The 144,179-nt window shown below is 39.4% G+C and overlaps 1 protein-coding gene across 1 annotated transcript; it reads right to left on the bottom strand.

The window, feature by feature from the left end:
* Positions 1–35,237: 35,237 nt before the first annotated feature.
* Positions 35,238–98,082, bottom strand: RORB (RAR related orphan receptor B). Its single transcript, XM_070736892.1, has 9 exons — positions 97,969–98,082; positions 96,546–96,687; positions 87,279–87,680; positions 43,081–43,202; positions 40,829–40,961; positions 39,825–39,932; positions 38,441–38,551; positions 37,298–37,410; positions 35,238–35,393 (listed from the first exon to the last, which is right to left on the bottom strand). The coding sequence occupies exons 1-9, from the start codon at positions 98,080–98,082 to the stop codon at positions 35,238–35,240; spliced, it is 1,401 nt and encodes a 466-aa protein (XP_070592993.1).
* Positions 98,083–144,179: the final 46,097 nt, after the last annotated feature.

The raw sequence follows: 144,179 nt of genomic DNA, 5'->3' as shown, positions 1-144,179 counted from the left end.
CAGGGGAAGAGCCTTCTCTGTGGCGGCACCGGCCCTCTGGAACCAACTCCCCCCGGAGATTAGAACTGCCCCTACTCTTCCTGCCTTCCGTAAACTCCTTAAAACCCACCTTTGCCGTCAGGCATGGGGGAACTGAAACATCTCCCCCTGGGCACGTTTAATTTATGCATGGTATGTCTGTGTGTGTGTCTGTTAGCATATGGGGTTTTTAAATATTTAAATATTTTAAATTTGTCTGATTGCTTATGATTTGTTTCTACATGTTGTGAGCCGCCCCGAGTCTTCGGAGAGGGGCGGCATACAAATCTAAGTAATAAATAATAAATAAATAAATGTGTATTGGTATCCTAGGCCTGTGTTCTTGGCACCCAAGTCTGAGAGTGAGGGGGGATTAGAGACTGAGGACCCATCAGAGACTGTAGTACCCCCAGTTATGGGATTGAGTGAGCCAGAGGATGATGGGGAATTAGAGGAGGAGAACTCTCTGTAGATGCAAGGGTCAGGAGGACAAAAGACAAATGTAGGGGTCCTTGGCATTAGTAGATCTATAGGACACTTGGTCATGCCTTGTTAGTATATAAGGGATGTTCTGAAGGGAACTGAGCATAGTGAACAACGTTTGTAATCATGGCAGTTGGTGAATCGAAAATAAGAGAACTTTCTACTTCCAGAGACTTTTGATCCATGCTAGTTTCATGTTCTGTGCAGCTTCACTAAATTGTAAATTTGGTTAAACCATCAGAAACATACCAAGGACTGAGATCAATGACTCTGGCTCGTAGCCCGGGCTTTCTTATCTCCACCCATTAGCCGGGAACACTTTCAGCATGGAATGTTTAAGAGTTAACCAGTTTTTGCCTGAATTTGTATTACCAAATAAGACTTTTGCCATGATCAATGTTGGAAAAGTATGTGTGGCCTTTATTTCTGATCATTGATCCACCCAGACAGAACAGTTTCCTAGATCTGGTGTTTTTCTTCTTCCTTTTTTGAAGATGGGAACCACATCAACTCTTTTCAAACCCTCTAGTAGTTTTAAAGTTATGCTACAATGGTTCTGATATAATATCTGCCAGCTCCTTCAGAGCTCATCACTGGCTCCAGGTTGACTCAGCCTTCCATCCTTCCGAGGTGGGTAAAATGAAGACACGGATTGTGAGGGCAATATGCTGGCTCTGTTAAAAAGTGCTATTGCTAACATGTTGTAAGCTGCCCTGAGTCTAAGGAGAAGGGAGGTATAAAAATCAAATAAATAAAATAAAATAAATAAACTCTGGGATGCAATTAATCAGCCCCAGTGGTGGGTTCCTGCCATTTCGGACCAGTTCTTTAGAACCATTAGCAGAAATTTACCACTGCTTACTGAATCGGCAGCGATGACTGGCGGTCCATGCTCCTGAATCGGTCTTCCAGTTGCCATGGTTTGCAAAAAAAAAACCCTTTTGTGCATGCACAAAGGCTTCTGCGCATGCGCAGAGGGTCATTTCTGGGTGTTTTGCTTGATGTGATGATCACTTCATTGTGATGCAAACCGATAGGAAAGGTAAGTGGAACCCAACCCTGATCAGGCCCCAGTGATTGATATTCAACAAGATCAGACAGGTGTTGGACATGGATTCCAAGATCCCATTTGGAAGTCCAGATGTCATAGTGATGTGCAGTGTTTGGATTCAAGGCAGAGGCAGATGGTTGTGCCCCAGCATGAAAATCCTCTCTCTATCCCTTGATTGTTCCTTAAAGAAGCTATATCTTCTCCTGAGCTTTTCAAGTAGTTATATGAGTTCATAAAGTTACAGATTTCAGTGCAGGGAGAGAGTAGTTGGCAATCCTCTCCAATTGAGCCACACTATCATGGTTCCAGATAGCATCCAAACTAAATCAGAGTCCAAGTCAAAGTAATCCTTAGTTCTAATTTATTGCCAGAGCCATCCTAGAACCTACACTGGGAAACCTGAATGTCATGTCCTGGGGCCTTAGTAATTATGACCACACCAAATAATTAGGACCACGCCCAGTAATTAGGACCACGCCAAGTAATTAGGACCACGCCCAATAATTAGGACCACGCCAAGTAATTAGGACCACGCCCAGTAATTAGGACCACACCCAGTAATTAGGACCACACCAAGTAATTAGGACCACGCCCAGTAATTAGGACCACAGCAAGTAATTAGGACCACACCCAATAATTAGGACCACGCCCAGTAATTAGGACCCCACCCAGTAATTAGGACCACGCCTAGTAATTAGGACCACACCAAGTAATTAGGACCACGCCCAGTAATTAGGACCACAGCAAGTAATTAGGACCATGCCCAGCAGCCGCACATATAAACAGCTGTTGGGGCTGTGGTAATTAATGAGGCTGCTATAAATAGCAGCCTGTGGGTTTGGCCATTGTGGAGGATTATCTGATCGTTGTGTTTCATGCCTGCCTTGCTGACTTTGGCCTTTGGGAGCTGATTTTTCCCCGCTTTGAAACTAAACCAGAGCTTTCACTTTGTGGAAGAAGGACTGTGAATTGCCTTACAGCTGCAAGCTAAGTATCTCAGAACTGATAAGGTACTTGTACAAATTTCCAGTTTGTTTGGAGACGAGTGCTCTTTTCTATACAAAAAGAGTGCTTAGTTTATTTGAATTTTCGGTATAAAGAACATTGTTTTGAATTTTCAAACGTGTGTGTGTCTGAAATTTGTATCTGTGAATTTTCGGGAGGATTCTACCAGAGAGCTCGACAGAACAATATAGAGAAATTTTATTGATAAGTTTACTTTTCCGTATTGATCTAAATTAGAATTAGGTTTTTTTTTTCTGTATTAAGAAGACTTCTATACTGAGCGGAGCAATTGTAGCTCCTTTTTATGTTAAATGTTGTATGTCCTGTCCTGTCTTATATTTTAAAAAAATTAATGAAAAATATTAAATAAATAAAATTTATACATTTCCAAGAAGTTATCTGGCTGTGGTCAACTTTACTAACATCATTGTTTCTTCTCCAAACCTGTGTGACTTGTTAGAGTCCACCACACACTCGTGTTAAATAGTAAAGTTATGCAAAGATTAATGTCATGCATCACTTGGCCTATTTATGTCTTGAGATAGAACAGAGTCTACTGATCAAAGATGTACTCAATTGTTCTCAAAAATATATTACATAATTAGATAACCTTCATTTATTTATGGCATTGGTTCTGATGCTTCCACATTAATATGGCCCAAGTGGGTAGGAAATCAATCTAATAATAAGATTAAGGGCATCCTTCATAATGATTTTGATCCGCTAAACATCAGACAGTCACAAATGCACAATAAATCAGTAAAGTTTGCCTTTATGACAGACAGGAGGCCTCCAGGTTGCAATCTCATAGATTTTATTAGTAAGAGAAATCCTGGTCTCTGCACACACAAGGCAAGGTGGAGAAATTAAATATGTATGATGACAACATCAAGGAAATCCCATGATTTCCTTATTTGCCTTACCGATTTGGCATGACCATAGATAACAGAATAACAGAGTTGAAAGGGACCTTGAAGGTCTTCTAGTCCAACCCCCTGCTCAACCCCTGTGTCATTTCAGACAAATGGCTGTCCAATTTTTTCTTAAACAACTCCAGCGATGGAGCACTCTCAACTTCTGAAAACGAGCCCTTCCTCTGATTGCTCACATTGCCATGAAATTCCTCCTTAGTTCTAGATTGATTAGTTTCTATACATTGCCTCTTCTTCTGCAGTCAGGAGTTCTGGAAAGTAGGTTGACCCTCTCTTCTTTGTGGCAGCACCTTAGATATTGGAATATTGCTATCATGTCACATCTAGTCCTTCTTTTAATTAAATTAAACACACCCAATTCCTGTGACTGTTCTTCATGTTTTAGCCTTTAATTATCTTTGTTGAACTTCTCTGCATTCTTTCTAGAGTCTCTGTCTCTCTGCCTCTGTCTGTCTGTCTCCCCCCTCTCCCTCTCCCTCCCTCCCCCTCTCTCTGTGTGACTTATTTTGCTGAATTGAAAATGAAGGGAGACTAGTATAGATCTATTTCGAGGTTATTTCCTCTCATCAGCTACCCATACCCTCACTGGAATTTGAACTTGTAGCCTCTAGGCCACAGGATCTCATCCTTTCAGCTTTGTACCAGGGAAATGTTATATGTTTTTTTACACACATATATACATTTACACACACATATATATTTACACACACATTCCATTCCTTTCTATCAGAGTAGCAGATGCTTGGAACAACCTTCCAGCAGAAGTGGTTGGTAAATCCACAGTAACAGAAGTTAAACATGCCTGGAATAAACATAGATCCATCCTAAGATAAAACACAGGAAATAGTAAAAGGACAGACTAGATGGACCATTAGGTCTTTTTCTGCTGTCAATCTTCTATGTTTCTATGTTTCTGTTCTATTCTATCCTATTATTAACTTTTTGCTTGTATCCTTACGATTTATATTGACTGGTTCCTAATATGATTTGATTGCTTATTTGTACTTGGACTATCATTAAATGTGCTATGGAAAATTTGTATTTGTTATACTATCAGCCCTTATCTTCCACAGTTTATATCTGAACATTATTTATTATTTGTACTTCATATTTACCAGATGTCATTGCATATATTAGCTGCTTATATATATATATATTGTTTTATTTTAAAAGAAAATGAAAAAAACCCAACTTTATTTATTTATTTTAGGCATTTATTCCCTACTTTTTATTTGGAATGTTAAATATTACACTTATTATAAATATACTTTCACCAGCATTCTGTCATCACAACTCTCTTGAAATTTAAACTATTGTTTATATTTTCAGTACTTTCAGCTTCGGTTATGTTTGAATTTTGTAATCAATGCTAAGAGCTCCTCTAGGCTTATAATCAGCCATAGAGTAGAGTATAGAAGAAAAGTATAAAATAGAGATAGTGGGAACCTATCACCATTGCATCCTTTTAATTTATATGAGCAGTTTTCATATGTATAAAAAATTATTATTAAAAAGGTTTGACAGAGTTGCATCACTCTGGGCTATAATTCGTAAAGAGTATTTTACGGTTAATCTTTCACTTACCCATTTTTCCCCCCAAGAACGGAAAACATTATAAATAACAGCAAATTATACAAAAGAAAGAAGCTGAAAGAGTTACTGCATCAATCGAGTGGGTGAAGCCAAGGTCATTTTGAAAGCTCAAGTATTTTCTGAGCACATCAGGCACGAATGAAGAGTCTGAGTTAATGCAAAAGATTTTAGAGAAGTTTAGATCCAGATTCCAATTCGCAATCCCAGCTGAGCTGCTATTTTTTTTTCCCGTCAGGCGTCTTGATTTTGTTAGCACCATTGTGCTCCATTGATAGTTACAACTTAAGATTCTCTCTGTGTGTGATTCTAATTATTTCAGTCTGCCTGCCTTTAAATAGCCATGCTCGAGGTCACTTTCTCCACACGTTGCCATATAGTGGAGGTGTTACACTCTCTTTGACTTCAGATTTGACAGCCCATTAACTTTCAGGAGCACCTAAACAGATTCCCCATGTTTGGTATGTTACGGAACAAACATTTTAATAAGAGCAGACACAATGGTAAATGTGGTACACACATTTTTTTAAACAAGGGTCTCTAAGCGTTTTCTTCCCCAGCAGTTTCATCAAGATTAGAGGAACAGTTTATAGCATCTTACATAGCAGTAAGAATATCCTTTATTACATTAGGTTATTATAAATTAGATTATAAATAACCTAATCACAGAATTTGGCATAATCTTTGAAAAGCGTAGCACCAAAAATTAGAAGCAGTGATGGGCTCCTTTAGGCAATGTTCCCTCTAATTTTTTTTCGGTGTGGGTGGAAAAGTATAATTTCTGAGTGGCACATTTTCATGCCTGGGTGTGGATCGGTTAGAAACCCGGTCGTTAAGTGAATATGGCTTCTTCTCCCCCCTCCCCCATTGTCTCTGCTTGTGAGATGATCGCAAAAGGGGGTCACACGACCTCAAGACACAGCAATGGTCATAAATATGAAACGGTGGGCAAGTTTTGATCACGCGGTTGTGGAGCTGCTGTGAAAGTCGTAAGTGTGAAAAAGGGGCATAAGTCACTTTTTTCAGGGTCGTTGCAACTTTGAACAGTCAGTAAATGAACCATTGTAAGTCGAGGACAACCTGACTTCCTCCCTAGATGTTTCTGTGGAGCTTCAAAATGGACTCATGATCTGCTTCTAAAAGAGCACACTGGTCAGACAGATAATCCTCGACTTCTGTTCTGACCCCAATGGAGGCCAACGTTTCTATCTCCTGAGTAAGACAGTTATTAAGTGAGTTCTGCCTCACTTTACCACCTTTCTTGCCACAGTCGTTATGTGAATCCCTGCAGTTGCTTGTCAGAAGATCCCAAAAGATGCTTACATAACCCTGGGACATTGCCACCATCATAACTATGGACCAGTTGTCAAGTGTCCAAAGTTTGATCCAATAACCCCTTTATCTTTCTAACAAAGTCCTTCCTTTCTAGAAGGAAGAATAGTAAGAATAAAATGGAAAGGGGGATTAAAAGGGGATACAAAAAAAAAGAAAAAAGAAAAGGGTTCGGTTCAAAGTTCTGCTCCGATTAATTGGAGTTTGAGAAGGGTTGATTAAGCTTGGAGTATTGTTTTGTTTGCTCTTTTTAAAATTATTTTTTTTATTTATATATGAATTTAGGAATTGCTGATCTGTTTTAATAAAGCTAGAAGTATCAATTATAATAAGATATGTTGTAGGTGATACTGATTTGGTTTAATGCATAAATGGAATTGAATTTAGAATTGTTGGGGAGATTAATGATGTTGTGAGCCACCCCGAGTCTACGGAGAGGGGCGGCATACAAATCTAATAAATAATAATAATAATAATAATAATAATAATAATAATAATAATAATACTTTTTAATTGATTGAAAATAGAGAATATAGTAATATCTCATCTTACGAACTTAATTGGTTCCAGGACGAGGTTCATAAGGTGAAAAGTTCATAAGATGAAACAATGTTTCCCATAGGAATCAATGGAAAAGCGAATAATGCGTGCAAGCCCAAAACTCACCCCTTTTGCCCATTACTTCTGTCATTGTGATCCTTGTGCGGGGGCGGGTGGCAGTGGGGGATGGGGATGGATGTGACATTTCTGGTGCTGCTGCTGTTTATGAAAGGGAAACCGTCACCACCACCACTATCCTCTTGTCCTGGCAAGAGGGATGGAATCCACCAGGAAGTGGCAGCCCCACCCTTTGGGAGGGCAGGGCTGGAGCAGAGGGGTGGCTGCGAAGGGGCTGGCTCAGCGAAAGCAGTCCCAGTGAAGGGGCTGTGAGAGGGTTTTTTCCGAGCGCTTTGGGAATGCCTGCCCCTCCCCTCTCGCATCCCCTTCACTGGGAATGCTTTCGTCCATGGCTGTCAGTGAAGGGGCTGCAGGAGAGGCAGGGCAGGAATTCCCAAAGCGCTCGGAGAAAGCGCTCTCACAGCCTCTTTGCTGGGAGCTCTTTCACCGAGCGCTTCAGGAATGCCCACCCCGCCCCTCTCGCAGCCCCTTCACTGGTAGCGCTTTTGTCCTGGGCTGTCAGCAAAGGGGCTGCAGGAGAGATGGGGCAGGCATTCCCAAAGCTCTCAGAGAAAGCGCTCTCACAGCCACTTCGCTGGGAGCACTTTCTCCGAGCACTTCCGGACAGCGACAGTTTTCTGGGAAAATGGGGGTGGTGGGATGAATTAAATTCTATTAAGATATTCATGAACAGGGAGAGCCATGTTAACAAGGTTAGCCAATGAATAGACATAGCAACTAAGTCAGCCAATTGGAGGTAACCACTTCTGAGTCTGTGCAGAGAATCGAAACTGAAATTTAAGCTTAAGGTTGCACATGGCTCAGAATGCATTCTCCTCTCTGTACTCTATGCTGAAATGAAACTAACTCCTCTTGTGTTTACTTGAAGAAATAATCTGCCAATGGTATTGTAAATTCATCTGTTATAATGTTTATAATTAATTAATTAATTAATTTATTTATTTATTTATTTTGTTTATTCGGTTTTTATGCTGCCCTTCTCCTTAGACTCAGGGCAGCTTACAACATGTTAGCAATAGCACTTTTTAAACAGAGCCAGTCTATTGCCCCCACAATCCGGGGTCCTCATTTTACCCACCTCGGAAGGATGCAAGGCTGAGTCAACCTTGAGCCAGTGATGAGATTTGAACCGCTGACCTTCAGATCTACAGTCAGCGTCAGTGGCCTGTAGTACAGCACTCTACCTGTTGCGCCACCCTGGCTCTTATTATTGAATCCAGCTGAATCAGTCATCTGTGCATGTTTCTGGTTTTGATCTTTTGCAACAAACTTTAATAAATTCTGTAACAGCATCTCCTGATCTTGTCATATTGAGGTATGAAACTATGGGAGTCATAAGCATTTTTCATCTTTCGACCTTGAGAGATAATACAATCTCACAAGATGCAAATGAAATCAAACTTTTGGTTTTTGTTTTTTAAAAAAAGGGAAAGTAGAGAATGTAAACTGCCCCATCCTCATTTTTTAGCTATAAGTAGTCACATGTATAACTATTCAGTCGGAAACGTAGAATTGTTCAAAATCACAAATTGCAAGTACCAGGAACTTCCATAAAAAAAAATAGGTTTGTGGCAAAATCACAAGATGATTTTGGCTTGTGATGTATTTAGAGGCAAGTCCACTGTAAAGAGATTCCAAATGACATTTTTAAAAAAGCACTGAGAAGAAAAACAATAATACTGAAGACAGTATTTAATGAAGCTTAAATAATAGCACATAAAAAAGGGGGAAAAGGACAACCATTTGCATAAAATTAGGATCTTCTCACTGAAGTGAAATGATGAACAAGAGATTCGTTTGCAAGCTGGATATTGATTGTATTATATTATTGTATTATATTTATTTGAAGAATCATCTAAACCCAGTGGGATTGGTCTGCCCCACTGTTCTGGTATAAGCTCAACTTTTCCCAGTCAGATAACTCAGCACAACAAGATATCCCGGATCATTTTATTACAGGAATTCTCATAACAACTCACAGTTATGATGCAATTCTTCTGCAGTATAATCTTTCCCATTGTGCAGGTAAAAAGAGATTGAATTGACCCAGCCTCTAGGTGTAGCATCTACATGCTGGCTGGCTTAGTGAAAGAGTGAAGACAAAGACCCTCTGGAATGTTCTCTCCAATTACCCTTCATCCCGAGTCAGAGCCAATAGGAATACATAAATGTGGTCACATGTAAAACTACATTACCCAGAGTGCAATTTCACTACCTTTCCCCTAATGCAATATCTTAAAGAAACATGCCTAAATACAGTCCAACTATCTCTGTCTCTGGGGACAGCACACCCACCCATGCCAGCAGAAGGGGCATCATTTGGATGCTTTTATTCAAGGAATTGCACCTGGTGGGGTCAGGAGGGTCTTTTCTGCAATGTTTCCCACATTCTGGGACATTCCCTCAAGATGAGACCCACACCCACTCTTTTGGCCTTATGCCTGTGCTGGTTGGCCTGGGACCTTGAGGGGACATGTTAGCTGGTAAATGGCCTGTGACAACAACTCACCTCCTCCTTGTGTACATCTTGCTCCTTTCCTTGCTATGATATTTGTAAATCAATTTTAGTATTAATATCATTTTAATGTTTGAATATTTTTCCTTGTCGCTTTTATAGGTTGTAAGCTGTCTAGAGTTACTTCTAGGAGAGATGGGAAGCATATAAGTTATGGTAAATAAATAAGTAATGTTATTTATAAATGTATAAACATTTAAACAACCATAAATTGGATAATGTAATTCTTTCAATGGAGGCCATCCAAATACAGTAGTGCAGTCTTTCATATACTGTGCTTCATGGCCTCCCTATCTGTCTCATGGATCTTAAAGTGAAAGGAGTTTCACATTAAGTGAATAACCTGTCATCAAACTTTTCTTGGGTATTTTTTTTCATGCCCAGGATTAACATTTAATACAGTGCTTGTTTAATCAAAATACTAATTTAATAGGCTACATATATCATGCAACATATAATTTAAAGAATTGCACATGTTGTATTAAAAGCCTGTAAGATGATGGACTGGTCAGGAAAGATTTGGAGAGGGATCCTGTACTTGCATAAAATTATACTAAGTTTTAATTTCCTTGAAATCAGTAGAACACCACTTGATGCTCGAAAATGTCTTTTCTTTAGTGAATACTGTCTTTTAATGTTCCTCTATAGTGTCATCAAATTGCTGTAGATTATCCAACTCATTAGCCCATTGTTTGCACAAATTATAAAAGACAAATAAACCAAAAGAGTTTGTAAACCTATGCATGACAGCATCCCAGTGTCCCTATATATGTTTTAGGTCAAGATTACATTAAGAGAGTAAGATCATGACCTGGGTCATGGAATTGACCTCTAGACCAGTGTTTCCCAACCTTGGAAACTTGAAGATATTTGGACTTCAACTCCCAGAATTCCCCAGCCAGGGAATGCTGGCTGGGGAATCCTGGGAGTTGAAGTCCAAATACCTTCAAGTTGCTAAGGTTGGGAAACACTGCTCTAGACAATTTCATTTCATTGGATTCTTCTATCCTGAAGCTCTTTCTTTTCTGTTATCAGGAGAAAAAATATGAATGGTTGAATTACCCCACGATTAAAAGGAAGAGAGAATTGTGAAAATACTGAGAAAGCTTATGAATCTAAAGAGGTGGGGAAATAATTATTGTGTTGTAAAGTTGCATCTTTATTATTTGAAGTGGTCAACTGAGGGAGAGAAACCAAAGATCATACTTGGCTCAACACATGTGCCATGTTTTCATGTCTCATTTTCAGGTGAAGCACTTTAGTAGCTAAGTATTGTAAGGCTAAACAGAGGACTGCTGCTGCTTAGGTGGTTATATGGAGTCTATATAAAGAGATGACACCTATAAAACTAAGTAGAAGCCATTAGGGTTGTCAGTTAAACCACAGTGGCACCGATAGAGTTCGCTTTATTCCATGAGTAGAAAATCCAGGGTTTGATTATGTGACCCAAATGGATGGAACTGAATCTTCCACTTGAGTTTCAAGGCCCAGAGTTTTGAATTACCAGATCCTTTGGGGAAAGCTGGATAAATGTGCCCTCATCCCTTGTTGACTCCACCAGGGCTCCCTCTGCACATTTTCCATTATCTGAAGAGCTCTGTTAAGCAAACCTATTATCGTTTCTCCCCCTGGTTTTTCCCCCAAGTTGTGAGAGGGGAAAGCAACTTCGTTAATGGCCCACAGATTGATGATTAACATTTTTAGATGTCCCTGCTGGTAAGTTAAAGAACTGCTTTGTGGACGGGGAAGCGCCTGGGAGAAGGAACGAGACTCATCTTGCGGTATTAAGTTGTGCTGCTTCATTAATCGCCATTTTTTATTATTTGGAGGACTTTGAGCCAACTCCAAAAAAGACTCCTCCAGAGCGGGCTGGATCCAAAGCAAATGCTCTGAATGCACCTTTGACATCTGGCCTAGCAGCTGGCTATCTGCTCCACAGCTTTCCAAGAACAGAGAGAGCCACATTCGGCGTGACCCTTCCATTTTGTCTGATTTAAAGTGACTGCAGAGGGCAATGAATTACCTTAAAGGAGCTCTTTGATAAAACCCCAAAGTTTTATGCCGGAACCCTGCCGGCCTTCCTACTTGGTGAGCGTGAACAATCAGACAATTGAACTGATTTGACTTTGCCACTTCCTGGAGTTTCATTGCCTTTAACCTGGGGATGTAATGATGGTAATGTTATGCTAAGTGCCTCTCTTACGGGGGTTGTCAGATCAAGTAGGGCAACCCATTCTTGTTAGTTGAAAACTCTGGTGATTTGCAGCAAGAGGGAAAATAGTCTGAGCCTGATTAACGTGGCTGAGAATGGAGGTGAGTTCCTGGAACATTCCTGCAGGCTGGTTGATTATCCTCATTATCCCCTTTAATTGTTTATTCACTAGAAGGTGAGTTTATTTTGGAATTCTTCAACTCCAGGAATCAAGTTAATTCTTTTGGTTTGGTCCGGAAGCTGGCTTTTTACATGGTGGATGAATGTAGGTATTCATACTTCGGGGAAAGATTGTGATCCTAAGGCACTCATACAAAAAATAAGGCTGGAGAAGGTTTGTGTTTTAATAAGAACTGACCTAAGTCATACTTTCCAAATTAACTGAGATGCAATTGGCCTCTGCACTTCTTGGAATTTTACAATTCTTTTTAATTTTATGAGCCATTTCTTGATTTAAAAAAAAATACATTAAAGAAAAGGGGTATTTAAAAAGTCTATTAAGGGCAACCAAGTTAAGAAGAAATCACTTGCAAAAATATGGATACTCGAGAAAAACATGCAAAAACCATTCAAGGTTTCCTGAGTGCAAAAATACAATTTTTTCATGCAACTTTTCTTTTGAAATGTGCCAGCTAATATGGAATAAATTTGTGGCTGTTATCATGTGGCCATTGTTGAAAGGAATCGGACGAACATTACCATTATATTTAAAGAGAAACTGATTCCTTCACAAGAGGTTGATAAACTGTCTCAGTAATAAATCAGTCGAATCTGTACTGGTAAAAATGATCAGATTTCTACAGAAATTTGTAGAAATCTGAAACAGAACCTGCTGCTTCTTTAAGAGTTTTGTTATTAATATGGATGCATATTCAACAGTTCATGGCATGTAGAGTAGTGATGACCCATCAATTTTAACATGATGGAGAAATTCTTCCATTGTTTCTACGAAGACCCATGCTATGCTGTCTGCAACATGTCAAGGTGTGGATCAACAGGGAAAAGGACACCAGATAGCTTTTGATCCTGGGGAAGGTGAAGTATCCATTTTTGGCATTGTCCAGGTATCTGTTCTGCTTGGCTCTCTGGTATGAGCCAAACAAACACACAAAATTCAAAACAATGTCCTTTATCACAAAATTCAAAAGAAACAAAGCACCCTTTTTGTATTGCAAAGAGCACTCGTCCCAAAACAACCTTGTAGGCTGTACAATTCCCTTAATCAGTCCTTAAGTACTTAGCTAGCATCTGTGAAGAAACATCACAGCCCTCCTTCTTCCAATGAAGTGAGACACACACACACTTTGCTCTGCTTTGTTTTCAAAGGCGTGAAAAATCAACAAACGAAGTCCGGAAAACAGCAAAACACGGTCCTGAAGAACTGCGATCAGATAATCTTCCACAATGACCAAACCAACACGCTGCTATTTGTATCAGCAGCTCTAATTACCAGGGCCCCACCCAAACACAGGTGGCCTCTCTTATCTCCTGTAATATGTCCTCAATTGGTCTCTTCTACGCATAACTCTGTACCTGTGTGGGTCCAAGACTTCCACATCCGAATCAACCGAAGATAATGGAGATTGGCTTCCTGGGCTGTCTGCCAAGTCCCCCTCTTCCAAGTCACCCCCACCTTCTTCCTCGTCTGAGGAAACTGTACTACCTGCCTCTGTCGGCAATAAAACAGGCCTATGACATGTTGATGTTTCCTCTGCATCCACCTCCACATTCCTTGGGGCAGGAGCTGGGCCAGAGCCAACCACAACATATATCATTTCCAATTTTGGGACCAATAGACAGCCTGCATTGCATTTCCATCCTTCCATGCTTCTACAGATGCCCACAAATGCACAAGTCTGGCTTTCTCCATGAATCTGTTATGGTATAATAAGAACCTGCTATCTTATAATATTGCTCATGTTTTCCCTCAATTAGGCACCACTTTTATAATTATAAATAAAACAAGTTTCAAATCAAAATCCAAACTACTTCTTAAGTTACAACTAGTAACATTCTATTACCTATGGAACTTCTTAATTGGGAAATGTTAAGATATTCATGAACTGGGAGAGCCATGTTAACAAGGTTAGCCAATGAATAGGCATAGTAACTAAGTTAGCCAATGGGAGTTAAACACTTCTGAGTCTGTGCAGAGAATTGAAACTGAAAACTTAAATTCAAGGCAGTTGTGGCTCTGCCCATTGTGTACCCTCTGAATTCTGAACTAGAAACTGTTTATGTTTCACTTTTAACTGTTGCTACAAGAACAACTCTGCTAATGTCTTGTAAATTCATCTGTTACTATGTTTATAAAGAAGCTAATGAATCCAGCTAAATCAGTTATCTGTGTTGTGCTCCTGGTTTTGATTTTTGCAACAAACTTTAATAGGAAATTTGGGCAAATATAACAGCTTATTTAACAGATTTTTTAAAAAAGCGTCCTCCAAACAGAAGATTAGGTAGGAAAAACTTGTCCTGTTGTTCTTGTAGCAACAGTTGTGTTCAAAAACTGTTGTTCTTGTAGCAACAGTTAAAAGTGAAACATAAACAGTTACTGCCTTCTCAGCAAATTTAATGGCATCCTTCTCTTTTTGAGGAAAGAAAAGGTAATCCCTTATTTTCTTTTCAAGTAATTACAATATTTTGGAAAATATGTGATGAATTCATAGCAGAAAGCAGAAAATTCAAGCATGCAATGGCTATAATTTAGACTTCAGAATTAGAATTGCAGGAGAGATGCTCAATTGATGAACAATCAGAACAATCACACTTTGACCCAAGTGGGCAATAATATAACAGGTAAAAGATATACATGAAAGATTTTCATTTTCAATTATAAAAGTTGGTGAGCTGTCTTCACATATTGTAGCTTTTGATTACTTATGAGAGAGGCATGACAAAATGAACACATCTCTGCAAAAGCAGAACTGACAACATCTCTGGAGTAGACTGTTGTTTAGATTGAATATCTGAGGACAAAGAAAGGATGGGGGATTACCCACGTGAGCTCCAGATGGCTGCTCCTCACAAGGAGACCACAGGGTAGCTGTATTCCACAAGACTGAACACTGTGAGACAGAGGGAGTAACCATTTTGTTTGCAATCATGGCAGAATGTTTTAAAAAACAACTTTGCAAGCCTCATTTTCTAATTACTTTGAGAAATTAGACACTTTGAAAATGACAAGTTGGAAAAACTCAGTGGATGAGTTTTAGTTTCAATTCTAAACAAAAGAAAAGTACAAATTAGGTGAAACGTGGCTCAAAAATAATAACTGTGAGAGGGACGTAATGGATGATCACCTAAATAAGAACCACCAGTGTGCAGTGATGTTGTGGTTAGCTCTGGCCCAGCTCCTGCCCCAAGGAATGTGCAGGTGGATGTGGGGGAGACATCCACATGCCGCAGGCCTGTTTTGCTCCCAGTAGAATCTGCTGATGAAGTCTCCTCTGACCAAGGATGCGTGAGTGACAGGGAAGAGGGGAGTTTGGCAGACAGCCCAGGAGGAGATCAGTCATCTGTATCATCCCTGGATTCTGAACAAGAATTAATGACACATCCACGTATGCGTAGATTGATGTATAGGAGACAACAGCTGAAGGATTATTACAAGAGAAAATGAGGCCACCTGTGGTTGGGTGGGTTTGCTGTAATTAGTGCTACAGATTAAAGTGCAGCCTGGTGTTTTAGCCTCATGGCAGGTTATCTGATTCATTGTTTCGTCAAGATCGTGGTTTTTGCTCTTCAGGATTGTGTGTGTGGACTCTCTGGACTTTAGAATTGGACTCAATTTCCCAGTTATTGGGTGAGCAATTGGACTGCATTTAACCTATACCTTGTGTGTACCAGAAAATTCCTTTGACATTTAAAAAGGGAGCTGTTTCTGTTTTTCTGTTTATAAAAACTTTTGGGTTTTCCTTTTATCGTGTGGTGTGTGTCTTCCTGGACTAATTACCCTGTAATTACGGGCGGTTGAGACACACCGGCCGAACAAGCAGCTACCAAAAAAGTAATGCAATTCATGTTTGTATATACATAGGCATAGAAATCATGTGGAGTATTAGTACCATTTATAAATCCTTAGTATACAGCATCCAGTTTTGGTCACCACAATACAAAAAAGATGTTGAGACTTTGGAAAAAGTGCAGAGGAGAGCAACTAGGTCTAGGATTATTACAAAACTGGAGATTAAAACATAAAGAATGGTTGCAAAAACTGGGTATGATTAGTCTAGATGAGAGGTGTCATGTGACATACCGAGACTTTCATAAATCGGGCTTGGGCATGGCCAGCATGTGATGAATCCGGCCCAAAGGCTGGGAGTTTGACAGTTCTGGTCTAGAAGAAAGAAGATTAGGGGAAACATGATAGCAGTATCCAGGTATTTGAGGAGCTGGATAAGGGGGAGTCAACTTATGTTCCCAACCCTCAGAAAACAAGACAGGAAACAATGGATGGAAATTAATCAAGGAGAGAAGTAACCTGGAACTAAGGAGAAATTTCCTAACAGTGAGAACAATTAACCAGCTTGTCATCAGAATCTGTGGGTGCTCCATTACGGGAGGTTTTTAAGAAGAAACTGGACAGATACTTGTGTCAAATTGTATAGGCTCTCTGGCTTGAGCATAGAGTTGGATTAGAAGACCACTAGTGTCTCTTCCAACTATATTGTTATTTAGTGAAGAGTTACTAAATATATCTGTAATTGTTGTATTGAAAGGTTGGAAGTGTATATATTTCTTTTCTTTATGATATTCTTTTTTCCCTCCCTTTCTCTTGGCTGTTCTTTATTTCTTACCATTCTTTTAATTTGTATTAGTTTGTACTATTTGAATCGAAAACTTTAATAAAGTTATATACCCAAATTGTTGTTTGAAGAAGATATTCTTCTGAACAGAACACACAAAAAAAGTTATAATTTTGTTTTATTTGTAGTGTTGGGATGGAAGAAAATAAGGGACAACATACTTTAAACTGCACATTCTCAGTGAGTTATTGTGGAGTTATATATTGGTTGCTATGGCAATCAACAATTGCTAGAAAAGCAATGATTGAATTTTAAATGCTGAACAGCATGGTTTATGTAAATTGAATATCTATAAATTATACAGAGTACAATATTTTTGGTGGCTTCAAACATATTCTGTTTCAGGATATTTCTCCCCTTCCATATACAGTCATTTTTCTATTTTTTTTTTTAAAAAACCTAAGAATTAGGTCCCACAGAGTTGGCCTTCTCCGGGTCCCGTCGACTAAACAATGTCATTTGGCGAGACCCAGGGAAAGAGCCTTCTCTGTGGCGGCCCCGACCCTCTGGAACCAGCTCCCCCTGGAGATTAGAACTGCCCCCACCCTCCTTGCCTTTTGTAAACTCCTTAAAACCCACCTCTGCCGTCAGGCATGGGGGAATTGAGACACCCCCCCCGGGCCTATACAGTTTATGCATGGTATGTTTGTTTGTGTGTATGTTTGCTTTTAATAATGGCGTTTTTAGTGTTTTTAAATTATTAGATTTGTCATACATTGTTTTATTGTTGCTGTGAGCCGCCCCAAGTTTACGGAGAGGGGCGGCATACAAATCTAATAAAAAATAAAATTAAATAAATAAATAAATAAATAAATAACATACACACTGACTTCTCATCTCTTGATTGGCAAATACTATTATCTGTCTGTAATATTATCGAAGACCACTACAATATCTTTTTGCTAGAAATCAAAAGAGTTATTAAACTATACATACCACTTATAATCACCAAAACCAAGAAAAACAAATTACTCATAAAAATAAGGAAGCTCCAATCAAAGAAAAAGATCTCTTTAGTGAAAAAATAAAACTGGCTATGTTGCCAACTTTAAAAGCTGCTACAAAAATTTATGCCACCAAATAAAGGCTGAATACACCAATTATCACATTAAGAAAAAAAGCTACACATGAAATCCACCTGCACTTTCTACAACTTGGTAAACAACCAACTCAAAGTCTCGTGATCCATCCCACAAGGTCCTATCTGTCAATGATTACTTCAGCTTCAACCACAACAATACACGATCACACAATAGATACAAAACTTAAGGTAAACTGCTCCAAATTCAACTGCAGAATATACAACTTCAGCAACAGAGTGATCAATGCCTGGAATTCACTACCTGATTCTGAGGTTTCTTCCCCAACCCCCCAAAATTTTAATCTTAAACTGTCTACTCTGGACCTTACCCCATTCCTAAGAGGTCTGTAAGGGGTGTCCATAAGCACACCAGCGTGCCTACTGTCCTTGTCCTACTGTCCTATTGTCCTCATTTATCTGTATTTACTTTGTTTATGTTTATGTTTATGTTTATATTTATACCTATACCTGCTATCTTGTACATATTTGATAAACAAAAAAAATAAAATAAATAAATAAATAAATAAATAAATAAATAAAATGAAAATAAACTTTCCATCTTTAACTCTGGACTGGACTGATAAAAGTCGAAGCAAGAATCTGTAAAGCATCCCTAAATATGTGGTTAAAGCTTAATTTTTCCCCACAAGGTCTTGCTCTGTTAATCCTTCACGATGAATTTTCCTCCTCATGGATTAAAGCCATCAAGTTCAATCTTCACAAATTAGGCTTCCCCCCAGATTTAATACTTGAGATGAACTATGATCTAGCTGGACAGACCTTGCGACAAAGGGTGGAGGACATCGAGAGGCAGGAGGACTTGGGTACAGCTCTGCTGTTTTGGCCCCAAATGCCTCTATCTATCTATCTATCTATCTATCTATCTATCTATCTATCTATCTATCTATCTATCTATCTATCTATCTATCTATCTATTTATTTATTTATTAGATTTGTATGCCGCCCCTCTCCGTATGTTGTGGCTCCTGCAAGATACCTGGGACAGCTAGAGTTAGCAAGCCATCAAAAGGCATTTGCTCTTGTACGGTGCCGTGCGCTTCCATCCACCGTTTTGTACGGCAAGTACAAGGGAACTCCAGCCACTGAAATACAGTAGTATGAGCAGGTTAAACCCATGTAACACCATGAGCTGAACAGAGCTTCCAGGAGTGATTCATGATGCTGATCCTTATTTAAAATGCTCTACGTGGCATAGGGTCAGGCTATTTGCAGGGCTGCCTTCACCCATCATTTCTGCTCATCCAACCAAGACTGTTCTGGGTACCTTCCATTAAGCAGTGTCATCTTATTGGACCCTGGAGTCATACATTCTTCTCTATGGGAATGCTTTCCCCGTGTAATAACATCTATTTGGAAATCCAGATCCCCAACCTTGTAATATATTAAAAAAGAAAACCTCGTGTTAGGCTGGATAGTTATGAGTTTTGCTAAATAATGTTTTAGTATGAGTGAGGATTGTTTTTGACATTGAATATTATGGTTGGGTTGCATAAATTGCTGTATTTAATCCTTGTAAGGGGCTCAGAGTCACACCTGGGAAATGGGGGAATAATAGAAAGAAAGAAAAAAAGAAAGAAGGAAAGAAAGAAATATATTGAATAATATGCTCAGATGAGCCTCACTTTTTGTAGCTTTTAATATTTGAATGTTATTTATCTTTGGAGGATATTTTTATTTGTCTTAATTCAAAACAATTTGAATTCTATGTGAAACCTAACCTTTATTCTTCCCACATGAATCTTGATGAAAATGACTGAATATTTTAGTTGGAGTTAATAAAGTAAAACATCGTTAATTCAAAATAGGAAATAAGCTTGTTGTATATGAAGCATCATTCTTTGAATAGAGTTTGTCTGGGTTCATCATCCAAAAATGTCCCCTTGTGATTTTTCCCTGGTAGCACACCAGCAGTGCTGATTTCAGTGTCCCTAAGTTGATTGAAATGACTCCAGGTCTTTTCAGTTGCATCCAAATGGGGCATTTCAAGCAAAGTCCCTGATAATATGGTAAGATTTAATCACATTCAAATAAAGGTAGACAGAACTCTCCTTCCTTTTTGCTCCTCAGTGCAGAAAAGCCAGAGTAAGTGCTGAAAATGGAGCATGAATATTGAACAAAGCTTTGTAGCATGTTTTGTTATCTTTGTTTTAAACCTTTCAGAAGTTTAGCCCTGAGGAATTTTATTCCCTTTCAAATTGCTCTTTGATGTGGGATGCGAGCTGTGGTGAGTGGGCGTCAATGTGCCCGTGCCCCACCAAAGTCCTGTTTAAAGAGAGAAAATTTGCTAAAGCCAATGAACAGACAGTTGTGTACTTGATCAAGTTCCCAGAAATTGTGGAATCCCTGCGGCTCTCTGAGTTTGTTTGCTTTCATGCAGACCTTACAACTGCAAATTAGTTAACATAGGATTCAACCAGTTGGGTCAAACTGGTTAAATTGTTGGCTGGCTCCACCCTGCCTTGCCCAGCCACTACTTATTGGCAGTGAAGGGCTACCAAAATTTTTACTACAACACTATGGGTGTGGCTTATGCAGGACGCCCTGCATTTTCTTTCAAAATCTTTCAGTACAAATTGGGTGCTCTGGGGTACAGTTATTATTATTATTATTATTATTATTATTATTATTATTATTATTATTATTATTATTATTTAGATTTGTATGCCGCCCCTCTCCGAAGACTCGGGGCGGCTCACAACAGTAATACAAAAACAGTATAACAGTGAGACAAATCTAATATTAAAATAAAACTTATCTAAAACCCCAACAATTTAAAACCATACAACACATACATACCAAACATAAAATATAAAAGCCTGGGGGAGGATGTCTCAGTTCCCCCATGCCTGGCGATAAAGGTGAGTCTTGAGTAATTTGTGAAAGACAAGGAGGGTGGGGGCTGTTCTAATCTCCAGGGGGAGTTGATTCCAGAGGGCCGGGGCCGCCACAGAGAAGGCTCTTCCCCTGGGGCCTGCCAAACGACATTGTTTGGTCGACGGGACCCGGAGAAGGCCAACTCTGTGGGACCTTATCGGCCGCAGGGATTCGTGCAGTAGAAGGCGGTTCTGGATGTATTCTGGTCCAATGCCATGTAGGGTTCCATTTTCCCTACCCCAATGCGTTCCTCCTCCCATCTGGGCAGTAGCCCACCCCTGCTTATTGGCTTCTACACCTTGGCTCGTGCCCTAGAATCACACTGTGGCATAGCCTTCTGCAAGAGTCTCAAGACTGAGTTATGCCGCCAGGCTTGGGGCCACCAGACTCCAGTCCCCTGGCCGACGAAATGTGTTGTGAGTAAGTCAATTGAATGGGAATGAGTGTCTTTTTATGGACTTTAGGTTTTTTAGATTATTAATTCAAATTAATTGGATTTAGGACGTTATATATTGTTCCGTTATATGTTGTAAACCACCCCAAGTCCTCAGAGAGGGGTGGCATAAAAATCCAATAAATAAATAGCTGCAATTATTTGAGCCAAGGTGGTGCAGTGAGTGGAGTGCAGAACTGCAGGCCACTAAAGCTGATTGTAGATCTGAAGGTCAGCGGTTCAAATCTCATCTCTGGCTCAAGGTTGACTCAGCCTTCCATCCTTCCAAGGTGGGTACAATGAGGACCTGGATTGTGGGGGCAATAAGCTGGCTCTGTTAAAAAGTGTTGCTAACATGTTGTAAGGCGCCCTGAGTCTAAGGCGAAGGGTGGCATAAAAAACTTGAATAAATAAATAAAATAAATAAATAAATAAACTGCTCTTTGGCTCCTTTGCTCCTCAACACCACTGTGGCCTGCTCCTGACTGCTCCAGCAGCACAGCTAGGGCTGGGAAGGGTGGTTAACTTGCACCTTCCCAGCTGCCGGCCCATCTGATCGCCTCACCCTGCAGTGGCCCCGTAGGCCTGTGCCCACTCCCACCCAGGCAGTGGTGGCCTACCCCAGTCAGATTACCTCAGAATGCAGCCAGCCCTGTAGGCTTCCACCCGCCTCCCTCCCAGGGCAGCAGCAGCCTATCCCATTGGATTGCCTCAGTGTGCAGCTGGCCCCATAAGCTTGCGCCCATCTCATGCCAAGGCAAACGTGGCAGCCTACCAATGTAATTACTTTCCTTTCTGAAAAAGGAGCCTTTTCGTTTAGGGGCCGAAATAGGCGGATTCCTGGGGGAAAGTTCCAGTTCTGCACTTTTATATGGGGATAATTTCTTCCAAAACGTAACATTGTGTCTTTTTTACAGAAGAAAAAAAAGCATAGATTTTTATATGGCTTGAGATCATGGTAAGATAACGGATAAGAAATTAACAGAGCTGGAAGGGACCTTGGAGGTCATCTAATCAAATCCCTGCCAAAGTTCTCCGTGGAAAGGAATAGGAAGCAGGGGAGAAATGGCCAAACTTGATTTCGGGATTTCCATTCAGGGCTGCATTGCAATAAAACCAGTGATGGGTTGCCAAAATTTTTACTGCCACCTTGTGGCTGTGGCTTATTGTATGGCTGTAGCTTGATGGTCATGTGACCAGGTAGGAGTGGCTTGACAATCAGGTGACCGGGGGTGGCTTAAAGGTCATGTGATTGGGTGGGAATAGCTTACTGACCAACATAAGTTTTCAAATAGGTGCTTGGACTCTTTTTCAGTTGATTAAGTCACATTATTTGAATAGCCACAAAAAAGACAAATGATAGACAGCATTATTTGTTGAGGAGTACAGTAACATTTTAAGTAACATTTTGTACTGAACCCACAAGGTTCAATATGATAACAGATCAGACAAGTAGCTCAATTTTCTATACTATTCAATTATTTTCTATTTTAAAAGTAATTAAGGATCATACTAAGGTACTAGAGAAGGAAGGACAATAAAAAAGTGTTAAATATGCAATAAATAGTGCATAAACTTACTATCTTCACTGTGAATCCTTCCCTTGTTGGGAGGGGAGGCATCCCATCACTGAACAAAACTGACTCGCAGAATGGAGGGTGTTTGTCTGTGACCCCCAACTTGTCTTTGCGGGCTGTGGGGCTGCCCCTCCCCACTTAGATTCCAGCGCAAGAGCTCTTCCTATGGCAGAATTTCAACATATAATGAATGTGTTTGTGTGTGTGTGTGTGTTTATGTTTATGTTCCAGCCAGATGTTTCCAACCCCCAAAGGAGGAATGGTGGGAGGAAAGGAAGCACTTTTCTCAGACTTTTGAGCTGGAAGGGGCCAGAACGAGCTAAACCACCAATGGGAATGCTCCCTGCTCGACTGTCAGCAGTCTCTAGGTAGAGTCCTCTGTGACTTCATCTGAAGGAGAGTGTTCAGGACAGAGAATGAAGCTGAAAATGGGAGGGGGGGATCCATTCAGGTTTGAGGGGATTGTAGCTCAACGGCAGGCTCTGAAGAGACTTTCCACTTTCTTTTCTCTCTTCACAATTCTCAACTAGACTTTCCTCTGTGTGCATGGAGAGGTGGGCGAGATGTCCATTTAGGTTCCCAAACTGCCCCAGTCCTTCTCTGAAAGGGACGCAAAGGGCCCTGAAACAGGAGTACTTGAGGTGGGGCTGACTAAGGGGAAGGCAAATCCCCCAGGAGCAGCAGAGGGAGGGACTAATCAGTAGAGAGGAATTGTGTGCCCCACTGCCCCAGCATCCCTCAGAGGCATGGGGTAGCCCCACAGTCAGGGAGGACAAAGAAATCATGTTGAGTTGGCCACACTCACCCAGTCACATGACCACCCAGTCACATGACCACCAAATCATGCCCAGAAAACCTGTTGCTAAATTATTTGAATCCTGCCACTGGAACATCATCAGTATGGGTAGGAAGTAGAATTTGATCTCATTTGATATAGTAGTATAGAAAGTAATACAGTTTAGCATATAAAATGAGAGCAAACCTCATTCCCTATGGCCACTGATGTTGTTATCTAGTTTGATTCTTTTCTTGCAGATATTTCATTGCCAAACTCAGAGAGCACCAAGAACCCCACTGCTTAAAGCTACAAATATTCTCCTCTATCATTCCTGAAAACAAAATTACTTTTATATTATTATAATTATTGTAAGAATAATGGTCTTTATGATTGTCTTCTAGGAATCTAGTTGTACTTGTCCCTTTATCTGTAGAGTGAATTTCACTAACTCCTGCTTGTTGATCATGCAAAAAAAAAAAAGCAGAATTATAGAAAAAGCTTTTAAAACTGCAATAGGAACCAAACTCTTTTATCTAAAGGATAAGGCTCAATTCAATCACAAAGGACACTCATTCCAAAGTATTTTCTTATATAGTTTTTTTATTTTGTTCAGCATTAAAGAAAGAAACTTCATTAACATTGATTGTCATTTACAGAAAACATTCAAAAATCATGAGTGCATTATTATGGAATGCTAACAGTATTGAACTAATAACTTACAGGACATAAAATAAGACAAAAAGCTAATACATTCTAAAGAAATATAAAATCTTTTAAAAACTTCAGTGGGGGAGGATGGGGGATGCTGGTCCTAAAACATTTGTAAGGAAAAAAATGGTCACTTTCTAAATAAATCAGGCTGTAGTTTGCTTGCTTGTTTGTTCTTTTATTACTCACGTTTACGTAAATATTAAACAAGGGAGAAAGCAAAGAGAGAGAGTGGGAGAGGGAGAGAGAGAGAGGTCAGAAAGAAACTGCAGATGTCAAACAAATGTCACCTGTTTATTCTGCATCTACAGGCCAATAAGTATTATCAGCATTATACAATTAAATTTCATGGGCAAAATTAATATTGAAATTATGAAGTGCATTCCTCAAGAATTTTTTTTCCAGTGCCAATTTTTAGGCAACAACACAAATTCTATGTTTTGGGTTTTTTTTAACCCGAATACTGGCAATTAATATTTGATCAAAATGGAGAACTATCCATACAGGGAGATAACTTAAACCTACAACAATGATAGCTACATCCAAGCACCAAATAATTTTTGGCTCCAACAGCACAATCAGAGATGTTAATATCTCACTTCGCTTTAATAAAAGTTACTGGAAATAGAATAAAAAATATTAAACTTCTGAAACTTGGAAGTATATGAAAATCAGTTTATCTCATCATTCTAAAAGCAAGGAAGCATTTCAAGGGATTTATTGTTTTTTTTTTCCAAAAAATATTAGAAAGTTTTATTTAAATCTAAATATATATATTTAAAATAAATTGGTCATAATAAAATGCTACCCATGAAAATTAATTTAGGTAACCGGAAAGGCAGCCTAAATCATTTGTATTTTTGATTCCATCTGCTTTTCTTTCACAGCCTTTTAGATCCCAGAGGTATTTTCCCCTGTTAAGATCCTTTAAATCAGGAGTCCCCAAACTTGGCAACTTTAAGACTTGTGGACTCCAACTCCCAGAATTCTCTATGCTGGCTGGAGAATTCTGAGAGTTGAAGACCACAAGTCTTTAAGTTGCCAAGTTTGAAGACTTCTGCTTCAAATATTATTTGGAGAAGGTCAGTTATGGCTTCATCTTGCAGCTACAAAGTGATCTGACCTCAGATTGAAATAACAAATGAAAAAAAAAAGTACAAAAATATTTTAGTTCATTTGAGAGAAAACTTCATTTCGGCTAATTTACACTGGAAGGGGGTTGTGGGAAGACAGGAGCTGTCATCCATGAGAAGGTTTTCCTGTCCAAATCTTACTGAACCAAATATAGATCGGCCGAGGAATTGAGTGTTCAAACTCTTTTTCTGTCCACTAGATTTCTGTAGGAAAACTTCCCAAAGGATTTGCCCATAGAGTATACTGCCTAGAACTATAAGTCAGCAATTATTTTGCAAATGGGATTTTCTATTCCACTAGGTATTTTTCAATTTGCATTCTTACTTGAAATAACATTTACTGACAATTCTTCCTGCCCTCCCTGTTATAAAACAGGAACATGACACTAAACACCAAGACTGTTCAAAAGGCTTTATCTATTACAATCAGTTTCCATTAAAAAAACTGAGAAGTATATTACACTCATAGGAAGCAAGTACATAATTTGCTCTTTGATGTTATTTTTTTCCTTAAAAAAGCATTACAAAGTCTTATGCTTAAACACAGACATAGAAAAAAACCCAACAGTGTATTTAACTGTCCCAAAGATTATTTACAGGAAAAAAATTACAGAGACAGCATACATAGTATTAGATCTTCTGCCAGTATATATTAAAAGTAATTCCATTTGAAAAAATATTGTATTTGTCTTCTACATTTCTACAATACATACTCAGGCTTTATTGTTGTATATGTGTGTGATTGGTTTTTTTTTCAGTGTTGAACAAGTGAGGCAGATATTAAAAATTGGATAATAAGCACAGAGTCTCTGCAAATATTTAAATTTCTAATGTATGTAAATTATCTCTCATATGCAGCCAGAATAAGTTAGTTCTTTAAAGATAGTAAAAAAAAAAATAGGTTTTTGCATTATTTTTTTCAAGAGGTCCCTTTCGGGTGATGCCCATGCCTGAAAAAAAATGGGTTTTTTTAGGAAAAGCTAAAACATGCTATATATGATGGTCTTGGTATATTCGGGTTTCTTCCCGTGTAGGATTTGGAAATTTCTGGCGATGTTTCGACGAGGTCCCACTCATCATCTTCAGGCTGGTGTTTCTGTCTTGAAGATGATGAGTGGGACCTCATTGAAACGTCGCCAGAAATTTCCAAATCCTACACGGGAAGAAACCCGACTATACCAAGACCGTCATACCTGTACGCATGAAAATCTACACACACACACACACACACACACACACACACATATATATATATGTCACATGGTTTTTTTTGCTGAATTTGAAAATTAAGGGAGAGTAGGATAGATCTATTTCGGCCTTATTTTGGCCTCATCATATATATATATATATATATGGTTTTGTTGTGAATATTCTCATGTGCCAAAAAAGCTCTCATAAATCCTGGTTCAGCCCCATTTTAAAGGAAATCCAGTTATGACATGTCATGTTTTATGACTGTCAAATGGCAGAGCCTGACTTGAATGAAGAAATGGCATGATATCACTGCCAAAATCAATAAAAGAAATTGTCCCCAAATAATATTACATGGTCTGAATTAGGGGGGAAATGGGTTATACCACCTCAGGATTGCCAATGAGGCCTGAATCCAAGATATATGTATTCATTAAATACTGTATATTACAGAGATCATATTGGACTCTAAGCAATGGTGAATTCTCATCACTGTGGATTCAAGCCCATTTTACAGAGCAAAATGTATCCATAATAGCTTCCTTTTGTTAACCATCTCAACTTGTGTATTAGTATGCATGGCTTTTCAATAACAAACAGATATAACCTTCATATTTAGGCATGTGTCTGATGCAAAGGCTATCAAAATAGTAATACAACTAACTTTTAAAAATTGCACGACTTCTGAATCCATCTAACCTGGAGATGGAACCCAAACCTACTATCCTTACTAGCTCTGGCAGAATCCACTGCTAGCAGACTATTATTCCTTTTCTGTGCAATAGAGGAGATGGCTTAGGACAAATATGAATGCCTCAGAAAAATAATGCAAAAAGCAATGCTAGGAAAAAATGATATTCTACTGCAGGGGTCTCCAACCTTGGCAACTTTAAGACTTCCTCAGCCAGCAAAGCAAAGTTGCCAAGGTTGGAGACCCCTGTTCTAAAGCATCGCACCATTCCTACCCCGTATTTTAAATGGGGTTCTGAAAACTCAGTATATTTCAGTTGTGCTTTATTTATAATGGCCATAAGTGCAATCATTGTATCGCTTTGTCTCCTGTAGACTCATTGGTTGTGCTATGAGATAAAGAGGAATATATCTGCTATGCCATTTGATGGCTTTCCACAATAAGTACAGGAGCAGATTTCCATCACCAAAAGCAGAATGCTTGGTTTGCTTGATGGAACTTCAAAAGATTGTAGAACATCTTATGACACAAGTTTTGCCCAATTCAGACATTGAAGTAATACATCGAAAAGACATAATCATAGTGCATTTGAGCCTTAGAAGTTGGCATACTAATCTATTTTGCTTTGATTCTTTAGGTCAGGACTTTAATCAAGACAAATATAAGTGCTTTTTTCTTAAAAAATAAGCTGTTTTAATAAGATAAAATGTTTGAATTTTATCTTTAGAATAAAATCTGTTCTTTATACCAACCTAACTTTATCAATCATTCGGATTTCTGCTTCTGGAATAACAAAGAATCCAATGAGGCAATATAATTTAAATATATCCAAGATAATAACTTCTTAAATTATTCCTTTTCCTGCTGGACATGTTTGAATTGCAATTTTTTTACTTACATAAAACTTCTCTTTTTTCTAGAAAGAAGCATACATTCCCCCTCAACCAACAACAGTACCTTCAGTCATATTAACAGTTCCATCTTTCAAAAATGACCCAAAATAACAACAAACCAATACGGATATAATTACAGTAGATGATTTTTTTTCCTCTTGTTGAAAGTTTACAAAAGACAACGTGCAAAACAAACATTTTCTGCAAATATGCTTACAAAAAAGAAATTTCAGATTTTATTGCTGCTATATGCAATGTTTCTTTTACTCATCCTATGAGTGGTGGTACCACTGGGATGAGGAAAAATAAAAAAAGTATTACATTTCAGGGTACTAAATTCACTGTATGCAGTTCTAGCCTCATGGCCTGTAGTGATTCTGGAAAGAAATTTTTTGGATCACCACATCATAGTCATCCAAAATATTTGTGCGTTTCTTTATTCTTTTTATGTAAACTGAAAAGATGGATTTCTTTTGTTTCTTTTAAAATTCTTTTAAAATTAATGTATGAGCACAATCAGTCCATGTCACTATACATTCAGATTGCTGTTTTTAAAGAAAGTTCTGGAAGTTACCACTGGAGAAATATTACTGGGAATCTTTTAAATAAGAAGAAACAACTATTTGTTTACAACTATTTGCAAAACATGGTCCAGAATTAGATATATGGAAGAGTTTTACCAAGTGTAGGAGTATCTGAATAATGAAACAGTTTCTTCAAACTGTTGGGGGAAAGATCAAAAGCAACATGAGAAAATATTATTTTACTGAAAGAGTAGTAGATCCTTGGAACAAACTTCCAGCAGACGTAGTAGATAAATCCACAGTAACTGAATTTAAACATTCCTGGGATAAACATATATCCATCCTAAGGTAAAATACAGAAAATAGTATAAGGGCAGACTAGATGGACCATGAGGTCTTTTTCTGCCGTCAGACTTCTATGTTTCTATGTTTCTAAGATAGCAGAATTCTTTCATTCTTAATGTTATCAGGGCTGAAGATTAGATTATGTACATGTAATTCAAATCCATTTTATAAGACATGAATCTTTAGTGTGCTGCTTTGTGAAAACATTTATACTTGTGCAAGCTTTTGGGGGAGGTAATCCCACATGTCCCACATGCTGAATATCCCAGATAGGATGAGGAAAACTCCTGTAATGTGTATTACATATTTCAGTTGCAGTGAATTAAGCAATTCCTCCCTCCCTCCCTTCAAAATTACTTAATAGCATCATGTCCCTCTTGCTCTATATTTATCTCATTTAAATATCAAACTGGGTAGTAGCAACCAAATGAATGTTTTCTTCTTTATTTTTCTTTCATGTTGAACTTAGTTTTTTAGAACAGGGTTAGTTTGCGAGGAATATACTAAGTGAATTTGAGGGAGGGGAGATGTTAAAGGTTTTTTAAATTCACATAAGAGACCTGGTAAGCTATTAAGGACATTTTAAAATAACGGATGGCATTATGTTTACAAAAGTTTTATATGATATGTGGATTTCCACATTTAAGAACACATTTTACAATATTTCCCTTCTGAGGTTCTATCACCTGCTTTAAAATTACTGTCATTTATTTTGTTTGTTAGATTTATATCCAACATTTTCTCCAGAAAATCAAAATGAACTAATGAACTTGGACAGACCAAGAGAGAATGATTAGCCCAATCATTTTCTTATACCCAGGATAGACTTGTAGCTAGGCTTGTTTGATTGCAGTTCAACAAATTAATGAGTATATCATGGGAGTTATATTCTTGAAAATTATTAATTAACTAGCTGGTTAAAATAATGAGTGAATTGTATAGGATACCCAATCAATAATGAAGGGACTTTCACCTTTTATCATTCACATTACTGTTGGTAAAACTTCACAAAGACAAGATAGTTTATAGGAGTTTGATGAGTAAACATAGCAATAGTTGTTTGTTTGTGATCTAACCTAGATGAAATTATGGGCTGCAGAAACAAAAAGGAAATATCCTGGAATATAGATAGTTAGGAAGGAGATCACAGTTTTATTTATTCCAGCATTATCAACACTTACTGGTTTTTACAGTAGTCCTTATGGCTATAGAAAATAGTTTTTCAAAATTTTCTTGATAATCCTATTGGGTGTTTAATGTTGGAAGAGTCCACTCCTCCCCATATACATGAATTGTGCCAAAAATATGACAGTAATTTATAATTACTGTAGTTAGCCCAGAATATATTTGTAATTAAAAGTAATTTTATCAACTGGCTATATCTGTTTTTTAAGATCATGGAAAATTATGGATCGCCACATAATCCACGAAACGGCTCTTTTAAAATAAGAAGGAACTATAGATACGTCCTGTCTCCACTTTTACTAGCATTATCCTACAAATTTCTCCATGTGGTAAATCAGCAGAACGATGGCGGTTAACTGTTAATACATTGAAATGTTCAGAGTTCAAGACATTGATTCTATCTCATTGATCTAAATTAAATCCCAAGTTTCACTGATTTATAGATGATGTACGTTCAAGTAAGTGCATATACAATAACAGTGCAATAAATCCATCTTTCTCCATCTTTCAAATCAATATTTTTTGCCAAATGGTTTGAAATTTTTGCCTATATGCACAACAATTTGATTCCAAAGGATATACTTTTAAGTTTAAAACATGGATTTTTGTGCTCCAAAGGAAAATGTACAACCAGTGGTGAATGATGCTCAAGAATAACAACAGTGAATTCAGTTTCTAACCATTCATTTCTAAAGCTGGCTTGAAAGCCTTGTCTGGGTTTTCCACATTTTGGCATCTCAATTTGTGCCTTTCAACACATTTCTAATAGTTTTTTCTTTCATATTAATGTCATTATATATTATTTTTTTTAATAAGGTAATAATATCCCTGAGTGGCATACAGTGCAACATCTGCTTTAAGCAGTGATTGTCAATTACAAAGAGTGAAGGTTTCACAAGAAAGAAGAAGATGGCGTTAGTGTTTGTGGTACATCATGTCTATTGATTAGCTTATAGAAATGAGGCAAAATGGGTTGGTCATCACAGTCATACATATAATTAAGTGTCTAGAAAGTCTCAGGTTTCAACATTTCAAGTCCATATACATTTCACCACTGCTCCCATACTTTTATGTCCTCAGTCTGATTCTCCATAAAGACTTGCTGAAGAAGGCAAACATTTAACGGACCCTATACTTGATCCTGGCTCCAGGCATTCCCCAATTTTGCCAATTAGCCAATTTTACTAATTTTTTAAAAATAAATCCCTTCCTTCCTTCCTTCCTTCCTTCCTTCCTTCCTTCCTTCCTTCCTTCCTTCCTTCCTTCCAGCAGAGTGCAGAGAAATGGAATTAAAGGAATGATTATCTTGACCAGCTATTTGTGTATATGTAGCTCTCAGAAAAAAACAAATTTAAAGGAAGCTGCCCAATATGTTCACAACATAGAATCAAGGTGGAGTAAAAAGAAAGACATCAAGAAGATTATGTTAAATGAGAGTTGGAAGAGCTCAAGACCTCCAAGGCTCAAGTCCTGCAAGGTCCCTAATGCAATCCAATCATCAAATATATATTGCATTTGGAAACAGCCTGGTTTAATTGAGTGTCTTCTATTACCCTGTTTTCCTAGCAATTGGTAAAGTAATCTTTCCATTAGAAGGAAATATGACTCTTGGAATTAATTCTTTATACAGAGAGCCAGCAGGAGTGACATTTATACAAAATTAAGTCCCTGTAGAAGTGTAACAAGCAGTCTACATCTGTCTGCTCAGACACTGAGAATAAAGTGGCTCAGTGCTTGTACATTATCAGAATACAATATAAAGTGTTATTGCTGTCTTGGTTCCAGAACAGAAAAATCAACTAAAGGGGGAAAAAAAAGATATTTACTGGGACAGTGTCAGTTGTCAGTCCCATTCCTTGAAGGAGAAAATGAGTAGAGTTTAAAACAAAACAAAATAGGATGTAGCATGCATTGACCCAAGAAGGATTTTTCTGATTTAGTTGCACATCACATGGTTGTTTTTTTTTAAATTTTATTTTTAGGAATGGCAATATTGTGGCAGCGGCTAAAGTGAAGCTTCTTGCCTTTCTCTAAAAGGCACTGGGACCTTATAAGAAAAGCAACAAGTGTCAGAATTAAACAGTTGGAAATGTATCATGGTAGGGATATGTGTGTGTGTGTGTGTGTGTGTGTGTGTGTGTGTGTGTGTGTGTATGTGAGAGAGAGAGAGAGAGAGAGAGAGAGAGAGAGAGAGAGAGAGAGAGAGAGAGAGAGAAGGAAATAGTATGTTGCTCTTCATTTCATCCTTTTGTAACAGATGATGGGCACCTCTAAATTATGAGTAGTAGTTCATTAATCCCCTCCAGCAAAAAGCTTCTGTTAGCAGAAACAAGGATTGTAATTTTCAATTCCCACTGATGTTTAGAGCACTTTCAAAACCTGTAATGGATGATTTAGGGACTAACTAGCAAATTCTGAGGGATTGTATAAGAGAGAGAAGCTATATGGTATGAGTGGGAGTCTGCTTATGTACCTCCAAATTTCATCTTCTTTAGATTTCTCACTACATTGTTCAGAGCTCAATGGATTAATTTAACACTTTAGGGAAGGATAGCTTCAAGAGGACTGTAAGATAATGTATTTCTGGTTTGGAAAATCAGAGGTAGAGATGTTGAATACCTTTCAAAAAAAAAAAACCACCGTACCACAGCTCGGCTTTATATATCTGTAAAGGAAAACCTGGAGTGCAGAATGATGTGTGTATAAAGCAATTTTAAAAGAATAGCATTGAACATTGTAATCCATAGAGAATGGTAATGTCAGAAGCTCAAAAGAATGACTTTGCAGGGTGGCAGGTTTCTGAGTGCAGGTGGAATACAAAATAATGGAAGTATTCTACAGTTCTCTCAATTTCTAAGAAGGTAAGACAGAGCAATAATGAAGGCCCAATTATGAAGGATGGGAGAACCTGTGTCTTTTAAAGACCTTTAATAACTGTACATACTTCTGAAGCATGAATCTGAATCCCAAAGGAATCATTTCAAAAGTATAGGTTTGAGGAAACCAAGAAGAAGAGAGTGATGGTAGGGAGAAGACAATTTTATTGTGTCTGTTTATTAATTCCCCTTTAAAATTCTTGGGAGATGGAAGAACATTTTAATAGAAAGTCTCCTGAAAGTAAGGAATACAAATTTGTAGAATAACCATTTTCCTATTAACTAAGGCTCATTTGTAGGAGAGAAAATAAAAAGACCTAAATGCTGATCTTCAACTGTATTGCACATTAGAAACTAATCAACTAGAGCTCTAGATATGAAATGAAACAATGAAAAAGATGTTGATCCAAAGGTTGCAGTATAGTTATATAATGGCGATGCATATGAGAAATTTGCACTCCTTCAAAAGATCCTAGCTGGTGACTGGATGGCCTTGGGGACTTTTACTTCATTCTTCAAAGCTATCTTTTACTGGACCTGCTCTGATGGCCCTTGAAGGATAACAGAGCAAATCAAATATCTAATTGTTCCTGTTTCAGGAAAGATTAATAAAATAAATTATCTGGTCCACACAAAACAAATGTACTATTTGGGATGCTGTATGTTGTACTCTGCAATTTAAACACTTGATTGGTAATATATTTGATAATAGTATGTTTAGTATAGACTTCAGCTGTATCACTGATGAAAAGAAAAATCTCCTGTTAATTTTTCTCTCTGTCCATTTGAATTATCCAGACAAGGCTTTGGCACCAATTACACAAATCTGACTTTTCATTCACTGGCTGAGTACGCATAAACATTATATACAAATTGATCAGAAACATTACCATCTTATAATTATATATGGATGGCAGAGCCAAATTCTACTTGCCCAACATAAACCTAACACATTACAAGAAGTTTAAAAATACAGGAGAACGTCCTTAAAAATAGGGATTTTATTTTATGCTACAAGTGTGCATGTGTGTGTGTGTACATTATATATTTCAGGGATGGCTAACAGTTGACTCATGAAGCAATTTTATCCTTTCTCCAGTGATACGATCAAATGTGAATTAAATCTTGATTAAAACATTTCCTGCAATTTTATTCAAAGAGGAAAAAGAATGGTTGTTCAAATGAAGTTTAAGTGGTGCATCTCTGTTTTCTTTCTAGATTAGTGTGCTCAACCTTGACCATTTCCAGGGGTATGGGCTTTAAATGCCAGAATTCTCATCAATGGCCTTGCTGGCAGGGAAATTCGGGGAGTTGAAGTCCATGTAGAAATGGCCAATGTTGGAAAACACTGGCCCTGGATGATTCATTTTTTAATTAGAATTTATAGTGGAGAAGTGATCGAGTGGAACATAAAAATATCTTCCTCGCTCTAAACATGGTCTAAAGGATAGAACAATATAGAAAAGTGTGAATGTTGGCCTTTCCTGATATATACTGCTTATAGACAAACAGGACATGAAGTTTTCCCATGTGTCAGATATTTCATATAGGGCTTCAGTATTTCATATTTTCCCTTATTTCCCCCCCAGGTTAACATAGGCTAATGGACAGTCCCCAGTCATCTTTGTATATTGAGTAGGGAAAAAGCAATAAGGCAAGACATGAAATACTCACTCTACTGCTTTGAAATGTGCTTTGCCCACTCTTGTGCCAAGAATTCAGGGAAAGCTGGGTGTTTTAAAGTCTGTACGAAGCCCCCAATGCATTGATGCTGCACACACAAAGGGAAAGTCCATGACTTTTTTGCATACACATACACACCTGTTTCCAAGACAGCTACAAATTGCCACATGCATTTAACTAGCTAAAACATAGAAATAGGTAAGCCTAGTTTAGTGGATTTTCCTTAAATTATATTTGACTAAACGGAGTAATGTTGCAAATTACTCCTCTGCTTTCTTTTATATCTACAATAAACATCTATAAACAGTGGTCTCCCAGAACATAGCCCCAATAAAATAAAAATAAACAATAAAGATCACACCCAGTATTCTATACTTGCAATTTTTCTGGTCAGTTAAAAATTAAAAAAGGAAAAACATAATTAACAAAAAGAAGAGAAACCAAAGAGGCTCCAGTCAGGAGTGCATATTTACATTCTTCAAACTGTAGCGGTGAAAAATAATTCTATTAAGTGCAGGACATTCCTAGGTTTGCAGTAGTGACAGGTTTTAAAGAAAGTCTTCATGACAACAATTCCTTTGTCTGATCAGCGATGCATTCCAGGAGCTTTCACTTTCCCTTCACTTGCAACCAGTGATAGAATCTGGATTGAACAGTTCCTTGTATAACGGAGGAAAAAGTGTGTTCACTATATCAGGATGAGATTGTTTAAATACCTGCAGTTTTTCTCCGTGCAGGTTGCAAAGTGCAGTAATGGTTGGTGTCTTGGCTACTAACTGGAAGGCAGACAGAGAAAGATAAACCAAGAAAATATTTTTATTCCAAATCAAAGAGTGCATAAATTCATACTTTCAAATTCTTCCAACATCGTTTTATTTTATTTTTTAACTTTTAAAAAGATGGCAGTAGAATTTAATTTGGTGCTGCTTAATAAATTCTTTGCAACTGAAGTTAAAGCCATATAATAAACAATTCATAAATGGAACACGCATTGCTTAAAAACATTTAAATTACTAAAATAACTTTTAGGGAACCAAAGATTAGCTAAAGTCAATTTTAGGGAAGAAAAAGTGACTTGCTAGAAAGACAAAATCAGAACTTCTGTGGCAGACATCGTGTCAATCAGTTAAGGCCTTCTTAAAACACTTGAGAAATGGAAACACCCCGTTTTATCGTGAATGTCTGTTTCTCCCATGGGAGGGTAGCAGCAGTGCCATCATCAGTTCTGAGGGGAACCAGAGGCAAGATGACTTTTGGGGACCCTTTGCCTGGCTGGGCCAACAATGTGCTTACTCAACTTTCAATACTCCCTCCCCCTTGCACAATCTCCTTCTCTTCCTCTTTGTTTAGCTCACCACTCTGCACCTGTCAAGGAGCCTAACGTCTTATCTAAACTCTAGAACAGTGTTTCTCAAATAGTGGGGCGGGTCTCCATGGGGGGGGGCATAGAGCAATGCCAGGGAGGGGATGTGTGACCCCAGGGAATATGCGTGGTCTCTCTCAATTGATTTCTCTAACTTAAAACAGGGTCCACTGAGTTCTGTGGAATTTACTCCCAGGTAAGTGAGTAGAGCAGCCTTCCTCAGCCAATAGTTTGTTTGCAGTTTATAATAAGTAAAATAATAAATATTAACACTAAAATTCCATTGGGGCGCAGATTGGGCTCACTGCCGCGACTTGTGAGTGCTAGTGGGGTCTATGTGATTTTGCTTCTGCACCTGTGGAAGTAGCAAAATTGCACACGGAGCTGCAGGTGCGCCCGTGTTTCAGCATGCGCGGAAGCAAAGAAACCCTTCACAGGTACAGAAGCAAAAACACGCTAGCATTCACGAGCCATGTTGATGAGCCCAATTTAGCGTTCTGGCTAGCAGCCCACCCCTGGAGGGGGGTGAAATGTTTACTTCTTCCTGTAGGGGGCGGAGGCGTAACAGAAAATAATTGATAAGCACTGTGTAGAAGAATACACTACAATAAAGGCTTATTATTGGAGCAGCCTTTGAAAGTAACTTTCCTTTCAAAGTTTAGTTAGTAAGTCTAATCAATCATATAGGACAGTGTTTCCCAACCTTGGCAACTTGAAGAAATTTGGACTTCAACTCCCAGAATTTGCCAGCCAGCAAATGCTGGCTGGGGAATTCTGGGAGTTGAAGTCCAAATTTCTTCAAGTTGCCAAGGTTGGGAAACACTGATATAGGGAACCATTGAAGGCATTGTTTAGAGAAGGGCCTTCCAGAGAAGATCTTCTGCAACTCATGCTTTGACTCCTGTGGGTGCTTCTGAGCTGCAGAGGAATTCCAGCAACACATTTCCAACTAGGACATCTGCTCTTCCACATGAAAGGGCCCCAAAATATAGTGGGAAATAGCTTGTTAGATGTGAGGAACAACTAGCTTCTGCCAGAATTGGGCCCCAAAGTCAGTTGAAGCATTATGTCTGAATTAACCTGCTGTTTAAGCAGGCTTCCCCATGGAAGTCTATATACCTGCAGGCCTGTCCTTTCTTTGATGTCATTGGCAATGCTTTTCCAAGTAAGTCTGGGAACCATTATATCTGAGTAATTGCTCTCTTTACATGGGAAAACTGCCATTACAAATAAGGGAAAGCAAATATCTTAGTACAGTATAGCTATATTTCTAGACATTGGGTTGTCTGTGAATGTCATTTTGTATTGATGCTCTACCTTTGCCAAAGTCTCATCATCAAGATGATTCTTTTGAATCACATGTTGAAGTGCAAAATAAATCTTTTCCTGAAGTTTCTGGACCTTCCTTGGTTCTAAGAGCCAAGCTCGATCTGGCCAAACAAGAAAAAAAAATAGAATAAGCATAGACATACCCCATTAGAATGTTGAAAGGAGATACGTGCTAATTAGTTTAATTTTCAGCAGGGTAAAATCTCAGGTTTGTGAAGGAAGGGCACTCATTCAGGTTCGAATCAAAATCTACTTACTTTGAACTACACAAACGATGGTTTTCCATTTTGATGTGAAATCCTCAATGCACTTATCTAATGGACCAATCTATTAATGCCATAACTGTGCCATGCAATGTTATCATTTCTAAAGAAACATTTATTTGTTTGATTTGATTTGATTTGATTTATATGCCACCTCTCTCCATGAACTCGGGGAAGCTCACAACATATATTTTAAAAACCCGATGTAATACAAATCCTAAATCCTATTAATATGAAACCCACTTATCCCATCTAAAATCCCCATTATATTAAAAATCAATCATATCCACTCAACAACAACATACATATCATCAGTCGGCCAGGGGACTAGAGTCTAATGGCCCCAAGCCTGGAGACATAGATGAGTCTGTGGACCCTTACGAAGTCTAACATAAACGTAGTTTATGATTCAGAATTTGATCTATAAATTTTAATGTCATTCAATTTAAAGGATTCTCTAAGGTAAAGAAGATACTGAAAAACAATATCCAGGTAACAATCTGTCCAGTTCACTTACTCATCTCTGGTGTTGAGGTTCCTGAGCTATACTGAGTCTTTGGAGAGGGGCGGCATACAAATCTAATAAATTATTATTATTATTATTATTATTATTATTATTATTATTATTATTTATTATACGAAATGAGATCTTCTCAGAAATTGACATTTTTTTGGATGTAGCTTCTGAATTTATGAGTTATACCCCATTGAAAACAAAACACAGAACAGATCAAATCAATTAATCCTTCCTTGATTAAATTAATATGCCTAAATGGGTGATGTGATACAGGATGAAAAAGATTGAACGTGGTAGGTTTTGAACACAGGATGAGTTTTAAAAAAAGGAAAATCAGTTGCAGGAAGTCACCTGGTGATATCAGAACAGCAGATGAATACAAGGCAATTTCTTCCTCGGTCAGCTGCAATGAACACAAGTTCTTTGCAAAGTCAAATGCTTCATTCACAAGGTCATCAGAACCTACAGGCAACACAGATAACCAAGTCAGGTTCTGGAAATACTGTATCTTCTGAGTATGTATAGGATTTATACAGCTCAGCTATTAAGCATTGTTGTCAAGTTATTACCCAGCTTTCTACATGAAATTTCTGGATGTGAGTTTGATAGTAGCAAGAATGCTTCAACTGGTTAAGTCTGTATACTTTATGGTTGAAGAGATCTAGGCTTCCATTCAGCTTTATCAACACCATCATTCACAGTCTTGGCTCCATTCAAAGGAGTCATGAGAACAATACCATGAGAACAATATTCATGGGCTTTCCTGCCATTCGCGCATCCATTCTGCATGCTGCTGTCTTAAACACCCACCTCAACTTTAGAGATGGAATACCTGAAAGAGGAACTTTAGTGAACAGCAATCAGGTTTGTTATGGTGTAGCTAGTCATTCACCTATCTAAACCATTTAGGGCTATGAAGACAAATTGTGACCTGGCTGTCATTCAATTACTTATTATAAATGTAATGTGCTCATTCAGTTAATATCATCTACGAAGAATATTATATTATAGTAGAAGAATTTCCCCTTTCAGGTATCCACAAAAATATTCAAGTTATTTTTTTAAACTTTCTGAACATGGAAGATTTTTTGATCTCACAAAATAATCCCTGTCCTTCCATACTTCTTTTTTTCATAAATATTTTTATTGATTTTTAATATTTACATAATACTTTCTAATACTTTCAGGTGGGCATATATTTCCTGTCCTTCCATACTTCTATTCTGAGTCATGGATTTGCATAATGATGTTATGACAGATGTTTGATCAACCAGCCCTCCTCATTTCTACTATGAATGCCTTGACTTCCTCACCCTAAATCTTTCCTTTAGTATGTATGCTTACTACTTTATACTTTAATCTTATTCTGATCTAAAATCCAAACTTGTACCTTTTCCAAATCAAATACAAGTTTTCAGCCGGTAATTTTTTAAACAGTTTGGCAGTAGCTCAGAAATCTATGGGAGAAATTAACTTCAATTCTGGCAAATGACATAGCAAAAATATGTAAAATAATTAGGGAATAAACAGAGATCCAGGAACAAGAAAGTTGGTTTGATGCTTTTATATGGGACATAAGCAGAATATCCTGATAGGAACTGGATTTTAATTTTCAACTGAGAAAATAAATCTAGCAGATTCTTGGTCCCCTAAATATTACAAATGATGATGAACTTAAATAAATCCCAATTATTTACAAAGCTTTCAGTTTGAAAAAACAAAACAACCTGCCTACCCAAAGCCTTGAACATTTGCATTCCTCCATATTTTCCTTCAAACAAGACGGTATTGTTGAGTGGGTTGAAGGCACGACACATTCTCACTAGAACAACTTCCAAGCAACCTGAAATGATAACAAAAGTCCTGAAATATTACACAGAAATATCCCAACAAGACAATATAGCCAGTTCTGTATGGTAAAAGTACTATCTCTGATATTTGATGACTGTTGTAAGAAAAGATATATTAATTCTAGAAAAATATTGAATTATGTAATTTTTTAAACTTTGTCCCACTAGGATGATGGTTCTATTTATTTATTTATTAAATATATATCCTACGCATCTCACTGTTGATATTGGCTTACAATATCATACTTTCCATCACTTTTACATGCAGCTGAAATATAACATTGGTGTTTCCACAGGATAGACACTGCATTTTTTTATTTTGCATTCTGATATAGAAAAAGAAGTAATGGTAAGAATGTTTAATTTTTACTAAGTGTAATAGGTCCCTTCTTTTATTGATTAAATACAGTAATACCTCGTCTTACGAACTTCCAGGTTCGGTGTTCAGGAGAACACCGAGAAGCCCCCCGGCTGTTTCAAAAGGCGATAGCCGGGCGGAGGGGCTTCTCGGCGGCCTCCCAAATGCCGAACCCAGAAGTTTGGCAAAAGTTTGGGTTTGGCGTTCTCGGCGGCCTCCCAAATGCCGAACCCAGAAGTTTGGCAAAAGTTTGGGTTTGGCTGAGAAGCCCCTTGGCTGTTTCAAAAGGCGACAGCCGGGCGGCGGGGCTTCTCGGCGGCCACCCGAACCCGAACTTTTGCCGAACTTCCGCATTTGGCATTCGGGTGGCGGGTTCGTAAGACAGAAAAAGTTTGGAAGAAGAGGCAAAAAATTTCCGATCCCCAGGTTTGTATCTCGGATTGTTCGTATGGCGAGGGGTTCGTATCACGAGGTACCACTGTATTGATACTGGTTAGGTATTGTAGAGCTAATGTAATCTCCTCCACAAACCTGATTTGAGAAGTAGAATCTGATCATTCTGACAGAGTTCCATGAAGCCTGTTATCCGTTTTGCAAATTCCACCACGTACTGAATCGCATGTGTGATCTGGATTGCGCACTGCTGCCATAGTGCTTCTCTTGACTTCAAGAAGAAGTCACGTGAAAAAGAAGGAAAGGAGAGAGAGAATGCTCTTTAAGTCAGAGATTATGCTGTTGAAAATTGGTAACAGATTGCCAGATATCTAATATTTAATGCATCCTCTTCAAAAAACGTAGTTCCCCTCTTCCTCTGCCTCATCCACTCCCAAAACAGATCCCGCTGGATAATCTGTTTGTCCATTTGCATAATGTCATTGTCCCATTCATTGTGGCTCTTGGTCATTAAACATTTTTTCTCATTCCCCAAATGAGCAACCTTCAGCTCCACAAAATGTGTCCACCCTTGATTTAGATTATGACCATCATGAATAGAATAGAATGGAATAGAGTAGAATAGAATAGAATAGAATAGAACAGAACAGAACAGAACAGAATAGGTTGGAAGGTATCCTGGAGGTCTCTTAGTCTAATCCTTTGCTTAGGCAGGAAACTGCATCATTTCAGATAAATGGTTGTCCAATCTCTTCTTAAAAACTTCCAGTGTTGGAGCATTCACAACTCGTAGAGGCAAGCTGTTCCACTGATTAATTGTTCTATCAGGAAATTTCTTCTTTGTTCTAAGTTGTTTCTTTCCTTGATTAGTTTCCACCCATTACTTCTCGTCCCGCCCTCATGTGCTTTGGTGAATAGCTTGAATGCCTCTTCTTTGTGGCAGCCCCTGAGACAATGGTGGATCAAGGCTCACTGGTGCCCTAAGCACCAAAACTTTGTGCCCCCCCTCCTAGCTTTATCAATTTTTTAAAAAACAAATCTTCATTGGAGTTCTTTCTGAACTTTGTGGTGCCCTCTTTGAGCCGGGCGCCCTAAGACATGCTTAGTCTGCTTAATGATTAACACATCACTGCCCTGAGATATTGATATGATGTCACCTCTAGTCCTTCTTTTCATTAGATATATCTAAAATTCCAGCAACTATTCTTTATATGTTTTAGCCTCCTGTTCCCTAATCATCTTTGCTGCTCTTTGCACTCTTTCTAGAGTCCAAATATCTTTTTAAAATTGTAGTGGCCAAAACTGGATGTAGTATTCCAAGTGTGGCCTCACCAAAGCATTAAAAAGTGGTATTAACTCTACAGGTGATCATGATTCCATCCCCAGTGAAATGATTTGGATCCTTGGATGTTTAATAGGTCCCTGTTTTGTTTAATTAAGGTATTGGCTTTACTCTCATGTTGCTTCTATCCCTAGTACTTTGATTCCAATCACTATCTTCTCCAGAAGGGTTAATCCCTAGCAAGAAAGGACCTATATTAGGAATACCCCTCCTTAATTAAACCCAGGAATGGTTTTTGAACAAGTCTGGGTTTTAAAATATGCAGATAATACCTTAGTTCTGCCAAGTTCCTAACACAATCAAATTATCTGTCTCCACTTTTTATATTTCTCTAATGGGGAAATTACAAGTTGAAATCGCAAAAGAATAGAGAATGAGAAGTTCAGTAGAGTACGCTTCATTCTTTGTTCTAAGTGCACATTCATCGGGAAACTTGCAAAATGAAATACAGGGTACAAAACATACAAATTGCATACAGAAATCTTGTAGTAACACAAAAAAGTAACAGCATGTTCAACCACTCACAGAATGACAGAGGTTATAACCATATGTCAGGGTATTAGGTTTGTTTGGAAACCTTTTTCTTTCCACTCTGCTTGTAGTGGATTTATTTTCAAAGAGGGGAAAGAGGCAACTCTATTAAAAGGAGTTGTAGTAGTTGAGGTTTTAATCGTCTCCCTTACAATAAAAGGTGAGTAAGAAAGGGATGTTTACTGTACCTACAATAAGCATTGTGTAGAGAAAATCAAATTAGTGCCTCGGATCATCCAGTAAATTAAATTCAGGGAATATAAAGGGAAGGTTTTCTTTTTGCCTCCACAGAGCACAAGTAAACTGCAGAAACAGAACTGAGTGTAGGTACTCAAAGTGACAAGACACCACAGGTTAGCACAACAAATTAGATGGATATTAGGAAGTTTGCTCCATCTTTTAAAACACCCTTATTCAATTTTGCAATCACTGCAGTTATAATCATTAATTCAGAGAGGCAATGCTTTCTTTGCGGTAAGAAAGAAACAGCTTTATTGGATTATTTTTTTTTTGGTACCTTGCTCTGGTATATTTTGATTTCTTCATATGTGTGGGTTTGCCAGGCTAGCTGGTGTAGTTCCTCCATTGTATACTGACACGTCTCCAAATGGGACTTAATTATATTCTGTGCAATTCGATCTAAGAGACAGGAACAAATAGGATATAACTCATAACATTTGATTTACAATTAATTATACATGTAGTTTTATATATCAGATCCCAGGAACAATATCAAATCTGTCTGTCCAAAAGAGCGCAATGCTAGGAATAGCTAATGCTCAGACTCCCAGGCCTCTTGTAGAGCTTGAGCTTGAGGAAGTCACAGACCACTCATAATGGTGAGGAGGGAATTCACACACACACACACACACACACACGCACACACACATACAAATGCGTACTTTAATCATGTCATAATACACACTTTTTGGTTAGAAAGACAGGATAACAACCAAATAAAAACATTAAATATTTTTATGAAATCTATATGAGGATGGCTAAAATCATTGTCTTTCACCTGAATGTTTCTACAAGTAGTTCATTATAATGATCCAAAGGTGCTTTTTGCAAGAGGCAACTGGACTTTCTGGTTTTGCTTTCAACATGTTTCGCTAGTTATCCAAGAAGCTTCTTCAGCTGTTGGATGAGAAGCAAAATGTCTTCGAAGAAAAATCAGAAAGTCCAATTGCCTCTTGCAAAAAGCACCTTTGGAACAGCCGTGACCTGGATGACTAAGAATCTCCATAAACATTCATTGCAATGACTTCATTTAGTGAAATGTTATACTGACAGTCCCAAGTGATATAAAATCTTGAAATTGGTTCATTGTGCTATCTATTCATGTATAAGTTTTGGGCAGGCATTCAAGTTATAAATGTATAATTTTGCAATCAATGGAGAATGTGATTATCGTTCCCCTTTGAAATTTCCTTGGGCTAAGATATTAAATGCAAGGATTACACAGGTCTACAAAAAATATTTTTGTAATCATTGCAGTTGACCTTGTGCTTTTCTTAATCATTTTTAAAATATGTATATAGTTTTTCTGTAGCAGGTATAGCTTGCACGGAGCAGCATCATTATCTAATGTACAGGAAATATACTGGCGACATTAAGGAAACAGTAACAAAGGTCTACAAAAATATTTTTTGTAATCATCGCAGTTGACCTTGTACTTTTCAGAATCATTTTTTTGCTCTGATTTCAAAAATGTATGTAGTTTTTCTGTAGCAGGTATAGTTTCCACGGTGCAGCATCATTATTATAAGATCTAAGAAATATACTGGCGACAAAGAAAACAGTAATCTACATATCAGAAATAACGTAATAACAAAAATGTCTTTATATCAGACACTTTATGTAATAGAGCAAAACTAAGTGTATTTTTGGAATCAGCACAACAAACTCCATAAAACAGACATGTTACTTTTGCTGATGATTTTTTTGTATTGACCAGTATTATCAGACACTGAAGAACTGCAACAAACTTTTCCCCCAATAGCAGATACAAAAAGTTACGACTGCGCACAAATAGTAGGACCTGGGATGCGGAGTTACATACTGTTGCTTTTTCAGCTGACGAATAAGGAGTAAGGTATGAAAAAAGTCACACAATAGTCTTGACTGAATATTTGATTGCAACAGCAATGATTTAACTGATCCATTAATTTTCATTCTTATTATGTCATGTGTTGATAGGTAGATGTTTCATTATTCAACTCCTTTCCATGGTTAGTTACTGAATTTTACTGCTTACTGCTGAATTTTTACTATTTGTGATAAAAGAATTTGAGCTTTTAGTGGTCAGAAAATAAATTTAGAATCTTTTCATCTGGATTTGATAAACTAGCGCAGGCGGACTTACCTGCCGGCGGCGTTTGCGGGAGGGCCGGGAAGACACCGGACCCCTGGCGGCCACCATCTTGAGGCTCGGTCAAAGTCTCGCGAGGCGAGACTTCGGCCGAGAGTCAGGCCAACGTGGCCTGACTGCTGATTGGTCCGGGTGGGGCTTGCCGGCCCTATTTAAGGGCGTGCAGGCCCGGGCTCAGCCTTTTCGCCCGGACCATTGCCCTGAGCAGACACTCGGCTGGGTGCCTGCTCTCTCGGCGGCCATTTTGAGCGGCCTCGTGTCGGGTCCGCCATTTTGGGGCCTTCTGAATTGCGGCGAAAAGGCCTTTGCATGGCGGGAGCCACTTCTTCTCTGCGGAGCCAGCATCGGCTGGTCTCCGCTGCGGTTTGCCTGCTCCGGTTGTCCCCCGGGACCGGGGGTCGTGGGGGGGGCGCCCGTTTCAGGGAGTGGCTTGTGGGCTCTCCTTAGCAAGGGGTTTGGGGGCTGGGATAAAGCCACATTCAGCCAATTTCCCCTCATTTCATTCGCCCCGGGTGGGGCCTTCACTTTGGCCCGGTGGGGTGGACAGGGCGGTGGGGTTTTCACTACACTGCTTTGGGGGTTTGCCTGCCGTCGGGCCTCCCCTTGGTAGGCCCTGTGGGCTCGTTGGTCGGCCTTCCCCTTTTTCTTCATGGCCCCAAAGAAGAGGCAAGCTCAGGCCCCCCCGGCCCAACCAGCAATGCGGCCTAGGAGGGCTTTGAGGCCTTCTGCCCGGGCTCGGGCCAGCATGGAGGCCCCCCCTGTGGTGGGCCCACCTGAGGGGGTGGTAGGGTTTATGCCCACAGCCTTTCACCTCGATGTTTCTCCCTCTCTTTCTTGGGCCAGGGTCTTGGAGAGGTTGGACGAATTGGAGCGTTGGCGGTCCGGATCGGGCCCGAGCGGGCCCCCCCTGGCTGCATCGGTGGCCTGGGGAAAGGATCCGGAAGAGGAGGTGGCTCAGGCCGGGCAGATGGCCCAGACCGGGCAGATGGCCCAGACCGGGCAGATGGCCCAGACCGGGCAGATGGCCCAGTCGGGGCCGATGACGGCATTGCAGGGCCCCACTCGGATGGGCCCCCCGTGATGTCTTCAACCCCATATGGGGCAGGTGAGGCTGCACCACACTTGTCCGCCACATCGCTCCTCCCCTTGCAGGGTCCAGGGTTTAACCCGCCTGGTTTGGGGAGTGGCGCTAGTTTTCTGGGGTCCCCTTCAGGCACATGTGGTCAGGTTTGGTCCCCGCCGGCTCTGCCGGCAGTGGCGCCGGGGGTAGTTTTCCCACCGGGGCCTGGGGTGGGGGGTTGGACCCCTCCAGCGCCCGCTATTATGCCCCGCCCCCTTTAGTGTATCCACTGGGGCTAGGGGTGCTGGGAACGGGGGCCTCCACCGTGTGGGACCCGTTCGCCAGCATCAAGGCTGGGGCCATCCCATGTGGGCTACCTGCCACTCCCCTGGGGTACCACCTCCACCCTTCGGTGAAGGAGGCGATTTGGAGGGGGGAGTATGTGGACCTCTTCTCCCTATTGAACAGAGAGGTCCCCAAGCAGGAAAAGGATGTAGTGCCCAGGGAAAAGCCTAAAAAGACCAAAGTCACCAAGTGTTTCAGCTCATGGCTGTATGCTTTCCTGACTTACGCATCAGTTGTAATTCAAAGGCAGCAGGCTAGGGCCGCTTCCATGCTCAAATATATTGACCTAATCACTAGGGCTCATTTTGAGTATAAAGGTACTATCTGGCGTCATTACGACAAAGGCTTTAGGATGCGGATAGCTCACGACCCCTCCCTCCCCTGGGATATGGTGGTGCCGGATCTATGGTTCCAGGCCACGTATATGTCCGGCAAGGAAGGGTGCGACAGGACCGATAGCGGTCATTTTATGGAGGAGGAGCCCGCAGCTTCCACACCAGCCAAGGCGGCTACGGGGGGAGCGGGGAAGGGAGCCTCCCCTGCGTTTCATGAGTTTGCTGCAAAGGGGGCGTGTTTTCATCCCTTTTGCAAGTATAAACATGCATGCGGGAATTGTGGGGGGACCCATGCCTCTTCTGTGTGCCCCCGCCCCAAGAAGGGGGCGGAAAAGAAGGGTGGGGGTCCAGGAAAACCTCCCCCACCTACTGGGGGGAAAGGGGCCCAGCCCAATTAATTTAAAAGCACTTGAGGGTTGGTTGATTGACTACCACCCTCGCTCGAGAGCGGCTGCTCTCTTTCTAGGTTTCTCCAAGGGATTTAGGATCCCTTACGTGGGGGTTAGGCAAGCCTTCATGTCCGACAACCTTAGATCGGTTGTGGGACATGAAGACATTGTTAGGGATAAGATTCGGAGGGAGGTGGCCGAGGGCAGGGTCCTTGGGCCTTTCCTGGAGCCGCCCTTCCCGAATCTTAGAGTATCCCCATTGGGGGTGGTCCCCAAAAAGGCGAGTGGTGAATTTAGGTTGATTCACCACTTGTCTTTTCCTAAAGGGGAGTCAGTGAATGATTTCATTCCTGATGAACTTTGTTCAGTCCGGTACACATCCTTTGATGCGGCCGTGGCCATGGTTAGGAAGTGTGGGGTTGTAGCCCTTATGGGTAAATGCGACATTAAGTTGGCATTCCGGCTCCTCCCCATACACCCAGACGACTTCGAGCTGTTGGACTTCCATTTCGAAGGTGGTTTTTATGTAGACAGGGCTTTACCCATGGGTTGCTCTGTCTCATGCTCTCTTTTCGAGAGCTTTAGCACCTTTCTGGACTGGGCGCTCAGGAGGCGCAGTGGTCTGGGTTCGATCGTTCACTACCTTGATGATTTCTTGGTGGCGGGGCCTGCGTGTTCGGAGCAATGCTTTGCTCTAATGCGGGACTTCGAAGACCTTTGTGCTCAGTTGAGGGTGCCTTTAGCCTCTGAGAAGACCGAAGGCCCCGCCACCAAGATTACCTTCCTCGGTATTGAATTGGACTCAGAGGAGCAATCTTCCAGATTGCCCCTGGACAAATTGATTAAAATTAGGGATAAGATTGATACAGTTCTGGGCTGCAGGAAGGTCACTCTTCGGCAGCTCCAGGAACTAGCTGGTATACTTAATTTTGCCTGCCGGGTTGTAGTGCCGGGCAGGGCCTTTTCTAGGAGGTTATATACTGCGATGAAGGGGCTTTGTTTGCCCCATCATCGTACCTGCTTATGTGCAGGGGTCAGGGCTTACCTCTGCGTGTGGTGGGAGTTTTTAGACCAATTTAATGGGCTATCTTTTTGGAGACACGAGCTTCTTTTGGAAGCTAAGTTGCAGCTCTGCTCCGATGCTGCGGGGACTTGTGGTTTTGGGGTAGTGTTAGGTGACCAGTGGTGCTGGTCGGTCTGGCCTCCGGAATGGAGTGCCTTTTCATTGGTTAAGGATTTGACTTTTTTGGAGCTCTTCCCCTTGATAGTGGTCCTAGAGCTTTGGGGGGAGCAGTTTAGGGACAAGACTGTGCATTTTTGGTGTGACAACCTAGCGGTTGTCCATGTTGTGAACGCCCTGTCCTCTAAGAGCGACAGGGTCATGCGGCTTGTCTGCCATTTTGTGCACAGGTCCTTGTCCCTAAACACGTTGTTTTTGGCTAGGCATGTCCCCAGGTTAGATAACGGGGTTGCTGACGCCTTGTCCCGTGGTCAGTTGTCCAGGTTTCGGACCCTGGCCCCGTGGACCTGAGAGTCGCCAGAGGCATTCCCAGACCACTTTTGGAGCCTGGGCGGGCTCCCGAGCGGTGGAGAGACGAGGCCTCCAGGGCTATCACCCTCTCGGTAGCACCGGGCACCCTGCGGGCTTACCAGCGTGCAGGTAAGGAGTTTGGGGATTTCAGGCAGGGTAGGGGTTACCCCCGTAGTTGGCCTGCCCCTGTTGAGCACCTGGCAGAATTTTGTGTCCAGCTTAGGCAGCGTGGCCTTTCAGTTAGGACTATTCGGTCCAGGTTAGCCGGCCTCGCCTTTCTGTCCAAGGCGGGGGGGTTTAGAGATTTTTCTGGTGACTTCCGCATTCGGAAGATGCTGGAAGGCTGGGTGAGGGAGCGACTGGGAGCCCCTTGTGACACTCGTCAGGCCCTGACGGTTAAGCAGCTGTCCCTGATAAATCAGGCTTTAGACAGTCTGTGTGCCTCCTTGTACGAGGCCCGTCTTTTTAGGGCAGCGACTTGTGTCATGTTTTTTGGGGCCCTCAGGGTCAGTGAGGCCATGGTCTCTTCTCAAGCTGACACGTCACTCCGTGCCTTCCAGTATGCTGATCTAGCCTTCAGGCAGGGGGGGGGGGGTATCCCTTGTAGTAAGGCATTCTAAGACAGATCAGCTGCACAGAGGGGTTTGTATTGAGCTAAGCGCGGCTGCCGACCAGTCTGTGTGTCCGGTGGCCGCCTTGCAGCATTATTGTAGTGCAAGGGTACCTTTTTAAGCATCTGGACGGTACCCCTCTGACCCATTACCAATTTTGGGTGTTAGTGTCCAGGGCGATGGCTCAGGTAGGCATGGATCCCGCCGGCTATGGAACGCATTCGTTCCGTATCGGCGCCGCCACTAGCACGGCACTTTCTGGTTTCCCGGCCCAGTGGATTCGGGAGATCAGCCGCTGGTGGTCAGCGGCATATTTGGGTTATGTTAGGCCCGCTGAGGATTCTAGGCAGGGCTTAGGCTAGGTAACCTCTCTGTGTGTCCTCTTCCAGGTCCCCATGCCAACACGAAACCGACGGCGCTGCTGTGTGGCCACAGCATGATATTTTGGGCCGGCCGCTCAGCAGCCAGAAGCGCCATCGGGACCCAGTTGTCATTGGGACGGTGGGTCAAGGTCATTTGGATGGGCCGAAGAGGTATGCGGTGGGAGGGACTCCTGCCGGCATTGCTGGGGGGGGGCAGCATCCCACGGCTGCACCTGGCTGTACTGGGCGGGCGGCTTCCCAGGGTCGCGCCCAGGTTGGACTGGGAGGGCGGCATCCCATTGCTGCGCCCAGATGGCTGGTCTTGCACCTCGGTGGCAGTGACCTGTGCCTGCTTGGGGGTCTACCATTGATCATCCAGGCAAGCAAAGACCTGCAGCGGCTTCGCTCTGTGTGGCCCAACACGCAAGTGGTGTGGTCAGAGATCCTCCCGAGGATCGTGTGGAGGGACGCCATTTCCCTTAGGGCCATTCACCGGGTCAGGCGTAGAGTAAATAAGGCCCTGGGCAGAATAGTCAGGGAATTAGGTGGGGTTGTAGTGGCCCATCCCCTCATCACTGTAGATCGGCCGTGGCTTTACCGGGCCGACGGCGTTCACCTGTCAGAACAGGGGAACGCCATTTTCTTACAGGACCTGCAGCGGTCTCTGCGTGAGCTGGTGCAGCTAGAGGGGGGAGTCGGGGGGCCAAGATAGAGATCTGACCCCCGCTCCGTGGCAGGTTAGGGGCGGAAAAATGGGTGGTGGTTTAGCAACTGCGCGTTCTCCCTTGGGCATCTTTGGGGATGATTGACAGGTTCTCTCCAAGCTTGTGGTGGAAGCGACCTGAGCAGTTGGGGGGAACCTGTCTTTGGGTCCCGCACCTTTAAGTCCCCAGTTAGGGGTTAGCTGGCTGGACCCCCCTCATGCATGGCATGGCATGGTCTCCGGTGCATGGCATGGTCTCCGGTGAGGGAGGAGTCCCTCATCTGGACTAGCATCGAGCTACGCCCATAAGTTGCCCAGGAAGTTTATCTGACGTCATTTTCCGCCCCGGAAGCATTTGTTTTACCCTGCAGGTCCATTGTTTGGGTCATAGTTGGTTATGTTAATTTATGCTAATTAAATAAATTATGCTAATTTATTATTAATAAAAATGACCCAGTTTAAATCCAGCTCTTGTGTCCGTGACGTTACTCCGTCTCTCCTGCAAAATTTACTTCTTTTTTTAATTGAACTTGGCAAAACAGGTGACCTTTTAGAAATGTATGCTGTACATTCAACAAACAATTACAGAATTGTAGAGGTCTTTATAGGCCACTAGTGTGAGACAAGTAATCCAGGAATAATAAATCTGTCAATCTTGGTGGGGTAAAATAAGGCCTTGCTCTTAGATAGATTTCTATTTCTATTCTATTTCTATTTATTAGATTTGTATGCAGTAAAAGATTAGATGTCAGTATAATCACCAATCTTTTATTATGATCTCCTGTTAGAAGTGTACACCTTAAATAAAAGGCATAAAGATTGTACTTCCATCTACAAAACAGACAGGAAGCAGCAGGTGAAGCTAAGAAAAAATACATCAGATACATGTACAATTAGCACAGGTGCCCCCCAAAGCTGTGTACTCTCACCACTTCTCTTCTCAAAAGATCCATCTGTTAAATGGATGCAGATGATACAACAGTGATCGGACTCATTCGAGACAATGATGAATCTGCATACAGACGGGAAGTTGAACAACTATCCTTGTGGTGTGACCAGAACAATCTAGAACTGAACACACTCAAAACCGTAGAAATGGTGGTAGACTTTAGGAGAAACCCTCCTACCCTTCCACCTCCCACAATATTAGACAACACAGTATCAACAGTAGAGACCTTCAAATTTCTAGGTTCTATCATATCTTAAGATCTAAAATGGTCACCTAACATCAAAAACATCATCAAAAAAGCACAACAAAGAATGTTCTTTCTGCGCTAGCTCAGGAAGCTCAAATTGCCCAAGGAGTTGCTGATACAGCTCTACAGAGGAATCATTGAGTCTGTCATCTGCACCTCTATAACTGTCTGGTTTGGTGTATCCTGGACATAAACTGTTTCAATTTCTACCCTCAAATCATCGCTACAGAGCACTGCACACCAAGAAAACTAGACACAAGAACAGTTTTTTCCCGAATGCCATCATTCTACTAAACAAATAATTCCCTCAACACTGTCAGACTTTTTACTAAATCTGCACTTCTATTCTACTAGTTTTTGTCATCATTCCTATCATCCTTTTCCTCCCACTTAGGACTGTATGACTGTAACTTGTTGCTTGTATCCTAAGATTTTTATTAATATTGATTGTTTCTTCATTGCTTATTTGGCCCCTTTGACAATCATTAAGTGTTGTACCACATGATTCTTGACAAATGTATATTTTTCTTTTATGTACGTTGAGAGCATCTGCACCAAGACAAATTCCTTGTGTGTCCAATCACACTTGGCCAATAAAATTCTATTCTATTCTATTCTATTCTATTTGTGAATCAACATCATTTGAGCTGTTGTGGCTAGCATGTGGCCCGTGATTAAAGGGGTTTTGTTTGTTTGTTTCTATAGGTCAATCTTGATTCTGTACAACTTCCTGGACAAGTCCCTGTAGTTTTCTCAGCAACATTTTTGGAAACAGTTTGCTATTGCCTTTTTCTTAGGAGTTAAACAAAGTTGACTTAAAATCACATAGCTGTCTTCATGCCCAAGACAGGACTAGAATTCTATATCCCAATTTCTAGTTTGATGCCTTAACCACTCCACCAAACTCTCAGTGCTTAAAGTACACATACATAATGCTATACAGTCTTTAGAAAAAGGAAGATTCTCAGATAAGTGTCAATTGACACCTGGAATATATACAGCTGTCAGGAGCATTTCCATGTCATGTGAAATACATTAACCAGATTATCTATATTATGCTAGGACTAGGGAGTATCTATAGCTTTTGATAGGCCTCTTACTCAAGACACTGGCTGTTGTTTGAACTGCCAGTGGATTTAGCATATATCCTACTTGTATTACAATTGTGTCATAGAAATGACTTCCTTGAAAAATGTTCCCTTCCAGTTTAACAAGGATTTCACAATGTAATTATATAGCAAATGTCACTTTACAATATTAAAAAGGTGTCTGTTGTCCAGTTCACTTTTTGATTTATTACATTTCCAATGATTGCTAAAATCTGCACTTCATTTTGTAAGGGTGACTTCATTAATAATAAAATGATTTGCTAGGGAAAATGGCAGGGTGTCATTTGCAGTGCTGATATCACAATGGTGGAATTAGGGAGCGCATAACTTTCAAAATAACAACTCATCTCTGCTCTGATTTCCATATTTTCTTTTTCTGATGCTATAATACCTTATTTTTAACCTGTGATTAAAAATAAACAAAATATCTTCGGAAGTAGTTTATGACTGACTTATGAATATTTCCGGAGTGTTAAGTAAATACTGGAGAAGTAGAATCAGTTAGACCAGGGGAATACCCAACCCCTGGTCTAGGAACCAGCACTGGACTGCAACATGCTAGAAACCAGACCGTAGTAACAGACAACACACAACGCCCTATCTGCAGGGTGCAGGCAGCATATAAAACAATGCAGTCTCCAGTCGATGGAAAAACCTCTCTCCACAGAACCACTTCCTTGGTGCGGCCCAGTTCCCCAAAAGGTTGGGAGATGCTACACTGTAAAGTAGTGTAAAGTAAAATATTGTTAGTTTAGTGGGAGAATCTTGATCCATAATATTCCTCATTTCTCTTTTTTATACTTCATTTTTCTCCTTTATTGGCTGCTCATTTCTTAACTTTCTTATTTTTTTAATTCTTGGGAAGTGCAACTGTTTTTGCCAAATATAGTTTGCTTCTTACAAACGTCTCAGGAAGTAACTGACATGCTTTTCTTAAATGAGCAATAATATTACTTTTAAAATCTTAAACTAGGAAACCAACATGATCATATGTCTTTTTAAATATTGGTTTAAAACAACATAAGCCTAGTCAGATTTTGAAATGAGAAGAAGGAGGCTGAATAGAGAAAGGATACAGAATTCCTTCTTTCCAAAAATTTTCTGGTCTTTTTTCCTGTAAGAATTCAGAGAATTGAGCCATGCAGGTGAAAAAATCTAGCTGAAAACACATACATGAAAAAAAATTGCCACAATGAGAGCATTATTTGCTTTCTGTCTTATTTTCACTCTGCATATGATGATCTTTATATATATATGCTTTTTCTGTTGGAGCATGTGATACATATATGTGATACACACAAACACACATCTGATTTATACGATATGTAGTGTGAGTTTTAGATTTAGCATTTTAGATTGTGAAAATAGCCTAAGATTAAAATATTTGAGAACAGAAAATGGTGCAAATGACTTTACATGTTGAAATCATTATTTCAGTGTGTGTCCATCTCATTTCCTGTCATAGACTCCCTAATATTTGTCAAAAGCCTTTCATTTATCTTATTTTTTTTCAATTCAGACTGTACATTGATAGTCATAGAAACTTCCTAAATCAAGAAATCTAGAGAGTTTATAAATTAAGTGGATGAAGGCTTCTGAAGAAAATAAAATTTAGTGGCCCTGAGTTTTCAAGCATTTTGCTTTATTTTTTTAAAAACATTGTTAGCTGCAATTTAATTCAATTTGATACTTCCATTTTAAATTGGCATCATGAACTATGGGGAGCACAGCTAACAGATAAAAACTAAATTAAATTTATGGTGTGTAAGAATACAGTTATATTGAAAAATACAGAATGGAATTAAACTCCTGGATACACTTGGTTAAAAAAAATTTAGAATGAGAGGATTATAATTTTTAACAATGGGAGATTCTATTGGCCATGCCTATACTTCTTCTGAAGTGAATGGGATTGTGCCATCCCTCTTTACAGAATGGAATAGAAAAAAATACAAGTTTAAACAATACTTTTAAAAGTGAGAAAAGCCTTTATGGTGGGATCTAGAACCCCGGGCAATATGTGTTGTTTCTCCTTTGTTACATTTTCCTTTAAAACATTGCAATTGACAGAAAATTGAAAAGTCTTTAAAACATTGCAACATTTTAGCAACTAGTTATCAGCTCCCCATCCACAGTGTTACAGAATATGAGGAAACTGTCAATTTAATACTATTTTAGATGTGGTGTAGGTGAAACTATCACAAAGCTAGGTCACTGGTTTTTTTATTCTTAAAGTACTATAGTTTATTCCCTCAGTGTTGGAAATTCTGAGGTTATGCCATCTCTTCTTTTGCAACTGGCAACAAATCTTTCTCTTGCTTTTTTCTTTTTAAAACTACATTTCAGGAAACACAATTGTAGATCAGAATCACATTGGTTGGTGTTTTTTTTTTTTTTAGGAAGTTAGAAATCAAACAAGTTGTGAAATTATTGCAATGTCCAATTTGCATTGACTGTATCCATCAGTCCATTATTATATACTGATCAGAGCTTGGACATATATATCCCTTCAGTTTTAGCAAAAATACAGCTGATGTTTATTTATTCAACACCAGCAAATGTCAAAACAATTAACTGGCAAAACTGGGATAAAAGATAGAAGACAGGCAAAAGAAGGGAGAAAGACAACTTGCAAAATTAACATTTAGACCTGTTAAAAAGCATAGAACTTTTCAGAACCAAGTTCATTCCTGAGTGAGTATATCTAAGGGTGTTTCTGATCCTTTTTTTTAATCCTAAAGCACAATTTTGAATCAATCAATAGTTTATCAAGTCCAACTGCAGAATTATTTCATATTATTTATTATATACTTTATTCTGTTTCATATGAGCTATCTTGGTTGGGACTTCCTTTAGACGTGGTATCCCTGACATTGAAAGGACACACTTTTCAAACAGCGCTTTCAACTTCAATTTTGAGATGCTATTATTCCTTCCCATCTTTACACAGAAGATCTTCTGATCCCAATGACCGTGTCCTTTTCAAGCACTTTATGACAGCCTTGTAGCTGTGAACCAATTGCTTCTCAGTTATGATGGTTTAATTCCTGAGCAGTATCTATAATGTCTAGCTTTTGAATGCTGGTCCACTGGTATGCTTTGCAAAATGTGTGAATATAAATTGAGATGTTTTATGACATAGAATCTCTGGGTGTTCTGTCTCCCTGCTGGATCCATAACTATTTTTCTGGAAAATTACTACGGACAATTTTCAATTCCAGCATGGACGCACGCACGCACTAAAGTCAACCCACATCTCCAGATCAGAGCAAGCACATTAGGAAATATACGGCTTGATGTTTATTTATTAATAACATCAAACCCAGTTATAACAGGACAAAAGATCGACAAAAATCAGGGAGAAAGAGGGAGACAAGAACAAGCAAATGTTTACATTACTTTGCATCTTTTACATTACTTGTATGTTTGGTTTTATAATAAGGGCTTTTAGTTGTTTTAGTATTGGATTGTTACATGCTGTTTTTTATCACTGTTGTTAGCCGCCCTGAGTCAACGGAGAGGGGCGGCATACAATTCAAATCAATCAATCAATCAATCAATCAATCAATCAATCAATCATTTGCACTGCCAGGCCTGGGGGCCATGAGTTGTACATTTTTCATGGCCAAACTGTATGAATGGTGTGTATGCATGTGGTTATTATTATTATTATTATTATTATTATTATTATTATTATTATTATTGTTGTTGTTGTTATTGTTATTATTGTTGTTGTTGTTATTATTATTATTATTATTATTATTATTATTATTATTATTATTATTAATTCGACTTGTATGCCGCCCCTCTCCGTAGACTCGGGGCAGCATACAGATTACAACTGTTTTTATAATAAATTGGTTTTTATTATGTGGTTTTCAGTTTAGATATTATATATTCTACTTCTTTTTATTGTTTTGTATCTTTTTGTAATTGTAATATATTATTTTGTAAGCCGCCCTGACTCCTTCGGGATTGGGTGGCATAGAAATTGAATAAGTAAGTAAGTAAGTAAGTAAGTAAGTAAGTAAGTAAGTAAGTAAGTAAGTAAGTAAGTAAGTAAGTAAGTAAATCTATAGCTGTATCTTTATCTATATCAAAATACACAGGACTTTCCAGAGCTACTGGAAACAGCATTGTAGGTAAGTAGCATGGAGATTACCCAAGGGAATGGCCTTCAGTTTTTCTAGTCTTAACTCTTTTATGTATGTAAGGCTAGCTGAATAGAAATGATACAGGATCCACCCTATATTTTTGCACCAGAAAGGAACCAATTTGCTGTACAGAAGGATGTGTCCATAAAATGTGAAAAAGCCCTTTGTTTTCCCTTCACAGATCACTAGTAGAATTTTCAGAAGAAGAAAGACATAACTGACTCTAAGAGTGAGGCAGTGAGAGCATTTCTCTCATAATGCAGTTTGCCCTAGGATCATGATGTCTTTTAATTATTGTTTTTGTCCAACTAAAGAATACACAGATACTATCAGTAGTATGCTAAATGCTCCTCTGAAGCACTTTCTCTTTAATCGGTTTTGTTTCCCTCTTGAGAGGATCTTGTCTTCGTAGCATCCACTTCATATCCACAGGGAAGAGCAGAAGTTTGAAGTAGGCCACTAAAAGTGCTGATAATCATCTTAGTTAAAATTGGTAATGAATTTTAATTGACTATTTACCCATAGGATATGGTTATGCTGCTAAAAGTAATTTCAGCATGCAGGTCATCCTCAACTTACGACCACAGTTGAGCCCTAAATTTCTGTTGCTAAGTGCAACATGTGTTTTGCCCTATTATATGACTCTTCTTGCCACAGTTGTTAGGTGAATCACATTGGTGGGTTGCTGCCAGTTCGGACTGGTTCTATAGAACCGGTAGCAGTAATTTCCTGTTGATTGATGAACCGGCAGTGATGACTGTTGGTCCACACTTTCAAACCAGTCCTCCGATCACTATGGTTTACCAAAAACCCCCTCTTCACATGAGTAGAGGATCATTTCTGGGAAGGAACACGAGTGCAAATCATGCCACCCCTGCTGAATCACTGCAATTAGTAAATTAATGACATGATTGTTAAGTGAAACTGGTTTCACCACTGACCTTTCATGTTAAATGGCTACAAAAGATGATCACATGACCCCTGCACACTGCAACAGTCATAAATATGAATCAATCGCCAAGCATTTGAATTTTAATCATGTGAACAATGGGATGCACCTTTTTTACTAAATAATAATCTAAATTGTTTTATATACATGTACATCCACCTTCCTTGGTTTTCAAAGGCATTTCTCAATAAATAATATCTTTTAAAAATAAAATCTATCCCACGTGCATGCCTTAGATTAAAAGAAGTAATCTTTTAATCTAAGGCATCCACTGCAACAATATCGCCAAAAAAGCTTCTAGAGTTGTTAACCTGATCCTACGCAGCTTCTGCTCAGGCAATCTCACACTTCTTACAAGAGCCTACAAAACTTTTGCCAGACCCATCCTAGACTACTGCTCATCTGTCTGGAACCCATACCACATCTCAGACATCAACACCCTTGAAAATGTCCAAAGATATTTCACCAGAAGAGCCCTTCACTCCTCCACTCAAAACAGAATATCCTACGAAAATAGACTAACAATCCTGGGCCTAGAAAGCCTAGAACTACAGCACCTAAAACACGATTTGAGTATTGCCCACAAGATCATATGCTGCAATGTCCTACCGGTCAATGACTACTTCAGCTTCAACCGCAACAACACAAGAGCACGCAACAGATTCAAACTTAATACGAACCGCTCCAAACTTGACTGTAAAAAATATGATTTCAACAATCGAGTTATCGAAGCGTGGAACTCACTACCGGACTCAATTGTGTCAACCCCTAACCCCCAACATTTCTCCCTTAGACTCTCCACGATTGACCTCTCCAGGTTCCTAAGAGGCCAGTAAGGGGCGTACATAAGTGCACTGGTGTGCCTTTCGTCCCCCGTCCAATTGTCTTTCCTTTCTCTCACTTATCAAATATATTTTCTTTCTTTCATATATCCTCTCCTCTAAGTTCACTTTACCCTTATATATAAATTACTACATATCTATTTTTCTTCCTGTGTATTTGTGTATTGGACAAATGAATAAATAAATAAATAATAAATAAATAAAATTCTATGCAATTTAATATACATTTCTAGAGCTTACAATAGGCCCTAAGATAGATGGTTCAGGATTAGCTCTTTATTTATTTTATATAAGTAAATAAAAACATATTTATTTCCTTTTGGACACTCTAAATAAGTAGGGTATGTACACACCATTCCATCTATTACAACTCTGAATGTTTATATGTGTGCATATTCATAACAGTTACCACCAATGCTGTTATTTTAATATTTGGTTAAAAAAAATACTATTCTGAGAATCAATTTTTTTAAAAGTAGAACCAGGTGAGTGCAGTAGTTAAAGGCATCAGGCTAAAAACTGGGAGTTTATGAGTTCTACTTCTGCCTTAAACACAAAGCTAGCTGGATGACTTTGGGCCAATTACTTAGTCCTGTCAAACCATTTTCAAATGTACTTCAGGATTGAACTGTGGAGTCCTCGTTGTTTTCTGAGTTTGTTTGTTCGCAGACAATTCATTAAGGTCTGCAACCAAGCTCAGAGATCATCAAGGTCTGCACATAAATGTACTTTCAAAAAGGCACTTGTTTAGACTCCGTACATGCAGAATCTCCATAAGTGTTTTTTAGAGTGTTTTTTAAATCAATATTCTGCTAAAACCTGTTTTCGGTCTGTTAGTTAGGGTGAATGAAAGAGCCAGACAGAAATGGCTTCAAAACAACAGCTTTTTATTGGGCAACTACAGTGGTACCTCTACTTAAGAACTTAATTCGTTCCGTGACCAGGTTCTTAAGTAGAATCATTCTTAAGTAGAAGAATTTTTTCCCATAGGAATCAATGTAAAAGCAAATAATGCGTGCAAACCCATTAGGAAAGATAAAAGCTCAGAATTTGGGTGGGAGGAGGAGGAGGAAGAAGAGGAGGACAGTCACTGCTGAAGGAAGAAGGTGATATGAGGGGAATCAACAAATCCAAAACTTTAAGGCTTAAAAAAAAAGTGGGACTCTGAGGCAGCACCCAGAGAAAGGAAAATGCTCCGTTCGCTCTGGGCTGCTCAGAGTGAAGGGAGCATTTCTTTTCTCTGGGTGCTGGCAGAGGTTTATTCCCTCTCCAAGCGCCCAGAGAAAGGAAAATGCTTTGTTTGCTCTAGACTGCCAAAGCCTTCTTAAGCGCCACTGAAAGGCTACTCTGGTAGCCCAGAAAAGCCCTCGATGGCTGGGATTAAAGGGGGAATGGCAGGAAACTGGCTGGGCCCTCATGCCACTCTCAAATTTCCTGGGAAATTTTTCTGGGCTCAGGTTCTTAAGTAGAAAATGGTTCTTAAGAAGAGGCAAAAAAATCTTGAACACCCGGTTCTTATCTAGAAAACCTCTTAAGTAGATGCGTTCTTAAGTAGAGGTACCACTGTACTTACAACCCAGCAAAGCCTCTGTCTGACAGACAGTCCTTTTATAGGGAACTGCCGGAGAGTCTAGCCAATCAGCAGCCAGTATTTTCCCTCCAGAATGGAGGACCTGAGTGAAGCCTATGTTTTTCAGTCTGAGAATGTAACATGGTCATTTCGATATATTCTGCCCTATTGAATGATCTTCTGCTTTTCCATTTGACTATTTAATAGCAATAGCATTTAGACATATACTGCTTTACAGTGCTTTACAGCCCTCTCTAAGAATTGCCCCCAATAATCTGGGTCCTCATTTACCGACATTGTAAGGATGGAAGGCTGAGTCAACCTTGAGCCTACTGAAATTCCATCTGTCAAACTGCTGGCTGCTGGTGATCAGCAGAAGCAGCTTGCAGTACAGCATTCTTAACCACTGTACCACCGAGGCTCTTTAAGAGTTTCTTCTGGTGGTGGTTTGAGCTATTTCATTCTTACAAACAATGAGGTATATGCTGCTGCTATATTACTTTTTACTACACATTGTTCCATCACTTTGAGGTTTCGTTCTTTCATTTCCCAAACTGAAAATACCATAAGAGGAGGATTCTCATAATAATGTCTTCTCTTGAGTCTTTGGAGAGGGGCAACATACAAATCTAATAAATTATTATTATTATTATTATTATTATTATTAATAATAATAATAATAATATCTGAAGTTGCATTTATCACTCAGCCATTTGCTTATTGAGGGCAAGAACATCACACTCCCATTATCAGTGGTAGGCTCCTGCCGGTATGGCTAATTGCGCGCAGCTCCACGGATCTGGTGCGCGAGTGTGGGATCGAGCGCAATTTTGCTTCCCACACCTGTGCAGGATACAAAATCTCACACCAGGACAAGCAAAAAACCTTGCTGAAACGTGCGTCCCCGTGTGAGATTTTGCATCCTGGTGCAGGAAGCAAAATTGCGCTCGATCCCACACTCGTGTGCCAGAGCTGTGGAGCTGCACGCAATTAGCCGTACCGGTACGAGCCCACCACTGCCCATTATGACTACTTGAATTCTGTTAAATATTTCCATACAGAGTGAAGTAACTCATATTCTTCCTCTTGATTATCCAGCATTGTTCTCTTTTCTTCTGAACTTTTCTATGCTTCATGCCAAACAAGCTAATCCCTAATTCCTTTCTCTTTCCAATAACACTGGTCTTTGTTATAAAATTCATAGGTTATATTTGTCTTTTTTTTCCCTCTCAGAATTTTCTAAGTTCACAATTTAGGGTAAAGAATGTGTCTCAATTTAACCAGATGAAGATATTCTTCTTTATCTTGGGTTTACAAAACAATCATCTTTTTAAAAAAAAATCCTAAAAGTTGAAAAGTTTTTTGTTTCTGAAATTTTTGGATCTCCTAAGGTTCAAGGGAGCGAAGTAAAAATTAAAATATGTTTATTCATTTATATTATTTATTCAATTTCTATAGCTACCCATTTTAGTCACTGACTCTAGGCATCTAGCGATTAAAAATTGTTTTCCTATTGTCACAATTTTTTAAGTCTTAATTATCACGACTATCTACCGTATTTTTTTGGAGGCTGAAGAGGCGGAAAATTTGGGTGTTTCTTTTACTCTGAATGCAGCCCTTCCCACTCACCGGCCCCAACTCTTTGGCCACCATGCATTCTCTTCTTGACTGCAGAGATTGCTACTGACAATGCCTTGTGTTTTTTGTTAGTACAAGGTACATGGTTGTTAGGGTTTGCCATTGTAAACTACCTATTGTAGTCTCTTGTACTATCACTTTAAATATTTTGGGCTGGTTCGCCATAAGAGGGCGCCAGTACTCCTTCCCTCAATGATGCTTTAATGCTCATTCGCTTTTGCTTTGCCTTGAGGAGGGAGTGTATTTGCTTAGTGCTTATTATGTTGGATGGCTTAGTGCTTGTTATGGATTGTTTCTATTTTGTATATATGTAAATAGTACTTATTAAGCATAACTAAGTCTGTGTCTTTTTCTTTGGCATTACCACACATCCACACTCTGTTAAAATTTGCTGCTCAGTGTATGTCAAAGGTCTCATAGCCTAGCTATACCGAGACATACCAACATTTTTGTACTCCACACATTGCATTTTCAGCCTCCAAAAGCTCTCTCAGGACACCTTCTCTTACCCTTCCCCACTCTGCCTGCTCTAGCTCCCTCCAAGTATCAGGCTGTTTTTTCAGCCCAAACAACCCTTCCCTACCTATTTTCCTCTCCAAAGTAAGGTGCATCTTATATTTCAGTGCATCTTATACTTTGGAAAATATGCCACTATTCCAGGTACTTCAATACAATCACACTATCCATTCTACTAAAAAATATATAAGGCTAAAATAAAATCAATTTACTCTAAAGATTATGTTCCACATTTTCTCCCAAACTGTTCTCTAACTGTTCTCTCCCTAACTGTTTATAAATATTTTTATGTTTCAGTGTTTATGAAATGATGTCAGACACAACAATTAAATGAAGAGGCATGGGGACGAGGTCCATTTATTTGGACTGAAGTGACAGAACGTTCTCTATTTCCAGCATAAGTATTTTACAATCTTGTCACCCAGAATGAAAATCTAGAGTTGGGTTTGCAGCGATGGTGATTGGGAGGAATGATTCTATTCTGTCTCTCACTTATTCAGGGGACCAATTCCTTATAGACAATTTTAATAGTAACATAACATGGATTTGTTTAGTTGTCTAAAATTCTGCACTTACCATGTTTCCCCAAAAATAAGACCCTGTCTTATATTTTTTTGAATTCCGAAATAAGCACTTGGCCTTATTTTTTGGGAGGTCTTCTTATTTTTTGGGGGGGGGAGCAAAATGGGTCTTCTCTTGCTTATTTCCATCTCTGTCTCCCTACCGCTAACCAGAGGAAATGGCAGGGACCAGCTGCACGTGTGTATTTGGGGAGGTCTTATTTTCAGGGGTGATTATTTAGTGCATGTGCTTACAAGTCCAATTGGGGTTGTTTTTGGCAAAACACAGTATTTACAGAATTGGAATTTAAAGAAAGTGAATCAACAGCCAGGTGGGTGAGTTTAATTACTACAGTGATGGGTATGTTGGAAGATCTGAATGACCAGGTTGGAGAGAGATCATCATGGACAACATATCTAATTGGGAACTAAGAGTTGATGCAATATGGTGGCACATAATCAATCAGTCAGGATTTCAACGTTGGATATACTATATTTGGACCTGAGTCCCTCAATTTTTCTAGATTAGTCTGGGCGAGTATTGTAGGTGAATGAATAAGAAGATAATAACCCATCAGAAATATTTATGAAGTTTGAACCTTTGGTAGTGCCATTGCAATCTAAATGATTTCTTTTAATGTTAATAAAATATAAAACATTCAATTTATACCATTAAATATATAAAAACATTTTACAGTTTCTATTTTTCTCTATAGTGTAACATGATCATCTGTGTTTTGGGGCAATACAATGGCAACAATTAGTAGATTTATAAGCCTCCCATACAAAAGTATTTCTTTCTGTTCAAACTCAGAAATAGAATCAGTCTTACACAGGCTATTAAAAAAGCCATTGCATACCCATTAGTGATCAACTTTAATACCTGCAATTGTTAATAAAACTAATTGCCTTTGTGACCAAGAGACTATTATCCTTCTTCTGAGTGAAATCTTCAAAAACCTCTAAGAGGTTTATAAAATTCTTACCAACAGTTATAGCTGTAGGAAGCTGTCCAGTCCCTTTCTTGTGCTATTAATTGTTAGCTACTAATTGATTTTATATTTTCTCTCAATTTAAAATTTTGTTTTTATAGATATTGCATTATATGTTGGTCTTTTATTGTGTGTGGTCTTGGAAATGTAAATAATTTTTATTCTTTTTTATAGAAATAGAATGTTTCTGTTTTCAAGTGTGATTTATAATGCCTTTGATAAAGAACCTGTTGTTCAAAATGCATCAGATTATGCAGGAAATTAAGAATTTTTTTTTTCATTTTGTGTAGTGAATGTGCTTCCATGTGTGTGTGTGTGTGTGTGTGTGTGTGTGTGTGTGTGTGTAGGGAAGTTATCTTGCTGGTGTTAGATCAAAAAATCTTCATCCTGTTGTAAAGAAACCTAAACAACTTTAGAGTAATTTTCTAGAAAAGATAACATGACCACTTGCTATTTTCGTATGTTAGAGTAACTCACTGATTATGTATGAGAACTGAACTTAATGTGATATGGTTCATTTTAGTTCATTTATCCATCTTTATTGACATTTAATGTAATTTTAAGCAAACTTTCTAAGGATATTGTCTACAAAAGGTTGCCATGGGCCATGTTTCCTGTTTTCTGTTCATATATCCATTTTAATCAATTTATTTGAAATGGTGTTTCTAGAAGTACAAATTGCACATGCTAAACCACTTATCTGCCTTTCTTTTCTTGGGTACTAGTTACACTTCTGTATACTACCAATATGTACTTGACAAAACAAACAAACAAATAAATAAATAAATTGTCATATTCCACCTGCATAGCTAATTTTATTTTCAGTTGCATTCTCAAACTTATATATCCAGAAAGGAAGGATTGTTTTACAATTTATCAAATTCCATTGATTTCATGCAATAGGATATGAGTGGAAGGATGCAGATTTACAGCTTTTGTCGTATTGCAGACCCCATCATCATATCATGCTAACTGGAGGTGATAGGATTTGAAACCAAAGACAGGTTGCAGGCCATATACATCCCATCCTCCAAAAAGGTATTGCTTTTACAAGGTCTTTGAAGCAACAGATTCACAGGCATTTTGCAAAGACTTAAAGATTCATCTTTGCTGGCAGGCATGGAGGTCCGTGAATGTTGGGGGTTAACTCTGGCCGATGTTATGAGTGGCTAGACCCATTTGGTTGAACGTGGATGACTGTGCTTACAATTTTTTAGTTTTTAATTTTAATATTAGATTTCTATACATTTTGTACTTTTTTAATTATATTGTACATCACCCTGAATTGATTGAGAAGAACGGCATAGAAGTATAATAAACAAATAAATAAACAGATACTGAGTGACTAGAAAGTATTGAAAATCAAGTACCATTGAGACTGAGACTAGTGAAAGCTAGCAGGGGAAATAATTCATTGCAAAAGCCATCAGGTGTCAAAAACAAATACGGACATTTGTCCAATTATAGATTTCAGAAATTAGCACGCTACTGTATTCTGCAGGTTGTTAAACACTCTAGTTCCAAGCTTGTTCCTAAAATTTAATGGTACTGCTGAAAATGTACTGATTTTGTAATGACATCTTCCAGCCTAAGAGGATTTTTGTCAGGCTTGAAAGACAGGAACAGTTTGGGAACAGCAGTATCAAAAAATATGTGGTGTCTCTAATGTGCCCAGTTATACCATTTGATTCTTTTTATATAATGCTGCATTTAAGCGCCTTCCTTTGAGAGTCCCTTTCCCTTATTATCTTTTAGTTCTGTTAGTCCATTAAATCACTTTTGTGGATCACAATTTCTTTAAATCTCTAAAGTAACATAATTGGATAGAATTTGACCAAGACATAACATCTCACAGAGAACACAGTTAAATAAATGAATGAACTTTTATTAAATAATTAAAAATAACTTTAAAAAAAAACAGGCTAACCTATCCCTCCCATTAGTCTACTTCAATATTAAAAATATCCCCAATATTCTGTATGTAGTTCTATTACAGTGGTACCTCTAACTAAGAACGCCTCTACTTACGAACTTTTCTAGATAAGAACCGGGTATTCAAGATTTTTTTGCCTCTTCTCAAGAACCATTTTCCACTTACAAATCTTAGCCTCCGAAACTGTAATTGGAAAAGGCAGGGAGAAGCCTCCATGGGTCCTATCTAGGAATCTCCTAGGAGGAAATAGGGCTGGAAAAGGCAGGGAGAAGCCTCCATGGGGCCTCTCTAGGAATCTCCTAGAAGGAAACAGGGCTGGAAAAGGTGGGGAGAAGCCTCCATGGGGCCTCTCTAGGAATCTCCTAGAAGGAAACAGGGCTGGAAAAGGTGGGGAGAAGCCTCCATGGGGCCTCTCTTAGGAATCGCCTGGGAGGAAACAGGGCCTCCACCCTCCCTGTGGTTTCCCCAATCGCACACAATTTTTGCTTTTACATCAATTCCTATGGGGAAAATTGCTTCTTCTTACAAACTTTTCTATTTAAGAACCTAGTCACGGAATGAATTAAGTTCATAAGTAGAGGTACCACTGTATCCCCAAATTTGGACTTGGACTCTTTTTTTTTTAATCCACCCCTCACAGAGCCTTCTCCTTCACTTCATGCCTCCACTGGAGCACAACATTGTACGAGGTTCCTTTGATTGGCAATTGTACCACCCAATGCCCATTGGCGACTTACTAGCCGGCGTTCGTTGCGGCGCGGCTGGGGAAGGAGGCCGCCATTGTGGGGCGGAGCCTGCAGCCCCCACGTCATCAACGGGGGCCGCAGTGATGTTGTTTGGGTGCGCTGGGCACCGATATGGCCAGGGCAAGAGGGAGGCAGCCCTATATAAGGGGCTGCCTCGTGGCGCAGTTCCTCTTGCCCGATCGTCGTGGGACACCCGCCCACCCTCCCTCTGTTACAGGGTGCATATGATGGGTCGCCCTTGGGGGCCGAGTAGGAATTTTTTGCAGTCACAGTAAATTGGCCGAGCTGTGGTTGTTTTTTCACCTACTCCACTCTGTGCGTGGGAGTGTGGTTAGGGGGTGGACTCACCAACTAGTGCCCCCCCTCAAGGTCACTGGGGGGGGGGAAAGGCCGATAGGGGGCAGAAATGGGCGTAAGCAGCAACTGTGTGATCTCCTTTAGGGGCACCTCTAGTGAGGTGAGGGGTGATCTCCTTCTCGGATTACAGGACTCGACCGGCTTGGGTTCGGGGAGGGGGTCGCTCCTGAGGCTCGCTGGCTGGGGCTTACCAGAGACCAGTAGCAAGCCATCCCACACGCCATGGGGGCGTGGTAAGGGGCAGGGGGCAGGTGTAATTTTACCATGACCCTGCACCCAGGCAAGGAGCTTTCGCCCGAGAGTTGCTCAGTTGAGGTTGTTTGAAAGTTAACTCCACCCCCATTTGATTTATGCACCCCTGCAGGTCACGTGGTTTTAATTGGTTAAATAGTTAATTTAGAGTTTGGTTTTAATAAAAGTGACCCCATTATACCCATACCTTGTGTCCGACTGTTACTCCGCCTGCGCCGCAATCATACTGGCACAACTTGTTAGAATAAACACAGAAAAACTGCTGTAAATTTTACATTTTTAGAAGCTTGAGTGGGTGAGTGGCTTAAACAAAAAAGATGCTGCTTTGTTGTGGCAAGGCCAATGCTGTCTTTGGCCTTGAAATCTGTGAAGAAGAATTCTTTCAGAGGGCTTACAATGATTTCGCAATGACATCTTCTTTTAAACCTATTAGATCAGCCTGACAGGATTTATCCTTTCCGCTGTGTTTATGGGATGCCACTTTCTCTTTCCTTTTTATTGTTTTATTTTTGCTTTTATACTATCTATTTTGTTTGTTTAATATCTGACGGTGGATGTTTTCAATTGTTCTATTACTATTCTATGAGACTCTGTTGAGAAGTAATTTTGATTTCAGTACGGTAGCAGTATGTGTGTTTAACACAGATACACAGAGAGAGAGAGAAACAGACTCCCATACACATCATGCCAAATAATGGGGAATTATTCTGATTGCTTTCCAAAAATACTGGCATAAGATTTTCCGCCCCCTAAATGTTTTGCCCTCAGGGTGATTCAGCACAAAAAATACAAAACTATTAAGGAAAAAAATAAATCCAGCTCACAGTAAGAATATGGCTGATCCACTTTTTGGAATAGTCATTATTGTTCAAAATGAAAAAGGGGGATATTTGAAGGGCTTTGATGCCAGCATAAACTGATAAGCCCTCAATTAGGAATACTGCCAAAAGTCATTATTTGCCAATTTTACATTGACCTTATTTGATGGCCATGAGATATAATGAATTGGATTTATTTATAGCAAGTGCACACAATTTAAATTCACTCTATTGTATAACCTTTTTTTAAAAAAAAAATATCTACATAAGAATAGGCATTGCATTATTAACCATGTAGAAATAATGTTACTAAAAATTTAACTGCGTTATTTTTAAAATCATCTGCTAATTTTATTTTTCCCTTTGTGCCCCTAGGCAAAGTAGTTATTACAGGCACCTCTCTGTACCAATCTTCTTTCACTACCTAGAGTTTACCCTGCACCCTATTTCAATTCTTTATTTTTCTTGGGGTTTAACAACTAATTTAATGTTGTTTCTGAAGCAAACAGTCTTATATTATAAACTACATTTATATAACATTCATATAATTTTATATAAACTAGATACACAAATATAAAGAACAGTACTGGGTTCTAAAACCCTTTGCAACCGGTTGGTGCTCGCACACACTCGCAATGCTTCTGCACGTGCTCAGAAGCATCCCAGGTGGGTGGGCGGAGCTTACTAACCTCACCACTACCAGTTCATAGAACAGGGCTGAACCGGGAGCAACGCATCACTGACACAGACCCGTAAGGCAACTGTAACGCAGATAGTAAAGAAAAGGACCTCAGTTAATGGGGTATTTCTTTCTCTACATGGTCTGTATAGAAGTAAGCACTCCAGCCAATCTGTCCAAGTTCACTTGGGCTTAGAAAGCCTAGAACTAAGATGCCTTTAACAAGATCTAAGTATTGCCCACAAGATCATATGCTGCAACGTCCTGCCTGTCGGCGACTACTTCAGCTTCAACCACAATAACACAAGAGCACACAACAGATTTAAACTTAATATTAACTGCTCCAAACTTGACTGTAAAAAATATGACTTCAGTAACCGAGTTGTCGAAGCGTGGAACTCATTACCGGACTCCATAGTGTCATCCCCAAACCCCCAACACTTTACCCTTAGATTATCTACGGTTGACCTATCCAGATTCCTAAGAGGTCAGTAAGGGGTGAGTACAAGTGCACTAGAGTGCCTTCTGTCCCCTGTCCTATTGCTCTCCTATATCTCCTATTCCTTTCTTCTATTCCTATATCTCTTCTTCTATTCTTTCATTGATATGTTCTATTACTATATCTTCTTTTCTATTCTTTCATAGATATATTTTACTATGAGTATCTCCTCTATAACCTTCATCATGTATTTTACTATGTGTGTGTGTGTATACTGTGTGTGTGTATATATATATATATATACCCACTAAAACTCTCATTGTGTATTGGACTAAATAAATAAATAAATAAATAAATAAAATGAATAATTAAAAACACCTAGAAAACATAGCAGAGGCTGAATTTGCAGTAAAGTTCTGCATTCAGAAGAAAAAATGTTGTTGTCTCACCTAAGTACCGAATCGCTAGACATATGGATAAAGCTTTATTTTCTATTTCTGTGTCTGTCTTCTGTCCATCTATCAATTAATCATCTTTTCTAAGATTAAGAGTTTTGTCGGACAAGATCAGAGAGAAATAATAGTAGAACAGGCTAAGATCTATAACATTCACAGAAGGCAAATGTTCCTCCCAAGTAGCTTTTGTCCTGTTATAAAATCTCTCTCCCTCTCCCTCTCTCTCCCTCTCTCTGTGTGTGCATGTGTGTGCATATGTGTGTAGTAAGGTTTGAACTTTGAGTGTCCCTTTGTAGAGAGTCTTCCTCCTGTTTTTCTTAAATGCCTTTCATTTTTCTTCCTTTTTATTATGGCAAGTCACCCCATGGCAAGATAAGTGACAAACTAACAAATAAATACCATATATGCATTGAGCCTTATAATTTGTAATTGCTGTTTTTCTTTGCATTGACAGCTTTTCTAGCATTTGTTAAAAATCAAAATTGTGCCATTCCAGACTTCTGATTCAAGTATCAGTTTAGGAACAGCTTAATAGGGTTTTCATTTTTCCCAATGATTCTTGCCAGTGAAGGATGGTTAGACAATCCAAGACCATGGCAATAATTGGTCATGTGGAAGAACTGGATCATGCAAGTTGCTGAATTCAAGATAAGAGGAAAATTCTGGGATAACAACGTAGGCATTTTTTTTGTCTTTCAATTTCACTGCAAGTTAATGTCTGTGGCTGTCCCATCTCTATGGAATACTTTGTCCCCTGAGATCCTGGTGACTTTTAGGAAACTAATTTTTGCATAATGTCTTTGGGGCTTAATATTTTTTTCTGACTATTTTTGGGAGTATTTTAATTAAGTTAATTTTTAATTTTTTTTGCTGTCGTAGGGATTTTGCTTGTAAAGTGCTTGAAAACTTTTCATGGATCTCTGCAGCTTGAGCGTGGCAATTGGAGAAAAGTGTAAAAAAAAATCATCAGTTCTGCAAAGGATTTTTGCTCTTTTGCCTTTTTGAACCCTCTCCTTTAAGTCCTCTAGACTCCCCTCTGAGGCTAATGAATTAGATGGCTTATAACTAGAACTGTTAAGAAATCAATGAGTTAGAAGAAGCAAGATTGAATTGAGGGATTTTTTGGGTCTTCATCAGGTGTATTAGTAGGATACTCTGAAAACCTGTCAAACATTTTAGATGGCCCTCACAATGATGGCAGAGGTCAATGCTTATTTGCTCTCCCAGGTGGTAGTAACCCAGTAGGGACTTTGCATGATCAAGAATGGAGCAAGGAGTTCAAGCTCACTCTTTGCACAAGCTTTAAACAATCAATCATCATGACTTAGTATTGCTCTTTTTCTTGATCTAATAAACTCTGTAAATATGTCATAGAGCCAGTTTAATCTAGTGGTTAGGAGACTAGATAGTAGGAGACTGTGAGTTCTAGTTCGATGTGAGGTGGGGCACCTTGGGCCAGTCACACTCTCTCAGCTCAACCCACCTCACAGGGTTGTTGTTGGGGAAAATAGGAGGAAGAGAAAGGTCTTGTGGCCTTGACTTGTTTATAAAAATAATAAAGGTGGGAAATTAAGTACGTAAGTAAGTAAGTAGGTAGGTAGGTAAGTAGGTAGGTAGGTAGGTAGGTAGGTAGGTAAGTAAGTAAGTAAGTAAGTAAGTATGTAAGTAAGTAAGTAAGTAAGTAAGTAAGTAAGTAAGTAAGTAAGTAAGTAAGTAAGTATTTATTTATTGGATTTGTATGCCGCCCTTCTCCGTAGAGAGGTAAGTAAGTAAGTAAAGCAGTGTATCTGTTATAACCAGGGTTGGGCTACTAGAATGCTAAATTGGGCTCACCGCCACAGCTCATAAGTGCTTGCGGGGCCAGTGTGATTTTGCTTCTGCAAAATCAAGCACGGAGCCACATGTGTGCCTGTGTTTCGGCGAGGTTTTTTTTGCTTCAGGTGCAGAAGCAAAATCGCATTCACGAGCCACAGCAGCGAGCCCAATTTAGCGTTCCGGCTAGTAGCCCATCGCTGGCTATAACAAAAGACTATAACAAAAGGTTAGTCCCCTAACCACTAGATTAAACTGCCTCTATGACATGCAGCCTTGTCCAATATTTACAGAGTTCATTAGATCAAGAAAAAGAGCAATACTAAGTCATGATGATTGATTGCCTAAAGCTTGTGCAAAGAGTGCAACTAATCTAAGCATAAAGAAGTGTCTGTGAAGAGTTGCTGGCCTGTTGAATTTAATTCATAATAATGACTAAACAAGATTATTTTTCTCTGCCCAGTTATCTGTTTCTTCTCATTGCCCCTCATTTATCTATTTATTTATTTATTTATTTATTGGTTTTGTATGCCACCCCTCTCCGTAGACTCGGGGCGGCTACCAACAGTGACAAAAAACAGAATGTAAAAATCCAATATTACAACAGTTAAAAACCCTTGTTATAAAACCAGTCATACATACAAACATACCATGCATAAATTGTAGAAGCCTAGGGGGAAAGATTATCTTAATTCCCCCATGCCTGACGGCAGAGGTGGGTTTTGAGGAGCTTACGAAAGGCAAGCTTTCATCTTCAGTTTTGTTCTTTTCTTTCTGACCCTATGCAAATTTTTTTAAAAAATTATTATTATTATTATTATTATTATTATTAATAATAATAATAATAATTACTCACAGCTCACAACAGCAAAGTACAGTACAAATCCAATTATTAAAAAGAACAGTTAAAAACTCTTAATAAAAAAACAGTCATACACCCCAAACAAACCATACATAAAGCGAAATGGCCCTATCACCCCTTTCTTTCTTACATTGCCAGAAAAATGTCAGAATGACCTTCATGTAAATTAATGTGTGGCTGACACCTCATTTAAATCAGAGGGTGTCCGTCCAATCATGGCAACTTGAAAGAATTCTAGGAATTGAAGTCCATAAGTCTTAAAGTTGCCAAGGTTGGACATACCTGATTAAAGTGAAAACATGAGGTGATCTACAGGGGCAGCTGGTTCCAGAGAGCTGGAGCTGCCACAGAGAAGGCCCTGCCCCATGGTCCCACTAGTCAGCATTGCTTGGCCGATGGGATCCAGAGAAGGCCAACCCTGTGGGCCCTAATTGATTACTGGGAGGCATGGGACAGGAGACAGTCTGGTTGGTTGGTGGCTTGAGGGAACTTATTTCACCCCTGAAACATTTGTAATCCTTAATTCTCTTTTAAACCCGATTTTTATTATTGGTTTTCTATGCCTATTTTTTCAGCTCTTATTTGTAAACTGCCCAGAGTTATTTAGGTGAGATGGATAGTACAGAAATGTGATAGATAGATAGATAGATAGATAGATAGATAGATAGATAGATAGAAAGATAGAAAGATAGAAAGATAGAAAGATAGATAGATGATAGATAGATAGATAGATAGATAGATAGATAGAAAGATAGATAGAAAGATAGATAGATAGAAAGATAGAAAGATAGAAAGAAAGATAGATAGATAGATAGATAGATGATAAATAGATAGAAAGAAAGATAGATAGATAGGTAGATAGATAGAAAGAAAGGAAGATAGATAGAAAGATAGAAAGATAGATGATAGATAGATAGATAGAAAGATAGACAGAAAGATAGATAGAAAGATAGATAGATAGATAGATAGATAGATAGATAGATAAAAGTGTTATTGCTAACATGTTGTAAGCCGCCCTGAGTCTAAGGAGAAGGGCGACATAAAAATCAAATAAATAAATAAATAAATAAATAAATAAATAAATAAATAAATAAATAAATAAATAAATAAATAAATAAATAAATAAATAAATAAATAAATAAATAAATAGGTAGGTAGATTGATAAGATTCTATTGCTTCATCAAGTTGCTTTGAAGTACATTTGGTTTTAAAGTTAGTTGAATGAAGCTCCTTTCTGGCTTGCATCGCTTGCAAAGCCCTAGTGATTTATAATTCCACTGTCTAAATAAATAAGGGAAAAAGAAACCTTAAAAATAAATTTAAAACTGATTTCTTTTGGATGCGTTTTCCTGCATAGACTCTTCTGGACATGTCCATCACTGCCAGAATAAACCTCTGAAGGGCGTACAGTATTTCTCTGTATTTACTTGGGAGCGCCTAGGATTTTAGCTCATGCAGGGCTGGCATCTGCCATAAATTGGTCTTGACAAGGTACATCTGTAACTAAACTTTATAAGGATTTATATCAGAGAACAAATATGATCAGCCTATTACACCTAGCTATGCTTCTGCGTGATCACCTACTATTGTTGATTCTCCATCCAAAAAGAGTCTTTTCCCCATTCCCACCGCCCCCTTTCCCCCCTATTTCTGAAATAGAAATACTGAGACATTACAAATACACAGAGGGAAAATTGTACTTCATTTTAGTTTGTGGAGAGCAAAAAACGTCTCTATGTTCCCCACATCCATTATAATTATTTTATTATTATTATTTATTAGATTTGTACACCGCCCCTCTCCGAAGACTTGCTTTGTTGGCATGGTTGTTCAATTCTCTAGGTCAGGGATAGGCAAAGGTGGCTCTTCTATGACTTGTGGACTTCAACTCCCAGAATTCCTGAGCCAATCATGTTAGCTCAGAAATTCTGGGAGTTGAAGTCCATATGTCATAGTAGATCCAACTTTGCCTACCCCAGCTCTAGCTGAATCACTGTGGGGTAAATTGGCCTTGATTGGAGAAGGTGCATTACCTTTGCATTTCTAGAAGGAAGGAAGGAAGGAAGGAAGGAAGGAAGGAAGGAAGGAAGGAAGGAAGGAAGGAAGGAGGGAAATAAATCCTTCTTCCCCAAAATATGAAAGAACTTAATTTTCTTCAGGGTTGTTTTTTTTTTGCATGTCAAGATTTTTTAATCAATTTATAATATGTCTCTCTTATTTCTCATGTGCACATTTCACCTGCACTTTCTGCAAAAGCACTTAGATGGCAGGAAGCAGACACTCTAGAGCAGTGTTTCCCAACCTTGATAACTTGAAGATATCTGGACTTCAACTCCCAGAATTCCCTAGCCAGCGAAGTCCAGATATCTTCCAGTTGCCAAGGTTGGGAAACACTGCTCTAGAGTGGTGATCCTCAACCTTCCTAATGCCGCAACCCTTTAATATAGTTCCTCATGCCATAAAATAATAAAATAATTTAAAAAACTCAGGGATGGGTTCTAATTTACCTTGGTTTGCTGCTGGTTTGCTTCCTCCTATGCTGCGTGACAACGCCTTGAGTGCACGTGGATGCTTTACATGCTCCTGTGCCGAATTTTAAAAAAACATACTGATGCCTGTGCAGAGCCTGAAATTTGGCTTCTGCGCATGCTCAGAGGTTCCCATGGTATAGATATTTCTTTTTTGCAGTAGTCTATTTGTATGTGGGTGGACACGCCTGGAGATAGATAGAGAAGCATTGTTTTGGTTCCTAAGATTATCAGAAATATTTATTTATTTATGTATGTATGTATGTATGTATGTATGTATGTATGTATGTATGTATGTATTTATTTATTTATTTATTTATTTATTTATTTATTTATTTATTTATCAGATTTGTATGCCGCCCCTCTCCGCAGACTCGGGGCAGCTCACAGCAATAATAATACAATGTAAACAAATCCAATATTTAAGTTTAAGTTAATTTAAAACCCCAGTTTAAAAACCAATCATACATACTAACATACCATGCATAAATTTTATAAGCCTAGGGGGAGGGAAAGTCTCAATTCCCCCATGCCTAACGACAGAGGTGGGTTTTAAGGAGCTTACGAAAGGCAAGGAGGGTGGGAGCAACTCTGATATCTGGGGGGAGTTGGTTCCAAAGGGTTGGGGCCACCACAGAGAAGGCTCTTCCCCTGGGTCCCGCCAAACAACATTGTTTAGTTGACGGGACCCGGAGAAGGCCCACTCTGTGGGACCTAACTGGTCGCTGGGATTCGTGCGGCAGAAGGCGGTCCCGGAGATATTCTGGTCCGGTGCCATGAATGGCTTTATAGGTCATAACCAACACTTTGAATTGTGACCGGAAACTGATCGGCAACCAATGCAGACTGCGGAGTGTTGGTGTGACATGGGCGTATTTAGGGAAGCCCATGATAGCTCTCGCAGCTGCATTCTGCACGATCTGAAGTTTCCGAACACTTTTCAAAGGTAGCCCCATGTAGAGAGCTTTACAGTAGTCGAGCTGATAGTCTTTGGCGATGCCCGTGAGAACCGCTGCTCTAGAACATCTGTTTAATAACTTCTTTCTTTGTACTTGTTAAAATTTACTTACTATGGTAGTTTTATTTCTTTTATTTACTTTCACCCCAAAAATGTGCATTGTTTTTATCCTTTTTGAAATTTAATGTGATATAAAACAAATAAAAACAAAACAATAACAACAAATAGGACTAAAATTTTTGATTACATTAAATATCTTCTTTTCAAAAGTTAAAATAGTTATTCATTTGACTATTTTAAATAGTTTTTTAAAGGTTATCATAATATTTGAAGGAGGTTTTTTTACCTACAGTTATAGCTATGTATATAAATAAAGCTTTAAGCAATTTTTTAATATGTAAAATATCAACGATTAGTGAAAAAAGAAAAGCAGTGAAGTAATTTTTTAAAAAAAACTTTATTTTGTGAGCCTTCAAACAAAATTGAAGATGCTTTAGGGTGACTTCATCTACCAGTGTATTAATTTTCTATAATTCACTAACCCACAATTCTCAGCTTGCTTATCTAGTAGTGAAACTCATTGAGCTTTGAGATTTATTTTTGAGAAGGTATGCATAGGACTATGACCTTGTTTGTGGTCTCCATAAAAAAAATTATATTGAACCCCATTATTAACAAATTTACCAGAAGATAAATGCATAAAGTTACATTTCTCCTCTCCCTTCTGTTTATTCTGACTCTGCTATTTAAAACTATAGATGATATAACTAGGATGTAATTAGGATGCATATTCTAAACACTGCCTAGAATTGTGTTTTTGATATAGGTGACTACATAAATTGGAATAAAAAAATGAATAAATAATGTCTAAAGGACTGAGAGACAGAAATATTTCCATAAATAAAAAATGTTGCTGGAGTCCCACACAGTCTAAAGCAGAGGTCCCCAACCTTTTTTGCACCAGGGACCGGCTTTAAGCTAGACCAGTTTTCCATGGCCCGGTGGGGGGGGGGAGCTAGCTGTCAGCGGCGCCGTAAAAGGGGCGATCAAGAGAGGAATGGGTGAATGAATGGACGGAGGGTGGGAAGGAAGGAAGGAAAGAGGGAAGGGACAGGAACAAAAGAAGGGTGCAAAGGAAGCAAGGAAAGGTGTGAAAGGGGAGAGTAAGAGAGGAAGGAGTGAAAGAAGGGAATGAGGGAGGAAGGAAGGGAGGAAGGAAAAGGAAAGCAAGAAATGGAGGGAGGAAAGGAAGGAAAGAAAGAAAGAAAGAAAGAAAGAAAGGGGGAAGGGACAGGAACAGAGGAAGGAAGCAAGGAAACTTATGAAAGGGGAGAGTAAGGGAAGAAGGTAGGAAGGAGAAAGAAAAGAAGAAATAGAGGAAGGGAAGGTAAAAGAGAGAAAGAAAAAGAGCAAGAAAGAAAGAAAGAGAAAGAAAGAAAGAAAGGCAACTTCAAAGAAAGGCTCACTGAGCATCTCTCACTCTCTCTCTCTTTCTATCCCTCTTTCTTTCTTTCTCTTCCTTTCTCTCTCTCCTCTTCCTTTATCTCCTCTCTCTCTCTCCCTCTCTCTTTCTCTCCCCCCTCTCTCCCCGTTTCCCTCTCTCCCTCTCTTGCTATCTCTCCCCCCTCTCCCTCTCTCTTTCTCCCTCTCCCTCTCTTTCTCTCTCTCCCCCCTCTCTCTTTCTCTCTCTCTCCCCCTCTTTCTCTCTCTTCTTCTCACTTTCTCTCTCTTGTTTTCTTTCTGTCTCTTTTGCTTTCTCTCTCTCTCACTCTTTCTTGTTTTCTTTCTCACACTCTTTCTCTCTCTTGTTCTCTCTCTTGCTATCTCTTTCTCTCCCCCCCTTTCTCACTCTCTCTTTCTCACTTTCTCTCTATCTTGCTGTCTGTTGCTGTCACTCACTCTCGTTCTCTCTCCGTTCTTCTCAGCGATGACGCGCGCACGCCCTGCCCGCCTCACCTTTGCGAGAGCACTTTCGCCCCGGGCTCTCAGCAAGGGGGTTTGCAGGAGAGGCGGGGCCGGCGAAGGTGATATTGAATGTCGGGGGAGAACGGGCGGTTGCACGCGCTCCCTATCCCCCTGCTAGCCCACTCGGAATATTCAAAATAAGAAAAGCCTTCGCCGGCAAAGGTTTTTCTTATTTTGAATATTCCGAGTGGGCTAGCAGGGAGATAGGGAACGCGTGCAACCGCCCGTTCTCCCCCGACATTCAATATCACCTTCGCCGGCCTCCGCTGAGGAAAGCCTTTGCCGGCATTTCCTCTCGGCGTCAAGGAGGCGCAGTGGCGGGCGGAGAGAGGGAAGGGGGGGCAGCGGCGTCCCTCCTGGCCTTGGCGGGCCGCCCAACCCTCCCCACCTCCTGCAAACGCGGCGGGCGGCGGGGGGAGAGCGAGGAGCCGGTTCCGGCGGGCGCAGGGCTTGGCTGGCTGGCGGGGGGAGCGCCGCTGGTGGTGCGGAAAGGCCGAGGGGGCCCTGGCGCCGCGGACCGGCTGAAAAGCCCCAACGGCCCGGTCCCGGTCCGCGGACCGGCGGTTGGGGACCTCTGGTCTAAAGGACTGAGTCTAAAGGACTGAGAGACAGAAATATTTCCATAAATAAAAAATGTTGCTGGAGTCCCACACATAACATTTTAAAATGTAAGCATCTCTTCTATTAATGTTATTTAATTAAAATTCCTATTTAAATCAAAGTAGGGATAACAGCTTTAGAAATTCTTTCCAACCTTTGAGCAGAAGTGGCCATAGGAAGTTTCTCATTCACATGGTGAAGTATCAAACTACATCTGTGTGTGCTTCTGTGACTCCTTGTGTTGTGCCATATACATGTGTGCACTGGACAGGTTACAATCTTTGGACCAGAAGCCAGGCGTCCAGGAGAAAGGATGGAGGGGACTCAATCTGGAGAAATCACTAAGATTTTCACCTGCCTTCAATATCCAGCCACAATATTGTATTCACCTCTGAATAATATTCACTCTGCACAACCAATTTAATCCACATATTAATCGGTTTTTTAAACTGTGAATCTGTAGAATCTGATGACTTCAATACTCACTAGATGGCAACCTTGATCTACAGAACTATAACTGAGATTTATCCAAGCAATCTTGAAAGCCTGAATAATTAAATATGATTCTCTGAGAGGGATCTTAAAATTAGTTGTGGGCAAGGAAGATAAAAGAGGACACAGTCATAAGAAGTCCCCAGGCAAATAATTTTGTGTATGGGGAAGAGGTTTAGGATAAAAGTAAAACAGAGGGAGAGAGAGAGAGAGAGATTTTGGAGCTCAGTACTAAGTAATACTTAGTAAATAAATTCCAAACTTGGACAGATTGTCCCTTGGGAAAGTTCTGTAAAGGACCATGAATCAGAGAATGCCCAGCCTGGTATGTTGACATCAGAACAGATTTCCAGAAGATTCTCTGTTTCGTGTTCAACAAACGCAAAATGTGAAAACTCTGACTCCTTCACATCTGTCTCCTATGGGAATCCAGCTCTGTTTCTGTGAACAGTCTCAGGAACTCTAATATTGTCATTTTAAGAAGCTCAAGTTTTCTCGTCAGTGCATGTCCCCAGCCAAAGCAAACAGACACACAGGAAAAATGAAAATAGCATAAGTGATATTCAGTGCATTAAAGAATTTCTTTTTATCATTCAGGACAGTTCGACAAACATCTTAGGTTCGGTAAAAATACAGGTACAGTACAACTAAACTACATTTCCGGCATCTCTTTTTAAAAGGGCACCTGCAGATACTGAAGGATAACAAAGCAAGGCATCAGGCCCTTAGTTGCTCTGCATTTTGGCAACCCGGTAGCCCATTCTTCGCTTGGCGGGTTTGCTTAAAAAGCAGTAATTTGCATTGTGAGCTGAGCATTCAAGGCTGCACCACAGCTTTAAAGCATAAGGAAGCTTTGTTTCAATCTGTAAGGATCTGAGTGCTGTGATCCCAATCTGGAAAATGTGGTTAGAACCTATTCAGCCCTTGATAGTGTCTTTCTCATGGGATAGCCTTCAAGCTAACAGGGTTGCCATTGTGTACCCACTCTTCCCTTAATTACTGAGTCATTCTCTGTTTATCACTAGTGGGACCAGAAACAAAAAAAAAATTAATATAACGATACCATTTTAAGAAGCTTGCTTTTCTTTTTGAACCGCAGTTTCTGTACAGGGCTTTCTACCATTTTTTACTATTTTTTTATTTTAATGTTGGTCCCATTGTGAGGTTTTAACAAACCGCTGGGCAAAGAGGAATTCAATACATGAAAAGCATTCTCAGTAACTCTGTCTCCAAGCTGGAACCATCTTTCCTATTTAATTTTTTCCCCCCATTCTAAGCCTCTGTGAAAACATAAGATTGAAAATTAGTGTAATACTTGGCTTCCTCTCATTTCTTACGAAAACAGTAATGATAAGTTAAAAGATCAATGATCTTTCTTGAAACATTTGGATTCTAACTCTTAATCCTGGTGCATTGTTAAGGAAAGGGATACAAGCAGTCCTTAACTTATGACTGAAAGTCATTGCAGTCATAAGGCGAGGTATCACATTCAAATTATGACAATTTTTATGAAATCTTTACCCAAACCCTATGGTAATTAAGCAAATCCATTTTCCCCAATGGCTGTTTTTTTTTTAATCAAAAACTTTATTAGGACTAACCAAAAATCTTTAGTGCAACATTTTGACATGTCCAGAATTCTTCATCAGGTTATCTATTACAGGAAGGAGAAATATTTAATGACTTAATTCAGATATCATATCTTGGACTCAGTTACTTAGGGGAAACTTAACCTTTGCTATAGACCCCAGCTAATTAATTCTACAAGCAAAGAGGCATGGTTTATTTAGTAAACCATGTTAATCAAACTTTAGCTCAGAGTATGTCTACCCATCAGAAATTGAGTTAGGCTTATGTCTTCAACTGAAGTTACTGTTTTGTAAATCATCAAACCCCTTGCTTTGTGTAACAAAGTTATCCTTCAATCTTATACAGTAACCAAGAAGCAGTGCTTCTGAAAAAAAAATGGTAAAGTAGTATCACTAAAGCAATGTCTATGTGTCTCAGTGGTGGGTTGCTACCGGTTCGCACCAATTCTGGTGAACCAGTTGCAGCAGGGGTAGGAGGCTCCGCCCACCCACCTGGACATAATAAAAAATGCTCTGTGCATATGCAAAGTGCGCGCCCGCGTACTCCTATTCCCAAACCATTAGCAAAGGTAAGTGAAGCCCACTACTGATGTGTCTATATGTTTATTGCATAGAAGTCCCAGGATGCCGCCCCGAGTCTTCGGAGAGGGGCGGCATACAAATCCAAATAATAAATAATAAATAAATAAATGTTGGGATATATGGATAAAACATCATTCCATTAAGAAAAATACTGTTGGCAGAGATACAATCTGTCTCCGTTCCAGCAATTTTTATGGATGACTGTACAATCTCTTATTTATCAGTTCAATTTATATACATTTCACCAACCAAGTGTTTTTCAAACTTGGTCATTTTAAGACATAGAAACATAGAAACATAGAAGACTGACGGCAGAAAAAGACCTCATGGTCCATCTAGTCTGCCCTTATACTATTTCCTGTATTTTATCTTACAATGGATATATGTTTATCCCAGGCATGTTTAAATTCAGTTACTGTGGATTTACCAACCACGTCTGCTGGAAGTTTGTTCCAAGGATATACTACTCTTTCAGTAAAATAATATTTTCTCATGTTGCCTTTGATCATTCCCCCAACTAACTTCAGATTGTGTCCCCTTGTTCTTGTGTTCACTTTCCTATTAAAAACACTTCCCTCCTGAACCTTATTTAACCCTTTAACATATTTAAATGTTTCAATCATGTCCCCCCTTTTCCTTCGGTCCTCCAGACTATACAGATTGAATTCATTAAGTCTTTCCTGATACATTTTATGCTTAAGACCTTCCACCATTCTTGTAGCCCGTCTTTGGACCCGTTCAATTTTGTCAATATCTTTTTGTAGGTGAGGTCTCCAGAACTGAACACAGTACTCCAAATGTGGTCTCACCAGCGCTCTATATAAGGGGATCACAATCTCCCTCTTCCTGCTTGTTACACCTCTAGCTATGCAGCCAAGCATCCTACTTGCTTTTCCTACCGCCCGACCACACTGCTCACCCAGAAATTACTACCCCTAAATCCTTCTCTTCTGAAGTTTTTGCTAACACAGAACTGCCAATGCAATACTCAGATTGAGGATTCCTTTTCCCCAAGTGCATTATTTTACATTTGGAAACATTAAACTGCAGTTTCCATTGCTTTGACCATTTATCTAGTAAAGCTAAATAATTTACCATATTACAGACCCCTCCAGGAATATCAACCCTATTGCACACTTTAGAGTCATTGGCAAATAGGCAAACCTTCCCTACCAAACCTTCCCCTATGTCACTCACAAACATATTAAAAAGAATAGGACCCGGAACAGACCCTTGTGGCACACCGCTTGTAACCTGTCTCTGCTCAGAATACTCTCCATTAACAATAACTCTCTGATGTCTACGCTTCAGCCAGCTTGAAATCCACTGAACTAACCAGGGATTAAGTCCAATCTTCACTAATTTATCTATCAGCTCTTTATGTGGAACCGTATCAAAGGCTTTGCTGAAGCCCAGATAGGTAATATCCACGGCACCACCTTGATCCAACACCTTTGTGACATAGTCAAAGTCAGATTAGTCTGACATGATTTGCCTTCAGTAAAGCCATGCTGATTTGGGTCCAATAAGTTATTGTTTTTTAGGTGCTGATTTATCCTCTTTTTGAGTAGAGTCTCCATCATTTTAACTATAACTGATGTCAAACTAACTGGCCCGTAGTTACTAGCTTCTTCTCTACTGCCCTTCTTGTGGATAGGCACAACACTGGCCATTCTCCAATCCTCAGGAACATCTCCTGTTAACAGGGATTGGTTAAACAAATCAGTCAGGGGGGTAGCAATGACAGATCTGAGTTCTTTAAGAACTCTGGGATGGATGCCATCTGGACCCATTGCCTTATTTATCTTTAATCGTTCAAGTTCTTCTAAGACATCGGCTTCTAAGATCACTGGAGCTGAATCTGTACAGCTGGAAGCAATGCTATATCCCTCTATAGTATTATTTTGTAAGGTGTCTTTTGAGAAAACTGAACAGAAGAAGCTATTGAAATGGTCAGCGATCTCCTTATTCCCATCAATGCATGTATTATTCCCGGTACTAAGCTTCGTGATGCTGCAGTTTTTCTTCTTCCTATCACTAATATATCTGAAGAAGGTTTTATCCCCCTTCTTTACAGATTTTGCAATTTCTTCCTCTTTTGAGGCTTTAGCAGCATATATTATCTGTTTCGCCTCCTTCTGTCTCATTTTATATACCTCTCTATCAGCTATACTTCCAGACTTCCAGACATGTGACTTCAATTCCCAGAATTCTGGGAGTTGAAGTCCACGCATCTTAAAGTTTGAAAAACTTTGTATTAAACCTGTATTAATATGATGAGAAATGTAAGAAAACTGGTTGAATTTACACACACTATATTTAAGTATGTATACTGCTCAAAAAAGTAAAGGGAACACTCAAATAACACATCCTAGATCTGAATGAATGAAATATTCTCATTTAATACTTCGTTCTGTACAAAGTTGAATGTGCACAACAGCATGTGAAATTGATTGTCAATAAGACTTGCTTCCTAAATGGACAGTTTGATTTCAAAGAAGTTTGATTTACTTGGAGTTATATTGTGTTGTTTAAGTGTTCCCTTTATTTTTTTGAGCAGTGTATTTATAAGATTTACTATAGTCACCACACACTAAAAAATATGCTGATAGACCATGAAGTCTGGATTATCACATCACTACTAAGCTTGATGTGGGTTGCAAGGTTCCAGGTCGCCACTAGAAGAGCTGCCTTGAGATGCTGGGGCTGCTCTGTCACTTTTGACTCCTGTGTTTCAAGAGATGGAAGCAAGGGAAACGTTTGCTTAAGGATTTTAGTAGCACTGCCAGATCCAGGTGACACACACACACAAAAAATCAAGATGATCCCAATATGGAGGCAAAGACTAAAATTGTTAACCATCCTTTTGATGCCAGCTCTAGCGGTCATGTTAATTTTTGCAGCTCAATCATGATACCCACATTCAAAGCTAAGAGGAAATAAATTATACTTTGGCTTGGTTTGGTAGGTGTGGTTTGTGAAGTGTAATCAGCCAAGACCCAGCAGATTTGAGAAAACAGCCCCAAAAGAGCTGTTGCTTTGTTCTAATTAGTCTGTGGTTTTAGGAAAGCTCTGGAGCTCAAGGCTATGCAAAGCTTCAAAGGGGTGCCTCCCTCTGACAAAGATGCAGTTCAATTCCCATGGAAGAAGATTCACAAAATGAAGTGGGGACTTGCTTTGATGTAGCAAACTGAATCAGATGGCTCCAAAGTGGTTACAGACTCCATGGCTTCTCTGCTGTTTTGGAGGCTTTTTGCAGACAAAATGCAATTTTGCCTTTTCACTTCCATATATGGAGAAGACTGGGGATGTATTGTGTGTGTGTGTGTGAAGTATTTTCCCTGACATTCAGTAAGTGACTGGCCAATGAGTTTATCACCTCATTAAATTCTCTGCCTATCAGAGCTCTCTTGGGGTGGCATGGGTGGCAGTGCTTCAGGCTTCCTTCATTTTCTTACTACTCAATGCTCATTAATGTGGCCAGCTAGAAGGCTTAACTCTGCTCTCTCCTGTGCAAACAGAATTAAAACACACGTTCGTGATGATCCTGTCAGCCAATTTAGAGCTCTCTTCGTTTCTTAGCGTTTTGAATATGGTTTCACAGCTGACCAGTCCAGCAGCCCTTTGGAGCCCTATCTTACTTTTAAATTCTGCATGATCCGTGCTGGCGTAAGTTTCTCAATTATGAGTGAATGGATTAACATTTATTTATATATATATTCCCACTTCTAAAGCTGCCCAGCTTCTTTTAGTGGCTATGGGCAGAATGCCAATTTAAAATCAAGAAAGAGACAGGATTCATTAGGGCGAGACAAAATGTTCACTGCTTTTAAGAATAAGAGGACAGCAAGCCTGCCAATGCTATTTTCTTTGGGCCAACCTGTTTACAGTCTCCATACCTCTATGGCCTTTTACCATAGTGCAGTGATGGCGAATCTATCGCACAGGTGCCATGCGGAGCCATATCTGCTGGCACAGGAGCCATTGCCCTAGCTCAGCTCCAACATTCACGTGTGTGCCGGCCATCTGATTTTTGGCTCACACAGAGGCTCTGGGAGGGTGCTTTTGACTTCCAGAGAGCCTCCAGAAGGATGGGGTTTTTTACCCTCCCCCGGCTCCAGGAAAGCCTTTGGAGGGCAAAACATGAGCCTACTGGGCCCACCAAAAGTTGGGAAACAGGCCTTTTCTGCCTCCAAAGGGCCTCTAGGGGATGGGGGAAGCTGTTTTGGCCCTTCCCAAGCATTGAATTATGGGTATGGGCAATAGCGCACCCACACACTCTTTTGGCACCGGAGGAAAAAAGGGTTCGCCCTCACTGCCTTAGTAGGTGTTAAAATGAACTGTTTGGAAGGCAATCAGGCTCTAAAAGTTTATCAATGGGCTTCTCCAGCCTGGTATCCCATTCTGAGAGGTTTATTTTCAGGAGCAGCCATCCAGCTATCTCAATTGTATTTCAGAAACTGCATTGATTAGAAGGGCAAGTCAATGGGAATTCTTCAATACAATGTGAATCTTGGGATCTCAGAAAATGAAGGGCCTGGAGTTCTTCTTCTCCAGTAATATCACACTACTAACCAGAGCATATAAAACTTTCACCAGACCAATCCTTGAATACAGCTCATCTGTCTGGAAGCCACACCACATTTCAGACCTAAATACATTAGAAAGTGTCCAGAGATACTTTACGAGAAGAGCCCTCCCCTCCTCTACTCACAACAGAATATCTTACACAACCAGACTTGAAATCCTGGGCTTAAAAGGCTTAGAACTAAGTTGCCTTCAACACAACTTAAGCAAAGTTCATAAAATCATCTGCGACAACATCCTTCCTGTCAATGATTACTTTAGCTTCAACCATCACAATACACGAGCACACAACAGATGCAAACTCAAAGTAAACCGCTCCAAACCTGACTGTAGAAAATATAACTTCAGCAACTGAGTAGTTAATGGCTGGAACTCACTACCTGATTCTGTTGTTTCATCACCGAACCTCCAAAACTTTATTCTTGGACTATCCTCACCTGATCCCTAAGAGGTCATTAAGGGGCATGCATTAGTGCACCAGCATGGCTACCAATCCTGTACTAATGCTTCCTTCTTATTAGTACCCATCTCATGTATACAAACAGCGTTATATCTATGTATACTACCAATACATACTTGGCAAAATAAACAAATAAGTAAATAAAAATGGTTTTTGAAAAAAAATAATACATTTCATTTGGAGTTAGGATACTTTCAACATTAATTCAACCTATTTCTATAGTCCATTATGGGGAACAATTTGCTGCGCTGTGCTGTCCTTTTCCCATCCCTGTTAATCTCTGCTTTAAAAGAGGCATCAGAAAAATATTTCAAACATTTAATGTTTGTCCTTGACTGCATCTGGCTCAAACGTGGCAGGGTCAATTCCTTCTAAAAAGTCTACCATTTTATTCTGCCAAAGAAAGGAAGGAACAAAAGCAGCTGCAGGCATTTTGATGCTTACCCGTTACTGAATATGCCCAAATCTGTTTTGAATTGAATTTTGAAGTAGCTTGGATCATGCCAGTTTGCCCTTAACTTGCAGATGTATATCTCCTAATCCAACCAAGGCTAATTGCCCAGAAGTAGTCTATTTTTATTCCTCTTCATAAATGTATTTAAATGCTAGCAGAACAGATATTTATGGCTATATTTTTCTAGCTAGCAAGTCAACTTTGGCCTAAGAAGAAGAGTTTTTAGAAAGCACATTCTACTGAATGGCATACAAGATGAATAAATTATGGTTATAACAAATACAACAATCATTGGTTGAAAATTAATTATGTCTTTTAACATAGCTGTGAATAGAAAATATTGGTCATCATAAAGACATCACCTTCCTCCCTATACAAGACACCTAACAATGAGGTTAGTCTACTAATGATCAGAGTCACAACTGAAAAAATTATGCCTAATGCTTGAAATAAAATTCTCCAACGAATTAACAGGGACAGTGTGAAGTTATCTATGCCAAATGCTGATGTAAATCTTGAGTATTCAATGCAAGATCACAAAGTTCTGCATTATAATTAATTTTCATGCCAGTCCTATTAATGATCCACTCTCAGAGCGATTTGTTGACAAGAATGTGTATAGTTGTCAAAAAGATCATTAAACTCTCATGATAATGAGCTCTTTTGATACAAGCTCTCTATTTAGTAATTATCATTTGATTAATTTATCACTGGCTGTGGTGTTCAGCTTCATAAACAGATCATGAATTGCTCCATTTAAGTAATGTAAACATTTTAGAATTCCGTAAACTGACTCTACCACAAACCCAGTCAGACAGGATCAGCCTGTATCAAATGCAACCTCTCGGCTTGAGGGATAGACACACAACCATTATAAAAATTACATTGACCACCAAAGACAGGATTGTCTTACCTATTTCTGCCATAGTTATCCCTGGAGCTAATTGTCCGTTGTTGCAAAAGCTATAGGTAAACAAGTTTGGTACAGTAGTGAGGTCATAAATAGGTTCTTGCTTGATCTGTTTGATTCCGGTCATGTCTAAGCCAGACTGATCTGGGGAGGGTTGAGCAGAATCCACACTGTAATAACCTTCGGACTTCGGCAGGTCAATGACGTGCCCATTTGAATAAGTGCCATCCGTTTCATTGTTCAGGTTGCTTAAGCCATTGGTGATGCTACTGCTGTAGACTCGGGCCAAGGCTTCAGCCTCACCACTCTGTTGCTGGCGCTGCTCCTGCAGCCGCTGTTGATGTTTCTGTACCTCAGCATAGAGACTGTCCCTCTGCTTCTTGGACATTCTTCCAAACTTTACAGCTGAAACAAGAACAATTTCAAAAATACATTGGTATTCTCATTTTTAAAGTATCACTTTGACCTATATGCCAGGTGTAGGGTACTAAGTGCTTCAAACTGATTAATTTAATTTTAACTTAATTTAATATTTGTTTTATAAGCCGCCCAACTCCTTTCTGACTCTGTGAGGATTAGAGATCATTAATCTTTTAAAAAATATGTCAATCTGTGGTTTAATAATGGTTATTGGATAAGGCACAAATGAATGGATTTAGGCCACATATAAGGCAGCAAAGAAGTTTAGGAAACCACATTTGTTTAGATAATTTATATATGGTATAAGATGCCCATCACTGGAAGGCATTCATTCATTCATTCATTCATTCATTCATTCATTCATTCATTCTTTCATTCATTCATTCATTCATTCATTCTTTCATTCATTCATTCATTCATTCATTCATTCATTCATTTCAGTATAAGTACCATGGCACCTGGGAGATTGCTTTCATAATGCAATTTTCTGCACAATAATTGTATATAAATCTCTTATTTTGTCCCAATTAGACCAACAGAGAAATATAGTCCTATATATTTGATCCTCACTGTGCAGAGTATGAAATAATCTATGCAGCAACTAAAAGAGTTGGTTATTACCTATAAAGCCCTACATAGCCCAGGGTCAGACTATTTACGGGACTATATCTTGCCACATACTTCCAGAGACCAATAAGAGCATACAAAGTTGGCCACCTCTAGGTCCCATCGACTAAGCAATGCAGGTTGGCAGAGGGCCTTCTCTGTTGTCACCCCGGTTCTATGTAATCAACTCCCCCCAATGTCCATACTGCTCCTACCTTACTGACCTTCTGTAAGGCCATAAAGACCTGGCTTTGCCGGCAGGCCTTGGGGCCATGAACTAACAGAACGCAGAATGCAGCTTTGAGAGCAATCATGGGCTTCCCAAGATATGCCCATGTTACACCAATACTCCGCAGTCTGCATTGGTTGCCGATCAATTTTCCGGTCACAATTCAAAGTGTTGGTTATGACCTATAAAGCCCTTCATGGCATCGGACCAGAATATCTCCGGGACCGCCTTCTGCCACACGAATCCCAGCGACCGGTTAGGTCCCACAGAGTTGGCCTTCTCCGGGTCTCATCGACTAAGCAATGTCGTTTGGTGGGACCAAGGAGAAGAGCCTTCTCTGTGGTGGCCCCGACCCTCTGGAACCAGCTCCCCCCAGATATCAGAGTTGTCCCCACCCTCCTTGCCTTTCGCAAGCTCCTTAAAACCCACCTCTGTCGTCAGGCATGGGGGAATTGAAATTTCAATTCCCCCTAGGCTTATAGAATTTATACATGGTATGCTTGTATGTATGAGTGGTTCTTTAAATTGGGGTTTTTAAGATTATTTTTATCATTGTCTTTTCATTGTTGTGAGCCGCCCCGAGTCTTCGGAGAGGGGCGGCATACAAATCTAATAAGTAAGTAAGTAAGTAAGTAAGTAAGTAAGTAAGTAAGTAAGTAAATAAATAAATAAATAAATAAATAAATAAATAACATCTATAATGGCCAAATCTTACAAATGGCATGCATGCATGTTGTCTTGATTGTTTTATTAAAGGTTATTTAAGGAGGGCTTTATAGTTTTAGGTAGCATATTTGACTTCTTTTTATTGGTTTTGTATTTATATTGTTATTGTAAACTGCACTGAGTCCTTCGAGATTGGGCACCATAGAAGTCTAAACAAATAAATAAATAATATAAATATAAATATAAATAAATAAATAAAATTAACATTGAGCAACTAAAAATTGGTTCATAAAATATTTCAAGCAATTCAGTTTTGTTTCTGCTTATTTAACTACATGGCGAGAAAAGCTTTACTTTTATATATTAACTAAAGTAGAGAATCAAGATGTTTCTGCATCATTCCGTTGGAAATCTCAGCAACTTTACCTTAAGACCAGTAATCATGAGATTAATCTACTAGAAAGTAATGGACCTAAAGTAATGACTCCAGATGCAATAAGAAATGTTTAGCTCTAACTTCATTCCATTTAATAAATAGTTTGGTAGTTGTTAGTTGTTAGTTGTTAGTTAATGGTCTGTCCATTACAGTGAATTGAAGTTTTATTGCATATGCCACTTATGTCAATTACATAATTACAGTTATAATACAAATGAAGCAAATTAGGTAATTTGGATTTAATGGAAATTTGTATTTAAAAGAGGCTCCTCCATACTCATTATTGTCATAGATTCACAAACCAGGGTTATCAGGATTGCTTTACAGTTTATTTCTTCTTCAAAGTCCAGTAAATTTCAATCAAAGTAGTCTGCCCTATATGATTCTTCTAGAAATCTATTTTGTAGGTAAGATATACAGTGGTACCTCTACTTACGAACTTAATTTGTTCCATGACCAGGTTCTTAAGTAGAAAAGTTTGTAAGAAGAAGCAATTTTCCCCACAGGAATTAATGTAAAAGCAAATGCGTGCAATTGAGGAAACCACAAGGAAAGTGGAGACCCTGTTTCCTCCCGGGAGATTCCTAGAGAGGCCCCACGGAGGCTTCTCCCTGCCTTTTCTGGCCCTGTTTCCTCCCAGGCGAGTCCTAGATAGGCCCCACGGAGGCTTCTCCCCGCCTTTTCGGGTTGCAGTTTCAGAGGCTCAGGTTTGTAAGTGGAAAATGGTTCTTGAAAAGAGGGGAAAAGATCTTGAATACTCAGTTTTTATCTAAAAAAGTTCGTAAGTAGAGGCATTTGTAGGTAGAGGTACCACTGTACATTCATTTTTTTAAAAAAAATTAAAACAATGGTGATTTAAAAAAAATAAATCAGCCTGTTCATGGTTTATAATGTTTAGGGTAACAGTTAATGTTGGTCATTATAAAGAGAGATTATTTTAATTTTTAACTGATTGACTTCCATTAACACAGTGGAAGAAAATGATGTGATATACTCCTCTGCAAATTTTGAACTGAAATAATTCCAAATCATTTAAAAACTCAGGGTGGTTTTTTTTTGAGTTAAACATTCTTTTTAATTGAACTTGAGATTTCTGGAGGAAACGAAGAAACATTTTCAATATTTTCTTTTAAAACACATTATTATTATTATTATTATTATTATTATTATTATTATTATTATTATTATTATTATTATTATTATTATTATTATTTAGATTTGTATGCCGCCCCTCTCCGAAGACTCGGGGCGGCAAAGATAGAGTCTGACAGAGACAGTTAGACCATAGCACCCAAAGTGGCAACTCGTTGCCCTTGTATACCCTTTTTCTGGTTGTCTTTTGCTGACAAGGGAGCTGTAGGGTCTAGTCACCCGTGCTCACTCCTATTGCTCGCCCTACTCTAAGCTCGACTAAAATCAAGAGGCTATTCTTCCTAGAGTGCCAGGCAACCACCATCCTGCCATGCATAATGAGCAGCCTCGCAATAGCTTTTTCAGCTCCCTGCCTTCACTGTGCAGCAAACCAGGACTCTCTAAAAATGTTCTCTTCAGATTTATATCCTGTGCGATTTATCAATTTTCTCCAAACCTTTAATCTGTGCACTAACAGGATTAGTACTTTTGGAAGATAACAAGCCCCCAACTCCCTATTATCACAATCTGTCAATGGGCTGTTATCTTCACACACTTTTTTTTGGGGGGGGGGGGAGGTAGGGAAGAATGTTATATAGCTTGTAATGAAGGGAAATAACAGACTAAAGGAAACACTCTACAGGAATCGTACTTCCTCTAAAGAGGCACAATTTGTGGATTACATCCCAGAAATGTATTTGTCACATATAACCTTAAAGTAATAAAAGGGTTCGTTTCTTGTGACAAGAAAAGAGAGAAACCTGCCAGTCATAATGTAAAGCAATATTGCCATCTTCATTAGCCATTTCTCTCTCTCCCCCCAATAGGCTGGGGACAGCATCATGCAGGAATGCTTGCTGTTTTCGTTAGAATGATGAAAGCAGTTTTTTGCCAGCTTTGCTGCCTTCTGACATGTGAGCAATATCATGACCCACATTCCAAAGGGGCAGAGCTCATGGTGTGTGCCACAACGTTGCTTTCATAACTCTGACCCCTTTGTTGTGTGTGTGTGTCTGTGTGTGTACGAGAGAGGTGGCGGCAGAGGGGTGGGGGCTGCTGTTTGACCAGGGAAAATGTAACCCTATAGAAATTTATTTATTTATTTTTATTTATGTACAAGATAAAAGGTATTGGTATAAACATATACGTTAGCAAAGTAGGTATAGGTAAATTAGGCAATAGGACAGGGACGGTAGATTGAAACTTCTATCAACCCAAACCCTTAGTTATCTTGACTGGGATTTATTTTATCTCCAATCCAAAAACAGGCGGCATCTACTCTGATCCACATTATAGAAAAGTGATGCCTTTTTTCCCTCGGGTGCCAAAAGCTTGCTCACATGTGCTATTGCACGCACAGATGTGCCCAAACACATAATTTAATGCCCCCATGTGTCCCACCCTATGCACATGTGCATGTGACCCCTCCGTGCTGCCTTGTTCACCATGCATGAGCCCTTGCTGCCCTTTTCCTGATTTCTGGTAGGCCCGGTAGGCCGATTTTTTGCCCTCCCCAGCCTCAGGTCCCACAGAGTTGGTCTTCTCCGGATCCCGTCGACTAAACAATGCCATTTGGTGGGACCCAGGGGAAGAGCCTTCTCTGTGGTGGCCCTCTGGAATCAACTCCCTCCTGGAGATTCGAACTGCCCCTACTCTTCCCGCCTTCCGCAGGATGTTGAAGACCTATCTATGTTGCCAGGCATGGGGGGAATAACTATCTTGTCCCCCCAGCACCACCTTTTTCTGATTGTAATATATGAGAATGGTATGATTGTGTAGTAATGATCGCTTTTTTAATATTTAGGGGTTTTAAATTGCTTTTAACTTATATTGGATTTGTACTTTGTATATTGTATTGCTGTTGTTGTGAGCCGTCTCAAGTCTTCGGAGAGGGGTGGCATACAAATCTAATAAAACTAAATTAAACTAAACTAAACTCTAGAGGCTCTCTCACCTCTCCAAAGGCTGAAAACATCCTCCCAGAGCTTTTGTGCGAGCTGAAAATCAGCTGACTGGCACACACATGGATGCTGGAGCTGAGCTAGGACAACTGTTTGCGTGCCAGCAGATATAGCTCTGTGTGCCACCTGTGCCATAGGTTCCCCATCATGGCTATAGAAGATACCTGTATGAATAAACATATCTTTCTAGCCTGAGGTAATATTTGGCCACAAAAATGACATGACACTGGGTAGGTACACATTGTCTATGGAAATCATCCAGGTGGGGTTCAATTTTTTAAATTTTCGGTTCTGGGAGTGTGGCTTGGGGTGTGGCATGGCGGGTCGACAAAGGTGGGTCTTGAGTAACTTGCAAAAGGCAAGGAGGGTAGGGGCTGCTCTAATCTCTGGGGGGAGTTGATTCCAGAGGGCTGGGGCCACCACAGAGAAGGCTCTTCCCCTGGGGCCCGCAAGACGATACTGCTTAGTCGATGGGACCTAGAGAAGGCCAACTCTATGGAACCTTATCAGTCACTGAGATTCGTGCGGCAGAAAGCGGTTCTGATGGTATTCTGGTCCGATGCCATGTAGGGCTTTATAGGTCATTACCAACACTTTGAATTGTGACCAGAAACTGATCGGCAGCCAGTGCAGGCCACAGAGAGTTGACGAAACGTGGGTAAATCTAGGAAGACCCACAATAGCTCTCGCAGCCGCATTCTGCACAATCTAAAATTTCTGAACACTCTTCAAAGGTAGTCCCATGTAGAGAGCATTGCAATAGTTGAACCTCGAGGTGATGAGGGCCTATTTCTGACATTATGGGATCTTTCATTTCACTATCACTATTTGACCCACTGCTATTATGAGAGTGGAAAGTGTTATGGGGTAAGAGTTTTGGTCTTCTTAATTAAAATAAAATAAATAAATTATGCAGGATAAATGCTTTTAGGCTTGTGAAAAATGGACCAGAACAAGGACACATCACTAGCAGCTACACTCAAGAATTTTCATATTTACTGCATTGGAACCCTTAAGAACACAATGGAGAAAAAACTTTAACATAACAGAATTTCTATTTTTTTTAAAATGTAGCTTTTTATATATTAACATTATTCAGTCTTAGGCTTTCTTCTTTTTAAAGGGTTATTGAAAATATTCAAGAAATTGCATTTATTTTCAAGGCAAAACATATTAGACTTCCTTCCCTTATGCATTGCATTCTAGTTCAATCCTCTGTCTCCTTAAAAAAAGAAAGTCCCAAACAAGCTGGTAATTCCATCTAAATTGTTTTTACAATGTGCATTTAACCACACCAATTTTCATATCATTATTTTGCCTTCAGCCATATTGGAACATAATCCAATCTCTTTCTTTTTCCTCCATATTTGACACTAGTGAACAACAGCAAAATTATGGAAACAATTAATCAATGAAAAAGCAATGGTTAACCCGGAAGAGGCAACCCACTATCTGCCTTGTGTATCCAGCTTCGCAAAATAGTCCTTCTTCCACCCTAGTCCAAGGCTTGGGGCAATAGCTGAGTCTTTAAGGTTTGTCTGAAGAATATCAAGGTTGGGGCTATTCAAATCTCTATGGGAATGCTGCTCCAAATGACAGATGTTGTGTGAGAGAAAGCACTTTTTCAAGATTCCATCAGATGACATTGTTTAATGGATGAACCTGCAGCATGTTGATTCTGTCTGACTAGACAGGATGGGAGACAGATAGTCCTTCAAATAACTACACCCAATGCTGTACTAGACCAAGCAGCCAGTTGGTCTATGGTTAAGGCACTTGGTGGGATACCTAATTCTAGTTTTGACAGGCATCAAACCAGCTGGGTGATTTTAAGCCAATCCTCCCTCTCAGTTCTAGGAAGAAGATAGGCAAAACAATTGCAAAAATCTTGCTTAAAAACCTGCATGAATTGACTCAAAGGCCAACACATACATGTTATGGAGCTTTATAAATAATAAGCAGCACCTTGAATTATGGCCATAACCTTATTGGCAACCAGGGCAGCTTGCCTGGGCATATAGAGGACTGTCCATTACTGCTTGCTATGAAACAGCTGCACTTTTTAATGTTTTTCAAGGATATGTCACATAAGGTTGCTTTTGTTTCCTTCCATAATGTCCAAGTTGATTCTGATACCAATCAGAGTTGAGGAGTTCTGAAAAATGCCTCTGATTGACAGCACTTTCAGCCTGTCATTGCTCAACATTTACCGGGCAGAGAATGCAACCAATCCAGGCTTTCTTCTCTTTAAATTTGCCAGTTGTTAAATGTTCTGTATCCCAGTTAGTAATGTTACTTTACCCTTTGTTTCATAAAAACCAGAAGGAAATAAAGATATATTTTATTTATTTATTAAATTTATGTGCCGTTCATCTCACCAATAATATTTCCAGCATTTGTCATTGAAACTGCTGATACAGATCTACAGAGGAATTTAGTTCTGCAACCCAACAAGACCGACACAGACTTCAGAGGATAATAAGAACTGCAGAAAAAATGATTACTGCCAACCTACCTCCCATTGAGGACCTGTATACTCAATCAAAAAGAGGGCCATGAAAATATTTACAGACCCCCTCACATCCTGGACATAAATTGTTTCAACTTCTACCCTTAAAACAACACTATAGAGCATTGCACACCAAGACAACTAAACTAAGATAAGTTTTTCCCCAAACGCCATCACTCTACTAAACAAATAATTCCCTTGCTACTGTCCAACTATTCACTAAGGCTGCATTATTATTAGCCTTCTCTTCATTCCTTTTACTCATCTCATCTCATTTATGACTACATGACTGTAGCTTATTGCTTGTATCCTTAATATTTATATTAGTATTGATTATTTCCTAATTGCTTATTTGTACACTATGAAAATCATTGATTCTTGACAAATGTATCTTTTCTTTTATGTACACTGAGAGCATATGCACCAAAGACAAATTCCTTGTGTCTCCAATCACACTTGGTCAATAAAGAATTATATTCTAAACCTGCACAGACAATACAAGTATTTGCTCACATTATCAATTGTAATGATTATTATTGGTGGCTGAAATTTTCTTTTTTGTACATTTACTCAAGTGCATTGGTATTTTGTTTCAAGTTGTGGTTTTGTACAGTATTTTTTAATTCTGTATGTTGTCTTGAATCTTTTAAAATTCAGTGGCCTTATCTATCCATCCATCCATCCATCCATCCATCCATCCATCCATCCATCCATCCATCCATCCTCTCCCCACCTCACTTATCATCTGCCATCTATCATCTATGAAAAGTTTAAGCTTCCCATCTCAGTCACAAAGGGACTTTGTGGTCTCTAAATAATAGTTAAAAATAAATAATTGTTTAGGGAGTTTTTTTAAAAAAAGCATTTATCATCATAGGCTGCTCTTGGGTCTTCTGTGAGCAATGTTTGTGTTTTGAAATTAAAGTATTCTCTCAGTTTAATAGACAAATGGGGTGCGGGGTGGAAGGGATATGTTAAATGCATAGTGCCATATGCATAAAACAGCAAACACTGTATTCCAAAGTCTACTTAAACCAAGATGTGGTAAATCCCATTATAGTTGTGGTGAAATTTAGCTTAATGCTTATCAGCAGTTCTGTTCCAAATTTCCATTGTGACATCTTGTACTTGGATTAATTTTACTCTCTGTTTGACATCATAACCCCTCTAGTTACAAAGCCTTCTGTTTGGGAAACAGCAGGGATCCATGTCACCGAACAGAAAGATGCCTTTACTTTGGGAGAGGGAAAACAGACTGCAAGGAAGAACGGTTCCAAAGACTGATCTGTGAATCAGAAAGCTGGGGCTTTACCATCTCGAGACATTCCCAGGGCAAGACACTTCTGCAGTCGGCAGTGTTGGCAGCGATTTCTGTTGGTTCTGTCAATTAAACAGTTTCTCTGCCTTGGGCAGGAATATGAGGCATTGTTTTGCTGACTCCTCCTGAAGAATCCCTAGTGAGGAGAAAAAGAAAGACAGCTAAATCTCTGTATTTAAGGCAACATCTCAGAACCATCCTGGCAATTAGTGTCTGGATACGTTATAATTTTTGAAATTTTGCCAGGTCTGGATAAAGTTGGGAAAATAATGAGTGGTAGCCTTAGTGCTTTAAGTCAAGTCTCTGCTAAGCTACAATAGTCCACCTGCATTCTCAGCTGAAAAGTTTCTCTCACAGTTCTTGCAAAGGCTACATTAGGATAATTTTAAACACACCCTTTCCCTTAGAAGCTCCAAAGATTTTGGAGGCATCGCCAGGATACAAAAGTGAGAAATTAATGATGTCATGCAGAAAATAGTTTCTCAACCACAGGACTTTTAAGATGTGTGGACTTCAACTTCCAAAATTCCCCAGCCAGCATGGAGTTGAAATCCACACAACAAATTTGAGAAACATTAATGGAGAGTAACAGATTTCAGTCCAAAATTATGTCCAAAAACCTCTTGACTGGCAGAGCTCAATTGTACAATCTATAAAAATAATGAAGCTACTCCTTTTTATTAACCGTATCTTCAGAGTTCTAGAAAACTTGATGCCCTAAAAAAGAAGAAGGAGGAAGAAGTAGCGTGATCTGATTGTGAAGGAGGGGAGTGTTCCTACCCCCAGCTTTGTAAAGTACTGTTCAAATCTTAACTGTTTTTACTCAGAGGTGAATAATATGAATTGCTAAAATTTTGTAATCTTATATATGCTTACCAAGAGTAAACCCTGTTCAATATTTCAGAATATGCACAGACTATGCAATGCCTTCTTAAATAGATGTTTCTGTTCCATTTTATATTCAACACATTTGCTCTCCCCCCCCCCCCCCCCCCCCGGCAATCTGTGGCAAGTATAGCAAACTGAAACATCCTGCTGTGCTGGCAGTTTTTATTTCCCCTGACTAAGCCAAACAGAGGGGAAACTCAAGCCTTTTTTCATTCAAATGTCATAATTTTTTTCTCACTCGTTTGGAAAAGGAGCTAGAAGCAAGACTTGAGCTAAAGAGATGTGTGCATTTATATTTGTTGAGAGGCTGTTTTATATTTACAGAGAATGTGTTCTTTTTGCGCCACTTGTACATGTCCTCAAACGTTTCGGAAAAAAAATCACATGCCTCGTCTTGAGATCATGGGGAATGGCTGACATTTTTGTACCGTTTGGAAAATCCTTGCTGAAATGATTCGCGTTTAATCCAAATAGGATGGGAGTTACTACCCAGTGAAGTGACAACACAGACATATAAAACATTGCATACCTTGCAGCCTTCACAGGTGATGACCCCATAGTGTATTCCAGAGGACTTGTCGCCACAAATTTTGCATGGTATCACTTCGATTTGTGCTGGAAAAGAAAGAAAGAGTTGGTGCATGTTTCTGCAATTCTTGCTTTTTTCTTCATTTTGCATCATTTATTTATTTATTTATTTATTTATTTATTTATTTATTTATTTGTTTGTTTGTTTGTTTGTTTGTTTGTTTGTTTGTTTGTTTGTTTGTTTGTGTTTGTGTTTGTGTTTGTGTTTGTGTTTGTGTTTGTGTTTGTATTTATTAGATTTGTATGCCGCCCCTCTCCGTAGACTCGGGACGGCTCACAACAATAACAAGAACAATGTAAAAAACAAATCTAATAATAAAAAAAACACACTAAAAAAACCATTATTAAAAGCAAACACACACACAAACATTCCATGTATAAACTGTATAGGCTCGGGGGAGATGTGTCAGTTCCCCCATGCCTGACGACAGAGATGGGTCTTAAGAACTTTACGAAAGGAAGGTGGGGGCAACTCTTATATCTGGGGGGAGTTGGTTCCAAAGGGTCGGGGCCACCACAGAGAAGGCTCTTCCCCTGGGTCCCGCCAAACGACATTGTTTAGTTGACGGGACCCGGAGAAGGCCAACTCTTTGTTTGTTTGTTAGTTTGTTTGTTTGTCATACAAATATAGTATTGTAATGTAGTATGTTTAACATAATATAAGTATAAAGTATAGATAGAAAAGATAAAAAGACATTAGGACAGGAATGGTAGGCACAAAGGTGCACTTATGCACGCCCCTTATGAAATAGAAAGCATGAAATAGATAGCAGAGGAAGTTCAGCCCATCACTATGAAATTCTATCCTATAGTGCTATGATTTATAAAACAATCCTAGTGAACATTTAAATATGAGCCAGCAGTGTGCAGCAGCTCCAAGAAAACCAACACAGTTCTAGGCTGCATTAACAGATTACATGAAGTGTTAATACTACTATATAATGCCTTGGTAAGGCCACACTTGAAATATTGCATTCAGTTTTGGTTGCCACAATGCAAAAGGGATGTTGAGACTCTAGAAAGAGTGCCGAGAAGATCAGCAAAGATGATTAGGGGACCCGAGGATAAAACATATAAAGAATGGTTGCAGGAACTGGGTATGTCTAGTTTAATGAAAAGAAGGACTAGGGGAGACTTGATAGCAGCGTTCCAATATCTCAGGGGCTGCCACAAAGAAGAGAGAATCAAGCTATTCTCCAAAGCACTGAGGGTAGGACAAGAAGGAATGGGTAGGAACTAAGGAGAAATTTCCTGACAGTGACACAGCTTGCCTCCAAGAGTTGTGAATGCTCCAACACTGGAAGTTTTAAAAATGATGCTGGATAACTTTGTCTGAAGGTAGTGTAGGGTTTCCTGCCTAAGCAGGGGGTTGGACTAAAAGACCTTCAAGGTCCCTTCCAACTGTGTTATTATTATTATAAACACAATTTCACTGTAAATAATGTAGGGTTAATCCAATTTCTTTTTTCAAGCTACTCTCTAGACAGCGTGCTCCACAGATTTCATCTTTCATTTACTTGTCTTGCTGATAAATCTAAATTCTTTTTTGGATAATTACGATGATATATGAGAATATGTTAATTATATTCTTCTCTAAAAATTAGCCTCTTGCTTCTCGTCAACCTTCCAATAATTGTTTAGGCAGAAAACTTGACTTTCCCTACAGCCCTGGGTGAGGAGTAAAGAAATAGCAACTCCTTTCATTTCATTTGCACTGGCCGTGGTACAGTTCATATCATGAACACAATATTGATCCACAATTTCCCCATAAACTATTATAATAGAGATATCCAGGTCATAATAAGACACCAATGTATTTATAAGCTTCTGTGAACATTTACCCTAGCTGCGATACTTTGCACAGGGAAGATCAGCACAATTCTATTTACCCAGACTTCCTTCTTTTCTTATATATCAATATGCATTAACGTGACTATCTAAGCATTATCAAGAAAAAAGGATAAGAGTTGCATTAAAATCATCCTATAATAATTTACCAGTTGGGTATAAATATCAGTATAATGTGATACAGCCATTATATCATTAGCCTTAGTTTTTGATGCCCTCTTTAGGATCCTGAACTTTTGTATGGTCTCACTGGCAGACTTTGAATCGGTCATTAGCTTTTAGTCAAAATCATCCCACAAAGTTGCTCGAAGGATTAAATGAGGAATGATTCCATATAAACAGCCTTCAGCTTTCAGGAGGAAAGCTGAGATCTATGTAAGGACTAAATAATGGGAATAGAGTTGTCCAACAGGTCATTACAATACTCTTATCAATCTGCTTCTCAATGAAAACTGTTGACAGATCACCTCAAATTCACATTTTATTTTCTTGTAGGTTTTTTTTTAATCTAACCGTAGTCTTTCCATATAAGAATGCCCTAAGATTCCACCCCTCCATTAATTGGTTTTAATGGAGGAAAATATCCTTACTCTAGCATCACAAATATTGTCCATGCAGACATAAAATTACTCATAGAAACATAAAAGCTATGGCAACAACAACATATTTACTCTAAAGCTGGATCAGGACATCTTTATGAGGCATCTGAATGGAGTTAAGGATATAAAAGAAATATGTGGTCTATGAGGCAATAATGAATAAAATATTCATCCTTCTGCATTCAAATGTTCTTGTGAAGAAATGTATATATGCATTTCAGAAGACATTATATAAGCTACTTGCATTCAGAAAATTGTATGCAAAGCTCTGAATATTAGGAACCAATGTGCACAAAACGCTCGGTATTAGTGAAAGTTTTGAATATTAAGAAATGAAGATTTTTCAGAACGTATATACTAATCAGCTGGATTTCAAGTGGTTGCGCATCCCTATCTGAAATTGTTTCCAATAAGAAAAATTAAATAATGTGCTAGAGAAAATAGCTTGAAGCTAGATTTTTGGCTGTTAACTTTTGATTTTTTTTTTCATTTGGGGACTATTTTGTACAAACAGGCATAATTAGATGATAAAGCTCATCACATGAGAATTCTACCCTGTTAAAAAGTCATTTACGAGTCAGCCCTAAGGACTTCAATCAAAGGCATTCAAAGGTAATATGGATCAAGGCCCTTTGTGTATGTGCTATATAAAGAAAGAAATCTCCTGGTGCCATGCTGCACAGTTACCTAATAGACTACTCAGGAAATGATGCCTATTTAAAAAAAAAAAATCCAATAATTATGCAAGTACATTGCCTGATAATCAGGACATATGGGGAAGGTTTATTACTGTATAAAATAATGTATAGCAATGATTGCTTTTGGATTAACTCATAAACCAGAGTCACAGATGATTTATATGCGCACATTGTATATGCATGAATGCATTCATTATGAACAAATGAGTTACACACTGGAATCTGGAATATGACAAGAAAGAGGTTTACCAGGAAGAGATTTAAGAAGAGATTGGACCACCAGTTGTCTGAAATGGCATAGGGCAGTGGTGGCGAACCTACGGCACGAGTGCCACAGGTGGCATGTGGGGCCATATCTGCTGGCACGCGAGGCGTTCCCCTAGCTCAGCTCCAACATGCATGTGTGTGCTGGCAGCTGATTTTTGGTTCACACAGAGGCTCTGGAAGGGTGTTTTAGGCTTCCAGAGGGCCTCCGGGGGCGGGGGGGAGCACATTTTTACGTTCACCGGCTCCAGGGAAGCCTTTGGAGTCTGGTGAGGGCAAAACATGAGGCTACCGGGCCCACTAGAAGTTGGGAAACAAGCCATTTCTGGCCTCCAAAGGGCCTCTGGGGGGCGGGGGATGCTGCTTTCATCCTCACCAGGGATTGAATTAAGGATGTAGGCACTCGCAAATGCATGATAGCATGTGCCCATGCTCTTTCGGCACCCGATGAAAAAAAGGTTCACCATCACTAGTATAGGGTCTCCTGCTCGAACAGAGGGTTGGATTAGAAGACCTCTAAATAGTCTCTTCCAACTCTGTTGTTCTGTAAGTCAGTTTTGTTATTTTGTATTGTACAAAAGTACACTTTTGTAGCAGCAATAGCAATAGCATTTAGACTTATGTACTGGTTCATAGTGCTTTTACAGCTCTCCCTAAGTGGTTTACAGAATCAGCATATTGCCCCCAACAATCTGGGTCCTCATTTTACCTACCTCAGAAGGATGGAAGGCTGAATCAACCTTCCATCCTTTCAACTCTATACAATACACATTCAATTCACTATCATGAATTTTTTTTTTTTTTAGATAATCCCTAATGTATGGAGATTGGTAGATACCAAGGCTTATTTCCTTCAAGAAAAGAACTAAAAAGTGTTCTCTTGAGTCTCTTATCTCCAGCTCCTCCATCAGATAGACTTGTATGCTCTGATCACAATGGGGCTGTCAGGCAATTCTCTCTTTCTTTGAGACACCATAACATCTGAACTTCATTATCTCCACTCAGAGTCCCATGAATGAAGAGCTAATGGTTGGCTGAGATGTCTTATACTGCTCCTGACAGCAGGGATGGGAAATGTTACTACAGCCATGTTCTGCAGCTTTACAGCATATTTCTATTATTATAGGGACAACTAACACAAGAGTGGAAAGAGAAACAGGCAGACAGTCTTCATGTTTTGCAATCATAAACATATGGTAGGAAATTCTGGCAGCAGCATTAGCCTTTTATTTTCCCTAGAAGACTGTTAAGGACTTGTAACAGAAACTTGAATCAATTAATGGCTGAAAGAAAAAGAAGTGACTATATTCCTGAAACATCTTGAATTACTGTAATTAACACACAGGTTACCAGGTTTCCTTTGCAGATTTAATGATGGCCAGCATCTCCTACATCTTGTTAACATTGCAGCTTTGTTTGACAATTGAGAACAAGGTGTGCCTCCAACTAAGCTTTCCCCCCATGGAGGTAAGCAGAGAACTGTTAAATTAGTTTAGCCTAGGCTTCTCTCCATTCAGCAGAAATGAAAGGAAAATCCCCTTTTCCAAATTTATCCAAGCACCGCACATTTGAAATTTTGTACAAGCTTTGTGGAATCCTTATAAACCGCATGGTTTATAAAGAAGGCATGCTGAATAGGGATCTTTTTATTGGTGGAATGCAATCTTCTGAAATAATAGAGAAGGCACACAATTTTTCTAATTTTCTTAGTGTTGCCTTCTATGTCATTTTATGCAGTGTTTCCCAACCTTGGCAACTTGAAGATATTTGGACTTCAACTCCCAGAATTCCCCAGCCAGCAAATGCTGGCTGGGGAATTCTGGGAGTTGAAGTCCAGATATCTTCAAGTTGCTAAGGTTGGGAAACACTGATCTTACGTAATGTCCCAGATGTCCCTCTCTGGTATTTTATGGTAGGAAAAATATAAAGCAAAGTTGCATAACCCAATCCAGAATCCTGAATTGAATTAAACCATGTTAATTAATGACTAATGACTATATTCAGAGGATAATCAGAAATGCAGAAAAAGCAATTACTGCCAACCTGCCTTCCATCGAGAACCTATATACTGTACTGCACATGTCAAAAAGTGGGCCGTGAAAATATTTACTGACTCCTCGCATCCTGGATATAAATTGTTTCAACTGCTACCCTCAAAACGTCACTATAGAGCAGAGGTCTCCAACCATCACTCTGCTAAACAAATAATTCCCTCACCACTGTCAAACTATTTACTAAGGCTGAATTACTATTACTATTAGTCTTCTCATCATTCTTTTTACCCATCTCCCCTCACTTATGACTGTATGACTGTAATTTGTTGCTTGTATCCTTACGATTTATATTAATATTGTTTGTTTCCTGATTGGTTATTTGTACCCTATAACAATCATTAAGTGTTGTACCTCATAATTATTGACAAATACAGTATATCTTTCTTTTATGACTGAGAACATATGCACCAAAGACAAATCCCTTGTGTGTCTAATCACACGTGGCCAATAAATTATTCTATTCTATTCTATTCTGTTCTGTTCTGTTAAATTGGATTGGTATTTAAACCTTTTTAATCAATCAGACATGAGCAACTGTTACTAACTAAAACTATGAAAAATCTAATTATTATTATTAATAATAATAATAATAATAATAATAATAATAATAATAATAATAATAATAATTCATAGGTACGCATTCATCACTCTTCCCCTTGCTCCTTACTGTGCCTGGTGCTGTAGAGATCTAGATAATTTTTAAAATTCTTCTTATATTTTCTTGTATAACATAACACAGAAAGGGCCAATATAGATTATGCTATCTTAAAATATATTTCATATTGTTCTGTATTAATTTATAAATGGAACATGTTGCTGTCTGTGCCATTTTTTCCTCACTCAAAGCAAGATTAATTAATTCAATTTATTAGTTACCAGAGTCAATTTTTATTTATTTATATTTCACATTTCTGAACTGCATATCACCCTCAAAGAAGGACTGTGGATAGTGTATAACAAAGTATCAAAATTTAAAAACACTATATATAATTTAAAAATTAAAAATTAAAAAATTGAAAATAATAAACTAGTTAGAACAATTAAACACTTTCCAACATTATTTGACAAAATCAGAGTGATTGTTTCTGACTATCTGAGGATATTCTGGATATTAAGGAGGATTTGAACAGGCATATCTCAAGGGTATTTCCTGTCCTTTCAGATAGACAAAATTCAAAGATTAAAGATGTGCCAATATTGTAAGAAGTAAAAGGCTAAAGTATTTATAGACTAAAGAGTCTTTACCTGGTGCCCAAAGATAAAAAATTAATAAGTCTCTCTTGTCCATTTTCTACTTTCTACCAGTATATTTAAAAAGATTCTTTATATAACTGAAAATTAAATGAAAACATTTTCACTAAACAGAATATATTTTTATTTCTTTATTTCCAGAAAACCTTATTTCCCTTTTTTGTACAATATATAGGAAATATTGTGTACATGAAATATTTTCACACACATAACCTACATACAAAATATTATTTTGAATATTAAAAATACTGATGATACCCAAGTGCTGATGCTGTTACCTAGTTTGAAATGAAACATCTGCAAGAAAAACATCAATCTCTGTGAGCATCAAGGACCCCACACAGTCCTCCTCCTCTCCTTCTCCTCTTCCTCCTCCTGCTTTTCCGCCTCCCTCTCTTCTTCCTGTTCCACTCTGCACACCCCATCTAATACTGATGATGTTTCCTAGTTTGGTAATTAAGTGTGTGTATATTGATCATCTGTCTTTTCAAAATAGACTATTTCTCTCTAATTAAGTCTTTGTTTTCAAGCTAGGACAATCAAATAACAAACTTTAAGGACTTTCTTGAACAAAACTAAGTACTGTCCATATTCTGGATTGTTAAAACGCAATTGTAATAGTAAACCCAAGAGAGCAGAAAATGGAAGAGAAATAAGTATGAACAAAAATAGAATGCTGTTTGATACAATTTATCACCATTTAAAGTTTCCTGTAAAGATGTTTTGATAGGAATCTTCACTGACAAATTATAAAGTAAAAGTGGATGTAGTGGCCTATGACATTTTGTAAATGAAGAAGCAAAGGGAAGAAAACACATCCACTGCTGGAATCTGCTGAACACATGTGAGCTCCAGAATTGTTCGCAAGCAGCACTGGTTTTGGTACATCATGGGGTGTTTTTTTGGTCATTTAACATAGTATGATTTGTTCAGGGAGACGGGAAGAGGGAAATCTAACTAGAACTGTTTGCAGACAAGCAGATGTTAACTGTTTGGGATTAAATGGTTCTGCCATAAGTTTCTGTTTTATTCAAACAGCCTTAAACTGCATCCTAAACATTGTGCTGCTTACTAGGAGCAAGGTCTATTAAATACAGAGATATTTATTTTTAAGCAAACAAGGATAGGATTGCAGAATACTCTTACACTTCATGCAGTTGCAATTTAAATGCTTATCAAAACTGAGCTAATATGCCCTGTGATACTTTAGATATAGGAATAAGGGAATAGGAAATGGTTTGATAGAGCTAATTTTTGCCAGAGTTACAGAGGCTAATTTCTGCTGCAATCATATAAAATATTATTTGTTTTATTATATCGGTCAACAGCAATAAAGTTTATTACCACCTACCATTATTGGTTTTATTTGAACAAATATACAGTATATTGCTAAGTTTCTTCTTCTGAAACTGATTGTTCCTAAATGTGATTAATATATGGTTGTGTAGCTTGTCAACTTCCTTATGTAGACTAGTTCTCTGAATTCCTAATATAAATTTACATTTTGTTATATATTTCTCAATGCAGGCATTGCAGTATTTTGGTACCAAAATCTAGATCTTCAACTCATCTTGAACAATAATTTATCAAAGTTCACCCTTTAGAATTGGTAAAATATGATCTGTAATCCATGTATTTGGCAAGTTAATTGCTAATATTCTATGCTTTTTCATCAATAGAAATGTATTATTTATTCAGAAAGCTATATAATCATTGCAATATCTGAAAGGGATATTGCAAGGTGTAATAAACAAAAACTATGCAAAACAAAAATAGTTGTACAAATATAATCCTCACCATCATCACTATTAACAATCCAAAACCAGTACGGGATCAGTTAGTACTTCCACATTCAAAATGTTTTAGGTGTAAGACCTTTTTACAATATGTTAAATCTCAGTCTTTAAACCAGTCTGGATACTGATCAACAGCATTTACATTTTCCATCTTTAGCTCATCATATCTCCATTATCCAACTTGCGCAGTCCTAGTGCCTCAATCCTGGGAAATAATCAGGAAAAAATATTTCTAAGATTAAAGAGCAGAATGTTAAATAGAACGACTGGCAGAAAGAATTTTGCCTTAATTTCTCCTGAAGACCAAACACCTAAATCATTTTTCTGCAATCCACTACTTCCAGAAATAGTGAAAGATTTGTTCCTAAAGTCTCAGCCAGGCAGGAAGGCACTCCTATCACATCTGAAGGACAACACATTGAGAAAGACTGGCCTTTAAAGATCATCCACTGTATACTGATCAGCTGTATCATGGACTGAATTAGGATGTGCCAGTGAATTATTTCTTGCTTCGTTTACCTTTCTTCTTCCAAGGATATTGACAGATAGCTGCATTTAGGAAGATAATAATTTCATTCATTTTCCCAGGACGCCTCTTGCCCACTTATAACCCATCTGTGTGTGGGGGGGGGGCGACCCTTTGGAACTAGCTCCCCCCTGAGATTAGGATTGCCCCCACCCTCCCTGCCTTTCATAAACTCCTTAAGACCCACCTCTGCCATCAGGCATGGGGGAACTAAAACACCTCCCCCTTGCCCATGTTGTTTTGTTGATTGATTGACTGTGTGCCTGTTTTTTTATATATATTGGGATTGTTTTATGACATTACTAATTTTAAATTGTAATTAGATTGGTGGGCATTGGATTTGTTATTATTTACTGTTTTTTATTATTGTTGTGAGCCGCCCCAAGTTTGCGGAGAGGGGCTGCATATAAATCCAATAAATCTAATCTAATCCATCAGAAGTATAAAAATAACTTTATCTTTTGCTCTGGCAAAATGGGCAATGTTTGGATATGATGCTAGCACCAATGGGCCTTCTAATAAATTCTTAGAATATCTACTGGTGAAGTCCTTAAAAAAATAAGATTAAAGAAAATTCAAGACCTGTTAGTCGAAGTCTCCCTGTCAGAAATACGGATTGCTTGGTAAAAATACAGATTTTGAAAATATCATGACAAGATAGTACATAGTATTTTGATGCACACACCAGGAAGCATCCTTATACCACATTTAACTCGTAATGGAATGCTTCTCCTTCAGCGTTTGTTATCACTGTGGGAGACAGCCTTCTTGCAAAGTCTTTTTATATAGCAGCCTGAGTTGCAGCCACTTTATCTCAGGAAGAAAAACAGAGAGTAGAAGAGGTACAGGCAAAGGCAGATTATCAGGGGACTGGAAAATCTGGCGTACCAAGAAAAGGTTGCAATATTCCATTCCAAAAAAATTGCAAATAAAATTAATATAATAAATATATATAATTATGCATGGTAATGGAAAATGCATATGAAAAGGGGTTTTTCTTTCTTTCTCAGAGTTCCGGAATCTGAGACAAAGTAAATGATGTTTGGTAGATTTATGGAGGACAATGTTATCCACATTTTATCAAGAGTCCAACTGCCCTGGCCCATGGATGACTGGGCATGAACCCCCACCCCCCAAACATACAGGCTGGTGTCCATTGTGATAGCAAATTTGCGTAGCTCCTGGAAGAAACTGCCTTTCACAATTGCTGATGAGGTCCACTATTGGAGCGACCGATGGACATTCATAGGGACCAGGACCCTGGTTGCAGCCCGACCTCTGTAAGGGCAAGAGAGACTATTGCAGTTCCCTAGAATGTAAGTGTGCCCAAGGGGTAATAATAATAATAATAATAATAATAATAATAATAATAATATTTATTTATTAGATTTGTATGTCGCCCCTCTCCATAGACTTGGCAGAAAACATTTTATCCAGGAGCATGTTTCAGTTTCAGAAAGCAGTTTCAAGGGGACCCTGCACTGCTGTAAGACCTGATGCTGTTCTGTCACTCCTGGGATAGGTGTACCTTGCACTCCAGAGAATCTACAATGGCCCCTAGATGGTCAGGCATATGGCCAGAGAAAGATGACTTTTGTCAAGGTTGATGGAAAATCCCTGGTGTTGAATGGTGTTAATCATTACCTGGATGCCTTACACCACTTGGTGCCTAGAAGAAGATTGGATTAAGATATCATCCAGGTAATATTAAACACACATGGGTATGGCCCCTAAGGTGGGCAGCCACCGCAGCTGGTACCTTGGTAAGGACCCTCAATACTATCTATCTATCTATCTATCTATCTATCTATCTATCTATCTATCTATCTATTTATTTAGACTTACGGCTTACAATAACAATATAAATACAACAGCAATAAAAATAAGTTGAATATACTGTACTATCTAAAACTCTAAAACCCTAGTTTAAAAAGCCATAATTAAACAATCAAGGCAACATGCATGCATACCATTCATACGATTTGGCCATGATAGTCATGGTCCCCAGACCTGCTGGGAAAGCCAGGTCTTCATGGCCTTACCAAAGGCCAGTAGGGTGGGAGCAGTGCAGACATCGGGGGGAGGGGCAGAATTGATTCCATAGAGCCAGGGCGGCAACAGAGAAGGCCCTCGCCTGCAGCCCCACCAATCTGCATTGCTTAGTTGATGGGACCTGGAGAAGGCCAACTCTGTGTGCTCTTATTGGTCTCTAGGAGATGTGCCCTGAGCCATGTAGGGCTTTATAGGCAATGAGAACATGCATTTTAAAAAAATCACAAAAAAATTACTGGGAAGGCCAATTAGGAATGTGCAGGTAGGCCTCAGTGAGGTTGATCAAAGCGAGGAGATCTCCTTTCCAAATGCCACCCAATATCATTTGAAGGGTGCGCATTTTAAATCTTTCAAAGCAGATATATTTATTTATTATTATTGCCTTAAATTGAAAATAGCTCTCCACCCACCCAAGGATTTGGAGCCCCATCTGGTGCCCCTGCAGCTGTTGGATGTCTTGGATGTCTAACAGGTGCTGTATAGCTGCCACCATGAGAGGTCCCTTGTCTGGATTGGATATCCTGGGGCATCTTATGAAAAAGCTCAGGGGGATGGAAAGAAATTCCAGGGCGAGGCCAGAGGAGAGGGTCTCCCTCACCCAGATGTCAGAAGTAATTTCCTCCCAACTGGAGCCAAAGATGGGAGGATCAGACATGAATTCACTTAGTGGGTTGGAAGGGGCACCCACCTCTGCCTTGAAACAACTGGCAATATTGCCTGTCCCTGCCCCCCTGTCCTGGGGTTGGCATTGTCTGGAGCCATACTGACCTGGAGGTCTCGGGTAGGCTGACCCCTGATTGGAGCCCCAAAAGGTCCATCTAGAGTAAGGAACAGTATGAAAGGAACTTATGAAAGGAATGGCCATACCATCAGTTAATGATTCAAAATGGCTGGTGTCATGAACGATTTGGTCTTTGGCAAAAATGTTTATGTCGTAGTGGCTTCAAGTGGCTGTGGGCAGTCAACAGGCCAGTGTTGCTATCAGGCAGTCAACAACTCAAATGGAAAAAAATTCCCATGCCTGAGGGCAAAGACAGCATGTCACTTGAGCATTCTAGCTCCTGCAGACTATTTAGTTCAAGGCTGTCTGTCTGTGCTGATGAGGGAATCCAGAGCGGGAGATTCTTCTGGCTGATGGTCACTCGAGAAGAGTGCTCCCATGACAAAATCAAAGTCCCGAGAAGGCAGAGTTTGAAAAGACAGTCAGCTAGATCACTGTCAGTTATAAAGTGCAACACTCTTGGGGCGCACCCATTCTGTGGCCAGACCTACAACACCTCTGATAAGTCAGATAAATGAATTTGGAGAACTAAAACTCCTGAGGCCAATCGGGAAAGGGAACGCCCCCTAGATTCAAAATGGCCCTCAGCTGGAGGCTCGGCACCAGAAAATGGCTGGAGACAAAGCTCTGAGCCATGCTCAACCCAGCAACTCTGAGATTTTGAAAGGACTCAGATGGGGAGAAAATCACAATCCATTGGGAAAAGTCTTTTGAAAGGTGGAACTATCTTCAGGATGGGAGACAAATATACATGCGTCCTTTCAGACTGAGGACTGAGTCCAAAGAGGGGGAATGGAGGTTGAGAGTTACAAGATGACAGACACAGTCCTCATTGGCTGGATGGATGGTGACATCACCATCCTTGGATGTTAGCTCCACCCACTATGGAGAATGCATCCATAACACATATAAAAACCCTTTCTATCTAGCATTCAGTGCACAACATAAGCATGTTGTAAAACTGCAGCTTGTAGGATCATTATTTATATCATTATTTTGAAAAGCAGATCAAAATATAAGACAATGACAGCTGGTGAAGTGCTGCTGAAATAAAATATGACAGGTAAGAAGAAAAGACCAAAATTCAAAGAGCTGTTTCTTCTTCCTTTGGATAGCACACAGTCCAAGTCACTTTAAAATTGCTTTAAAGCAGCTTGTCAATCTGAAACTGGTGTCTATTGTATTTCTTTGGATTCAAACCAAAGGTACAGTTTTCTTAAGGCCAAAGGCTATGCTTAGCCTTTGAATGTCCAGGGGTCACACTCCAAAAAGAATGCTCAGCCAGAAAAAAGCAAAGCAAAGCAAATTGGAATAACTTTAATTTAACCTTAAGGAAAGCATGCATTATACTGGTGATAAAATTAATACCTATCAGAATGTGTTTAAAAATACCTGGCCAGTTTAATATCAAACCTATGGTGTATATTGTATAGAAAGATAAAGAAATAATATCAATAATCATAATGCAAAGATCTGAAAAAAGAATTAGAACAGCTATGGAAAAGAAAACGAAGATAATACCTGTAGTAACAGGCAACTCAGGCAAATCCCAAAACATCTGAATTATAGTTTGTACACCACTGGTATTGACAAAACATTGGTCAGTTGTAAAAGGCAGCATTGCATGGAACAGCTTACATTCTGCAACAGTACCTTTAAAACCATCAAAGAACAACATCAGTCTATCCCAGGTTGCTGAGAAGTACTTGACAGGTGCACAAAAATTCAGTCCAAACATTTAGCTGACTGTGCTATAAACCATAATTGTAACTCAACAATATTGAGCAAAGAAAAACTGATTATAATTTAGAAGAACAATCCAATGCATAACCAAATATTTGATGGATATAGAATGGGAAGTTGATTTAAAAAACCATCACCTGGAGTTAGTTAAGATCAGATGTATTCTCCTGCTTGAGCAAGGGACTGGACTAGAAGTCCTCTAAGGTCCCTTCCAGTTCTATTCTATTCTATTCCATTCTATTCCATTCCATTCCATTTTAAAAAGAAACCGAAGGCTTTATTTTAGTGGCTGAAGAACAATTAATTGCATGAAAATTCAGCGTCTAACAAACCACAGGAAATGTTGCCTTTGTAGAGAAAAAAATGAAACAATGTTCATCAGTGGCTACAGTTAAATTTCGCAAACTAACCAGTAGCGATGTCATGACTGAGTTGCCAAAATTATTCATTGAAAACTTTATTGGAATTTGAATTTAAATGTCAGAAAAATTTCTGGAAGCATCAAGTAGAGATGGGTTTGGAAAATGAGGCGGGTTAAGATCTTCTGAGACTTTAAAATCCAAACAGACAGGCACTTTGTTTTTAACACGCCTGATATAACCGTCATTGAAAAGAAGAAAGTCTGGTTCATTCATGTTGCTATTCCATGTGATACTAGGATTAATAACGGGGAAAAATTATGAAATCCTGGAACTTGCAGATCAAAGTTGGACACTTATGAAAAAGAAATCTATCACTAGAGCAATGATTATAACTCTTGAGGCAATATTTAGAAAATTTGAATTTATCAGACTGGAACACCCTAATTTTATACATGCATGCATGCATGCATGCATGCATGCATGCATACATACATACATACATACATACATACATACATACATACATACATACAGAGGGTGGACAAGGAAACTGAAACACCTTGCAGCTCTTCCGTGGAATCCAGATTTTTGAAGCTCCCTTCAAACAGTTTTTGTGGAAACTGGGTTCTGTACGTGTCTATTGAGCTCTGCAGTGATTTTAGAAGCTGCGGTCTTGCGATCCACTCTAACAATTCGCTTTAGAGTCCAACGGGCTCTCTCTGACAACTTCAACTTTCGACCAGACCTGTGCTTGGCTGAGGACGTTTTCCCTTCTCTTTCAAAAGCAGTCATGACTTTTGAAACATTACCTTTTGAAATGCCAAACATTCGAGAACTTTCTGTTACACTAGCGCCTGCCAATCGAGCACCAACAATTTGGCCTCTTTGAAAGTCTGAGGGCTCTGCCATTTCTAGAAGGTTATAACCAATTTCCTTAAATTTCTGTTTAAAAAAGGTAGTTTAAAAAAACATATCAAATAACAGATATTTAAAAAAAAACATTAAAATATGTCAAGTTTTGATTGATTTGATCATGTTCAAACATTATGATGCCAAAAAGTCAAGTGTTTCCATTTGTTTGTCCACCCTCTGTACATACATACATACATACATACATACATACATACATACATACATAACTTACATCTTGCTTGGAGCTGCCTATACCCTTAAGACTAATAAGTGTGGGCTCCTACCGATGTGGTAGGCAACTCTGTAATGAGAGCAGCCACCAGATTGTGAAATTTGCATGTGACCGCTCCAGTGTCAATCCCTTGGGAGGCGCCATCTTTTTTCTTGAATTTTTTGGGGGGTTTTGCTTCCTGCGCATGCACAGAAGCAAAATCCCATGAAGGCACACACAGGATTTCGGCAATTTTTTGCTTCTGCGCATGCACGGAAGCAAAATTACGCGCAGGCACACACACGGGCGCGCCCGAATGAAGAGGATGTGCATGCAGAGCACCGGTTTGCAGGTAAGTGCAACCCGTCGCTGGGACTAACATAACAGTTTGATTAGATCTTGAATTATTAAGCTTCCCCCATCCTTAGATTGCTTATCTAACTGCAGATTACTCAAAATAATGACAGTTTCAGTTACACTGTAGTTAGTTAATCTGCTTAACACGGTGTGTTTGTGTGTGTGCATGTATGTGTGTGTGTAAACCCTTCAAAGAGTCTTCTGCTTTGGCCAAGGAGTTGGACTAGAAGACCTTTTAGCCCTATGATTACATGGTTTCATATTACTTAGACTAGTTTCTGAAGTATTCCTGGCAACATTTTTGGAAGTGTTTTGCCATTGCCTCTCTCCTAGGGCTCAGACTGAGTGGCTGACCAAAGATCACCCAGCTGGCTTTGAGCGTAACGTGGGAGTAGAATTTACAGTCCCCTAGTTTCTAGTCCTGTGACTTAACCAGTGCATCAGACTTGCTCTCAACAGGATTATCTGTTGTATATTTCCTTGGAGAGGGGTGGCATAGAAATCCAATTACTTAATAAAATAAATACATTTATTAATGGTCTTCTTTTGCATTTTATAAACAATAATTTGATGACAATTTCTGGAAGGTTGTGGAGATCACTGTCAAAAATCTGGAAGCTTAGCTTATGCTCCCCATTACCTTTTTCAAAAATGTTACATTCAGTTTGAAATGCCTCAGTGGTCTTCTTGTAATGACTTCTGGGGCCTTGTTAGTTTTGGGATAACCCCTCCCCCCCAAGAACTCATTTCAGTTATTAACTTTCTGCATCTCCGAATTACAAACCTCTTCCATATCAACTACTCATTGAAGTGGGTGAGAAGACCTTAATTCAAAGTCCTAGAAGGCAGATTTGAATGCTTGGGTCTAGAATATTGAATGGCCAGAGCCAAGGTCTGTATTTTCATTTGGAATGGCTGTACTCTAGCTTATTATCTATTCATAGTCTCATATTTCCTTGGACCTAATGATTTCTTATCAAGCAGCTGAAAAGATTCAGACGAGGTGATAATAGGTGTCCTTGTAAGAATAATTGCAGTAGCCACTGGAAATTCAAGATTACCACTGAACCCATGTCAAGCAGTGGCATTTTGGCAGTATGTGATAATGCAATCTCATTTGGTGCAGTTTTTACTGATATGTCCAAAAGGGCAAAGGAACTTTAAAAAAATTGTAGCTATTTGACTCAGTTCTTACAACTTTTTCATTAAAAACATAGAAACATAGAAGACTGACGGCAGAAAAAGACCTCATGGTCCATCTAGTCTGCCCTTATACTATTTCCTGTATTTTATCTTGCAATGGATAATATGTTTATCTCAGGCATGTTTAAATTCAGTTATTGTGGATTTACCAACCACATCTGCTGGAAGTTTGTTCCAAGGATCTACTACTCTTTCAGTAAAATAATATTTTCTCATGTTGCTTTTGATCTTTCCCCCAACTAACTTCAGATTGTGTCCCCTTGTTTTTGTGTTCACTTTCCTATTAAAAACACTTCCCTCCTGAACCTTATTTAACCCTTTAACATATTTAAATGTTTCGATCATGTCCCCCCTTTTCCTTCTGTCCTCCAGACTATACAGATTGAGTTCATTAAGTCTTTCCTGATACGTTTTATGCTTAAGACCTTCCACCATTCTTGTAGCCAATCTTTGGACCCGTTCAATTTTGTCAATATTGATATGAGTTGGACAACATAGTAGCAACCATCGTTCATATCCAAAGGAGACATTTTATTTTGGTGATGTGGAATATATATTTATTTATGAAATACACACATACGGAGGGAGTGGCACAAGGCAGAATCCCTCCCTCCCTAGCACTGCAATTACCTGGAAACCTTATAACAAGAGTCTCCCTTTTCTATCTCTGTTTCTACAATCTAATCATTTAATTGGCGGTTAGTAAAATCTGAAGTGAAAATAATAGTCTTTTAAATACCTGAAAATGAAAAGCAAATTAAGTTAGCACAGTGTAAGAGCCAAGTAATGATATCATGTCAGTTCTGCTTTATACAGTTTAATCTTTAAAGTGTGTGTGTACAGAAAAAGGATATGTCAGTGAGGAAACTGTCGACTTCAAGAGATTTTGATTCTCCACCTCTGCAAAAGGGGATTATTACTAGGAACAGCAGCATTTTTTTACTTGGAATGTACCTCAAATGCCACCACTAACATGCTAGTTAGCGTGCATTTAAAGATTTCCCTCTTGCTCAAATGTCAACAACCCAAAGTGAAAATTTGCCGGCCTGGGAAATGATTCTGTCCGAGAAGTCAATTTTTGCTCCCATGGTTTATATGAGGAAGCATAAAGAGACACTGGCAAAATAAAATAAGGAAAACATGGGAATTGCTACATTGGATCATTCTGTTCAGGGAGAGTCTTCCGGCGCTTGCCCAGAAGATGATATAGTGCTGATGACAAAATTACTGTCTTATGATAGCAAGGCTGTGGTCATCTGCAAGATTCAATTTCTGACATAGATATTTATAGTCCTGCTGCCACAGACAAATATCCTGGACTCTTCTTATGTCAGAGAAAAATGATCAGGGACTGAATGTGCAAGCTCTTGCACATGCTACTTTATATAAAAGATGAGTGATGATCAGTAACATCTTGCACAGATTCAAAGATGGGTGCTCAGAAGTTGTAAAAAGCAACGTATATTTAACTCCCTTTAACTGAAAGTAAAGGAAGCTTCCTTTGTAAGTCACCTTCACTGTAAAGGTGGAATTGTCAAAAGCTTTAAACAGCTTTTTTAAAGTGATTGATATAGTGTTTGCTACAATTGAACAGATTCTCTGTTGGTCTTTTCACTTCTGTCCTTTACACACACCTCCAAATTTGTGCATAATGATTTGCATTCAAAAGAATCCTCTGAGCTTTATATACAAATGTTCATTAGCTCAATTCTTGGGACATTCTTCCCACTGGGTAGTGATTTGGGAGAGTGGGGGTGGGGGGAATCCTGAAAAATAGAAGAGAAGAAATATTTGTCTGCTTCATTAGAAATAAAGTTTTCACAGGAAAAATGAGTTTCACATTATCAAAGTGAGCCAGCCAGTCAGGCAAATTGGTGGAAAAGACCATGAAGACAAAGAGAAACCTTTCAGGTTTTTAACCAATGTCTTAACTATGTCTAGATTATTTTTTGCAATTTTCCGCTATCCCAATCAGTGCTCCCTCTAATTTTTTTGGGGGGTGGGCGGAAAAGTATAGTGTCTGAACGGCAGTCCCTTTGGGACTGGGCGGCACAGAAATAATAAATAAACAAACAAACAAACAAACAAACAAACAAACAAATAAAAAACCCACCCTGTTTTGCCTCAGAGAATTTCAAAATAAAATACTGTACTGTGTGTCTATAACAGTGAGCTCATAATAGGGCAACTCTATCAATATCAAAATGCCACTTAAATAGTTGAGCTAGTTTCAAACTAGATTTTGATTTTCTTTCTCTCTTCCTTACTCCCATTCTTTTTCTTTCTCTTTTCCTGACTCTCTTTTTTCTATCTGTTTCTCTCTCTTCCTTTCTTCCTCCCTCTCTCTCCTTCCCTCTCACTCTTTCCCTCTCGGCTTCTGGGCAGGTTTGGAAAACTCTGAGTTGATGATGATTTTTAAGTGAGCGATTGCTCACTGCTCAGCTTAGAGGGAACTATGATCCCAATTATGGACTTGATTTCTGTCTTTCTTTATTACAGTGCTTATTGTTGTCGTTATTTTATGATGATATTTATAAAACTGAATAAACCATAATCAACATAAAAATCATAAAACCATTCAGCCATCAAACCCACAGCAAGGACATTCATATTAAAAACAAATGAAAAGGAATCTCAATAGAGTGGTACCTCTAACTACAAATGCCTCTACTTACAAACTTTTCTCAATAAGAACCGGGTGTTCAAGATTTTTTTGCCTCTTCTCAAGAATCATTTTCCACTAACAAACCCAAGCCTCCAAACTGTAACAGTAAAAGAAAGGGAGAAGCCTCTGTGGGGCCTCTCTAGGAATCTCCTGGGAGGAAACAGGGCTGAAAAAGGCAGGGAGAAGCCTCCATGGGGCCTCTCTAGGAATCTCTTGGGAGGAAACAGGGCGAGAAAAGGTGGGGAGAAGCTTCCATGGGGCCTCTCTAGGAATCTCCTGGGAGGAAACAGGGCCTCCCCCCTCCCTGTGGTTTCCCCAATCGCATGCATTATTTGCTTTTACATTGACTCCTATGGGGAAAAAATGCTTCTTCATACAAACTTTTCTACTTAAGAACCTGGTCATGGAATGAATTGAGTTCGTAGGTCGAGGTGCCACTGTATGAGCAAAATTTCAAGGAACAGCAACAACCAAAGGAACAAGCCCTCAATCCCAGAGTCACGGAGCAACAGGATAGTTTCAACTGCCCTTCTTAAGGACTATTAATTTGGGCAGCCTGAAGTACTGGGAGCAGACTGCTCTGTAAGGATGGGGCAGCAGCCTAGAGGATCTGCCACAAACTTTGGAGGGAGAAGATCCAAAGCATCACTGACTTGGCAGAGAAGACAATCCTGTAGGGTTTTATAGATCAGGTCCCGCAACCTGCCTTACTAGTACCCTTCAAATGCTCTGGAACAATAAGTTTTAAGGGCACCAATTTCTAATCATTTGAATAACTGTGCAGAGTATGCACAATTGCATTTTTGATCATTTTCCGTGCAACACAATGTATTTTTCTAACCTAGAAATGTTCTAACCTAGAAAATTTCATCTCTAATTTTTTTGTATAATCATGTCTCTCGTCTCATTTGGTCATGTCACTTCTCCTCCCCTCCTTTCTCCTCCTTTGAAAATTTAAGCCAATTTTTATTTTCAGATAAGGTTTACAAAATGTGATGTTCAAAGTTCATCACTTCCCATCTTTGATGCTTCACATTACACCTATTTACCAACCAGGTTATTAAATGCTTTGCTGCCAAAAACTTATTCCATGGCCCATTCAAGCTGTTTGGGCCTCTTACAACATCCGTGCTTTTTATTTTATTAACAGCATTAACAGATTTCAGTTTCTTATATTTGAGCTTGTCCAGTGGTGAAATCCAATTTTTTTTACTACCGGTTCTGTGGGTGTAGCTTGGTGGGCATGGTGTGGCTTGCTGGTTATGGCTTGGTGGGCGTGGCAGGGGTAGGATACTGCAAAATCTCCATTCCCACCCCACTTTGGGGCCAGCCAGAGATGGTATTTGATGGTTCTCCAAACTACTCAAAATTTCTGCTACTTTTTCTCCAGAACCTGTCAGAAGCTATGAGCTTGTATCTATTTTTATTTGGAACCATTCTCTTTGCAGAGATAACTAGCAACTACAGCCCAGGTTTCCTCACCCTCTGATTGTACCCTATTCAGAACTGAAAAATCCAGATGCAAGGCATTATGGGAGATATCAATGTTAGCCATTTTACCACTTGGTGTGCTTTAGTTGTCTTGGATCATAATATGGAGTCCAGTTATCACATTTGCAATCCCAAAACTTTCAAGTGCAGCACACGGGGCAAAGCAAATGTTTTAACTTGCCACCAACCATTCAACACATGAATGAGACCTGACATTACCTCTCTAACCATTGATGCATCAGAGGTACTTATAATACATTCTCATAAATAAGCTCTGCCGGATTTAATGCTTTTTAAAAAAAGAAAGAAATCCAAGTATTTCATTCTGGATCATTTCATTATGTTTGCCCACACTTTGAAACACATTGCACTAGAAACTCAGTTATTAAACATCCGTGTATGGTCCTTTAAAAAGTGTGAAATTTTACTTTAAGACTTGGAAATGTATAACCTTTAGAAAACTGGATACTTCATATTGGCTCTTCACTTTGACATTTTTTCACCAAACAGAACCATTGAAATTGACAAAGAATGCTGTAATACTTTCAGAGGCTAGACATAAAAGGACACCAAGGCCACAGCATTAGGCTTCCTGTATATACAAAATGGAAATTGCAAAATCTTCTTTTACTTGAGAACATAAGTGACATGAATTTGGCTTTGTAATACCATTTGTTTTACATTAAAATAACATAAAATGATGAAAAGTAATAGACAGGAATGGCTGAAAGCACTGTAGGAAGAAATGGACTCATGCTGGTGACAGCAAAAAGAAAGAAAGAAAGAAAGAAAGAAAGAAAGAAAGAAAGAAAGAAAGAAAGAGAATCTGGTGCCATATATTTAGTCTATATTTTAAGACTGCAACAGAATAGATAAATTCAGAGATTGAGTCATTGGCTATGGAAATGCAACACAAGATCCATAGGAAAGCAATTAAAAAACTGTTGGAAAAATGGAAAACTCCAAAATTGTAGTGAGTGAGAAAACCAGGGATAATGGAAGTGGATATTGGTAAATGTTCACAATAACAATATTTATTTATTTATTTTTTTAAAATTTTATTTATTAGATTTGTATGCCGCCCCTTTCCGTAGACTCGGGGCGGCTCACAAGACTTGGGAGAGGCTCACAAGACACAATATGCACATGTCACTGCCAGAAATGATTTTCTAAGGTTCAATCTTTCACAGTAAGCTCAACAGATGGACTCAAAAGTGTGTAAAAACACAGTAGAGATGCTCCTTCTTGCTCCCCACTCAGCATGCTTCAGAAAACATGAAGATGGCATCTATCTACACATTTATACATTTGGGAAGAAACTGTTCTTTGATAAAATGAAGAATTAAAAACTCTCTTTAAAATTCATTCAGGAAGACAACAGATCTTCAATAGGCTCAAGCTCAATCCAGACAAGACTCAGTGGCTGTAGGTTCTGCCTCCTAAGGACGCTACCATCTGTCCATCTTTGGTCCTGGGGAGGGAGAAATAACTCCTCAGACAGGGTTCACAACTTGGGGATCCTCCTCGATCCACAGTAGAGGCTAGATCAACATCTCTCAGTTGTGGCTAGGGGGGCCTCTCCACAAGTTGGTCTTATGCGCCAGTTGCAGCCATACCTAGATCAGGAGGCTCTTTGTACAGTCATTCATGCCCTCATCACCTCACATCTTGATTATTGCAATGTGCTCCACCTTACTCCAACTCTCCTTGGACTGCATTAGTTGCCAGTTGGCTTCCGAGCTCAATTCAGAGCATTTATGGAACCACATTCTACCTTATATGAGGGTTGCCTAGAAAGTAATGCACCGCATTTTTTCCAGCCTTCAGTAATGGTATGAATGCAAAACTTTAGATATACTTTATTTGATTTGTCAGGAGTGCGTGTAAATTTTGCATTTCTTCAGTGTAGCTGCAGCAGTGTTTCGAAATGGCGTCTGTAAGTGATGTACATTACAAGCAGCGTGTCATCATTGAATTTCTCACTGCAGAGAAAGAAACTGTTGGGAACATTCACAAATGTTTGTGTACCGTTTATGGGGAATCTGCAGTCGACAAAAGTATGGTTAATTGCTGGGCAGAGAGGGTGAGGCCATTAGAAGATGGTTCGGCAGAGCTCCAAGATTTGCAGCATTCGGGGTGGCCAGCCAGGGCTGTCACAACTGACAAGAGGCAGGTTGCTGATGTGCTCATTCACAAGGACTGGTGCATTACAATTCAGCAGTTGGTGCTTAAGCTGCCAATCAGCAAAGGAAGTGTGGAAGAGGTGATTCGCACAGTGCAGAAATGGCTTTGTGACCAGAACAAGGAGTGGTATCGACAAGGCCTTGTGTCTCACTGGCGGAAGGCCATAGAACAGGATGGAGATTATGTGGAAAAATAGGGAGTGTACAGAAGAAATGTAATTCTTTCTTGTGTGTAAGTTTCATTGAGTTCAATAAATAATTGTTGAAGAAAAAATGTGGTGCATTACTTTCTGGGCAAGCCTCGTAACGTACATCACTTACAGATACCATTTCGAAATGCTACTGCAGCTACGCTGTCTGATGAAACTCAAAATTTACACACGTTCTCATGACAATTCAAATAATGTACATCTAAAGTTTTGCATTTGTACCATTACTGCAAGCTGAGATAAAAAATGTGGTGCATTACTTTCTGGGCGACCCTCGTACTTCCATGTGACCCATAAGGGCCCACAGAGTTGGCATTCTCCAGGTCCCAACCACCAAAAAATGTCAGCTGGCAGGACCTCAGGGAAGGACCTTCTCTGTGGCAGTTCCACTGCTTTGGAACCAACTGCCTCCAGAAATTCCTATTATCCCACCCTGCCGGTCTTCAGAAAAGCCGTCAAGGCCTGGCTTTTCCTGAGGTTCTGGGACCATGAATGAGTGGGTGTATGTATGTTTTTTAGGGGTAGACCTTTTTTTGTACTGTTTTTATATTTATTGCTCTTTTTATAATACTGTTGGTATTTATTCTCATGACTGTAAGCCACCCAGAGTGTTATTGGAGTTGGGCAGCAGATAAATACAAACAAGCAAACAAACAAACAAACAAACAAACAATCAAACAATCAAACAAACAAACAAACAACAAACAAACTATTAATCAGGAAGTATTATAGCTTAAATTCAATTTCAAAAACTGCACATTACACAGTTAGATTCTTACCCATACTGAGGTTTTTAACTTCTACCCCAAAAGATGATTATTACTCTTTTGTATTTTTTTCAAAGTCAACATGCTATGGGACAGAGATTATATAATGGGGTTGAGATTCTTTTTGCTGTCTCTAATTGTACAAAAAATGGAAATAAATTTGCTGTGACAAGTGAAGTTGGCAATCACCCCCACCAACTCCAAATGTTGTTGATTTCTTAATTTTAAGCCTGCATCTTTCCTGCTCATGTGACCCACAGCAGGGATGCTGTTAAGGGAATGAAAAATATCCCACAAAGCCTGTTATTTGTAGTCCCCCCTACCTTATTTATGAAGTCGTGTATTTTGAACTGCATTGTTATCCTTTTTAATTAGTCATTTAAAAATTAATAAAGTTTAAGCTATTCTACTGAAGTCATTATATTTTTAACTCCATAATGGAACATTCATAGGCAACATTTATTTTCAGTTCAAAGGGCTTATTGGTTGATAAGTAGTTACAAGATTGTATCCAACCACAAGGATGACACACTGAATAGAGAGACAGTCTTTAAATGATATTTTTCTAGCTAATGAACACAAACTTATCAAAATTGTGCTATAATGTGTCTATATGATAGGTTAAGTAGAGGCATGTTTCTTCACTTATCAAAGATATTAGGCAAAAACTGCAGGTGTGTTACTGATATATTGGAAGAGATACAGTAAATTAACTACTGTATATCCAACTATTGACTTTTTAAAATTACTATGTCACTAGAAAATGCCTTAGTGGCATAAAGTCTATATACTTATTCCATCAAATGTATTCTGAATAGAGAACTGCCAGTTGACATAAAATCATACACATTTTTCAGCTAACGTGATAGCCAAATATAAAAATATCCTAGTTGAACATGTCACATAGATATCTCATTCTCCAAACAACTAGGATCTGGAAATATACAGTATACACTGGATTCAGTGATGGGATGCTGCACCCATGGAGAGTGGGACACAGTGGGGGTATTAACTTTATGCACTATTTATTGAATACTTAATAGTCCTTTTATTGTCCTTCATTCTCTAGTACCTTAGTATGATCCTTAATTACTTTTAAAATAGGAAATAATTAAATAGTATGTTTTTATCCATAAATGCTTTTATCATTTTAATCAATATCTAGAACTGAACTTTTATAGCAATTATACCACCTGCTACCGCACAAATCCCAGCGACCGATAAGGTCCCACAGAGTCGGCCTTCTCCGGGTCCCGTCGACTAAACAATGTCGTTTGGCGGGCCCCAGGGGAAGAGCCTTCTCTGTGGTGGCCCCGGCCCTCTGGTACCAACTCCCCCCGGAGATTAGAACTGCCCCCACCCTCCCTGTCTTTCGTAAACTACTCAATATTCATTTATACTGCCAGGCATGGGGGAGTTGAGATAGCTCTTCCCCCTAGACCAGTGATGGGCAACCTTTTGAGCTTGGCGTGTCAAAATTCGCCAAAAAACCGAGCATAACTCGGGTGGTGTGTCACCTTGAGAAAAAAAACCTCTCACTCTCTTCCTTCCTCTCTCATCTCTCACTCTTTCTTTCTTGCTCTCTCTCACTCTCTCACTCTCTCTCTTCCTTTCTTTCCTTCTCTCTTCCTTCCACTTTTTCTCTCTCTTTTCCTTCCTTCCCCTCTTCCCCTCCCTCTCCCTCTCCCTCTCCCCCTTTATATTTATCTCTTCCTTCCTTCCTCCGCCCCTCCATTCAGTTCATTCTTCCTTCCTTGTTCCCTCCATTTCTTCTTCCTTCCTTCTTCCTTTCCTTCCTTCCTTTTCCCTCCATTTCTCCTTCTTTCCCTCCCCCCTTTCCACTTCTCTCTTCCCTCTCCCTTTTTTTCCTTCTTTCTCATTTGTTTTGTTTCCCTCTCCCTCGTTCTTTCCCTCCATCATTTTCTCATTTTTCTCTCTCACATTCCCTCCCCCTCACTTCTGTTTTCTCTCCCTCTCTCTCTCTCTCTCTCTTCTCTCTTCCTTCCTCTCTTCTTCTTTTTTCTGCCCTGCAACATGCCGCGGGGCAATCGGTTGCAAGCAGGAGCTCCAAGACAGTGGCACCGACGTCGGGTCGCAGTACATTGCTGGCACTGGCCCGCTGGCTGGGTTGGGACGGAGGTGCCAGCCCCATGCCCAGCGCAGCAATGTACGGCATCCTGCAACACATACAGCCGCCGGCGGTACCTTGCAGCCAACCACCCCACCGCCGTCCCATGGCTACTACTCAGTGCCCTCCCGCTCGACCCACGTTTGGCTGCGCCACCTTCGTGGCTTGCCCTGCTGCCCCGCACCCGCTAGAGCTGCCCAGTGCAGCCGAAGCGCAGGGCGGAGTAGGCGGCGGCTGCTTCAGGCCCGCCCCCGAGCTGAGCTTCCTTTGGCTTCCTTTGAGGCAAAGCTGCAAAGCTCACCTGCTGCCTCGAAGGAAGCCAAAGGAAGCTCAGCTCAGTGAGGGTCGGCTGTTGGTCTCTTCAAGCTGCAGCCGCCCACTGCGGAGATCCCTTCGCCCGAACAGAGGCGGCGGCGGTGGCTTCAAGGGACCAACAGACGGTCCTTTTGGGGGCTGCGTTGTTGCCTCCGCCTCCAGGCGAAGGGATCTCCTCGGTGGGCAGCCTCGGAGGCTGCAACAACGCAGCCCCGAAAAGGACCGGCTGTTGGTCCCTTAAAGCTGCCGCTGTCGCCCACTGCGGAGATCCCTTCGCCTGGAGGCGGAGGCAGCGGCGGCCTCAGATGCTGCAACAACGCAGCCCCAAAAAGGACCGGCTGTTGGTCCCTTGAACCCGCCGCCGCCGCCTCTGTTCGGGCGAAGGGATCTCTGCAGTGGGCGGCAGCAGCTTGAAGAGACCAACAGCCGATCCTCATTGAGCTGAGCTTCCTTTGGCTTCCTTCGAGGCAGCAGGTGAGCTTTGCAGCTTTATTTATTTATTATTTATTTATTACTTAGATTTGTATGCCGCCCCTCTCCGAAGACTCGGGGCGGCTTTGCCTCGAAGGAAGCCAAAGGAAGCTCAACTCGGGGGCGGGCCTGAAGCAGCCGCTGCCTACTCCGCCCCACGTTTCGGCCGCGCCGGGGGCAAGTAAGATGAGGCTAGGCCCGTCGCCCCAGCTCCAAGTGCGGGGCCTGGGCGGGCAAGCATTGGGAGGGCCTCGCCGTCGCTTGGCGGGAGAAGAGCTCCCCTCCCCACGATCCGGGACAGCATGGTCGTCAACAAGTTAGTGCGCAGGGGTCCTGATGGCTTGCTTATGGCCCCCTCCAGCCGCTCTTGCAGGGCTTCCAGGCTTCCCGTGGGGCGGCGAAGAAGCAAAAAAGCGCCACTGGAGGGACCAAGACGGTCTGCAGCTGAGCGTCTGGAGCAGGAGGAGGAGGAAAGCGGTCTTTCTCACCTTCAGGGAGAGGAACTGCTGCTGCTCTGCCATAGGGTGCTTTCCTCCCCGCCCCCTGGCTTTCTTCCTTGCCGCCGCCAGATGCTCAGCAGCAGAGTGGAGGGGAGATTCGGGAGCTTATGGTAAAAAAATCTCATACGTTGCCGGGGGCCGGGTAAATGGCCTCAGCAGGCCGTAGTTTGTGGACCACTGCGCGTGTCACTGAAAATGGCTACGCGTGTCAGTGCTGACACGCGTGTCATAGGTTCGCCATCACTGCCCTAGACCATTACAAGTTATGCATGGTATGTTTGTGTGTATGTTTGGTTTTATAATAGGGGTTTTTAGTTGTTTTTTATTATTGGATTGTACATGTTGTGTTTATTATTGTTGTTAGCCGCCCCGAGTCTGCGGAGAGGGGCGGCAGACAAATCCAATAAATAATAATAATAATAATAATAATAATTATTATTATTATTATTATTATTATTAAAGAAAATTGAGCTCCTTGCCTAATCTGTTATCATACTGAACCTTGTGGGTTCAGTACAAAACCTTAAAATATTTCAACAAATAATGCTGTCTATCATTTGTCCTTTTTGTGGCTATTCAAATAATGCGACTTAATCAACTGAAAAAGAGTCCGAGCACCTATTTGAAACCTTATCTTGATCAGTAAGCCACTCCCACCCAGTCACATGACCTTTAAGCCACCCCAGGTCAAATGATTCTCAAGCCACTCCCACCTGGTCACATGGCCGGCAAGCCACTCCTACCTGGTCACATGAGTACCAAGCCACACCCACACAATAAGCCATGCCCACGGTGTTGCAATAAAATTTTTTGCAGCTCTTCACTGACTGGATTCATTTATCTGGTAAATGAGTAACTAAGACAAATATTCTATGGATATGACACTACTTTATCCCCTTTTACAGTCTTGTCGGAAGATTCCGCACCCATATGTACTATTCAGGTGATCCTGAGGGAACAGATACGATAAATCTCCAAGTGTCCTCTCCAAGGACTCTTAGAGAGAATGCTAACAAGATGACTTCAAGGAATATAACTCCTTCCATTCTCTACCATCCAGTCAGAACTGAAGAACTTTTTAGATGAGACGTCTTCAAGGAAAAACAAAGTCCAGTTGCCTTTTGAAAAAGCCCCTTTGGGACAACCATAACCTGGATGACTGAGAATCTATATAGAGAGTAAGAAAAATATAATTCCAGATAAACAAATATAATTTAAACTTAAGCCTATCTTTTTTTTGGGGGGTGGGAGAGAATCCTTTTGAACCTTACATTTATAACAACAAATAACGAAGAATTGCAGCTGTAACAATGAAGGAAAAAGGAGCTGCATTTGAGTTTATTGAAAATCTCTGAACAAGATTGACTAGAGCTTAGATTCTGAGGCTTTGGAAAATCACATTCACATTGTATTATAATCAGAGGCCCTTTAAGTTCATGCTGCAGTTTCTAATTTCTAAGGCAATGGATGGCATTTAGGGTTATTGAACAGTGGGGAGTAAGCAATTTGTAGATTTTAAAAGAATAGAGGGCTGCATTCATCATGCAGTTCAGTTATGGAAACCGTTGGTACCATGAATCTGCTGAATTCTATTCCTTTAAGATCCATAATCAACGGTGGTTCCAAAAGGCAAAAAATGATACTTATAGACGTTCTTTTTACTTGCTCATGATGATGGGGAACTATTGCTAAATCAATCTGGAGTCTGGGGAGAGGAAGAACTAACATCTACCACTCAAGCCATAGACACGAGGCACTTGCTTAGGGAATACATGCACAAAATCCTTGTCACTTAATCATCTTGATTGTCAGGTAGCACAACTAAATACGTACACTGCTTTAATTGGAAAATTTACTGTTAAAATACTAACATGCCCTAGTACCAATCTGTGGAACATGCTATTCATGTCATTGCATTAAAAAAAATTCTGTCATATATGTTCTATTTTTGTAAATTGTATCAAACCCAATACGTCTGTTCTGAAATGTAATGGATGAAATATAAATGCTGTAATTTGGTCTTTTAAATTCACAATTCCTATGAATTCATAATGACTTCTAACATAAAAAGTCAGCCAATGAATTATCACTGGAAGTTTTTAAGAAGAGATTGGACAACTCACTGCTCACAGTCACTCATGACCTCACCACCTCGAGGTTCGACTACTGTAATGCTCTCTACATGGGGCTACCTTTGAAAAGTGTTCGGAAACTTCAGATCGTGCAGAATGCAGCTGCGAGAGCAATCATGGGCTTCCTAAATATGCCCATGTTACACCAACACTCTGCAGTCTGCATTGGTTGCCGATCAGTTTCCGGTCACAATTCAAAGTGTTGCTTATGACCTATAAAGCCCTTCATGGCATCGGACCAGAATATCTCCGGGACCGCCTTCTGCCGCACGAATCCCAGCGACCGGTTAGGTCCCACAGAGTTGGCCTTCTCTGGGTCCCGTCGACTAAACAATGTCATTTGGTGGGACCCAGGAGAAGAGCCTTCTCTGTGGTGGCCCCGACCCTCTGGAACCAGCTCCCCCCGGAGATCAGAACTTCCCCCACCCTCCTTGCCTTTCGTAAAGTTCTTAAGACCCATCTCTGCCATCAGGCATGGGGGAACTGAGACATCTCCCCCGGGCCTATACAGTTTATACATGGTATGTTTGTGTGTATGCTTGCTTTTAATAATGGGGGTTTTAGTGTTTTTTAAATTATTAGATTTGTTCTTACATTGTCTTTGTTATTGTTGTGAGCCACCCCGAGTCTATGGAGAGGGGCGGCATACAAATCTAAATAATAATAATAATAATAATAATAATAATAATAATAATAATAACAACAACAACAATAATAGTATAGGGTTTCCTGCCTCAGCAAGGAGTTGGATTAGAAGACCTCCATGGTCCCTTTCAATTCTGTTATTCTCTGCTTGCTATCATGCCATGGATTCCTGGTCAATTGTCTACATTTTGTTGTATAAAAGAGGGGATGGAATTTTTTAAACCATTGTGTAAGTAAACAGTTCTGTTGAGAGACAACTATCAGTTTGCATTAACTGATGGACTGTGCTTTTGCCTAGGCAATCTGGCCTGTCAACTCATTGGACTTCCAAATACAGTATGACTATCAAGCTTAGTCAAAAATGATTTTTTTATACAGCATACAAGAAAAGGTCTTAAAAAACCAGCTGTTTGATTGCACAAAACTGCTTTAATAAAAGATGAATATTTGGATAATATCCAAATATTATCTTTGGTAGGCAAATCGTTTTTACAGAAGACTCATTTTTGCAGAATATACTCTATGTATCATTTGTATCTATAATTTACAGATAAATGTTTGTGTGTGTATGCACTTTTGTACAGTGGTACCTCTACCTACAAATGCCTCTACTTATGAACTTTTCTAGATAAGAACTGGGTATTAAATATATATTTTTTGCCTCTTCTCAAGAACCATTTTCAATAGCACTCAGCCCAGGCAAAGACTAATCTCTTGGTTGGGCCTGTGTTACAGGCACCTCTTTGTCCCAAACCCAGGAAGGGAAGGGAACCACCTGCTGCTTTTGTCATCTGAATTGTTTTCTCTTTACACATTTTCACTCCATAGAAGCAAATTGGAAATACTGTGCTTTTAGCTGAGGTGTGAATTTGAAGGAAGTAACACAAAGGCCATTCTGCAATAGTGTCTGTGAAATGTTGCTTAATAATAGAAAAATCTCCTGCTCTGAGAGAAAGGATTTGAAAAAAAAAGAGCATTTGAGAGAAATCAAACCTAGAACTGTCTCTTAGCACTTCAAAATCTCTTTATTTTCTGGTATTATTTTTAATGATCTATCTCTCATCTATCTATCTATCTATCTATCTATCTATCTATCTATCTATCTATCATCTACCTACCTACCTACCTACCTACCTACCTATCTATCTATCTATCTATCTATCTATCTATCTATCTATCTATCTATCTATCTATCTATCTATCTACAGTATCTATCTATCTATCTATCTATCTATCTATCTATCTATCTATCTATCTATCTATCTATCTATCTATCTATCTATCTATCTATCTATCTATCTATCCATCGTTGTTCTAGTTCAATTTTATATCCCCTGGGGAAATAGCACAAATAATATGAAGTGTATAATCACACAAATGTGAGATCCTCATGATATCCTTATCAGATAGCTATAATAATACTACATTTAGAAAGATTGGTGTGCTGAAACTTCTCCAAACAGTTTTATTGTTTCTCTAAATGGAAATTTTCTTATAGAATAATAATTCATAAATTCTTTATATGGGGTGATAAAATACAAATTGCTACACAAAAAAAGAGCAGTTGGTTCTGATCCTGAACTCTTTTCAAAAATATTTCCATGTTAACCAGGTCTGGAACATGAAAATTACATTTATGTGAAACCATATGGAGGATGTAGAAATTATTGTGTTTATCCGAAGCTAAAGAGCTTCCTCTTTTTTTTTTTAAGAAAAAAGTATCTTTCAAAATTCCTTTCAAAAGATATCAAATTGTGGATTTCTATACTTTTAACTGCTTAGTCTTGGTTTTAATTTTTCTTTATGATTATAATTGTTATTTATGACAATATTGAAATTGTATGTGACAGATTTTTCACTGTTGTTCTACCTGTTCTGGGCTTTGACTTAGGAAATATAAATTTGAGAAATAGCTTAATTAAAGAAATTAATTAAAGAAAAAGCTGTCATTTTCCAATTAGCATATTCTTTTGTTTGTTGAAAAATTTCAAACCTATAATTAGGAGGGGTCATTTTATTTTATGCTAACAGTGACAAATATATACAGGAAAAAGAAAACAAACTAAAACTGTGGGCATTTCCTAACACTGATATACCAATTTTTATCAGCAAGCTATTGCACTTAGTACAAATGAATCTTTAAATACAGCACGACAGGGTTTCCTATTTCTAGCCTTGCTGTCAGGTCAGATCAGCTACATCACTAGTTTCAGCAGCAGCTAGGGAATCAGGTATAACTTTGGGGGTTTTTTCCATACAAAAGTGGTTTTTACATTCAATTTATACAACTGTTGTGTCTTTTCAGCTTCCTATTTCTATCAGTCCTTCATGCCTCCCCATCCCCATCCCATTACAGACAGTCCTTGACTTACAACCATTTGTTTAGCAATCGTTCCAAGTTACAATGCCATTGGGGGAAACAAGTGACTTACAATCGGTCCTTCGGGATTCGAGAATACCTCCGGGACCGTGTGCTGCTGCACAAAACTGATTAGGTCCCACAGAGTTGGCCTTCTCCAGGTCCTGTCAACAAAACAATGTCATCTGGCAGGACCCAGGAGAAGAGCCTTCTCTGTGGCAGCCCCAGCCCTCTGGAATCAACTCCCCCCCAGAGATTAGGACTGCCCCCACCCTCCTTGCCTTTCGTAAACTCATGAAAACCAACCTATGTCGCCAGGCATGGGGAAATTGATATACCCCTTAGCTGTCTCGGTTTATGTATGCTTTGTTTGGGTTGCATTATTGTTTTTTAATAAGGGTTTTTAAAATTGTTTTAATATTGGATTTGTATATGATGTATTGCCTGTAGTGAGCCACTCCGAGTCCTCAGAGAGGGGCGGCATACAAATCTAATAAATTATTATTAATTATCATTATTACTTGCATTTACAATCACCGTAGTGTTCTGACCCAGCTCCCCAAACCTGACGAACCCTCTTTAGTTGAAGCAACAATTCCTTTATTAGGAGTACCAGCAGCCATCGCAAAAAGTTTCTCCCTTATAGCAGGCCAACAAGGCTGTCTGGCAGGGAGAGGAATAGTTGTCTGTCACCTCTATTCATCTCCTCCCCCTGCCTTTTATCCTCAGAGCTAGGGTGGGGCTTCGCTAGCAGCGGTGGTTCTTCTGGCCCATGGATTTCTACTACTCTCCTCTCCTCTGCCTTCTGCGCATCCACCTGTCAGGCACTGCACCCAGCTGTTTCTCATCTTCCTTATCAGCCACATCCAGACTGGGGACTGTTGACTCTCTATCTGAGGGCTGACAGATGGCCCAGGCTCCGCGTTTCTCTCTCTCTCTCTCCTCCCTCCCTCCCTCCCTCTCTCTCTTTCTCTGACAGCTCCATTCCCACTTCCCCCTTGGATCCCTCAGGTTGCCTTGAAGCTGACCCTGACTGCCATGCCTCCTCCTCATCTGATTTGGCTATTGGAGGGGCTGTTGGCCGATGGACCACAACACACAGCACCTCCACAATTACATGATGATAATTTGCGTGCTCGGCAACTGGCATGTATTTACAACAGTTGACTTGTCCCAGAGTCATGTGGTCATTATTTGTTACCTTCCCAGTAGGCTTCTGCCAAACAAAATCGATAGGGGAAGCCAGATTTGCTTAAAGGTCACATGATTCACTTAACAGCTACAGTGCAAAACAAAAGGTAAACTCATTTCTAGGATCCAGATTTTGGTTTCCCTTAACAAAGGAACAAAACTGTGAAAAAACCCATCAATACTCCATCCTTCTTTGCGATTTTGACCAAGGAAAGATTCAGACATACACGTGGATGGGTAAAACTGTGATACCTTATCTTCCCTTTGTCATTTGGGTTATTGAAGGTGTCAAGCTGGCTGATAACACCTTTGGCATATTTATATAATAAGAGAAAAATTAAATCTTTACACGTTTAACAAGCGTGTGAATGAATATTGAAGAACAGGTGACAAAGGTGATAGACATAACCTGGATGAGACTTTGCTAAAGAAGAGAGGGGTTATCCAATTGTACCCTTGCCTTTTCTAGATGTGTTACATGGATTAAAATGAAATATTTTTCCACTGCTTTGATACTAAGTAAAGTGGAATTAAAAGTTAATTCAGGCACTATACACAATCTTCTTTGTAAATCTGAAAGCCTATTGTTAAAGGAAAAAAAGGAAGAATTGTCATAATTATAACAATAATTACAACCTCCACGGAGGTACTACTTTAGCATTTGTTGCAAGGGTTGTGTGCTTTGAAGAAGATGAGAACTGTATCAGAGGTTCCTCTGGCAACAATACTGGAAAAATCAGGCCATGGCTATGAAATATTGAAATAATCTGTCAAGCTCTCCCACCTCCTTTACATGCACAATCTGAACCTACATAGCAAAACACCATATAGATTTTTTGAAAAGAAATTTCTGCTCAATGTTGTCCAAATAAAAGAACAAAAAAATTGCAATAGAATTTGGAATGGACAAATACATCGTGTATCTGTCCATTCTACTTCACCACTCATAGGAAAAAAACCAGTGAAAATTGAAAGACTCAAGATGCCATGTTGAAATAACATCAAGAGTCAGATGAAGATGATCATTGCAAAGAGGACGTTGTCCTTCAAGCTGACAACATCAAGCACACTGCAGTCAAGAAAAGAATTAGAAATTAATACATCAAGAGAGTGAAGATTGTAAAGTCTAAACTTCGGGTGGAAATACCATCAAAGCAATTAATACCAGTACCTGGGCAATTCCAGTCATTAGATATACTTGAGGGGAATTAACAATAATAATAATAAATTTATTGTCATTGTCAAAAACAACGAATTGTCATTGGCAACGAAAGTCGTGTGACACCCAGAGACCAGTCCCACCATACATAAAATTAGAATAGGTACATTTAAAAATAGAATTAAAAAATAGAATAAAATGTCTCACCCACTACAAATTCCCCACCCTAAACCACTCAAACATCTACATGACAAACTGAGTAATATTGTCCAACAGTTCACTGATGGTGACCCTTTAGTTCATTGTTAAGTGTGAGTATAGCTCTGGGATAAAAACTATTCAGGAAATGTGTGGTCCGAGTTCTAGTTTATGGATTGGATTTAGACTGAAATATAGGCCCTGGATAGGTGGATTAGAAAAATAATAAACATGAAATACGTCTTTCATCCATGCAGCAATGTTGACTGGCTCTGCTAAAACGAGGTGCAGAAGGGCATAAAAAATTGTGAGTATACTATGTCAGGATTGAGCAATATCCTGAGGTAATATCCCAACGCAGAAGGAAGGACTTCGAGGAGAATGCTGAGTCATTCTGAGTTAATTGAGTATGCAGCAACCTGATTGGGGGAGAGATATATAAATATGTAAGAGCTTGTGTCCTTGCATGCTTGCTGTTGATTTCCTTGCTGTTGAATTCCCTCTTGCGGTTGTTGCTTTGTGTTGGTTCCTGCGAGTTAATGTAATTGAGGTAGTTGTAACAGTAGTGATTTACTGGTAGTGACTTATGTATAGTAAAGTAGAATACAGATAGTAGTGTAAATATGAAGTAAATATATTTTTGCAAGAAACCCTGCTGCTGTGTTTTATTGAAGACTTCAGCTTCATATCTACTGGTCTGTGGTTGGCTGGGTTTGGTGGGCTTCCGAAGGTGCAGCTCTGACATACTAGACAGTCGAGGGGTCGGGAGAGGTCAGAATACCTGAAAGACAGTGTAGGAGATGCACAAAATCGAATACATCATGATTTTTTTGAAAAAATCCCTGAGACCAAACTGCTGTGTAAGGAAGACCGAATAAAGAATACAGACAAGGTATCACAAGGAAAAGTATTACATGGCCAATACATTTTAAAAAAACTGAAAGGAAAAGAAATTAACAAGGAGCAATGCAGGGGGTGGGTTCCTCTTACCTTTTGCTACTGGTGCGCATTGCAACATTTCACGCGCATCCCCGTGCACGATTTTAATTCTGCACATGCTCAGAGGGATGATTTTACTTGTGTGCATGCTCAAAGAGCTGAAAAATCACCCAAAATTAGGGGGAAAATATGGTAGCATGCACAGACTAGCAGAGACAGAACCGGAGGCATCACATGAAAGTTACGCAGGACCTGCGCAGGACCACACCAGTAGGAACCCAGCCTTGAAGCAATGTCTAAAGCCGAAAAATTGAGTGAAAGAGTCGGTGGGTCTAAATATGGCAGCACAAGATCAAGCCTCAAGAACAAACACATGCAAAAACGGAATTGAGGAGACATAAAATGCCACCTCTGCAAAGAAGCTGAAAAAAACAGTGGACCCTCCTAATCAGTTTGCTGCAAGAAAATGTCAAAGACTGATTACAGACCACAGAATGACAACATTGCAACGGTGATGCAATGCAATCTCGGCAAGACGTAAACAAAACAGAGCAAATAGCCTATTCCACGTAAGAGAATATGAAGAGGCTAGGATCCTTCTGGGACTTTAGAATTCATTCAAACTTTAGAATTTAAACATATGCTTTCTAAAAGCCCTGACATAACCACTGCCATTAAGTGTTGTAGTTCAGCCTGAGGCTGCTCAGGGACCGGCTGCATCTCTGCTGGCTCCATGCCCGGAGAAGGATGACAGCGCAGAGGAGGGGGCTGAACAGTCGGACGGGGGAGAGGAGAGTCAGGAATGGAATGAAGGAGAACAGCATGAGAGCCCTGGGGGGGGGGGGGGGCTCTCCCCAGCCAGTAGCTTGGAGTCATTAGCTGATGATGCACAAGCTGTCATTGACATGAGACAGAGACGGTCAGAGCAACGAAAGGAGCAGTTAAAGAAATATTATCACCATTGAATTAGAAACAGCTGGTTTTGGGTGTGGTCCTCATCAGCAGGGTTTAAAAGGCAGGCAAGCTCTTGAAGCCATGTGGAGTGTTATCAATTGGAGTTGCGGTGACCTGCTTTGATTCTTAGCGTCTCTGATCTTGGCTTGTGGCCTAGCAGTCTGGAAGACTCGTGGGAGGCGTATGTTTGCTATCTACAGCTTTGTCTTGGCAGCAAGAATCTGGTATTGCTTCATGGACTTTTGCCTTTGTGGATATATTTGAAGATACAGCATTTTCCTGTTTGTAAGGACATTTTCTGTTCCCTGTGTTTTTCTTGAATTTTATAAACTGCCTTTGCCTTTTACTGGTGTGTCTGGCTTCTCTTTTTGGGTTGGTCTTGGCTTCCGGAGTGACCCAGACAGAACATTAAGAAGGACAAAAAAAATTGTCTGTGGTTACTGTAATGATTAGCAAAAGTAGAACAGAAGAGGGAGAACTGGAAAAACAAATGGAAAGAGCGGAGAAATGCAAAAAGCGAATATAGTATCAATCTTGCTGTCATAAGTGCCTAGGATGCAATTCCAAAACACTATCGACATTAACGAAATCACTTTCACTCAACTGCAAAAGGCAGCATTAAGAGCACTTTATATTCTAAGATCATAACTTTAATATTTTTAAACAATTACATATGCCTATTCCGTGTTCTTGGGAAAGACTCAATAGGTAGACAAAAATGCCAAATCTAATCTAATGACCTGGCTGTCTATGTGACCAACCACAATAATAATATTGCTGGGAAGATCAAAATGGTCAAAGGACAGAAGACCATTGATGGTTGGAAGAAATTCTGAAAGTTTGCTGCTTTTATGGCATTTGAAAAAGTCTACTGCATATGAGGATGATGCTACACTTGAAAAAACCTATCTAGGTGGTTACTGCTATAAAGCAACAGGAAATTGTGCCATTTAGGGAGGGAGAAATACAAAAATTCCTTTAATATAAATATAATTATAATTCAAAACATAGCTGGAAGAGACCATGGAGGTCCTCTAGTCCAGTGTTTTTCAACCAGTGTGCCGCGGCACACTAGTGTGCTGTGGGATATGATCAGGTGTGCCGTGGGGAAATTAAACATGGGTCCCCAAACTATGGCCTGCGTGCCGGATACGGTTCACGGAGGCCATTTATCTGGCCCGCCGCCAGCCATCTCCATCCGAACATAAACATTCCTCTCACAATCCCTCCAGCTATCAGCGACAGGAAGAGTGGAGGCATAGGGAAAGCTCACTGATCAATCACCGTCTAGGATTCATTCCAACCACTAGCTATGAACCTCTCATCCACACCTCAGAAGGTCCCTGCTTGGGCTGCCGTGCACTTGTCATTGTGTGGCCACGGCGAGTAGTTGAAGCTGCTACTCCTCCCCGTGGTCCCGATTTCTAATCCTGGTCAGGACTAGAGGTAAATGTTGCCACCATTAGATGAAGCCTCAACCTCAGCTGGTTATGTCTATTCTGATGGTGTATAATATGTACTGTGTTAGAGTGTCCTTTTGGTTGGTGGTGTGCCCCAGGATTTTGTAAATGTAAAAAATGTGCCGCGGCTCAAAAAAGGTTGAAAATCAGTGCTCTAGTCCAATCCCTTGCTCAAGGAGGAGACCTTGTATACTAAATGCTAAGTCTAAATAATTAATTTATATAATTATATAAATAATTTATATTGTACATAAAACTGTAATTGTTGATAATAAATTGTTGCGCCAGCAGTGTTAGTCAAATGATTAACCACAAAGGAGTATAGGTGTTAATGAAACTTCAAACCTATAATTCCTAATGTTATCTTAGCATGTAATTCTTAATAATAATAATAATAATAATAATAATAATAATAATAATAATTGTCAAGTCCATGATCTAATTGCATCACATAAATTTCTGTTTGCTGTCATTACTTAAGAAAAGAGCCATCCTTTATTTGGTTCAGATTCAATGGGTTAATTCTTCAATTTTTTTAGTTTTCATTTTACTTGCATAATAGGTTCTTCTGAATCAACCTTCTGCATTCTCAAATTTACTAGTGTTTTAAAACCTCATTCTGATTCCAATTGTTTGATCCCTATCGTTCAGACTTGCCATGTATACTCTAGAAACAAATACGGAGGCAATATGCATTCCTATCTCATTCCTTTCCTTATTCTGAACTATTCTATTTCTCCAAACTCAGTTCTTAAAAGCAGCTTCTTGCTCATTGTAAAAATTCTTCTAAATACAGTAATCAGGGATTATGGCTTACACTACCCTTAATAGATTCCACATTCTTGCGTGATCTAAGCATTAAAGGCCTGGCTGTTGGCAATAAAGCAAAGGTAAATTCCTTATATTGTTTTGCTCTTTCCATTATCTATTTTATCTTACCAATTTGGTCTCATGTCCCTCTGTTTTATCTGAACCCTGATTGTTTAATTTTTTCTCTTTGTGCATTGCTAAGTGCTTTGTCAAATATTATCATAATATAGTATATACAAGTTTCCAAATATCATATTTATTGACAATGCCTCATATGTTCACCTTAAAACATTTAAGGTTACAGTTAAGATTATAGTTCAGTCTCTCTTATTGAATATTGCAATCTGAAATAAAAGCAAACTCTTTTCTAAGTGAACAACATATAAACCAAGTGGGCAATTGTGAAAAGGTCAGGGATAAAAAAAAAAACCTTGATATTTCAGACAATGAGGTGTCAGTAACTCTTGCTCATTTGGTATAAAACAAATAGGTCTCTATTGATAGATCTTTGTATACTTGGTGTATACATCTATATGGATACTGAAAAATCGGAATATACTTGGCATAAAACAAGTATCAATAAAAATAGCCTAAAAAAACCTTGTCAAGGGAGAATCTAAAGCTATCATCTGGCAAAAAGCCAACACTCAATTTAGTCTCTAGGAGAGAAAAACTAGATTCTAAAAGTGCAAGTTCTATTTCTGGTATTATTCCTTTAGTGGTTTGAAACTGTGAGAATTCTATAAAGTTCTCCCTGTCTAAAAGACTTATGGGTCTTTATGACAGGCAATCTAATATAAAGTTCAGCCTTAAAAAGACTAAAAGAACATGAAGACTTTCACAAGAACTAAAGAGTTCACCATTGGAAATGTATTTTCCTTTTAGGAATCTGATTTTGCTTAATCCCAATATTTAAACAATTACAAATACAAGCACATTGTTGGTTGGCATAAGCAATTTATTAGTCTTTTTCTCTTTCTTTAAAATTCTCTGAGTGGATTGTAAAACTGCACAAACCAGTGATGGCAAACCTATGGCAGGGGTGCCACAGGTGACGCGTGGAGCCATATCTGCTGGCACGTGAGCCATTATGATGATGATGATGATGATGATGATGATGATGGTGGTGATGATGATGATGATGATGATGATGATGATTATTATTATTATTATTATTATTATTATTATTATTATTATTATTTAGATTTGTATGCCGCCCCTCTCCCCAGACTGCTTTAGCTCAGCTCCAATGTGTATGTGTGTGCCGGCCAGCTGATTTTTGGTTTACACAGAGGCTCTTAGAGGGTGTTTTTGGCTTCCAGAGAGCTTCCGGGAGGATGGTGAGGGCATTTTTATCTTCCCTGGCTCCAGGGAAGCCTTTGGAGCCTGCAGAGGGCAAAACACAAACCTACTTGGCCCACCAAAGGTGATAAAGAGAGCATTTATGGCCTCCAGATGGCCTTTGGGGGGGGGTGAGGGAAGCTGTTTTTGCTCTGCCCAGGCATTGAATTAAGGGTGTGGGCTGTCATGCATGTGTGATAGTGTGCACACCCACACTTGGCACCCAAGAAAAAAGGGTTTGCCATCACTGGCCTACACTATTCAAGATTTCTAAATATACAGTATATATACATCAAAAAAGGAAACCATAAAAACAACACAGCACAATTAATCAATGCTAGCATAGGATAGACACATACAATTCTAGCGCAAACAGGCATTTCAGTTTATACATGGAATGCTTGTGTGTGTGTTTGCTTTTAATAATGGGGTTTTTAGTGTTTTTTAAATTATTAGATTTGTTTTTTACATTGTTCTTGTTATTGTTGTGAGCCGCCCCGAGTCTACGGAGAGGGGTGGCATACAAGTCTAATTAATAATAATAATAATAATAATAATAATAATAATAATAATAATAATAATAATAATAATAATTTCAATTTAAAATTAACCTCAAAACTGAAACAGAAATCCCGGAAGAAAGAATGTCTCCTACTATATGGGTAGACCATTCTCTATGGGCAACTTTCTGGACAATGATGGCTTTTTCCCTGTAGGAGCCTACAACCTTCACTTCACTTCAAAGGATGGAGATCCCAAAGGATGACTGAAAAGCTGACCCAAGGAAAGGGATGATCTTTGAAATCCGTTATCCGGAACTTTTAAAAATTAGTATTAAAAGGCTGATTTAAGCACTGGCTCCGTTTTGAACATTTCAGGCAAGGTATGTTTGTTTAGCCTACTTCAGGGGTGCCCAGAACTGAGACTGTCACTTCTGTGTCTAAATTAAACACTCCTGAACAATGCCCCATCAAAGACATGTAGGAATAAAGCAATCATGCTGGGCTATTCAAGGATTGTTGTGAGCCACCCTGAGTCTTCGGAGAGGGGCGGCATACAAATATAATAAATTATTATAAATTATTATTATTATTTCCCTTACAGTGGGACAGATCACATGTTTTCTTGTTCCTACTACATTAAATCTTAGGTTATATTACATCATAGTTTAAATTTTAATGTGAAACGTGATCGGTGATGAACACTAGAATATAAAAGAGCTTCATGTGCTCTCGTGTAACTCCTGGACTTCTCATCCTACCATATCTGGATGGCACCAAAGTAACCAATGTTTGGTGCAGAAAATGTTGCTATATCTAGCCATCATTAATATATGCAGCCATCAGCCAATAAGAAGCATCATGTTTGTGTCTTAATTCATTTTATTAATAATATTCATCTGCCCTTCTACTGAATTATGATATTGTCCTACAACTTATTTGACAAGATGAATCATTAGTTAAAAGGCCTGGGTGTCTGCAGATTTAAGAGGCATAGCAACAACTATAACCCAACCATAACAAACCTTTTGCATGAGCAGTGCTGTATTTAGAAAAAGCAATCCTTTTGTCAATCTCATGATCTACGGCAGAAACAATATGAAAAAGATGACCCACCACTATGATTATAGATCAAATTGCTCCTCTTACACTGCTGCTATTTAGCCACCTAGAAGAATTTTCTTAACAGTAGAGAGCTTATTTAATGTAACATTATAGCCTTGAAATTCTTTCTCAATGGGGGAAAAAAACCCAACACTTCTGTACTGCAAAGTGGAGGGATGGGAAAGTTCCTGTATAAATAGAAGCTCGAGTTCAGTAACGTTACAAAAGCTTTATGTAACAGTGGACAAAGGAAACATCAGTGTCAAAATCTTCATTACTCAGCCCTCCTATGGTGCTTGAGGGACACAGCTTGATCGGTCACCAAACTGAAACGTTTCATTGTGTGTGTGTTTAACAAGAAACAATTCATTAATTTTGAAATTTTTCTACTGACTTTCTTTTATCGAAAGAGTCAAAGCAGATTATAATTTGGTTGAAGAGAATAGTATTTCCCAAGATAATGGAATCTGAAAGCTTCTTACTTGCAGTTTTATTTCTTTTAAGAATCATGGAAGACATGCTGTTAAAATGCACTCTTTTTCCCCCCGACCTCCCTATACTCATTCTCTCTTGTGACCTGCATTTTGGAGGGTTAGAGTAGAGATGTTGGGTGAAATCATTTAAATCAGCCTTCCTAAGCAGAAGCCCACTATATGTACAGGGACTACAATTCCTAAAATACCTTAGCAACAGAATCATAGGTGATGGGGCTTGGAGATTTTAGGACATTTACAGTTTGGGAAGGCTGGTCTAAATTATGTATATCAAGCATCTTTTGCATCTGTAAGAAACATCTTGGGGTAGCTTTACCATTTTTCTCAAAATGATTTTTGAACTGATTAGGGAGATAGATTTGATATGTTTACTTATTTATTCACTTATTAATTTGGGCACTGCTTAATTCAGATTAATTCCAGAAAACTCATAAAAACAATATCAATAAATATAACAAGTCAAAATCCTTTAAAAAAAGAAAAAGAAAAAGAATGAGCCAGTTGATGAATCCGGCCAAGAGCAGCATATTTACAAGGGACTTCAACCATCTTAGCTTAAATCCTGGAAGCAGTGATAGATCTTTAAGACCCTCTAGAACAGTGTTTCCTAACCTGGACAACTTGAAGATATCTGGACTTCAACTCCCAGAATTCCCCAGCCAGCATTTGCTGGCTGGGGAATTCTGGGAGTTGAAGTCCAAATATCTTCAAGTTGCCAAGGTTGGGAAACACTGCTCTAGAAGAATATCATGATGGGAGCCAAGCATATCGTAAGGGGAATTTCATTCCAGAGGGCAGATCATGGCAGAGAAGGCAGGCTTATAGGCTTGATAGAAGGAACTGACAGCACCACCAATGCTGTCACATTAAACTGATCAAGCTGATAATAGGAGATAATCAGTTCCTCGAGTAAGTACTTTGAATGGCACCCAGAAGTAAACTGGCAACCAGTGTCGCTCTTGAAGCAGGAATGTTATGCTTAGACAGGCCCACCACTGCTCACATCACTGCATTGCTGAACAATTGAAGCTTCTGGATAAAGTGGTCTTCAAGGGAAGCCACATATAGAGTGCCCTCGCATGGCAATTTTGTGTAGATGTTGATAAAAGGGCAGAAAAACTCAAATCCACAAAGTTGGGGCTGAAAGTGTAATCTCTCTTCTAACTGTTGTGGTTGGCTTTGGGCCAGCTCCTGCCCCAAGGAATGTGGGGGTGGATGTGGGTGAATCCTCTCAGTGTCAAAGGCCTGTTTTACTGCCAACTGCTTCAGACAGCGAAGCAGGGAGTGACTGTGAAATGGACCCTCAGAGGGGGTCATGGCAGACAGCCGTTTAGGAAGCCATTCAGCCTCCTCCTTATCTTCACTGGATTCTGATGAAAAAGCAGTCATAGACACATGCATGCAAAGGGCCATGAATAGGAGAGAGCAGCTACGTAGGTATTACAAGAGATAATGAGAATTCACCTGTGATTGGGTGTGGTTCAACTAATTAGGGTTGCTGTTAAATGGGCAGCATGCTGGCCTCTCAGTGTGGAAGATTATCTGTTCATGATTGTGGATTTGCCTTGACTCTTCGGATTCTCCAAGGACCCTGTGCTTTGATATCTGGACTCTGAACGTAAATCATTGTTAAACGTGAGTTGGACAACGTCTAAAGGAGAGTAGCTGTGACATCTTCACAGCTACTTGTTAATTGCTTTCAGTTTGTTTTGTTTGCTTTTTCACTGCATTCAAGTCTGTTTGCTTTGACGGTGAGCCCTTTGACTACCAAAAGGGTGTTTTGCTTCTATTTTTGTTTGGATAAAGACATTATTCTTGACTTTTCACATTTGTGTGTCTGCTTTTTCTACCTTTGCATTTAATTAGGGGCTCATGTCGAGAGCCCAACAGAACACTAACCAACAACAAATGAAAATGGACCCCTAAGGAAAGAAGAGAATCACCAATAATCTCTCTCTTGACTAAATTAACACAACACAGTTGGCTTAGTCTGCCACTGCCAGATTGAAGATTTGTGTTAGCCTCAACTCTCTCCCAAAACAAAGGTCTCAAAGGCCACAAAGGAGACAAGGATATTTGTTACTTCACAAAAGTGGCAGTTTTAAACCTTATACAATTGGAAGCTGCTAAGCAAGAAAAGGCTGTCCTAGAACCTAGGAGCCTATGTACTTTTATTTTGATGATTGCCCAATACAGACCTGAAATGGTCCCAGTATTTATACTTGCTTTAGAGGTCAACTATATTGAGATTACAATCCCCTCACAATTATACACCCAAATTCATCTGCTACATCAAAGGTGACCCAGCCCATCGAGCATTTTGGAAACCACTGTGGTTTAATATTCATAATTCTCCCACATTTTTAAATGCGGCATGCACATTTAAAAATAATTCTAAAGGCTTGTGATGATTACAAAGCATCGTGCATGTTCTTTCCCACTGTCACATTCTTTAAGAGCACAGCAAACATGGTTGTTAAAATATTCATTATGAAAGCAGCCCCCAACCCCCACAGCAGCCTCAGGAGAAAATCCTGGGATAACTTTTATGTTTTTACTGTTAACTCCAGTTCAGCAGTTCGATTCGATTCCAATGAAAGGAAACAACATTTTCCTTTCTGCCTCATGAAGTTGTATACCTCATTAGTGAGCCTTTGCTAATTGTTTTTGATTTAATACCAGTGTACCACAGTCGGGTGTATGAGCACCAATAAAAATGTAACCCTATCCATTAAGCCTGGTTGTTGGTTGTTTCTGCTTAGTGATGAAGTTGGTTACATCAAGTTTCCAGAAATTCTATGCAACCATCTTAGTTCTGGAACAAACAGAGAATTGGATCTGTTCAAATACGGCATGCACAAATGCTGCTCTGGATGATTATTGGGTCCCCAAACTTTTGCAAATAAAGTTTATCTGAAAAGCTGCACTAGCTAAAGCATAATGTTCCTATTTAAAAAACAGCATGAAGAAATGGCTATGTTCTTCAATCCATTGATTTTTATATGAGGTTCAATTACCCATATCCTAGGAGCTTATTCACCAGGCAACTTAAAAGCAATAACAACAATAATAACAACAACCCCATCAAAGAATCAACTTTAAAAAATTACTACCATTTGTACACCTTGCTGATATTTTCTCAGAATTTAAATTAAGTGCAACATCATGCTAGCTGATTTTTAAAAAGCTTCTGAAGCAGAGTTGTAATCATGTTATTATTTGGAGAAACAACTCCCTTTGCCGGCCTTTTTGAACAACAAGGCTAACATTTGAAGATGAAAATGTCCATTTTAAGAAATGTTTCTAATACACTGCCTGGAGTCATGGTATCATAACAAAGTGTGATCGTCAATTGATTGGAATCAGTGTTTTTGTATTGCTTCTTTTCTCGAATCAATGCAAACTCACTGTTTATCAATACAATGATTCCCTGAAAATAAGACCTTGTCTTATATTTTTTTGAACCCTGAAATAAGCGCT

Source organism: Erythrolamprus reginae, chromosome 2 (genome assembly GCF_031021105.1).
Source record: "Erythrolamprus reginae isolate rEryReg1 chromosome 2, rEryReg1.hap1, whole genome shotgun sequence".
In the NCBI taxonomy this organism is placed as follows: Eukaryota; Metazoa; Chordata; class Lepidosauria; order Squamata; family Dipsadidae; genus Erythrolamprus; species Erythrolamprus reginae.
This window is presented reverse-complemented; position numbering and strand designations above follow the sequence as displayed.

Coding starts and splice junctions, on each gene's coding strand:
- RORB (XM_070736892.1), bottom strand. CDS start 98,082: ATGCACCAACTCTTTCTTTCTTTTCCAGCACAAATCGAAGTGATACCA. Junction 39,933..40,828: donor GATTCTACTTCTCAAATCAG/GTTTGTGGAGGA, acceptor TTATCATTTCAG/GTTGCTTGGAAGTTGTTCTA. Junction 38,552..39,824: donor GCAAATGTTCAAGGCTTTGG/GTAGGCAGGTTG, acceptor TGTTGCCTGTAG/GTTCTGATGACCTTGTGAAT.